The sequence below is a fragment of the Loxodonta africana genome, chromosome 15, assembly GCF_030014295.1.
Source record: "Loxodonta africana isolate mLoxAfr1 chromosome 15, mLoxAfr1.hap2, whole genome shotgun sequence".
Lineage (NCBI taxonomy): Eukaryota > Metazoa > Chordata > Mammalia > Proboscidea > Elephantidae > Loxodonta > Loxodonta africana.
This window is the reverse complement of record NC_087356.1, coordinates 78,139,068-78,267,755: the sequence shown is the minus strand read 5'-3', so window position 1 is coordinate 78,267,755 and position 128,688 is coordinate 78,139,068. Positions and strand designations below refer to the sequence as shown.

The following is a 128,688-nucleotide window of genomic DNA, read 5'->3' as shown; positions in this document are numbered from 1 at the left end:
AGAGGTGAGCATGCCCCCAGAACCAGTGTGGGCCTTACAGGCACTCCTAAGAATCCCAAGATGGGAAACCCCCTTCCAGACTGGGAGAAGTTGGTAGATCCCCGCATATGGGCCAACCAGTTAAAATCTTGCTCAAAGAAGGAGCCCCCACCCCCTGTCTACACTAGTGTCCTATCAGACAAGAAGCTAAAGATGAGCTCCAAGGAGCGGTACATAAGTTTCTACAGCATGGATTGATCCAACCTTACCAGTCTCCTTACAACACTCCCATCCTTCCGGTGAAGAAATCAACTGGAGAATACTGGTTTGTATAGGATCTGAGAGCCATCAACCAAATCATGACATCTACCCAGTGGTCCCCAACCCATACACCCTGCGGTCTGTCCTCCCTGGGAACAGCAAATGGTTAGCTGTTTTGGACTTAAAGCATGTCTTTTACTGCATTCCCCTAAAAAAAGACTCAGAAGAGATACTTGCATTCAAGTGGGAAGATAGAACTGGACGAAAATCCCAATATTGCTGGACTGTGCTTCCCAAGCGTTCAAGAATAGCCCCACCATTTGGGGGGAAATCCTGGGGAAAGATCTCCAATGGTTACAGCTAGAGGTGGGGGTCCTGCTCTAATATGTTGATGACCTGTTGATTGCCAGCACCAGTAAAGAGGCCTCAGAAAAAAATACAGTTGAGGACTTGAATCACCTGGCTGCCTCAGGGTATAAGGTCTTAAGGGAAAAGGCCCAAATCTCACGCCAAGAGGTCCAGTACCTAGGCTTCTCTCTCACAGAGGGAGAGAGATCTCTACTCCTGACCCATAAAGAGGCCATTTACCAAACCCAGGTCCCCTCAACAAAGTGGCAGCTCCATGGATTTGGGGGGATGGCAGGTTTCTGCCAGATTTGGATCCCTAACTTTGGGCTCAATGCGAAGCCTCTGTGTGAGACCACAAAGGGAAGAGACAGTGACCCCTCGTATGGTTGCCCCAGTACCAACAGGCTTTCTGAGAACTGAAAGCCCACCTTATGAGGGCCCCCACACTGGGACCCCCAGACTTAACTAAACGTTTTGAGCTTTATGTACATGGAAAGCAAGGAGTTGCTCATGGGGTCCTCACCCAAATGTTGGGACCTCTAAAGAGACCTGTAGGGTGTTTTTCAAAACGATTAAACCCTGTAGCCCAAGGCTAGTCTGCCTGTATTAGGGCAGTTGTAGCCACTTGTGATCTAATCTTAGAAGCAGAAAAACCGACCATGCAGCAGCTGATGGTGGTATACACGCCTCATGCAGTGCTGGCGTTGCTGGAGCAAAAGGGAGGACTCTGAATGACGGCCAGCCAGATGGGCAAATACCAGGCCATCTTATTAGACAACACTTTGATCACATTGAAGGTATGTACCACCTTAAATCCAGGCACACTGCTCCCCACGCCATCACCAGACGGGGACATACAACATGGATGATGAATGAATGCATTGAGGCAGTCGAAGTTTTCTCAAGTTGTCCAAGACCTACAGGACCAGCCCTTAGAGGTTCCATACCTAGAATTGTTCACTGACAGCAGCAGCTTCATAGAAGAGGGTGTGTGGTGTGCATTATAAGCAGTTGTCACCACCAAACCTACACTGAGAGTAATCAAGGCCGAGCCCCTACCCATCGGGGTGTCAGCTCAAAAGGCAGAAATAATAGCGCTAACCAAAGCCTTCCAAATTGCCACAGGTAAGAGGGTCATGATTTGGTCTGACTCGAGTTATGCCTTTTCTATAGTGCATCCACTCTGTGCCATTTGGCGAGAAAGAGGACTGTTAACAGCCAACAACAAAGAGATCAAGTTCGGGGAACAAATAAAGGAACTTTTAGAGGCAGTATTCCTGCCTGCTGAGGTAGCAGTCATGCATTGTTCTGGACATCAGAAGGACCTCTCCAGAGGCCCAGGGTAACAGCCTTGCTGACCAGGCCGCCAAACAGGCAGCACCACAGGTGGGCCCGCCTTCAAACAGACCGACGCAGATGTACCCCCTTATTCCCATGGGCTCCCTAAAAGACCTCCAGCCCATTTACACTCTTGACGATGAGAACAGGAGAAAAGATGAGGGTTCACTTGGGAAGAAGGATACTTGTATAAAAACCCTGAGGGCAAGGTTTATGTACCTGAGGGTCAACTATGGGTAATCTTTAAAACCTTCCATGAGGGCACCCACTGGGGAGTGGAAGCCACTCAGGACTGGGCGGTCCATCATGGCCGGACCTCGAATGACCCCGGTCATCCAAGAAATAGCCTACCGGTGTGAGATTTTTGCGCGGAACAATCCACAATACGCACAGCTGCCCCCGCATACAGGGAACACAACATAGAGGGCAATATCCAGGAGAGTATTGGCAAGCAGAGTTAACAGTCATGTGCCCCGCCCCCAGGGGTTTAAGATATTTACTGGTCTTAGTAGACACCTTCACCAGTTGGACTGAAGGATTCCCCTGCAAGACAGAGAAGGCTGGCGAGGTGGCAAAAGCCTTGCTGGAGCAAATCATCCCAAGGTTCAGACTTCCCACCTCCATCCAATCAGGTCATGGGCTGGCTTTAATGGCCAAAATAACTCAATCCATCTCCTCGTCATTGAAAATCAAGTGGAAGTTACATGCAGCTTGGAGACCTCAATCTTCAGGAAAGGTAGAAAAGATGAACTATAAGCTTAAAGAAGGCCATCACTAAACTTTGCCAAGAAACCCACCTACCCTGGTTAAAAGCTCTGCCGCTAACTCTCTCGAGGATAAGGATTGCCCCAGAAGCAGACTTAAACTGAGCCCTTTTGAAATATTATATGGGAGACGCTTCCTTAGGCGTGCAGGTTGGGACCCTCATTTAGAACAGTCTTGATTCATGTCTACCTACAGGCCTTGAGGGCAGTCCGGTCGTCGATAACTCAATATGCTGAGGAAGCCCTGTTCTTCCCTTCTGACGCTTCACTCCATTCTTTCCAGCCAGGTGATCGAGTCCTCCTAAAACACTGGGAGGGTAACTGCAGCCTGCAAGAGACCTGCGTTGGCCCTTATGAAATTCTTTTAACTACTCACTCTCCTGTTGAACTAGCAGGATTAAAGCAGCCCCACCTCCAGAATCTGAAGAAAAAGAACGTCACGTGCGAGAGACTGACCAGTGGGAATGCTCTCCAACGGATGACTTGCGGTACCTGTTTAAGAAAACATTGCCACGCAGTCATCAAGGCCTCACCAAAAGCTGAATAAAAAAAAATAATAATAACACTGGTTTCCCACCTTTCTGTGACCTCTGCCCCTCTTTCCAAATCCCATTGTGTCATTGGCTGTAGAGAAACACAATGAGGCGGGGAAGCTCTTCTTCCTGTTCCTGCACATTCTTTGGGAGGGGAGCAAGGGATGGAGCAGGGCAAGCGTCAAAAACAACCGTTCCTAGGTTAATAACCTAGCCTCTTAGTTGTGGTTTTCTTCTGCTCCTGCGTGGGCCTTCTTTCTTTAGCCTTTTAACAAAGTTTGTGTCTTCCAGGCTTCAAAAGTTCCACCAGCAGATGATGCTGCAACTGGGGATGTCACCCCAGTCTCACCGCAGGAAATTCTACCTAGAGCCCAGTTCTACGCCAGCGTCCCTAGCCAGCATGAAGAAGCTACAGAAGATGAGACCTTCTGCCCCAAACCCCTTTTAATTCTTTTTTTTTTTTTAAGTTTTTTATGCTTTAAGTGAAAGTTTACAACTCAAGTCAGCCTCTCACACAAAAACTTATATACACCTTGCTACATACTCCTAATTGCTCTCGCCCTAATGAGACAGCCCGCTCTCTCCCTCCACTCTCTCTTTTTCTGTACGTTTCTCCAGCTTCTAACCCCCTCTACCCTCTCATCTCCTCCACACAGGAGATGCCAACATAGTCTCAAGTGTCCACCTGATCCAAGAAGCTCACTCCTCACCAGCATCTCTCTCCAACCCGTTGTCCAGTCCAATCCCTGTCTGAAGAGTTGGCTTCGGGGATGGTTCCTGTCCTGGGCCAACAGAAGGTCTGGGGGCCATGACCACTGGGGTCCTTCTAGTCTCAATCAGACCATTAAGTCTGGTCTTTTTTATGAGAATTTGGGATCTGCATCCCGCTGCTCTCCTGCTCCCTCAGGGGTTCTGTGTTGTGTTCCCTGTCAGGGCAGTCATTGGTTGTAGCTGGCACCATCTAGTTCTTCTGGTCTCAGGTTGATGAAGTCTCTGGTTTATGTGGCTCTTTCTGTCTTTTGGGCTTATAATTACCTTGTGTCTTGGTGTTCTTCATTCTCCTTTGATCCAGGTGGGTTGAGACCAATTGATTCATCTTAGGTGGACGCTTGCTAGTGTTTAAGACCCCAGGCGCCACTCTCCAAAGTGGGAAGCAGAATGTTTTCTTAATAGATTTTATTGTGCCAATTGACTTAGATGTCCCCTGAAACCATGGTCCCCAAACCCCCGTCCCTGCTACGCTGGCCTTCGAAGCATTCAGTTTATTCGGGAAACTTCTTTACTTTTGGTTTAGTCCAGTTGTGCTGACCTCCCCTGTATTGTGTGTTGTCTTTCCTGTCACCTAAAGTAGTTCTTATCTACTATCTAATTAGAGAATACCCCTCTCCCACCCTCCCTCCCTCCCTCCCCTGTCTCGTAACCATCAAAGAATATTTTCTTCTCTGTTTAAACTGTTTCTCAAGTGAGTTCTTATAATATTGGTCTTATACAATATTTGTCCTTTTGCAACTGACTAATTTCACTCCGCATAATGCCTTCCAGGTTCCTCCATGTTATGAAATGTTTCACAGATTCATCACTGTTCATTATCGATACGTAGTATTCCATTGTGTGAATATACCATAATTTATCCATTCATCCGTTGATGGGCACCTTGGTTGCTTCCATCTTTTTGCTATTGTAAACAGCGCTGCAATAAACATGGGTGTGCATATACCTGTTCATGTAAAGGCTCTTATTTCTCTAGGATGTATCCCAAGGAGTGGGATTGCTGGCTCTTATGGTAGTTCTATTTCTAGCTTTTTAAAGAAGCACCAAATCGATTTCCAAAGTGGTTGTGCCATTTTACATTCCCACCAGCAGTGTGTAAGTGTTCCAGTCTCTCCACAGCCTCTCCAACATTTATTGTTTTGTGTTTTTTGGATTAATGCCAGCCTTGTTGGGGTGAGATGAAACCTCACTGTAGTTTTGATTTGCATTTTTCTAATGGCTAATGATCGTGAGCATTTCCTCATGTATCTGTTAGCTACCTGAATGTCTTCTTTAGTGAAGTGTCTGTTCCTATCTTTTGCCCATTTTTTACTTGGGTTATTTGTCTTTTTGTAGTTGAGTTTGTGCAGTATCATGTAGATTTTAGAGATCAGGTGCTGATCGGAAATGTCATAGCTAAAAACTTTTTCCCAGTCTGTAGGTAATCTTTTTTACTCTTTCTGTGAAGTCTTTGGATGAGCATAGGTGTTTAATTTTTAGGAGCTCTCAGTTATCTAGTTTATCTTCTGCATTTTTAGTAATGTTTTGTATACTGTTTATGCCACGTATTAGGGCTCCTAACGTTGTCCCTATTTTTTCTTCCATGACCTGTATCGTTTTAGATTTTATATTTAGGTTTTTGATCCATTTTGAGCTCGTTTTTGTGCATGGAGTGAGGTATGGGTCTTGTTTCATTTTTTTGCAGGTGGATATCCAGTTATGCCAGCACCATTTGTTAAAAAGACTTTCTTTGGGGCCTTTGTCAAATATCAACTACTCATATGTGGATGGATTTATGTCTGGATTCTCAGTTCTGTTCCATTAGTCTGTGTATCTGTCGTACGAGTACCAGGCTGTTTTGACTACTGTGGCGGTATAATAAGTTCTAAAATCAGGTAGGGTAAGGCCTCCCACTTTGTTCTTCTTTTTCAGTAATACTTTACTTATCTGGGGCCTCTTTCCCTTCCATATGAAGTTGGTGATTTGTTTCTCCATATCATTAAAGAATGTTGTTGGAATTTGGATCGGAATTGCATTAAATCTATAGATCGCTTTTGGTAGAATAGACATTTTTATAATGTTAAGTCTCCATATCCACGAGCAAGGTATGTTTTTCCACGTATGTAGGTCTCTTTTGGTTTCTTGCAGAAGTGTTTTGTAGTTTTCTTTGTATAAGTCTTTTACATCTCTGGTAAGATTTATTCATAAGTATTTTATCTTCTTGGGGGCTACTGTAAATGGTACTGATTTGGTGATTTCCGCTTCGATGTTCTTTTTTGTTGGTGCAGAGGAATCCAACAGATTTTTGTATGTTTGTCTTGTATCCTGATATTCTGCTGAACTCTTCTATTAGTCTCAATAGTTTTCTTGAGGATTCTTTAGGGTTTTCTGCGTATGAGATCATGTCATCTCAAATAGAGATAATTTTACTTCTTTCTTGCCAATCTGGATGCCCTTTATTTCTTTATCTAGCCTGATTGTTCTGGCTAGGACCTCCAGCACAATGCCTAAAACCCTTTTAAAAGGAAGATTAAAAGCAACCTGTTAGAGGAAGGATTGAACTGCTCTGCTGCAGTCCCCCCACCCACTTCCGCTTGCAGCCAGTTAAGCCGTGGTCTCCAACCGAGATTTGGCCCGACCGCACCAAGGTTTGAATTTGGTGCCAGAATCCTGTACCTGTGCAAACCAGCATCTTGGTGCATGCGCGGGACCTAAAGAACTGTGTCCTCAACCTGACCCTGGACCTGAGTATCACTGGAGGAGAAGATATTCTCTGGCACACTGTGGCATCTAAGCCCCTTTGCAAAGTGAAAAGTCCCACAATGCAGACTTCCACTACAACATGACTCAGCGCCTGGATCTCCAAATTTGGGTGTGGGAGGGCTCAGCGTTTTGGATTTCGAGTGGAGTGCCAATCCCTGTCCCCTGGGGACTTGAGGATGTAAAAACTCCTCACTCCCCTTGGGTGGGGAGCATGTGTTCTTTTGGTGCTAGGCCCCAAGTTGCTCCTTGTTTGCATAAAGAATAAATTTCCACTTTCTGTTTCCCTTGTAATTGGTGGTGTATGCCTGTCTTATTTTGATTGGCTGACAGGACAAGAACCCACATTCGGTTATAGGCTTAGCATCAATTGAGAATCTTATCTAAATCAACTCTCTAATATGGGGGTTGCAAAATGGGGATTTTCTAATCCTATCATTCTTTTTGGAGCCCTGGTGTCACAGTGGTTAAGATCTTGGCTGCTAACCAAAAGGCTGCAAGTTGGAATCCACCAGCCTTTCCTTGGAAACCCTGTGAGGCAGTTTATTCTGTCCTGTCATTTCTTCTATATTTATTAGTTGGCATTCTTCTGTAAGGAGCTTACCCATCTCTTCATGCCCTTTAAAAAAATTAGTATCAGTGTGGATTCATGAATTTTTGTGTTCAATGTATTATATAATCCATGCCCATATATTATCTATTTTAATGCTAAATTGTCCTTAACTTGGACAGTGGGAATCCCGTTTATGTTTAACTTTTAAATTTTTCTTCTTGTTAAACTTATATTTTGTCATTAGAGTGAATTTGGAAAAGAACAAAAGGAAATTTTAAATATCAACTGAAGATGTGTACTTAAAATGGAATGTTTCTGGTTTTACACTTCCTGAATACATTTGTATATGTGTGTGTGTGTGTGTGTAAATCCAAGAATTTTTTTCCCATCAAGTTGAAATTGTCATTTACTTGCCAGCCTCTCCCACTACATGAATTCCCTGAAAAAAGACTTACCAATATGTTCCCTTCACCACTGTATTCCAGCTAGTGTTTGCTACAGAGCAGATGCTCTGTAAGTTACTAGATGAGCAACCATTCACACTATGTAAACACTGTTATATCTTGATTTTTTTTTTTTGTCCTATTATAGCATAAACATTTTTTACAAAGTTGAGGATTTTGGGCTCAGGGGAGTGAAACACTCTTAAGTGCTGTTTGCTAAGCGTTAGTCCACAACTGAGGAGCAACAGATGGAAGGAGCAGGAGCGGGACAGAGCTGTAGTTCCACTGTGCAACGCTAAGTGCTCCGACCAGAGAGAGAACAGTGGTGATCCCTTGGCAGGTGTAGGTCACAGACATCCTGCCTTGGCCACTGCTGATGTAGCCAGCTGGCTAGGAGGGAGTGGGAGTGGTTTTGGGTCATCCAGAGCTACAAAGTCTGGGGAAGATTTACTCAGCCACATATGTGAGGACAGAGACCCCACACAGGGGCCCTGAAAACAACCCAGAAATGTATCTAACAGGATTTCAACACTTGCAGCACCAACTTGGGGACAGTTCTCAGCTTCCTTTCAGGCACAGATCATGCAAAGTTATTTCCTTGTCTTCTCCCATTTCGGCTCCTTCAAATAAAATATGACCTACGTAACCTACCTCAGCATAGCTGTGAGAATTAAATGAGAAAATACTGTAAGGCACATTATGGGCAGGACATAGTAGGAACTCAAACACTAGTTCTCTCACTATTTCCCAAGAAAATTAAGGAAAGGAAATGAGCAGAAGACATCCCCCAAAAATCATGGCCCCACACACGCTTCTAACTCGGAACTTAAGCCTCTCCCGAAGTCCACCTTTTGGTCAAAGATTAGACAGGCCCATAAAACAATAACACGCATGAGGGAAGTTCTTCTTAGATTAATCAAGTATACAAGACCAAATGGGCAACATCAGCCCAAAAGTAACGATGTACAGGTAGGAAGGGACAGGAAAGCTGGATGAATGGAAAAGGGGAATTCGGGGTGGAAAGTGGGAGAGTGCTGACACATTGCAGAATTGCAGCTAATGTCACAAAACAATTTGTGTATACAATTTTTTGAATGAGAAACTAATTTGCTCTGTAAACTTTCACCCAAAGAACAATTTTAAAAAAGAAAAAAAAAAAGAAGTGGAGTATATTGTTCCATTCCTTGAATCTTGTTTGGTCTTGTAGCTTGCTTTGGCGACCGAAGACAGTAGAAGCAATGTTGTGTCATTTCCAGAGCTAGGCCTCAGGAGGCTTGTGTGCTTCAGTTCTTTCTTAGAACCTTGCTGTGAGAATTGCCATGAGAACAAACCCAGACTACTCTGCTGGAGTATGTGAGACCACACGGAGCAGAGAGGGGTCATCTCACCTGGGCCCATCTTAGGTAACTAGCTGCCAGCCAACCACCAGCTGGCTGCAGACACGTTAGCTGAGCCCGGCATGGATCACCAGCACTGCCCAGTTGACCCACAGACTTGAGTGCCACAGTAAAATGCTTGTTGTTTTAAACCACTAAGTTTTGGGGTGATTTGTTACGTAGCAATAACTAACTGATATCTTGCTGCTTTGGTAACACTCGGATATCGTCAAACACTTGTTTGCCATTTTGACCAGCTTTTCTATTTGTTCTTGGCAGGAGGGTTGGTCTGAATCAAGCCAGTCTGACATTATGAGAGAAGCAAGTCAGCCTTGATGACTTCTTGTTTCTTCCTCATATTTTGTTGAAACCTCCTTTATCTCTTTGAGGATATTTAATACGTGTGTTTTAACATTGTCAAAAATAACTCAGAACACCATTAACAGATTGCTATGCAAGTTTAATAGCCAATTTGCAAATTGGGCAGTACATCTGTGATTGTTAAGGTTTTGTGTCAACTTGGCTGGGCCATGATTCTCAGTGGTTTGCTGGTTATGATATAGTTCAGCAGTTGTGTGATATGATCACTTCCATGATGAGATTTGATATAATGTGATCACCTCCATGGTGGGATCTGCTGTGAGTAGCCAATCAGTTAAAAGGGAGTGTGGGAGTGTGGCCTGCATTGAATGTAAGTGGACTGTCTGCCAAGGCTCTTGGGAAGCCCGCTTTGAATCCTGCAGCTAGCTCCTGTTCATCTGACCTCTGGTTCTTAGGACTTGAGCTAGAGCTTACCTGCCATCTTGCCTGCTGCTCTTGGGATTCGTTGATTTTCCCAGCCTGTGAGCAAGAGCCCTTCTCTGTGACCTGCCAATCTTGGATTTGCCGGCCTCTGCAGCTACATGAATCAGGAGAAGCTTCTATCCTGACCCACGGACATGGGATGTTCCAGCCTCTACAATTGCATGAGCCATTAATACAATATAATTAATATAAATTATATTAATATAATCATAATAATATATATCATTATAAATAATAATAATATAATGATATTAATATGAATTATATTAATATAAACTGGTTTTGCGTCTCTAGAGAACCCAGCCTAAGACAGCAGCATTACCGAGTTAATTAGTGCTCCAATTAATTAAGATTTTCACAGTGCCTTTATAGGCCTGTCTAATCTTCAGCTGAAAGGTAGACTTTGGGAGTGGCTTTAGTTCTGACTAAGCAGCGTGTCTGGGGGCCATAGTCTTGGGATTTCCTTCAGTCTCTGTCAGACCAGTGAGTCTGATCTTTTCTGTGAATTTGAATTTTGTTCTACATTTTTCCCGCACTCTGTCTGGGATTCTCTATTTTGATCCCTGTCAGAGGAGTCAGCGGTGGCAGTTGGGCGCCACCTGGTTCTTCTGGACTCAGGCTGGTGGAGGCTGTGGTTCATGTGGACCATTAGTCCTCTAGACTTATATTTTCCTTGTGTCTTTGGTTTTCTTCATTCTCCCTTGCTCCTAACGTGATGGGACCAATAAGTGTATTTTAGATGGCCACTTGCAAGCTTTTAAGACCCCAGATGCTACTCACCAAAGTAGGATGTAGAACATTTTCTTTATGAACTATATTATGGCAGTTGACCTAAATGTCCCCCAGTATCATGGTACTCAGTGCTCAGCCCCAGTCATTCAGCCCCTCAAGGTGTTTGGATGTGTCTAGGAAGCTTCTATGACTGTGCCATCTGCATGCTTTATTGTATGTATGAATATACATGCTGTACATACAACACATCCACAGCCTAACCTATATAACCTATGTAAGTATGAGGGTATACTCCTATATGCCCTCCTTCCCCTATTCAGCATGGGTATCTGCCTAAGTATCTGCTTGTAAGTTATTATTTGTTTTCACTGTTGTTGTAGGATTGTATATGCTACAGTATTTACTGTGGTCATCTTTTTTTTTTTCTCTTGTGTTCCTCTAAGTGTCTTCCTATACTCCACTTCTTGTTGAGAAAAAAAAAAAAAAATTTTTTTTTTTTGATGAGAGGAGCTGCAAAATCACATTGCAAAAATTGTAGATGAAGAATTGATACATTTTTGCAATCAATCAAGATCCCAGAGTGAAGGGAAGCCCAGAGAGGTAAGCCCAACGTTTGATGGTGTGTGGTGTCTCCAAGGCATTTTTCATTTCAAAAGCTGCTGAAGGCATCCTAAAAAATAGCCCAGACATTAAACTAGAACCCCTGAGGGAAGACATCCTAGGAATCAGGGTAAACATGAAATATACCAACCTTGGCAAAGACTGAAGCCCAATCAAATCGGCTCAAACCCTGGTTGAATTAAGGCAGTGGTTCTCAAAGTGTGATCTTTGGGGAGATTTTCTACCCCAGATATATTGAATCAGAGTCTGCATTTTAACAAATCTCCAGGTGATTCCTATGTATAATAAATTTGAGGAACACTGCACTACTAGTGGTTCTCAGAATTGGCCCATAACCAGCAGCATTATCATCACCTGGGAACTTGTTAGAAATGAAAATTTTCAGCAAGGGTTTGAACCAGAACAAACCAGTATGAAGCCCTAGATTTTTTGGCTCCTAGATCAGGGATATCAAAACTATCTTCACAATAATGCTAAGACATCATTCAATTTTGTTAACATATAACATCTTTCATAGCTTATAGCACGTAAAAACAATGTGGGGTTAAGCTGCTGGCCTTTTGGTATAAGTCAAGGCGGTAGCATCAAATTGTATTAGTCATCATTGTATTCTTCACCACCACACACTCAAAGTTAAAAAAAAAGAAGCCGGTTTCACTTAAGAATGTCCTGGATGAAGCAGGAAATATTAAAAGTACTCACATTTTGCATAATGCAATGTGAAGTATGCATGAAACACTTCTGCTGCATATGGAAGCATGACGGTGGTCCTGAGGAAAAGCACTTACGCAATTGTTTGAGTTGTGAGCTGAACTAGCCTCTTTTTTCAAGGAAAGCCACTTTGACTTGAAAGAACAGCTGAAAAACAAACTATGGTTATTCAGATGTAGGTATCTGGCAGACATTTTCCCCCAAATGAACAAAGTAATCCTGTCACATCAAAGAAAACAGTACTTGTTGCCAATAATAAAACTTGAGCTTGACAGCTTCCCATTACTTTAATGCTTTCTCAATGAAATCAGTGGTGATATCACCAAATACAATTTTTTGATAGTGTATGATAAAATGCATTACAATGGAGAGATCTGCATAACTCAGTGAACTAATATTTTCCAAATGACCAATGCATGATGACAGAAAATCTTACATGGGTAAAAGAGCCATTTAAAGTTCACAATAGACCAATAGATTTTAACTTGACAGAGTCTAAAAAGCTCATTGACTTGGTTTCAGATTTCACATGGCAGCTAATCTTTCAGAAGTTACCATTTGCCTAGTTTAGTGCAATATCAAAGAACAATATTCACAAATATCTGAAAAGGCTATTAAACTACTCCTCCCCTTCCAATTAATCTGCATGAGGCCAGAAGTTCTTCATATACCAGTACATCAATCAAAACAATGAATGCAAGAGTTTGAATGCAGAAGCAAGTATGAGAATATAGCAATCTTTGTTTAAGGCAGTTATTAAAGAGATTTGTAAAAATGTAAAACACTGACACTATTCTCACTGTTTTTAAATACAGTTGTTTTTCATAAAAGTATGTTATTTACATTAACATGGATAGGTTTATTCATTTTACTTTAAAATATGTTAATAAATAAATATTTGTAAAATTTATCAGTTTTAATTTTCTAACATGACAAATATCAATAGATATAACACACATAAACAATAGCTTCTTAGAGTTTTCAATAATTTTTAAGGAGGTGGGGCCAAGATGGCAGAGTAGTCAGATGATTCCTGCGGTCCCTCTTACAACAAAGACCTGAAAAAACAAGTGAATCAATTATTTATGACAATCTAGGAGCCCTGAACATCAAAGGCAAAATTGAGGAAACGGACTGAGTGGCATGGGGAGAGGGAGACAGTTCAGAAGCAGTAAGGAGTTGCCAGACCTGACCTGGTGGGAACCAGCACCCTGCAGGCTGGATCAGAGTCTGCTCAAGCCTCCGGAGCCAGTGAAGAGCGGTGCTTAATCAGCAAAAGATAAGTACACGTGTCTAACCTGCTGCGCGGATCAAAAAACAAGCCCTTTGAGAAGAACCTGTCTCCCATTTACCTGCCTCTTCCCCACTCTGCACCAGTCCCAGGCTGCTTCAGGACTTGCTACATTCTCTGGGCCAGCAGTAGGACCCGTCATGTGTGCCGAGCCACTCTCCTGGCTTTGGAGAGAAAACAAATTAAAAAACAAGAAAAGATAATCTGTCAGCTCCCCTAAGCCAGGAACTCATGGCAGGCACAGCCCTTTTGCCTAGTCACAGGCATAAGGGGTCCGTGGATTTTGAATGCCTTTAACCCTTGCATTGACCTGTGCAGGCCCACTTCAACAGTGTAGGACCTTATCAGCACAGTACAACAGGGTATATACCTGAGGCCTATTTTCAACTGTATCAGCTATAAGGTAGAGTGGCAGATTCGTGGCATCTGACACTGCTCTGCCCCTTAAGCAGAGTTCTCACCTACCCACATCAGGGGCCTGAGGACTAGTGGCTCCACCCATGCCAGCTAGCTACCATGAGAGGGGTCCAAGAAAAAGTGGTGCATCCCAGTCCTTGCAGCCAATAGCATTGGGTGCCCATAGTCCAGCTGCAAAACCCACCCACCTATGCAGTCTAGGGAACAAAGACACGCTTTCCTCCCAGACACTCTGGGGCAACAGTCAGTGCACTGCCTTGTTCCGTGCATGACCCCCTACTGCAGCCAGATATCTATGCCTACACCAATCACCCCTGCCCAACTAGGACTATGGGTGACAGCATGCACCACAAACTTGATGACTGACTATGTGGACACCTGAGCTGAATCTATAAAAGAAAAGTAAATGGACTCCTGGGCTCACTTACCTCGCAACAGCTCTAAACACCTGGAGACAGGACATTACAGCTTCAAAGGCACCAACAGTCAAACTAGTTCACACGACCAGCCTATTTGGGCATATTGAAACAAAAGAAGAAGCTAGGACACAGGAAGAAAACATAAAATAAATAAATACAATAACTTATTGATAGCTTGGAGACAACAGTCAATACAAAATCACATAAAGAGGCAGAACATCATGGCTTCAGCAAGTGCCCAAAGCAAAGCTTCAAGAAGCCTTCCAGAGGAAAGGAACTTCTTGGAACTATCGCAGGTAGAATTCAAAAAAATCAATATACAGAACTCTCCAAGAGATTAGGAAGAAGATCAGACAAAATGCAGAACAAGCCAAGGAACACAGAGATAAAGCAATAGAGGAACTTAAGAAGGTTATACAAGAGCATAATGATAAACTTAACAGGTTGCAAGAATCCATGGAGAGACAGCAAACTGAAATCCAAAAGATTAACAGTAAAATTTCAGAATTAGACAACTCAATAGAAAGTCATAGGAGCAGAATTGAGGCAATGGAAGTCAGAATTAGTGAGATGGAAGTAAAGCACTTGATGCCAACTTATTTGAGGAAAAATCAGATAAATTTTTTTTTTATTGAAGAAACCCTAAGAATGACATGGGACTCTATCAAGAGGAATAACCTACAAGTGATTGAAGTACCAGAATGGTGGGGGAGGGGGAGGCGGGGAGAGGTAACAGAAAATACAGAGAGAATTGTTGAAGATTTGTTGGCAGAAAACTTCTCTGATATTGTGAAAGATGAGAAGACATCTATCGAAGAAGGTCATCGAACCCCACACAAGGTAGCTACCAAAAGAAAGTCACCAAGATATAATCTAATCAACCTTGCCAAAACCAAAGATAAAGAGAGAATTTTAAGAGCAGCTAGGGATAAACGAGAAGTTGTCTACAAAGGAGCGTCAATAAGACTATGCTCAGACTACTCAGAAGAAACCATGCAGGCAAGAAGGCAATGGGATGACATATGTAAAGACTTGAAGTAAAAAAAAAATTGCCAGCAAATACATCCAGCAAAAATGTCTCTCAAATACGGTGGAGAAATTAGGGTATTTCTAGATAAAGAGAAACTTAAGGAATTTGTAAAAACAAAACCAAAATTACAGAATCTGATGAAGATGGCGGACTAGGCAGACGCTACCTCGGATCCCTCTTATGACAAAGACACGGAAAAACAAGTGAATCGATCACATACATAACAATCTACGAACTCTGAACAACAAACACACATTTAGAGACGGAGAACGAACTAATACGGGGAAGCAGCGATTGTTTTCAGAGCCTGGAGCCAGCGTACCAGTCAGGTACGGCACAAACACAGAGAGCTGCTCCACCCCCCTGAACTAACCCCGGGAGGGGGACCAGCCGGTTCCACGGGCGGCGTGGGACGCAGCGGGTAGAAGTCCCCGGGAGGCAGTGACTGGTCTTGGAACGGGGAGAGCAGCATCCCAGCCGGGGAACCGTCCCGCCGGGATTTGGACTGGACACAGGTACGGCACAAACACAGAGAGCTGCTCCACCCCCCTGAACTAACCCCGGGAGGGGGACCAGCTGGTTCGCGCGGGCGGCGTGGATCGCAGCCGGTAGGAGAAGTCCCCGGGAGACAGCGACTGGTATTGGAGCGGGGAGAACAGTGTCCCAGCCGGGACACTCGGTCACGGCACAAGCACGGGGAGCTACTCCACCCACGTGAACTAATCCCGGGAGGGGGCCCAACCGGTTCACAGAGGCGGCACGGCAACGTGGCTGGAGGGATGAGAAGTCCCCAGGAGGCAGCGACTGATTTTGGAGTCGAGAGTGCACCGTCCCAGCAGGGGAGCCTTGACACTGGGCGTGGGGCTGGAAGCGGAGGATCTGACCGTGACTCCAGCGGGCCAGACCCCCCGAGGGCAATCTCCACACAGCCAGCACACATAGGCGACGCGCCCAGCGGGAATCTCAGATATAAGAGTCATTCCAAGCAAGACAAGCAACTCTGGCTATATTCTGAGGTGCTACTCTCCTATCTCTCTGTTCCCTCCCCCACCCTCCCCAGGCGGCTTCATTAACATCCGAATAGCCTGAGCCAGAGGGAGAACTCTGATAGGGATCTGACTGCATTTTTTTTAGCGGATTTTCTGGAAAAACTAGTTTCCCAGTGATGGCTCGGAGACAACAGTCCATATCAAACCACTTAAAGAAGCAGACCATGACAGCTTCTCCAACCCCCCAAACAAAAGAATCAAAATCTTTCCCAAATGAAGATACAAGCCTGGAATTATCAGATACAGAATATAAAAAACTAATTTACAGAATGCTTCAAGACATCACAAATGAAATAAGGCAAACTGTAGAAAAAGCCAAGGAACACACTGATAAAACTGTTGAAGAACTCAAAAAGATTATTCAAGAACATAGTGGAAAAATTAATAAGTTGCAAGAATCCATAGAGAGACAGCACGTAGAAATCCAAAAGATTAACAATAAAATTACAGAATTAGACAACGCAATAGGAAGTCAGAGGACCAGACTCGAGCAATTAGAATGCAAACTGGGACATCTGGAGGACCAGGGAATCAACACCAACATAGCTGAAAAAAAATCAGATAAAAGAATTTAAAAAAATGAAGAAACCCTAAGAATCATGTGGGACTCTATCAAGAAGGATAACCTGCGGGTAATTGGAGTCCCAGAACAGGGAGGGGGGATAGAAAACACAGAGAAAATAGTTGAAGGACTCCTGACAGAAAACTTCCCTGACATCATGAAAGACGAAAGGATATCTATCCAAGATGCTCATCGAACCCCATTTAAGATTGATCCAAAAAGAAAAACACCAAGACATATTATCATCAAACTCACCAAAACCAAAGATAAACAGAAAATTTTAAAAGCAGCCAGGGAGAAAAGAAAGGTTTCCTTCAAGGGAGAATCAGTAAGAATAAGTTCAGACTACTCGGCAGAAACCATGCAGGCAAGAAGGGAATGGGACGACATATACAGAACACTGAAGGAGAAAAACAGCCAGCCAAGGATCATATATCCAGCAAAACTCTCTCTGAAATACGAAGGCGAAATTAAGATATTTACAGATAAACACAAGTTTAGAGAATTTGCAAAAACCAAACCAAAGCTACAAGAAATACTAAAGGATATTGTTTGGTCAGAGAACCAATAATATCAGATATCAGCACAACACAAGGTCACAAAACAGAACGTCCTGATATCAACTCAAATAGGGAAATCACAAAAACAAACAAATTAAGATTAATTAAAAAAAAATACACATAACAGGGAATCATGGAAGTCAATAGGTAAAAGATCTCAATAATCAAAAAGAGGGACTAAATACAGGAGGCATTGAACTGCCATATGGAGAGTGATACAAGGCGATATAGAACAATACAAGTTAGGTTTTTACTTAGAAAAATAGGGGTAAATAATAAGGTAACCACAAAAAGGTATAACAACTCTATAACTCAAGATAAAAGCCAAGAAAAACGTAACGACTCAACTAACATAAAGTCTAACACTATGAAAATGAGGATCTCGCAATTTACTAAGAAAAACACCTCAGCACAAAAAAGTATGTGGAAAAATGAAATGGTCAACAACACACATAAAAAGGCATCAAAATGACAGCACTAAAAACTTATTTATCTATAATTACGCTGAATGTAAATGGACTAAATGCACCAATAAAGAGACAGAGAGTCACAGACTGGATAAAGAAACACGATCCATCTATATGCTGCCTACAAGAGACACACCTTAGACTTAGAGACGCAAACAAACTAAAACTCAAAGGATGGAAAAATATATATCAAGCAAACAATAAGCAAAAAAGAAGAGGAGTAGCAATATTAATTTCTGACAAAATAGACTTTAGACTTAAATCCACCACAAAGGATAAAGAAGGACACTATATAATGATAAAAGGGACAATTGATCAGGAAGACATAACCATATTAAATATTTATGCACCCAATGACAGGGCTCAAGATACAAAAATCAAATTTTAACAGAATTTAAAAGTGAGATAGATACCTCCACAATTATAGTAGAAGACTTCAACACACCACTTTCGGAGAAGGACAGGACATCCAGTAAGAAGCTCAATAGAGACACGGAAGACCTAATTACAACTATCAACCAACTTGACCTCATTGACTTATACAGAACTCTCCACCCAACTGCTGCAAAATATACTTTTTTTTCTAGCGCACATGGAACATTCTCTAGAATAGACCACATATTAGGTCATAAAACAAACCTTTGCAGAGTCCAAAACATCGAAATATTACAAAGCATCTTCTCAGACCACAAGACAATAAAACTAGAGATCAATAACAGAAAAACTAGGGAAAAGAAATCAAATACTTGGAAAATGAACAATACCCTCCTGAAAAAAGACTGGGTTATAGAAGTCATCAAGGAGGGAATAAGGAAATTCTTAGAAAGCAACGAGAATGAAAATACTTCCTATCAAAACCTCTGGGACACAGCAAAAGCAGTGCTCAGAGGCCAATTTATATCGATAAACGCACACATACAAAAAGAAGAAAGAGCCAAAATCAGAGAACTGTCCCTACAACTTGAACAAATGGAAACTGAGCAACAAAAGAATCCATCAGGCACCAGAAGAAAACAAATAATAAAAATTAGAGCTGAACTAAATGAATTAGAGAACAGAAAAACAATTGAAAGAATTAACAAAGCCAAAAGCTGGTTCTTTGAAAAAATTAACAAAATTGATAAACCATTGTCTAGACTGACTAAAGAAATACAGGAAAAGAAACAAATAACCCGAATAAGAAACGAGAAGGACCACATCGCAACAGAACCAAATGAAATTAAAAGAATCATTTCAGATTATTATGAAAAATTGTACTCTAACAAATTTGAAAACCTAGAAGAAATGGATGAATTCCTGGAAAAACACTACCTACCTAAACTGACACATTCAGAAGTAGAACAACTAAATAGACCCATAACAAAAAAAGAGATTGAAACGGTAATCAAAAAACTCCCAACAAAAAAAAGCCCTGGCCCGGATGGCTTCACTGCAGAGTTCTACCAAACTTTCAGAGAAGAGTTAACACCACTACTTCTGAAGGTATTCCAAAGCATAGAAAATGACGGAATACTACCCAACTCATTCTATGAAGCCACCATCTCTCTGATACCAAAACCAGGTAAAGACATTACAAAAAAAGAAAATTATAGACCTATATCCCTCATGAACATTGATGCAAAAATCCTCAACAAAATTCTAGCCAATAGAATCCAACAACACATCAAAAAAATAATTCACCCTGATCAAGTGGGATTTATACCAGGTATGCAAGGCTGGTTTAATATCAGAAAAAACATTAATGTAATCCATCACATAAATAAAACAAAAGACAAAAACCACATGATCTTATCAATTGATGCAGAAAAGGCATTTGACAAAGTCCAACACCCATTTATGATAAAAACACTTACCAAAATAGGAATTGAAGGAAAATTCCTCAACATAATAAAGGGCATCTATGCAAAGCCAACAGCCAATATCACTCTAAATGGAGAGAACCTGAAACCATTTCCCTTAAGAACGGGAACCAGACAAGGATGCCCTTTATCACCGCTCTTATTCAACATCGTGCTGGAAGTCCTAGCCAGGGCAATTAGGCTAGACAAAGAAATAAAAGGTATCCGGATTGGCAAGGAGGAAGTAAAGTTATCACTATTTGCAGATGACATGATTATATACACAGAAAACCCTAAGGAATCCTCCAGAAAACTACTGAAACTAATAGAAGAATTTGGCGGAGTCTCAGGTTATAAAATAAACACACAAAAATCACTTGGATTCCTCTACATCAACAAAAAGAACACCGAAGAGGAAATAACCAAATCAATACCATTCACAGTAGCCCCCAAGAAGATAAGATACTTAGGAATAAATCTTACCAAGGATGTAAAAGACCTATACAGAGAAAACTACAAAGCTCTACTACAAGAAATTCAAAAGGACATACTTAAGTGGAAAAACATACCTTGCTCATGGGTAGGAAGACTTAACATAGTAAAAATGTCTGTTCTACGAAAAGCCATCTATACATAAAATGCACTTCCGATCCAAATTCCAATGTCATATTTTAAGCGGATAGAGAAACAAATCACCAATTTCATATGGAAGGGAAAGAAGCCCCGGATAAGCAAAGCACTACTGAAAAAGAAGAAGAAAGTGGGAGGCCTCACTCTACCTGATTTCAGAACCTATTATACCGCCACAGTAGTCAAAACAGCCTGGTACTGGTACAACAACAGGCACATAGACCAATGGAACAGAATTGAGAACCCAGACATAGATCCATCCACGTATGAGCAGCTGATATTTGACAAAGGACCAGTGTCAATTAATTGGGGAAAAGATAGCCTTTTTAACAAATGGTGCTGGCATAACTGGATATCCATTCGCAAAAAAAATGAAACAGGACCCATACCTTACACCATGCACAAAAACTAACTCCAAGTGGATCAAAGACTTAAACATAAAGACTAAAACGATAAAGATCATGGAAGAAAAAATTGGGACAACCCTAGGAGCCCTAATACAAGGCATAAACAGAATACAAAACATTACCAAAAATGATGAAGAGAAACCCGATAACTGGGAGCTCCTAAAAATCAAACACCTATGCTCATCTAAAGACTTCACCAAAAGAGTAAAAAGAACACCTACAGACTGGGAAAGAATTTTCAGCTATGACATCTCCGACCAGCGCCTGATCTCTAAAATCTACATGATTCTGCCAAAACTCAACCACAAAAAGACAAACAACCCAATCAAAAAGTGGGCAAAGGATATGAACACACATTTCACTAAAGAAGATATTCAGGCAGCCAACAGATACATGAGAAAATTCTCTCCATCATTAGCCATTAGAGAAATGCAAATTAAAACTACAATGAGATTCCATCTCACACCAGCAAGGCTGGCATTAATCCAAAAAAACACAAAATAATAAATGTTGGAGAGGCTGTGGAGAGATTGGAACTCTTATACACTGCTGGTGGGAATGTAAAATGGTACAACCACTTTGGAAATCTCTCTGGCGTTATCTTAAACAGTTAGAAATAGAACTACCATACAACCCAGAAATCCCACTCCTCGGAATATACCCTAGAGATACAAGAGCCTTCACAGAAACAGATATATGCACACCCATGTTTATTGCAGCTCTGTTTACAATAGCAAAAAGCTGGAAGCAACCAAGGTGTCCATTAACGGATGAATGGGTAAATAAATTGTGGTATATTCACACAATGGAATACTACGCATCGATAAAGAACAGTGACGAATCTGTGAAACATTTCATAACATGGAGGAACCTGGAAGGCATTATGCTGAGCGAAATTAGTCAGAGGCAAAAGGACAAATATTGTATAAGACCACTATTATAAGATCTTGAGAAACAGTAAACCTGAGAAGAACACATACTTTTGTGGTTACGAGGGAGGGAGGGTGGGAGAGGGTTTTTTATTGATTAATCAGTAGATAAGAACTGCTTTAGGTGAAGGGAAAGACAACACTCAATACATGGAAGGTCAGCTCAATTGGACTGGACCAAAAGCAAAGAAGTTTCCGGGATAAAATGAATGCTTCAAAGGTCAGCGGAGCAAGGGCGGGGGTCTGGGGAACATGGTTTGTGGGGACTTCTAAGTCAATTGGCAAAATAATTCTATTATGAAAACACTCTGCATCCCACTTTGAAATGTGGCGTCTGGGGTCTTAAATGCTAACAAGCGGCCATCTAAGATGCATCAATTGGTCTCAACCCACCTGGAGCAAAGGAAAATGAAGAACACCAAGGCCACACGACAACTAAGAGCCCAAGGGACAGAAAGGGCCACATGAACCAGAGACCTACATCATCCTGAGACCAGAAGAACTAGTTGGTGCCCGGCCACAATCGATGACTGCCCTGACAGGGAGCACAGCAGAGGACCCCTGAGGGAGCAGGAGATTAGTGGGATACAGACCCCAAATTCTCATAAAAAGACCAAACCTAATGGTCTGACTGAGACTAGAGGAATCCCGGCGGCCATGGTCCCCAGACCTTCTGTTGGCACAGGACAGGAACCATCCCCGAAGACAACTCATCAGACATGAAAGGGACTGGTCAGCGGGTGGGAGAGAGACACTGATGAAGAGTGAGCTAATTATATCAGGTGGACACTTGAGATTGTGTTGGCAACTCTTGTCTGGAGGGGGGATGGGAGGATAGAGAGAGAGCGAAGCCGGCAAAATTGTCACGAAAGGAGAGACTGAAAGGGCTGACTCAAGAGGGGGAGAGCAAGTGGGAGTAGGGAGTGAGATGTATGTAAACTTATATGTGACAGACTGATTGGATTTGTAAACGTTCACTTGAAGCTTAATAAAAGTTAATTAAAGAAAAAAAACCAAAATTACAAGAAATACTAAACGGAGTCCTCCAGTTAGAAAATCAATAACATCAGGTAACAACCCAAGACTAGAACACAGGACTAGATAGGGAAGTCACAAATAAATCAAAGCTAAAATGCTGAAAATAGGGAAACAGAGATGTCAATATGTAAAATATGACAATATTAAAACAAAAAAAGAGGGACTAAATAATGTAGTCACAAATCTTTCATAATGAGAGGAAATCAAGGTGATATAAAGAAATAAAAGATTGGTTTAAACTTAGAAAAACAGAGGTAAATATTAAGTTATCCACAAAGCAAACTAAGAATCCTACACATCAATATAAAAAACAAGAAAAATATAAAGACTCAGTAAATACGAAATCAACAACAATGAAATGGATGAAAACACATAAAGAAAAACGACTCAGCACAGAGAATTAAGTAGAACAAAGAAACTGTCAAACACACACAGATCAAAATGACAGCACTAAACTTATACCTGTCAATAATTATGCTGAATATAAATGGCCTATAAACACACAGAGTGAGGCAGAACAGATTTAAAAAAACCGCCATCTGTCTATATGCTGTCTACAAGAGACACGCCTTAGACTTAAACACACAAACAAAAACTCAAAGGATGGAAGAATATATAAGTAAACAACAATCAAAAAAGAGCAGGAGTGGCAATATTAATCTTTGACAAAATAGACTTTGAAGTAAAATCCACCACAAAGGATAAGAAAGGACACTATATAATGATTAAAGGGTCCATACACTAGGAGGACATAACCATAATAAATATTTGCACACTCCAAAATACATAAAACAACTCTAACAGCATTGAAAAGAGATAAACAGCTCCACAATAGTAGTAGGAGACTTCAACACACCAGTTTTGGTGAAGGACAGAACATCCAGAAGGAAGCTCAAAAAAGACATGGAAGATCTAAATGCCACAATCAGCCAACTTGATCTCATAGACATATACAGAACACTTCACCCAACAGCAGCAAAGTATACTTTCTTTTCTAACACACAGTGAACATTCTCCAGAATAGACCACATATTAGGCCACAAAGTAAGCCTTAACAAAATCCAAACATTAAAATATTACAAGGCATCTTTTCTGATCATAAAGCCGTGAAAGTAGAAAGCAATAACAGGAAAAAAAAAAAAAATCAAATACATGGAAACTGAACAACATCTTGCTCAAAAACTACTGGGTTATAGAAGATATCAAAGATGGAATAAAAAAACTCACAGAATCAAATGAGAATGAAAATTCTTCCTACCAGAACATTTGGGACACAGCAAAAGCAGTGCTCAGAGGTCAGTTTAGAGTAATAAATGCACACATCCAAAAAGAAGAAAGGGCCCAAATGAAAGGATTATCCCTAAAACTAGAACAAACAGAGGCAGCAGCAAAAGAAGCCCTCGGACACCAGAAGAAAGCAAGTAATAAAAATTAGAGCAGAGTTAAATGAAATAGAAAAAGAATTGAGTTAACAAGACCAAAAGCTGGTTCTTCGAAAAAATCAACAAAATTGATAAACCCCTGGCCAAACTGATGACAGAAAAACTGGAGAGGAAGTAAATAACCCCAATAAGAAATGATATGGGTGATATCACAACAGACCAACTGAAATTAAAAGAATCATAACAGAATACTATGAAAAATTGTACTCCAACAAATTTGAAAACTTAGAGGATGAGGTGGGGCCAACATGGAGGAGTAGTCAGACACTTCTGGTGATCCCTCTTACAACAAAGACCCAAAAAAAACAAGTGAAACAACTATATTTATGACAAGCTAGAAGCGCTGAACATCAAAGGCAAAGTTAGCGAATGGACTGAGTGGCGGGGGAGGGAGAGACGACTCAGAAGCAGAGAGGAGTTCCCAGACCTGAATCACCAGAAACCCTCAGTCACCATTCCTGGGGGCGTCTGCGGCAGGCTGGTGGTAGCGTTTGGCTGCAGTTTCCTCTGGGAGAAACAGCCAGCTGCACAGCCTACTCAGACCTCCAGAACCAGAGAAGAACCGTGCTCTCGGCAAAAGCTAAGTACTTGAGTATATTTTACCAGACCACCCCGCCCCCAAGCCGGTTTCACTGGCTGTTGATTTCCCTAGGCCTGAGCCAGGCTGTGCTGAGTGTCCTGAGCCATTCTCCTTGCCTCGGAGAAGGAATAAAACACTTGGCATCAATACATTTGAAGAAAAATCAGATTTAAAAAAAAAATCAGAAAACCTAGAGGAAATGGACAAATTTCTAGAAACATGGTACCTACCTAAACTAACACAGAGATAGAACAACTACATAAATCTATAATAAAGGAAGAGATTGAATCACCCCTGCCCCTCTAAGACTGTAGTACAGAGCCTGTACCACACACTTGATGACCAACTACCTGGACACCTGAGTTGAATCCATACAAGAAAAATGAATGGACGCCTAGGCTTGTATACTTGATAACAGCTCTAGCCATCTGGTGACAGGATGTTAGAGCTTCCAAGGTGAAAATAATCAAGCTAGCTCAATCAAGCAACCTATTTGGGCAGATCAAAACAAAACAAAGCAAGAAGCTAGGATACAGTAAGCAAACATAAAATAAATCAGTACAATAACTTATGGATGGCTCGGAGAAAACAGTCGATATAAAATCACATAAAGTAGCAGACCATGATCGCTTCAACAAGCACTCAAAATAAAGAATCAAGGGATCTTCTGGACGAAGGTGCCTTCCTGGAATTACCAGATACAGAATGTGAAAGATTAATATACAGAACTCTTCAAGACAACAGAAAGGAGATAAGGCAATACACAGGACAAGACAAGGAACACACAAATAAAGCAGGTGAAGAAATTAAAAAGGTTATTTAAGAACATTATGAAAAATTTAATAAGCTGCAAGAATCCATAGAGAGACGGCAATCAGAAATTCAGAAGATTAACAATAAAATTATAGAATTAGATAACTCAACAGAAAGTCAGAGGAGCAGAATTGTGGAAGTGGAAGCCAGAATTAGTGAGATTGAAGATAAAACACTTGGCATCAATACATTGAAGAAAAATCAGATTAAAAAGAAAATCAGAAAACCTAGAGGAAATGGACAAATGTCTAGAAACATGCTACCTACCTGAACTAACACAGAGGTAGAACAACTAAATAAATCTATAATAAAGGAAGAGATTGAAAAGGTAATTAGAAACGCCCCCTCCCCCCAAAAAAAAATTCTGGCCCTGACAGTTTCACTGGAGAATTCTACCAAACTTTCAGAGAAGAGTTAACACCACTACTACTAAAGGTATTTCAGAGCATAGAAAAAGATAGAATACTCCCAAACTCATTCTATGGAGCCATCGTAACCCTGATACCAAAACCAGGTAAAGATACCAAAAAAAAGAAAATTACAGATCAATATCCCTTGTGGATATTATGGATAACATTGTGAAGAATGGGAATTCCAGACACTTAATTGTGCTCATGAGGAACCTGTACATATATCAAGAGGGACTTGTTCAAACAGAGCAAGAGGATACTGGGTGGTATAAAGTTAGGAAAGCTGTGTCAGGGTTGTACCCTTTTGCCATACCTATTCAATCTGTATGCTGAGCAAATAATCTGAGAAGCTGGACCGTATGAAGAAGAATGGGGCATCAGGATTGGAGGAAAACTCATTAACAACCTGTATTATGCAGGTGATACAATCTTGCTCGGTAAAAGTAAAGAGGACTTGAAGCACTTACTGATGAAGATCAAAGACCACAGCCTTCAGTATGAATTACACCTCAACATAAAGGAAACAAAAATTCTCACGACTGGACCAATAAGCAACATGATTAAGGGAGAAAAGATTGAAGTTGTCAAGGATTTCATTTTACTTGGATCCACAATCAATACCTGTGGAAGCAGCAGTCAAAAAATCAAATGCACATTGTTGGGCAAATATGCTGTGAAAGACCTCTTTAAAGTGTTGAAAAGCAAAGATGTCACCTTGAAGACTATGATGCGTCTGATCCAAGCTGTGGTGTTTTCAGTCAAATCATATGAATGCAAAAGCTGGACAACGAATAAGGAAGACTGAGGAAAAATTGACACCTTTGAATTGTGGTATTGGCAAAGAATATTGAATATACTGTGGACTGCCAAAAGAATGAACAAGCCTGTCTTGGACGAAGTGCAACCAGAGTGCTCCTTAGAAGCAAGGATGGCAAGACTACAACTTACAAACTTTGGACATGTTATCAGGAGGAATCAGTCCCTGGTGACGGACATCATGCTTGGAAAAGTACAGGATCAGAGAAGAAGATGAAAACCCTCAATGAGACGGACTGACACAGTGGCTGCAACAATGGGCTCAAGCATAACAACGATTGTTAGCATGGCGCAGGACCAGGCAGTGTTTTCTTCTGTAGTACATTGGGCCGCTATGAGTCAGAACCGACTCGATGGCACCTAACAACATCCCTCATGAACATAGATGCAGAAATCCTCAACAAAATTCTAGCCAGAGTAGAATTCAACAACATATCAAAAAAATAATTCACTCTGACCAAGTAGGATTTGTACCAGGTATGCAGGGATGGCTCAATATTAGAAAAACAATCAGTGTAATCCATCACATAAATAAAACAAAAGACAAGAACCATATGATCTTATCAATTGATGCAGAAAAGGTATTTGACAAAGTTCAACACCCATTCATGATAAAAACTCTCAGCAAAATAGGAATAGAAGGGAAATTCCTCAATATAATAAAGGGCATTTAAATAAAACTAACAGCCAACATCATCCTAAATGGAGAGAGTCTGAAAGCATTCCCCTTGAGAACGGGAACCAGACAAGGATGCCCTTTATCACCACTCTTATTCAACATTGTACCGAAGGTCCTAGCCAGAGCAATTAGGCTGGAAAAAGAAATAAAGGGCATCCAAATTGGTAAGAAGAAGTAAAATGTCTTAGTCATCTAGTGCTGCTATAATAGAAATGCCACAGGTGGATGGCTTTAACAAAGAGAAGTTTATTCTCTCACAGTCCAGTAGGCTAGAGGTCAGAATTTAGGGCACTGGCTCCAGGGGTAGGCTTTCTCTCTGTCTGCTCTGGAGAAAAGTCCTTGTCATCAGTCTTCCCTTGGTCTGTGAGCATCTCAGCACGGAAACCTCAGGTCCAAAGGATGTGCTCTGATCCTGGCACTGCTTTCTTGGTGGTATGAGACTCCCAACTCTCTGCTCATTTCCGTTTCCTTTTATCTCTTGTAACATAAAAGGTGGTGCAGGCCACACTCCAGGGAAACGCCTTTTACATTGGATCAGGGATGTGACATTAAAAAGGGTGTTACAATCCCACCGCAATCCTCTTAACATAAAATTACAATCACAAAATAGAGGACAACCACACAATACTGGGAATCATGGCCTAGCCAAGCTGACAGATATTTTTCAGGGGGACACAATTTAATCCATGACATAAAAGTATCTCTATTTGCAGATGATATGATCTTATACACAGAAAACCCCAAAGAATCCACAAGAAAACTAGTGGAACTAATAGAAGATTTCAGCAAAGTATCAGAATACAAAATACAAAATAAACAAAATAAATATCCAAAAATCAGTTGGACTCCTCTACACCAACAAAGACAACTTTGAAGAGGAAATCACGAAATCAATACCATTTACAATAGCCCCCAAGAAGATAAAATACTTAGGAATAAATCTAACCAGAGATGTAAAAGACCTATACAAAGAAAACTACTGGACATTACTGCAAGAAACCAAAAGATACCTACATAAGTGGAAAAACATCCTTGCTCAGGGATAGGAAGACTCAACAGTATGAAAATGTCAATTCTACCCAAAGGGATCTACAGATACAATGCAATCCCAACACAAATTCCAATGATTTTTTTAAACAAGATGGAGAAATAAATCAACTTCATATGGAAACAGAAGAGGCCCTGGATAAGCAAAGCATTACTGAAGAAGAACAAAGTGATAGGCCTCACACTACCTGATCTCAGAACTTATTATACCACCAAGGTAGTCAAAACAGCCTGGTACTTGTACATGAACAGATTGAGAATCCAGACATAAATTCATCCACCTACGAACAGCTGATATTTGACAAAGGCCCAAAGTCAGTTAAATGGGGGAAAAGACAGCCTCTTTAACAAACAATGCTGGCATAACTGGATATCCATCTACAAAAAAACGAAACAAGACCCATACCTCACACCATGTACAAAAACTAACTCAAAATGGATCAAAGAACTAAATATAAAATTTAAAACGATAAAGATCATGGAAGAAAAAATTGGGACAAGGCTAGAAGCCCTAATACATGGCATAAGCAGTATACAAGACATTACTAAGAATGCACAAACACCAGAAGGGAAACTAGATAACTGTGAGCTCCTAAAAACCAAACGCCTATGCTCATCCAAAGACTTCACCAGAAGAGTAAAAAGATTACCTACAGACTGGGAGAAAGTTTTTAGCTATGACACTTCGGATCAGTGTCTGATCTCTAAAATCTACATGATACTGCAAAAACTCAACAGCAAAAAGGCAAATAACCAAATTAAAAAAAGGGCAAAGGATATGAACAGGGACTTCACCAAAGAAGACATTCAGGCGGCTACCAGATACATGAAGAAATGCTCATGATCGTTAGCCCATTAGAGAAATGCAAATCAAAACTACAATGAGATACCATATCACCACAACAAGGCTAGCATTAATCCAAAAAACACAAAATAATAAATGTTGAGGAGGTTGTGGAGAGACTTGAACACTTACACACTGCTGGTGGGAATGTAAAATGGTACAACCACTTTGGAAATCAATTTGGCACTTCCTCAAAAAGCTAGAAATATCACATGATCCAGCAATCCCACTCCTTGGAATATATCCTAAAGAAATAAGAGCCATCATATGAATAGATATATGCACACCCATGTTCATTGCAGCACTGTTCACAAGAGCAGAAAGATGGAAGCAACCTAGGTGCCCAACAACGGACTAATGGATAAACGAATTATGACATGTTCACACAATGAAATACTGTGCAACGATGAATCCAGGAAACATCTCATAATATGGATGAATCTGGAAGGCATTATGCTGAGTGAAACTAGATGCTTGTAAAAGGACAAATATCATATGAGACCACTATTACAAGAACTCAAGAAAAGGTTTAAATATAGAAGAAAACATTCTTTGATGGTTACAAGGGTGGGAAGGGAGGGAGAGGGGTATTCACTAACTAGATAGTAGACAAGAATTATCTTATGTGAAGGAAAGGACAACACACAATACAGGGGAAGGCAATACAAATGGACTAAACCAAAAGTTAAGAAGTCTCCTAAATACAACAAAACACTACGAGGGACAGAGTAGTAGAGGCAGGGGTCTGCGGTCCACGGTTTCAAGAACATCCAGGTCAGTTGACATGACAAAGTTTATTAAGAAAATGCTCTTCTCTGTATCTCACTTTGGTGAGTTGAGTCTGGTGTTCTAAAAGCTAGCAAGAGGCCATCTAAGAGACATCAATTGGTCCCAAAACACCTGGAGCAAAGGAGAATGAAGAATGCCAAAGACACAAGGAAAATATTAGGCCAAGAGACAGAAAGCTCCACATAAACCAGACTCCATCAGCCTGAGACCAGAAGAACTACATGATGCCCAGCTACCACCAATGACCACCCTGAGAGGGCCACAATAGAGACTCCCTATTGGAGTAGGAGAAAAGTGCGGTGCACAACTCAAATTCTAGTAAAAAGATCAGACTTAATGGTCCAGCTGAGACTGGAAGAACTCCAGAAGACATGGCCCCCAGACTCTCTGTTAATCCAGAACTAAAACCATCCCCAAAGCCAACTCTTCACACAAAGATTAGACTGGACTATAAGACGTAACTGTATGCTGAGCAAATAATACGAGAAGCTGGACTATATGAGGAAGAATGGGGCATCAAGATTGGAGGAAGACTCATTAACAACCTGCATTATGCAGATGACACAACCTTGCTTGCTGAAAGTGAAGAGGACTTGTAGCACTTACTAATGAAGATCAAAGACCACAGCCTTCAGTATGGATTGCACCTCAACATAAAGAGAACAAAAATCCTCATAACTGTACCAATGACCAACATCATGATAAACGGAGAAAAGACTGAAGTTGTCAAAAGATTTCATTTTACTTGGATCCACAATCAACAGCCATGGAAGCAGCAGTCAAGAAATCAAAGGACACATTGCATTGGGTAAATCTGCTGCAAAGGACCTCTTCAAAGTGTTGAAGAGCAAAGATGTCACCCTGAAGACTAAGGTGCGCCTGACCCAAGCCATGGTATTTTCAATCGCATCATATGCATGTGAAAGCTGGACAATGAATAAGGAAGACCGAAGAAGAGTTGACGCCTTTGAATTGTGGTGTTGGTGAAGAGTATTGAATATACCATAAACTGCCAAAAGAATGAACAAATCTTTCTTGGAAGAAGTGTAGCCAGAATGCTCCTTACGGGCAAGTATGGTGAGACTGCATCTTATATACTTTGGACGTGTTGTCAGGAGGGATCAGTCCCTGGAGAAGGACATTATGCTTGGCAGAGTACAGGGTCAGCGAAAAAGAGGAAGACCCTCAACGAGGTGGATTGACACAGTGGCTGCAACAATGAGCTCAAGCATAACAACGATTGTAAGGATGGCGCAGGACTGGGCAGTGTTTCGTTCTGTCGTGCATAGGATCTCTGTGAGTCAGAATCAACTCGATGGCACCTAACAACAACATAAGACATAAGACATAAAGTGATACTTGTGAGGAATATGCTTCTTAGTTCAAGTAGATACACGAGACTAAATGGGCAGCTCCTGACCAGAGGCGAGATGAGAAGGCAGAAAGGTACAGAAGATAGTTGAATGGATACAGGAAATCAGAGGGGAAGGAAGAGTGTGCCATCACATTACAGAGAGAGCAACTAGGGTCACATAACAATGTGTGTATAAATTTTTGTGTGAGAAACTAAGTTGAGCTGTAAACTTTCACTTAAAGCATGATAAAAAAATTAATTAAAAAAATTTTTTTTAAGACTGTAACATGGGCCTGAGACCACTGGATTAAGGTGATATTCTTCTACACTAACCATCTACCAGAATCAAAAGTGATTTCTTTTTTGCCCTGACAGGGAACACAACAGAGAACCCCTGAGGGAGCAGGAGAGCAGTGGGATGCAGACCCCAAATTCTCATCAAAAGACCAGACTTAGTGGTCTGACTGAGACTAGAAGGACCCCAGTGGTCATGGCCCCCAGACCTTCTGTTGGCCCAGGACAGAAACCATTCCCAAAGCCAACTCTTCAGACAGGGATTGGACTGGACAATGGGTTGGAGAGGGATGCTGGTGAGGAGTGAGCTTCTTGGATCAGGTGGACGCTTGAGATTACGTTGGCACCTCCTGCCTGGAGGGGAGATGAGAGGGTACAGGGGTTTAGACGATGGCGAAATGGACATGAAAAGAGAGGGTGGAGTGGGGGAGCGGGCTGTCTTATTAGGGGGAGAGCAATTGGGAGTATGTAGCAAGGTGTATATAAATTTTTGTGTGAGAGACCGACTTGATTTGTAAACTTTCACTTAAAGCACAATAAAAATCTTTTTTAAAAGAAGTGGTTTCTTTTTGAAGGAAGATATCCAAAGCCTCAAATTATCCCTACAATACTTTTTACACAGTATCTGGCACTCCAAAATAAATAGACATTGAAAAAGTCAAGAATTAAATGACCATCACAAAAATATATCAAATAGAAACAGATCTAAAGGAGGTCAAGATAATGGAGTTGTCAAACAGATTTTAAAATAACTGTGATTAATACATCCAAGAAATCAAATGACCAGTAGAAAACTGAAAGTTATAAAAGAGCCCACTTCAATATTCTAAAACTGAAAAAATGCAGTAGATGAAAATAGAAACTTTATAGACTAAATATAGATGAGAAGAGAATTGGAAGATAATTAAGTTCACTTTTGTCAAGAAAAAAGCAAGAGCCAAAACAAAAAAAAAAACTATATAATAAATCAGAAAGAAAATTATACATAATAGCAAAAGGGTTACTAGAAGAATTAAGACTAAGGAATTTGTCTTGTTGAGGGGCTGATATCAATTGTGAAAAGTTTAAGGAATTGACAGAGAAAGAAATAAACATAAATATGGGTCTTAACAATTAAGAAGCAACCACCAGAATAATCGAAAGTGTATGTATCTTTTTAATAAGCAGTAAAATTTAAAAAATCAACCTATCTAATGGAAATTTCTTCTTGATGTGTGCTGTCAAGTCTTTTCTGACTCATAGTGACCCTATATGACAGAGTAGAATCGCCCCCATAGGCTTCCCTAGGCTGAAATCGTTACTGGAGCAGATCGCCAGGTCTTTTCTCCTGTGGAGCTGCTGGAAGATTCGAACCACCACTCTTGGTTAGCTAATGAGGCACTATGCCGCTTAACCAGAATGGTTAACAAAAATAAAACACAATCTCCTGACACTCAAGCAAGAAACTTGTAACATGTTACTCTAGAAAAGGGACCTGGATAGGTGGGAGATGGGGGAGCAAGTGTAGGAGAGGGGTTTTTCTCTGTACATTCTCAAGTACCTTCTGAATTTTGAATGTATTACCTGTTCAAAAATAAATTAATTAAACCATGCTCTGAAATGATGTGTGGATCAAAAGAAATCATAATGTATATTAGATAACATTTAGAATGAAAAATATTAAAAATACTACATATGAAAATTTGTGGGCCGCAGCTAACAGGATTTTTGGAGAAAAAAGTATAGATTTACATGCTTAAATTCGAAAAGTGGCTGAAAACTAATGAACAAAATGTCCAACTTAAGAATTTTTTTGAAAGAGAGTAAACCCAAAGAAAGTAGAAGGAATCAGAGATAAGAGAAGTTAGTGATGTAGAAAACAAATAATAATACCGTATATCAAAGCCAGGCTCTAAAAATGTTGATCAATAAAAAATGAAAAACAAAATCACTACCTCCCTGAAAATTAGGAAACCCTGGCAGTTCGAATCCACCAGCCACTCCTTGGAAAGTCTATGGGGCAGTTGGAATCGACTCCACGGCAACAGGTTTGCTTTTGGTTTTTGGTGGCGTGGTGGTTGAGTTCAGCTGCTAACTAAAAGGTCAGCTGTTCAAATCCACCAGGCACTCCTTGGAAACCCTATGGGGCAATTCTATGCTGTCCTATAGGGTAGCTATGAGTTGGAATCAACTCAATGGCAATGGATTTGTTTTTTTTTTTTTTCCTGCAAAATTATATACATTAGTGTCCCTAATTATAATACAATCATAGCCAAAGACAGAGCACGTTTTAAGAATAAGAATACTATGTACCTATTTTTGTTAGATATAATTCACATACCATAATTTTCACCATTTTGAAGCGTACAATTCAGTGATTTTTAGTATACTCACAAGGTGTACAACCCTCACCACTCTCTAATTCCAGAACATTTTCATTACCCCAAAAAGATACTCTGTCCCCATTAGAGTCACTTTCTGTCTTCCCCTCCTCCCAGCACTTGGCAATCACTAATCTATTTTCTGTCCCTCCCCTATGGATTTGCCTAGTTTGAACATTTCTTGTAAATGGAAGCATATACCTAGTATGTAGCCTTTTGTGCTTGATTTATTTCATTTAGCATAAATTTTATGTACCTTGCTGTAGTACAAATTAGTACTTTATTCCTTTTCGTGGCTAAATAATTTCCATCATATAGATATGCCCCATTTTGTTTATCCATTAGTTACTTGGTAGATATTTGCATTATTTCCACTTTTTGGCTATTGTGAATAATGCTGCTATGAATGTTTTTTTTAATTTTTTATTGTACTTTAAGTGAAAGTTTACAAATCAAGTCAGTCTCTCACACAAAAACTTACATACACCTTGCTACATACTCCCAATTGCTCTCCCCCTAGTGAGACAGCCTGCTCCCTCCCTCTACTCTCTCTTTTCCTGTCCATTTTGCCAGCTTCTAACCCCCTCCACCCTCTCATCTCCCCTCCAGACAGGAGATGCCAGCATAGTCTCAAGTGTTCACCTGATCCAAGAAGCTCACTCCTCACCAGCAACCCTCTCCAACCCATTGTCCAGTCCAATCCCTGTCTGAAGAGTTGGCTTCGGGGATGGTTCCTGTCCTGGGCCGACAGAAGGTCTGGGGGCCATGACCACTGGGGTCCTTCTAGTCTCAGTCAGACCACTAAGTCTGGTCTTTCGATGAGAATTTGGGGTCTGCATCCCACTGCTCTCCTGCTCCCTCAGGGGTTCTCTGTTGTGTTCCCTCTCAGGGCAGTCGTCAGTTGTAGCGGGGCACCATCTAGCTCTTCTGGTCTCAGGCTGATGTAGTCTCTGGTTTTGTGTCCTTGGTGTTCTTCATTCTCCTTTGATCCAGGTGGGTTGAGACTAATTGATGCATCTTAGATGGCTGCTTGCTAGTGTTTAATGTCCCAGATGCCTCTCTCCAAAGTGGGATGCAGAAAGTTTTCTTAACAGATTTTATTATGCCAATTGACTTAGATGTCCCCTGAAACCATGGTCCCCAAACCCCTGTCCCTGCTACGCTGGCTTTCGAAGCATTCAGTTTATTCAGGAAACTTCTTTGCTTTTGGTTTAGTCCGGTTGTGCTGACCTCCCCTGTATTGTGTGTTGTCTTTCCTGTCAACTAAAATAGTTCTTATCTACTATCTAATTAGGGAATACCCCTCTCCCACCCTCCCTCCCTCCCCCCATGATAACCATCAAAGAATATTCTACTCTGTTTAAACTATTTCTCAAGAGAGTTCTTATAATACTGGTCTTACACATATTTGTCCTTTTGCAACTGACTAATTTCAGTTACCATAATGCCTTCCAGCTTCCTCCACGTTATGAAATGTTTCACAGATTCATCACTGTTCTTTATCGATGTGTACTATTCCATCGTGTGACTATACCACAATTTATTTATCCATTCATCCGTTAATGGGCACCTTGGTTGCTTCCATCTTTTTGCTATTGTAAACAGTGCTGCAATAAACATGGGTGTACATATATCTGCTTGTGTAAAGGGTCTTATTTCTCTAGGATATATTTCAAGGAGTGGGATTGCTCGATGTATGGTAGTTCTATTTCTAGCTTTTTAAGGAAGTGCCAAATCGATTTCCAAAGTGGTTGTACCATTTTACATTCCTACCAGCAGTGTATAAGAGTTCCAATCTCTCCACAGCCTCTCCAACATTTATTATTTTGTGTTTTTTGGATTAATGCCAGCTTTGCTGGAGTGAGATGAAATCTCACTGTAGTTTTGATTTGCATTTCTCTAAGGGCTAATGATCGTGAGCATTTCCTCATGTATCTGTTAGCTACCTGAATGTCTTCTTTAGTGGAGTGTCTGTTCATATCTTTTGCCCATTTTTTACTTGGGTTATTTGTCTTTTTGTAGTTGAGTTTTTGCAGTATCATGTAGATTTTAGAGATCAGGTGCTGATCGGAAATGTCATACCTAAAAACTTTTTCCCACTCTGTAGGTAATCTTTTTACTCTTCTGGTGAAGTCTTTGGATGAGCATAGGTGTTTGATTTTTAGGAGCTCCCAGGTATCTAGTTTTTCTTCTGCATTGTTAATAATGTTTTTGTACTGTTTATGGCATGTATTAGGGCTCCTAATGTTGTCCCTATTTTTTCTTCCATGATCTTTATCGTTTTAGATTTCATATTTAGGTCTTTGATCCATTTTGAGCTCGTTTTTGTCCATGGAGTGAGGTACGGGTCCTGTTTCATTTTTTTGCAGGTGGATATCCAGTTATGCCAGCACCATTTGTTAAAAAGACCATCTTTTCCCCATTTAACTGTTTTGGGGCCTTTGTCAAATATCAACTACTCATATGTGGATGGATTTATGTCTGGATTCTCAATTCTGTTCCGTTGGTCTATGCATCTGTTGTTTTACCAGTACCAGGCTGTTTTGACTACTGTGGTGGTATAATAAGTTCTAAAATCAGGTAGAGTAAGGCCTCCCACTTTGTTCTTCTTTTTCAGCAATGCTTTACTTATCTGGGGCCTCTTTCCCTTCCATATGAAGCTGGTGATTTGTTTCTCCACCTCATTAAAGAATGTCATTGGAATTTGGTTCAGAATTGCATTAAATCTATAGATCGCTTTTGGTAGAATAGACATTTTTATAATGTTAAGTCTTCCCACCCATGAGCAAGGTATGTTTTTCTACATAGGTATTTCTTTTTTTATTGTGCTCTAAGTGAAAGTTTACAGATCGTCAGTCTCTCATACAAAAACTTATACATACCTTGCTATGTACTCCTAGTTACTCTCCCCTAATGAGACAGCACACTCCTTTTCTCCACCCTGTATTCCCCATGTCCATTCAGCCAGCTTCTATCCCCCTCTGCCTTCTCATATCCCTGCTAGACAGGAGCTGCCCACATAGTCTCATGTGTCTACCTGAGCCTAGAGGCTCACTCCTCACCAGTATCATTTTCTATCTTATAGTCTAGTCCAATCCCTGTCTGAAGATTTGGCTTTGGGAGTGATCCCAGTCTTGGGCTAACAGAAGGTCTGGGGACCATGCCCTCTGGGGTCTTTCTAGTCTCAGACCATTAAGTCAGGTCTTTTTACAAGAATTTGAGATCTGCATCCCACTGCTCTCCTGCTCCTTCAGGGAGTCTCCATTGTGTTCCCTGTCAGGGCAGTCATCAGTTGTAGCCAGGCACCATCTAGTTCTCCTGGTCTCAGGCTGATGTAGTCTCTGATTTGTATGGCCGTTTCTGTCTCTTGGGCTCATATTTTCCTCGTGTCTTTTGTGTTCTTCATTCTCCTTTGCTCCAGGTGAGTTGAGGCAAATTGACGCATCTTAGATGGCTGCTTGCTAGTGTTTAAGACCCCAGAGGCCACTCACCAATGTGGGATGCAGAATGTTTTCTTAATAGATTTTATTATGCCAATTGACCTAGGTGCCCCCTGAAACCATGGTCCACAGATTCCTGCCCCTGCTACTCTGGGCTTCACAGAGTTGCTATGAACATTCTTGTACAAGTTTTTATATGAACATATATTCGAAATTCTCTTCAGTATATACTTAGAAGTATAATTGCTGGGTCATATTGTAACTCTGTGTGTCTTAGTTATCTAGTGCTGATATGACAGAAATACCACAAGTGGCTGGCTTTAACAAACAAATTTATTTTTTCACAGTTTAGGAGGCTAAAAGCCAAAATTCAGGACCCCGGCTCTCAGGAAAGGCTTTCTCTATATTGGCTCTGGGGGAAGGTCCTTGTCTTTTCAGCTTGTTTCCTGGTTCCTTGGAGATCTCCATGTGGCTTGACATCTATCTTCTCCCATCTCTTCTTACTTAAACTGCTCCTTTTATATTTTGTAAGAGATTGACTCAAGACATACCCTGGATAATCCTGCCTCATTAACATAACAAATACAACCCATTCCCAAACGGGATTATAACCACAGTCATAGAGGGTAGAATTTACAGCACATATTTTTGGAGAACATAATTCAATCCATAACACTGTTTAACTTTTTGAGGAAGAACAAACTTTTCTAAAACGGCTGTAGTATTTTACATTCTCACTAATACTACCACAAATTTTATTCTAATGAAAATTTTTTTTTTACTGTGCTTTAGATGAAAGTTCGCAGAACAAGCTAGCATCTCATTAAACAGTTAGTACAGATATTGTTTTATGACATTGGTTGACAACCCCACGACCCCTTCTCAACCTTGGTTTTCCTAATTATCGGCTTTCCTATCCCCTCCTGCTTTGTAGTCCTTGCCCCTGGGCTGGTGTGCCGATTTAGTCTCTCTTTTTTTTAATGGGCATGTCTAATTTTTGGCTGAAGGATGAACCTCAGGAGTGACTTCAGTACTGAGTTAAAAGGGTGTCCAGGGGCCATACTCTTGGGGTTTCTCCAGTCTCTGTAAGACCAGTAAGTCTGGTCTTTTTTTGTGGCTTAGAATTTTGTTCTACATTTTTCTCCAGCTCTGTCTGGGAGCCTCTATTGTGATCCCTGTCAGAGCAGTTGGTGTATTCTAATAAATTTTTAAACAGGAAATGAATAATTATAAAAAATTATGTCTTCCAAAAGCTGATTTCTTAAGAAATAGAAGAGCTGAACAAATTTGGAAGACAGTTTAAAATCAACGTACTAAAGATATATATATGCCTATTGTATGACCCAGCAATTCCCCACAAAAACACATGCGCCACAAATGTGAAAGGCAGCTTTATGCATAATAGTCCCAACTGGAAACAATCCAAACATCCATCAACAGAAGAATTGATACCTTGTGGTATGTCTATACAATGGAATATTACAATGAAGAATATAGCATCTACTACTATAGAGAGTAGCCCTGGTGGTGCAGAGGTTAAGTGCTCTCCTGATAGCCAAAAGTTGGTGGTTCAAATCCACCGAGCAACTCTGCAGGAGAAAGACCTGATGATCAGCTTCTGTAAAGACTGCAACCAAGAAAATCCTATGGGGTAGTTCTACTCTGTCATACAGTTTTACTATGAGTCGGAATCCACCCGCTAGCACCTAACAACAGCTACTACTATAGGTAATCAAATGGATGAATTTCATCAACATGATGCTAAGCAAAAGACGTCAGACACAAAAGAGTACATACGGTATGTTTTCACTGAAATTAAAACACAGGCCAAGCTATGGAGAAAGCAGTCAGAATAGCAGTTATCTGTGGGGTGCGTATCAACTGGGAGGCTGAAAGTGGGTCCCTCCTGGGATGTGAGAATGTTCCATGTATTGATCTGCTGATGATTACATGAGCCATAGACTTAAGATTTGTGCAAACTTTACTGTCCATAACTATACCTTGATTAAAACAAAAAACAAAAAACACTCCCTCCAGGCCCAGATGACATTACAGTTAAATTCTTCCAAACATTTTAGGAACCAGAAAATTCCAATCTTATATGAACTTTTTTGGAGAATAGAGAAAGAGACTATTCTCCTACTAACTTCATGAGGCTTATGTAACTTTGATATCAAACCAAACAATAATATTATGAGAAAGGAAAATTCCAGGCCCATCTTCATTGTGACCATATATACAAAAACTAATTAGCCAACTGCATCTAATAATGAATAAATGAATTTAACAACACTGGGTTTATTCCAAGAAGGCAAGATGGGTTTACAATTTTAAAATTACTTTAATTCAGCACATTGACAGATTAAAGGAGAAAAAAAATCATATGATCTTCACAGCAGATGCAGAAAAAGTATTTGCTAGAAATCAGTATCCAATGGTGTGTAAAACTCTTACACCCCCAGTTGCTACCGAGTCAGCTCCGACTCAGGGTGACCCCCTGTGTCAGAGTAGAATTGTGCTCCACAGGGTTTTCAGGGGCTAATTTTTCAGAAGTAGATTGCAGAACTTTCTTCCAAGGCAACTCTGGGTGGACTCTTATCTCCAACCTTTTGGTTAGCAGCCAAGTGTGTTAACCATTTGCACCCCCCAGGGACTCCTTTAAAACTCTTAGCAACTAAGAAATGGGAACTTCCTAGCCTGTAAGGAGTATCTTCCCAAAACCTACGGCAAACATCATACTTAGTGGTGAAACTTTAGAAACATTCCCTTTAAATCAGGAATAGGTCAAGAATATATGTTGTCCCTGCTTCTATTTAACACTGTAGTTAGGCCCCTGACAGTGGTGTGGGAGAAGAAAAACAAGAGTTAGGATTGGAAAGAAAGAAATAAAATATATTTGCAGGCAAAATATCCTACTTTCCATTGGCTAGCCTGATTTTTTTTTTAGTTTTGCTGCTTATTTGAAAGGTAAACATTCTATTTTGATTATTCTGACGGTTGCTCCTTAATTATTAAGAACCATACTTACGTTTTTCTTTACCAATTCCTTGTTTTTCAGAATTGGTATCATCCCCTTAGCAAGGTAAACTCTTAGTCTTAATTCCTCCAGTTACCACCCCCATGTCGCTTTCATCTACAATGTCGTTTCAGGACTTTTAAACTGGTTAATAATCACAATGAGCCTTTAGACAGTGCTTATTATATGTGCAGCAGTGTCCTAGAAGCTTTTCTAGATTATCTCAATTAGGCTTCACAACAACCCTATGAGGCAGGTACCACAGTTAGGAGAAAACTGGGGCACAGAGGTTAAGAACCTTGCCTAAGTCTCAGGGCTAATAAGCAGCTGTCAGGATTCAAGTCTCACTGCCTCCTCAGATAAGTTGACTCTCAAGTTCTCAGGAAAAATAAGCAAAAACAGGCAAGAATTTTTTTAAAGGGCAGTGAAGTTATTAAAAACTGTAAAACTACAATAATTAAACCACTGTGTTATTGGCATATGAATAAACAACTTATCGTTGGAACAGAATAAAAAATCCAGAAAAAAAGCCCAAATAAATGTGAGACCCCGTTATATGGTAAGTGTGGCTTTCCTTATTAGCTGAGAAAAAGATGAATTTCAATAAATGGTATTGAGACACCTGGCTAATTGGGTCACTAGTTCATAACTTGTACTGAAATAAATTCTAAGTGGATCAAAACACCGAAACACGTAAAATTTAGGTACTAGAAGAAAACATGGGAGAATTCTTATAATCTCAGAGTGGAAAAGGCCTAAGTACAACATAAACCTAAAAGCCATACAAAATACTGATAAATTCTACCTAAAATAAATTTCTGTATGATAAAAATCATATGCACAATGGATAAGGGTGACGGTTGAACAACACGATGACCGAAGTTAATGCCACTGAACTGTACAGGTGAAGGATGCTGAAATGCAAATGTTTTCTTACATATATTATTTACCACAATTAAAAAAATAAAAATCACCTGCAAAGTCAAAATACTAACTGTGAAGAGTATATTTAGAACTCATGGACAAAGGACTGATTTCTTTAATTAAACATATAGCAAACTCTTAAAAAAATCATTAAGACCAACAACCTAATGATAAGAAAAATGGCCAAGGACAGGAACCAAGAGCTGACAGAAAAGGGAAATGCAAATGGCCCTTAAATGAGATGTCAACCTCCATCACAGTAAATCGCGATGCCGATTTTCACCTAGCAGACTGGCAAAATCGGAAGTGTTAATACTGTGTTGGCTTTAGAAACTCCGCAAGGTTGGGTCTCATCTTTCTTTAAAAAGAAAAATCAAAGCCAAGTGATTTGTCTCAGGAGCACAGCCAGGGGTGGGTCAGTGTCTAGTTCCTAATTTTTTGGACTCTAAAACCTATGCTCTTCATCAGTGAATGCTGCTTCCCACACACACTTGCAAGGAAAGATAATACTTGAGACCTTAAATCAAGGTTCCTCAAGATCAGCAATACTGACGTTTTGAGCTGCTAATTCTTCATGGTGAAGGCTGTCCTGTGCATTGCAGGATGGTTAGCAGCATCTTTGGCACCAACCCATTAACGGCAGCGACACTTCCCCAGTGTGACAACCAAAAATGCCTCCACTGGAGAACCGCTGTCTTAGATGCTCGTACTTTCTGTGTCCCTGGGTGGCACAAATGGTGAAGCGCTCGACTACTAGCTGAAAGGTGGTTCAAACCCACTGAGAGGTGCCTCAGAAGGCACACCTGGCTATCAGCCTTGAAAGCGCTACAGAGCAGCTCCACTCTGCATACACAGGGTCTGAGTTAGAACTAACTCCTCACCAACTATCAACCTTTTAGTGTACTCCAAGAGATCACGACAACAGCCTTATGTGCAAAGGTAGTCACTGTTTATAATAGTGAGAAGCAGGAACACCCTCGATGTGCCACAACAGAGGAAAGATTAAGTAAACTAGGGTGTTCAGTGAATCGCAAAGCCATTAACAATGCCCACCTGGTGATGAGACTTGAAATACTGATGAAGATGAAGGACCACAGCCTTCAGTATGGATTACACCTCAACTTGAAGAAAACAAAAATCCTCACAACTGAACCAATAAGCCACATCATGATAAATAGAGAAAAAATTGAAGTTGTCAAGGGTTTCATTTTACTTGGATCCACAATCAACGCCCATGGAAGCAGCCGCCAAGAAATCAAAACACATTGCATTGGGTAAATCTGCTGCAAAGGACCTCTTTAAAGCGTTGAAAAGCAAAGATGTCTCCTTGAAGACTAAGGTCCACCTGACCCAAGCCATGGTATTTTCAATCGCATCATATGCATGTGAAAGCTGGACAGCGAATAAGGATGACTGAAGAATTGACACCTCTGAATTGTGGTGTTGGCGAAGAATATTGAATATACCACGGACTACCAAAAGAATGAACAAATCTGTCTTGGAAGAAGTACAACCAGAATGCTCCTTAGAAGCAAGGATGGCGAGACTGCATTTTACATACTTTGGACATGTTGTCAGGAGCAATCAGTTCCCTGGAGAAGGACATCATGCTTGGTAAAGTATAGGGTTGGCAGAAAAGAGGAAGACCCTCAACAAGATGGATTGACACAGTGACTTCAACAATGGGCTCCAATATAACAATTGTAAGGATGGCACAGGACTGGGCAGTGTTTCTTTCTGTGGTACATAGGGTCGCTGTAAGTCAGAACCAACTTGACATCACCTAACAACAACCTGGTGACGGAAAATAGAGAATCAAAATTGACCCTATCGCCTTTTTCAAACATGGTTCAAAACCCACTGCTTTAATAAAATATGTAACTACATACACAGGACAAAGTCTACAGTACATTAAAAAAACCCGTTGCTGTTCAGTCAATTCTGACTCATAGGAACCCCACAGGACAGTTGTAGAACTCCCCTATAGGGTTTCCAAGGAGCAGCTGGTGGATTCGAACAGCTGGCCTCTTGCTCAGCAGCTGAATTCTTAACCACTGTGCCACCAGGGCTCCATATTATACAAAGCCAAGCCCAAAATGCTAATAATTATCTTTTGGTGGTAGCATTAGAGGAAACTTATTCAAACTTCTAGCTTACAAATCTTCTATAATATACACACATTATTTATATTCAGGAAATAAGCACCATGAAAAAAATCACAGCACACTGTAGAAAAGAATATTTTATTGAAACAGTTTCTCAATTAACAATGGAGCAAAGTACAATTTGACTCAAACCTGTCCAACCAGCCTCAACTGCTAGTGAAAGAACTCAAACACACAGAAGAAGGGGTGGGGGTAGGACCCTTAGGTCCCATTTCGCCAATGTGGCAAAAAAAAAAGGGGGGGGCAGAATAAGACAGACACTACCAGGACCCCCTTGCCCTGGTAACTGGGGTGGCAGCCCTGGCTCCTGGCAGACGGAATACTGGAGGACAGGCTCCTTGGGCGTAAGTCCTGGTGGGTACGGGGCCCACCCTTCTAGCAGAGCAACGCACGCCACAAGGCCTGCCCTCACCCTCTTACTTCACCGCAAGGTCTGCCTCAGAGAGAGACCCAGGTGGCATTTCTACATTCACACCGAGGTCTCTCCTTTCCCCAGGGTCTTGGGATAGGGGCTCACAGTAGAAAGCACATTTTGGTCAGCCCAGGGTGGTGAGGGAAAGGCTCTGTCTGGGAGGAACAGAATAGCAAGAGAGCAAAGGCGACAGTTGGTTCATAGAGACCCAGGATACCAGGCTACTGGGAAGATGCCAGTTTTGAGGGTGCCTGCAGGATGCTGGTGCCCCATGCCAGTCATCCACACCGCTGTCCTGGGCCCCACAGTCCACAGGTGGCAGCTACAGGGCTTTCCTACCTCTCACTTCCTGGCTAGGTGGCTGGATTCTCTTCTTCACTTTGTCCCTGCCTACTCTGGCCACTAGGGGGTCTAGCGTGTGGGCTGGAATGGATCTAGATTTACTCCAGCCAGTCGGATGATATCTGGCAAGGGGCAAACAGCTGCCCAACTTGCACAAAAGCCAAGGAAACTCATGAGGAGAGGAGCCAGATGGGGGGCAGGGGCTTTTCCAAGGAAGGAGAAGACCTTGGAGGGAGAAGAGGGCAGAGATACGTACTCAGAAACCAAACCTGGTAACCAGAATTCTGTAGACACTGGCTCCTCACAGGCCCCTTGCCAAGCAGGTATGGGACACTGATTTAGCAGTGGAAGAGGAGGAGGGAGGGAAGAATGGCCAGAGAAGACGGGAGACTCTCCACCATCCCACGACATCCCTCCCACTCTGAGGTCTCAATCAAACACTGCCTGCCATTCTCTCACCTACCCACTAGCAGAGAATAAAGACATAATAGTGATTTTCCCCAAAGTTAGGGCCTGGATGGGAGGGAGCCGGGGGTGGGAGCAGGGATGAGAGAGTTGCAGTTTCAACCACAGAAGTACTCCAGAAAGAACGGTGGGCTGCCCTTTCCTTTCCCTTCTCCAGCCTGCAGCTGTAGGTGCCAGGGAAGGAACTGAGCCCCTGGGGGCAAGACCAACCCCTCCCCCACCCTCGGCATGTAATAAATAGAGGCGGTGGGAGAAGGGGGTGGGGAAGACGGGGGAGCGGGAGAGGTGGGGTTATAGTTCATCGTTCTTCGAGTTCTTCGAAGGCCGCTTCTGTTCTGCAGGCTGCTCTTTCTGCTCAGATTCTGTGAGTCGAGGGAACGACACCAGGTGAAACAGGTTAATTAACCACTCCCCCCAGGCTTCCCAGCATACCCTAGCTCTCCCCTCACCTGATCCAGGACCACCTAACTCCAGGGGCTCAGCATCTGTCGGTTCAGATCCTGCTTTTTGGAAGGAATAGGTTAGTCTCTTAGGAAGAGAGGGAGGGGCCTGCTGGAGGGGTCAGCGAACTTTTTCTGTAAAGACCCAGATAATAAATATCTTAGGATTTGTGGGCTTTGTTTGGTCTCTTTGCATATTTTTATCATTATTTAAATGACTTTTAAAAAATATAAACACCATTCCTAGCTCATGGGCTGTACAGAAAGTTGTGCCTGCCAAAGTTGGCCGACCCCTGGGCTAATGAAATTTCCACATTCCCAACCAGCTTCTCCAACTCACCAGTCTGTACTGCCTCAGGTTCTGAAATGGGCTTTGCATCCTCAGGCTCACCTGGAGGGAAACAGGAGTAACATGTAGCCCCAGGAGGGGAAGGAGGCCCTCTTCCCAGCCCAAGAGAACCTGGAGCCAGGCACCCTACCCTCACCTGGCGGAGGGATGGCCTTGTCCCCCTGATCACCGGCACTGGCATTGAGGGGGGGCTCTGCCCGGGTCCCATTCTTGTCCTTGGGCCGGGGCCGGGGCTTGGCAAACTTGGCCTTATTGAGCAGATACTGCACCTCCCGGTCCAGGGCCATCATCTTGGCCTCAATGTCTTTTGAGAGCAACACAGGCTTCTCTGTGGCGAGGAGCTTGGCTTGCTCGGCCATGGTTGTGTTCTTCCAGGCCTGTGGGTGAGGCCAGAACAGGCTCAGAGCTGGCCATGGAAGGAGGCAACATCTCCATCCCAGATGAACTTGTACCCCCAGCCAGCCTCAAGATCCCTCTGTCTTCAGTCACTCTGCCACCTGGGCCATCTGCCCCATGGGAGTAAGCAGACTTCTGAGGCTGGCATTCAAGGTTCTCCACACAGGACCCCCAAACACACCTGTCCAGTTCATGTCCTCTTACTCAGGAAGAACTACAACTGAGCTTCCCTCAATTATTCCCTTTTTCCTCTCCACTTCTGAGCTCTGACTGATGTTGTGCCTCCAGACCTGACGACTCATGTGGCTATGACCCTTGTTTGAGGCTAATCAGATATGGCCTCAAATGCAAACATCTACATCCTCCCAATTTAGAGGCTAAGCCAGTAGGCAGCGGCTGCTGTGCCTCCATTTCTCCACACCTCCCATGCCATCTAGATGACACATGATGCCAGGAAGTATTTACACAGAGATTACCCAGGTCTCATTGATGACTTTCTCTAACGTTGCCATCTCCACCTCAGTGAAGATCTGGTCCATCTCTGGGATGAGCCGGGCCCCCCTGGAAGCCAGAGAGGAGACAATCAGCCCAGGAGGGAGAAAGCTGGGGAAGGGGCCTGGGGTGTGGGCGTGTGGCCACGAGTGCCGGGAATGGGAAAAGACATGATGAAGCTAATGGGATGATAAAGTCAGCATCCAGGCAGGACTGGATATAAAAGGAAGGGCAAAAGGGTCACTCACTTGAGGAACATGCTGGAATGGTTCAGGAGGTTATCGAGGGCAGAGAGCCGTTCAGGCCACTTCTTGCGCTCTTCCACCCGGAAAAACAGCCCGTGGCACAGCTTCCTCAGCTCAGCCAGCTTCTCCTTCAACATCTGATGAGTTTGGGGAGTGGGAGTGGGAGCAGGGTTAGACCTAGAGTCAGACCCTTGTTCTTCTTTATTGCCTCACACCCCAGATTTTCTCACACTGTCAGGCCCTCAGAGAAGGAGAACACTCCCAACCCACCCTCTGTGTCCTGGGAAGGCCCCTCACCGCTGTGGTGGCCCCAAAGCCCTCATCCTCCAGCCAGGTGGAAGCGGCGCTGAGTTTCCCAGAGATCTCCTCACGCTGCTCCTCAGTGGACACCTCCTGGTACTCGGGCTGGTAGAGCTTGTCCTAGGGAGGCATACACATCACCCGTGCATGCACCGAGCCTCTGAGGGAAGGCCCACAGAGCTGGCCCTGCCCAAGCACAAGGCCCAGGGAGGGACTCTCGGCCTACCAACCTGGGTCTCAAAGATGAAAGCTTCCAAGCTGTTGGCAGCTTTCTCCCGTTCCTGCTTCTCTAGGTCTCGGACTGTCAAGTCCTGGAGTCTGTGAGACAATGGAGAGGTAGGGATGAGAAGAGAGATGTGTTAGAACTCGGATCCTGGGTCAGGGAGCTCCCTCCTCAGGAGCGTCATCCCGCACCCTTGCATTTGCACACACATTCACTTGAAACCCTTACTTCTGCATCGAACGAGCCAGCTCCTCCTCTGGCAAGTCGGGTAGATCCAGAACAGACAGCTCCACCCCAATCTCCTCCACAGTTCTCTGCTTCCGGGCAGGTTTCTGCTTCTTTTCTTCCTCAGCGGCTGGAGGGGCACCTTCAGGTCCTGCCTCCCCCTTCTCGCTTGGCTTCTAGGAGGGAAAAGACATAGATGTCAGGAAAAGCCTAGGCCCTTCTACTTTCTCCACAGGGCAGGGCTCCAGGGGATCAGAGACAAAGCAGGCAGCTGCTCCCTCAGCCTCTGGGTCCCACACCGGCCTCCATATGCCCACAGTTCACCTGGGCCTCAGACTTCTCCCCATTTTCTTTTCCTGCAGCCTTTTCTCCATCAGGAGCTGCGTCCTCCTTAGGCTCAGGGGGTGGGGGCTGAGAGGTATCCTGCGATGGGGTCTCAGCTTCTTCCTTGAGCTCTGCCTGCTCCCCAGGCTCATCCTTGCTCCCCTCAGCAGGGCCTTCCTCTTCCTCCTGAAAAACAATCACAGACAAACACACACAGGCAACAGTCACAAGCAGAGTCTATGTATGGACCAGGACTGGCTTCAGCAATGCCACGTCTCCTAGGCTGCTTAGGAGTTCACCGCTCAGGACACAGGTGGAAGTAGACAGAGGACAACTATACGAAGAGTGTCAGTGGGCTGTCTGGACTGTAGCAGTCTAGTTGGACAAAGAGAGATAAGTCTGGAGATGAGAAAATGGGCCTTGGTACCTCTAGTAGAGGGAACAGCTCAGAGTCCAGAGGAACATGAGGGAAGTATGGTTAACTCACCATGAGTGCAAAAGGGAGGGGAGGGCTATTAAGTTCTAGGCAGCTGGGATGTTCACCCCAACTCCTTGCCTCTGTTGCTACTACCTGCTCCCTAGAAGCCACCCTTCACGCTCCTCTGGCTCCATCCTGGGCTCACCTGAACGGTATCTGTACCATTTTCTTTGGCATCTGATGTGGTTCCCCCTCCAAACAGGCTGGATATGGTATTGCCGAGCTCTAGGAGGAAGAAAGCACAAAGATGCAAAAGGGGGCTGTAGCGGTGACTCCACCTCCTAGTGCAAGGGCAATGCCCTGCCCACCTCCCCAAAAGCACACGTGTGTACTCTCTCTCATACATGCACACACATATGTACATGCTCATCTTACTGGTAAGAGTGGATTCCTCCTCTGGGCTGTCCTCCACCAGAGTCTCAAATACAGACTCCACCTGAAAGCAGGGATTCAAAATGGAGACATTACAGCACCCTCGCAGGCTAACCCGCCTTTTCTCACAAACACCCTGCCCAGTGGAGGCTGGCATGTGTGCATCTGCACAACTTCCAGCCCTGCTGTTTGTCTCTCACCTGCTTCCTTGTAAAGGCACCTATATCAAGTTGCCCAACCCCTGTGGTTATCAGCTCTAAGGACAGCATCATGGTGCCTCTTTTCTCTCCCAGAGCCCCACTTCTCTATTTAATAGCAGTATAAGCCATTGCCTCACACAGTATGTTCCAAAGGATATTAACCCCCACGACTGTTCTTTAAAAACGGGTTCCACGACCATTCCGTATTTCCCCTGGAGAAATTTACATTACCCGTAAGCACCAGATCCCTGGTTAGCTTTGTTTAGAGCCAAGATTTACCTGACTCCAAAACCCTTTTATCACATTCTAATACCACATGGAAGTGGAACTGGGAGAGGCTGGCAGGCCTGGCCCTCGCCTTGTACCCGGGCGTCCTCCTCTCACCCTGTCTAGGCTCAGCACACCACTCTCGTCCAGGTTGAAGTGGGCCTTGATGCCCTTGGACTCGTAATCGGGATACTTCTTGAAGCTCTCACCCACACCTTTTAGCTTCACTGTGGTCAGATTCTGAGAGCCAAATACCCTGGTTGGAGAGAAAAGGTGAATTAGATAGAACCTACCCAGCCTACCTCCTCCACCTCTAGACTGCAAAAGCTCCTGGCATGAGATGTCAGGGGACGTCCCCAAGGACATACTCAGGAGGGCAGAAGCATGCTGCAGGGAAGCAGCTCACAACCCAACCCTAACCCACAGCCTGCTTCCTGTTTCAGCCCTGCAGGTCTCAAAGCCTCCCTCATCCTCAGTCCTCAGGTAATGTGGCAGCCATGCCCCATCCCCATCCCTAGGACTTCCACCTGCCCCCCTTACCGAAGATCCTCAGGCCCCAGGAAGCCCAGGTCCCCGTAGTTGATGTGGAAGTTGAAATCATGACTGTAGCGGTTAAAGGTGATGACTTTGCGTTGAGGGTAGGGCCCCATTCGAGAGAAGAGCACGCGCTTGTTGTGCTTCAGGCTGCGAACCCCAGGCTCCTCCTCCATCTCTCTTGTGAACTCCACCTACATGGCAGGTGGGCAGAGAGAAGAGGCACTGGAGAACCAGAGCAGGTTCTGGGGTAAGAATGAGTGGGGAATATCTCTTGGCACAAAGGAAGGGACAGGCTAGGGCAGACAAAAGGGGAAACGACAGTTGAAAGGTCAAGGGTGTATCACCTGACAGGCAGACTGACTCACCAGGATGGGGTAGACCACTGCATCCCGGACTACGAACGGCTTCACCTTGAAGGCTTTGCTGAGTGCAGCTGCCTGGTACACAGCTCCCATTGCGGCTGCTTCATCTGCGTTGATATTCTTCCCTAGCTCCTCCCTATGAAAGTACCAGGTTTCAGCACCTGTTCACCCCGGAGCACTTGGCCTGGACTCCCTCCCCTCAGTCCTCCAGTTGCCCAGCCCTGGAGCCCTGGCCCCCAGGCAGAACCAGCCCAGATGGCCCAGCCCCCACACTCACTTGCCCACAGCTTTTAGCAGCACCTCCTGCACTTTGGGTACCCGAGTGGCCCCACCCACCAGGATCACCTGCTCAATCTCATCCTGCAGAGGGGGAAAGAACGCAGGGTGAGACAGCACGCAGTGAACCCTCTTTCTCAGCACTGACTTCCCTTGGTATCCCCATTCCCTCCTCCACACCATCCAACCTCTTTCTCTCTCACTTGTCTCCCACCCCCACACCACACACCTCTCCAACTACCCCCTCACCAAACTCATCTCGGCACTCTGGAGTGCCTGCAGCACTGGCCTAGGCACCCGCTCAAACAAGTCCGCACACAACTCCTCAAATTCCACTCGAGTCACTTTTGCTTTGAAGTCCACATCGTCCAACAAGCCCTCAATCTGGAAAAGGATGAGAGGTGTCAGGAGTTCCCAGCCAGGTCCTGCTCTCTGGGTGCAGGACAGAAACTAAGGGACAGATGTTTGGGAGAATGGTAGGAGGAACGGCAAGAGGGGCATGGATCACACCAGGCACAATTAGCCAAGCTCTGGACAGTGGGGGCCTCCATCCTCTAGGTGGGGAACATTCGCCCACAACCGCATCCGTGGGCACCTGAGCCATGTGGTCAACATTGGCGCTCAGGATGGTTTTGAGCCGATTGGCCTCACGCAGCAGTTTGGCCATGGCACGGGGGTTCTCCCGCACGTCCTTCGAGCTCCGGCCCTTTCGCTGCTCATTGAAAAGCCCAGCCAGATGCTCACGCAGCCTGAGCTCCATCTCCAGGCCTCCCAGGGTGCGGTCAAATCTGTTCGGGAAAAGGAGCAGGGAAAGTGTGAGGAACACACAGGATCCCTTTGTCTACAACGGGGCCTGATGTTCATCCCCACACGGCACCTTTCCTCTGTTTCAGGGGCCCTGTTTACCTCCAGCACACCAAGTGTGGGCACCTTTCCTCTGTTTCGGGGGCCCTGTTTACCTGCAGCACACCAAGTGTGGGCACCTTTCCTCCGTTTCGGGGGCCCTGTTTACCTGCAGCACACCAAGTGTGGGCACCTTTCCTCCGTTTCGGGGGCCCTGTTTACCTGCAGCACACCAAGTGTGGGCACCTTTCCTCTGTTTCGGGGGCCCTGTTTACCTCCAGCACACCAAGTGTGGGCACCTTTCCTCTGTTTCAGGGGCCCTGTTTACCTGCAGCACACCAAGTGTGGGCACCTTTCCTCTGTTTCAGGGGCCCTGTTTACCTCCAGCACACCAAGTGTGGGACACACTCTACCCTCGACTCCCCCAATACAGCTGACACCTCACGGCAACAGTTCGTCCACCCAATCGTTCAACAGTATTTACTGAGCACTTTTCCTGTGTAGTCATCTCTGGGCGTACAACTGTGAGCAAAAAAAAAGTAGACTCCCTATTTTCAAGGAGTTTACAATCTAGTCTTCGAAAGACCATTTAATGTGAAATGACAACCACCCCATATGTTATAAAAGAGAGATAAATAATATTGAGAGCAGACCCATGGGAAATTTGGGCTATTCACAGACATCAAGGAACTCTTCCCTGAAAAAGTGATACTTGAACTGAAACCTGAGGGATCAGTCAGAGTTAACTAGGTGAAGAGGACAGGAGAGAACATTCTAGGCTGCAAAACAGTTTGCGTAAAGACTCTGAGGTGATAGAGAGGGTAGTAAGTTGGAAAGAACAGGAGGGCTCAGGATTAGGGACAAGCTGTAGAAGGGGTCAGGGCTAGACAGGTCCAGCTCCACGGGCCAAGGTAAAGATCTGGGGCCACTGAAGGATTTTTAAAGATACGGGTGACAACTCAACTGGCATTCTGAAAAGAACTCTCTGCAGCGTGGAGAAAGAACTGGAGGGAGGCCACACTGGAAGAAGGATGATCTTCTGTAATTCTGCAGGTAAGAAGTGATGGTAACAGGGACTAGATAGTAGTGGTGAAGACGGAGAGAAAAGGATGCGGTCAAGAAATAAGACAAGAGGGGACATCTAGGTCAACTTGCATAATAAAAACCATTAAGAATACATTCTGCATCCCACATTGGTGAGTGGCATCTGGGGGTCTTAAATGCTAGCAAGCAGCCATCTAAGATCCATCAATTGCTCTCAACTCACCTGGAGCAAAGGAGAATGAAGAAAACCAAAGACACAAGGTAATTATGAGCCCAAGAGACAGAAAGGGCCACATAAATCAGAGACTACATCAGCCTGAGACCAGAACTAGATGGTGCCTGGCTATAACCGATGACTGCCCCGACAGAAAACACAACAGAGAACCCCTGAAGGAGTAGGACAGCAGTGGGATGCAGATCTCAAGTTCTTGTAAAAAGACCAGACTTAATGGTCTGACTAAGACTAGAAGGACTACTAGAAGGACCCTGGAGGTCACAGTCTCCAGACCTTCTGCTAGCCCAAGACAGGACCCATTCCCACAGCCAACTCTTCAGACAGAGATTATACTGGACTATAAGACATAAAATGATCCTGGTGAGGAGTGAGCTTCTTGGCTTAAGTAGACACATGAGACTATGTGGGCAGCTCCTGTCTAGCGGGGAGATGAGAAGGCAGAGCGGGACAGAAGCTGGCTGAATGGACACGGGGAATACACGGTGGAGAGAAGGAGTGTGCTGTGTCATTAGGGGGAGAGCAGGTAGGAGTACATAGAAGGTGTATGCAAATTTTTGTATGAGACTGACTTGATTTATCAACTTTCACATAAAGCACAATTAAAAAAAAAAGTTACAACAGTTATAAAAAAAAAACTGAGTCTGATACACTACATGGCTTACAGCCTCATGGAATTCCTCAGAAGGGGTATTCAGGGAGTCCTCTGATTTTCAATGTCCCCCAACGTCCTCCCCCCAACTGCATCTTCCCCGTGCTCTTTGGGAGAGGTACTCCACAGTGATTGATGCTTTAGCCAGGAGAACATTCCTGCAGGAAGCAGGAAAGTCAGGTACTTTTGCCCTTCCCGAGAAGAAACCTCCGACCCAAAAGTGTCTGAGCAAGACCCCCCCACAGCACCTACTTACCCCACTCCCCGGATCTGCAGCTGTGGCTGCATCCCCGCCTCCTTAGTTTTCACTGTCTGGTAGGCCACGATGGTGCACACGGTGCTGCCTGAGCCCATGTCGTAGAACATGATATTCTGTAGACACCAAGGCAACGGTCACGCCAGGGTGCACGCTTGCCCACCTGCCTGCCTCCGAGGGGTTGCCCAAATCTCAACTTAAAGCAGAACAGCTCCTCAGGGGCTGGGAGGAGGTAGCTGTTGCATTTTGCCAGAGGCCAGCATGTACAGACAAGAGGCAAAATGAGTCAAGTGGCCTATGTTCTCCTCAGAATCAGCTGCCCAGTGTGTCTGTTCAGGGCTTCCTGGCTCACCTGGGCAGTGGTGTTGATATCTTTCCGGCGGAAGACACCGTAGCTGAGGGCGGTGGCAGTGTTGTCGTTGATGAGCTGCAGCACTTTGAGGCCAGCCATGCGAGCGGCCTGCAGCACGGCTCGGCGCTCGGCCTGGTTGAAGAAGGCTGGCACAGTGATCACTGCATCCTTGATGGGCTGCTCTACAGAGGACAACAGAACAGGGCTCCTACCAGCTCCATATCTTAGATGAGGGTTTCCCAATCTCAGTACCATCAGCATTTTTTTTTCTCTATCAACATTTTCAGCCGGACAATTATTTTTATGGAGAGCTATCCTGTGCATTGTAGAATGTTTGGCAGCATCCCTGGCCTCTACCCAATAGATACCAGTAACACCTCCCCAGCTGCGACAACCAAAAATGTTTCCAGACATTGCCAAATATCCCTGGAAGGCAAAGTTGCTCCAGTTTGAGAACCATTGCCTTAGACCCCGGGAAACCTGCCTCCACTGGCCCCACCTTGGCCACTCACCTGCAAAATCTTCAGCCAGGGACCGGGAGTAATTGAGAACCATGCCCAGCACCTCCTCAGGTGAGAACTGCAGCTGCCTGCGGGGGTGGGAATGAGGCAGTGAGAGGCAAGAACAGCCAGACACTAAGGCAGGACAATTATGAGCAAATGCCCATGAGGGGCCCATTAGGGCTGCTGAGCCCCCCTTCCCTGGAAGAGCACTCACGGGCTGATCTGAAAGTGCACAGTCTGCCTCTGTGGGTCGACGCCCAGCTCGTGCTCTGGGAAACGGGTCCGGTAAAGGGCCACATGGGGGTTATCTGCCTGCTTCCCCAGGAGCTGCTGGAAGTAACGCAGTGTAGCCTTTGGGTTTTTAATGGCCTGAGAGGAGGTGAAGAAGGAGCAGAGTGTTAGGTTGCCAAGCCACCTTAGCCTGTTTCTAACATCATAGAGATTGATAAGGAAAAAGACTCTAAAGTCTACATCATATCATCTTCTCTGCCCAGCACTCACCATGCTTGCTGCGCTGTCGCCAAAGAATCTTTCATTTTCTTTCAGGGTTACAGTTACTGGGGTTTTTCTCCGAGATTCCCTGAGGAAAAGATATTAGGCCCAAGTGACTAAAAAAAGAAGGTTAACGCACTTGCAGTAGGATGAGGACTCAGGAGCCTCGACAACCCCACATACAATCAATTACTCAGATACCCACATCTGCTGTGGGCACTAAGATCACAAACACAATTGGAGTCTAGAGTCTCTTTTTCCCCATCCCCACACTGGGGCGAGTCTCACTTGTTCAAGACAATTTCCATGGGCACTCCAGGTTTGACAATGGCCACCTTCATGGACTCACTGCCCAGGTCCACAGACATTACTGCCAGCGTATCTGAAGAGAAAATAGGTTTGTCAGTTAACACCTCCTCTTCCCTCAACTTCCTGAGGCCCCTCTAATCAAAGCATTATCACTTTCTGTGGAAAAGTAAGATAGCAAAAGACACAGAAGAAAACCCTGGGTGCAGTAACTCAAGCGTCCGGAGTTTTCCAACTCAGGGGCCTCATTTTCCCTTTCAACCACTTATCCCCATTGTTCATTCTTCTTTTGATCCCTCTGGTAGGGTACATACCACTCAGTGCCAACAGGTCTGCCAAGAGCACAGTCATCAAGACCCAACAAGCTGTCCTCCTTGGCCTCTGCCTTCTGATTGTGGCTGCCATTGTGGCCCTGAAAAAGAAGAAGAAGAAGAAAAAAAAACACACCTGTAACTGATGCACTGAGTGAGACAGAAGCATGTCCCAGAAGAGAGAAGCTTAACATTCAAACCTACTCCATTCTCACCCAGGGCAGAGCAGCCTACACCCTATTCCTCCTTCCTTATGAGTACCGACCACTCTCTAATCCCCAGAAGTACCCACACAAAGGTCTAAGCCAAAGAGCATGGGGCCCTTGCCTCCACCACATCCCTAGAGAAGAAACTAGGACAGAAGGAAGGAGACAGGAGCCCTTCGTCCACCACAGGCAATAACTGGAGCACCCTGGCACTGCCTCTGCTGTCAGACACTTGGGGTGCGGCCAGGGATCCCCGCCCAGAGCTCAACTACCTCTCCGCACCTGGAGCTCCCAGGGAAAGCCAGGCTGGGCCTGGACGGAACAGAGATGGTGACGTTGCGGGAGGTTTGGATGGAAGAAGGGCCTGCCTCCTCCTCGGCATCCCTCCTGTTGGTCTCATCCCGCCCCGCTCCCGGCCCCGACAGCCACACAGTCGTGGTGCCTGTAGCGCCAAGGTTCGTCACTCGGCAGGTACCGACCACCCTTGTTCATCTCAGCCTCACCTGAAGAAGGCGGCGGTTTCCACTCCCGGAAACCAGCCTCAACCCACCCTACCGTGTGGGGGCGCCCCGAGGGCCGAGGCGCGGGGCCCGAAGTACTGGGCCCAAACGGGCAGGCGTCCATGGGGCCCTCACTCCCGCTACCGACCCGCCCCCGGAGCCAGCCCACTGTCTCCGCATGGAGGGGCGGCTGGAGCCCCTCTCCATCCCCACTCCCGCTACCTCTTGCCTCCGTTCCTCTGGTCCTAGCTTTAGAACAAACGCGACAGCTGACGTACCCACGAGGCCGGCAGCGCGCCCCCCAGCCCGCGCCCTTCACAACTCCCCTCGGTTTGCAAACTGTTACATTAGCCACCAACCTCTCGGCAGCGTCTCGCGCACCAGCCGGCCCCGGACGCGGCGCGCGCTCATTGGAGCCTGCGCTGCACGGACCTGCGCCGCGCGCCCGGCCCCGCCCCCGCCGCCCCGGCGCGCGCTCCCATTGGGCCACGTCCCAGGCCCGCCCCTTCCCCTTCTCGGCCCCCGGGAGGAGGCAGTGGGGCCTGCACGCCGGTCTGGGTGAAACCGTCCACGTTTGCTGCGATTGGACCACGTCGGGAGCCGGAGCGTCACGCTGTCTCCTCGCCAGCGCCCGTCCCGGTTACTCGGGAAGCTGGATGCATCGCTGGGGCTCGGGGTGACCGGTGTCTCGAGCTCAGTCTCGGGCTGGGACCTCTTCGCGACACCTGGGCCGCTCCGGCCTAGAAAGGAAAACGATGGGCACCCCCCACCCCCCCGCCGCCTCCCGCAGCCACGCGGAAGGGGCGCTTGCTTGCTGGTTGGTATCAACTGCCTTAGGCTTTGGCTGGAAATCAGAATGTCGGCGCTTCGGGCTCCGTTCACCCCAACTCCTCTTTGTTTCATTGAGGAAACTTAGGCCACAAAAAAAAGATGTTCGTTGATGGATCGGTGTTTACACAATGGATTAGCGGCGGAATTTGGCCTTGACTCCTTAAGGCCCATTGGTATGAGAGAGGAGTGCGAATTGTAAAGCTCTACAACAACAACAAAACGAACATCCAAACCCGTTTTGCCATCGAGTCAATTCCGACTCATAGAGACCTTATAGGACAGAGTACACCTGCCCCATAGGGTTTCCAAGGTGCGGCTGGTGAATTCCAACTGCGGACCTTTTGGTTAACAGTCGAGCTCTTAACCACTGCTCCATCAGGGCTCCCTACAACAACAAAAGACACTTTTATTTGTGAGGCTATAATTGGTTGAGCATATGTTTCACGCACTGCCTTATTTTTCTGTTCCATTAAATCTTGTAAATCTTCCCTTTTTCTGTTTCTGTCATTGAATTAAAGCACCTCGGGCAGGTGCTTGGCGCTCCTGTTACTTTACAGTCCAGAGCGCACTTTTCTTAAATGCGGACATCAGTTGCCTGTTTCCCCTCCCTAAATCAACGCCTGCCTTCCCTTCACAGAAAACTCTCTTGAAGGCCCTTGCCGAGCTTGTTTTTGGAATCTGTTCCTTTCTATACATTTCTCATGCTCAGGGGGAGAAAGTAGTCAGGAGTCTATGCTTAGAAAAGAAACCTACGGCCGGTTACTAGGGAGAAGCCTATTCTTTTAAGAGTAGTTCCGCCTATATGTAGTAGAGAAATTGGTAGAAATAAAGCCAAGATTACACGATAATGCACTTCAGTTTTTATCACAATGAATGTAATCCTAGAAAAAATTGAAACACTCCAGGTAAAGCTGAGTTTCCTTCACGCCATTTCTAATCTCTCAGTCCCATCTGGAGGTAGCTTATCAGTTTGGTGTGTAAACTTCCAGGCCTTTTTTTCTGCATATACATACATATATGTCTCTCCAAAAACGTGGTTTTTGTCTTTTTTTTTAAACCATGTTCTCCATATAGTTTGCAACTTGCTTTATTCTGTTAAGCATATACACAGCAAAACATACACCAATTCAACCATTCCTACATGTACAATTAAGTGACATGGATTATATTCTTTGAGTTCTGCAACCACTCTCAGCTCTTTTTCTGAGTTGTTTAGAGTCGGAATCGACTTGACAACAGTGGGGTTTTGGGTTTTTTTCTCCCTCATTAACATAAGCTAACTGCCCCCTAAGGTTCCTATCTAATCTTTCAAGTTGCTGTTGTTGCTGTTGTCACTTAAATCCCATATACATAGTTCTTAAAAAAGCATAATGCTCAAGGCAGACATTTTTTACTAGTTAAGCTAAACTATTGTTTGGTTTTAAGAAGACTTCAGGGGATATTTTTGGTTTAAGTTTTAAAGATTATCGTAAGGTAATAGTTTCAGGATTCCTCCAGCCCCCTTGAGCAACTTCCATTTTAAAAAACAAATCATGAAGCATTTCCCACGTCAGTGCACGAAGATTTACTTCATTATTTACTACTGTAGAATGTTCCATAGGATGAGGTTTGTTTAGCCAGGGACATACCAACTGTCAAGTTCAGTACCACAGAGAAAGATTTTGTTCCTCAGTAATTGCCTACTTTTGGCCAACTATCCAGTAGATCTTTTCTATCCATTTCAAACAAAGTATAGATTTTAACACTTCCTGGGCCTCTGTGAGCTGCAAGCACCCTGCTAGGTGGAGGGCTTTGAACCAGCTCTTTCCAGTTTGAACTCCTGCCAAGAATTTGTATTTCCATCCCAGATATACTGAATCAGAATCTACATTTTAACAAGATCCCCAGATGATTCTTACGTATAATACATTTTAAGAACTACTGCTCTACTAATGGTTCTCAGAATTGGTCCTTAACCAGCAGCATTAGCATCACCTGGGAACTTGTTAGAAATGCAAAATCTCAGCAGCTGTTGGAACCAGGTTCAAACCAGAACAAATCGGTTGGAAGCCCTGTCTAGGTGCAGGGAATCCAGGGGTGGGGATCACCTTGTCCCTGTCCTCAAAAATCAGTCTGATGGAAATTAAACATGTTCATGGCATCACGCACTTATTAAAAACCTATTGAATGACTGCAGATTGGAAGACTAGGAAAGTCAGAGTCCCCTGCTTCTTGGCGAGCTCCCACTCCCAGCATACACTTGGTAGGAGCGCAGTTTTGCCACAGCCATGGTGAAGCAGCTCCATGCCCTAAACCTGGTATCTGTCTCCCTGGGAGGTGCAGCAGGTGCGAGTGCTCTGGGGAGTCACTTGTTTTGTTCTCTGACCAGAGAGGAGTCAAGGGAACACAGTGTAGCACAGTGGGAAATGTTTAATATAAAACACCCAACTTATATTGACCCAGGCAGCTGAATCCATTATTGTTGAGAATAACTTGTTAACAACATTGACGACTGCATGTGGAAACCCAAGAAAAGAAAGTTGCTGTCTTGCAGAACACATGCCAAACTGACAGAAGATTAAAATGAACACAACAAGGGCATATGCATACTTTACAAACCAGGCAGATTATGTGATGGGCTGGGGGCAGTGTTGATCAGGGAGAAGAATATGATAAATGAAAAGTTAATTCGTCACTCAGCAATCCCATTCTCAGGTGTATACCTAAGAAATGCATACACATACGTTTACCGAGAGATTATAACAGCTTTATTCATAATGGCTCCAAATTAAAAACTACTGAAATGCCCATTAACAGTTTGATAGATAAATGGTGATAGACTGACACACTGGAATGCTGTATAGCAATGAGAATGATTTAAATGCAACGACCTAAAGGAATTCCACAATCATATTGTTGAGTGAAAGAAGCCAAAGAATATATACTGTATGATTTCACTTATGTTGTGTTTAAAAACAGGTAAAACTAAGCTGTAGTGATCGAAATTGGGATGGTACTTCCCCTTTGGGGGAAGGTAGGGTGTAGAACAGAGCATAAAGCTGGCTTCTGGGGTTCTGGAAACCCTGGTGGCATAGTGGCTAGGTGCTATGGCTGCTAACCAAAGGGTCAGCAGTTTGAGTCTGCCAGGCGCTCCTTGGAAACTCTATGGGACAGTTCTACTTTGTCCTATAGGGTCACTATGGGTCAGAATTGACTCGATGGCAATGGGTTTTTGGTTTTTCTGGGGTTCTGGTAATATTCTGTTTGCAATGCTGGTTGCAATAGCTTTATCCAGTTTGTAAAAATTAAGTGAGCTGTAGTTTATGCACTGTTTTGCATGTATATTTCCATAAAAATATAAAAGTGATTTTGTCTTTTATTTTTATTGCTTATTATTATGTATCTCATACAAAAGACTTGAGGGTTTGATTTTGTTGTAATCCTAGGCAGGGGGAAAGCCTACTTTCAGCAGGAGAAGCTGCACCAGGATGAGTTTTTTCTATAACAGTGTTTTTAAAATTACAAAAGAAATAGAGTTAATGAAGAAAACTGGAAAAAAAAAGAAAAACCACCCACAATTCTATTTTCCAGATTAAATCACTTTTAGCATTATGAATATCAATCCACACACATGCTTTAAACTTTAATGGAGATAATAGTTTGTATCATGGATTGAATTATGTCCCCTAAAAATGTGTATAGCAATTTGGTTGGGCCATGATTTCCAGCATTGTGTGGTTGTCCTCCATTTTGTGATTGTAATTTTATGTTTAAAAGGATTAGGGTGGAATTGTAACATCACCCTTTCCCAGGTCACATCCTTGATCCAATGTAAAGGGAGTTTCCCTGGAGTGTGGCCTGCACCACGATAAAAAGGAAAGGGAAGCAAGCAGGGAGCAGGGGACTTCATACCACCAAGAAAGTAGCACCGGGAGCAGAGTGGTCCTTTGGACCGGAGTTCCTGCGCTGAGATGCTCCCAGACCAAGGGAAGACTGATGACAAGGACCTTCTTCCAGAGCCGACAAAGACAGAAAGCCTTCCCCCTGGAGCCAGCACCCTAAATTTGGACTTCTGGCCTACTGGATTGTGAGAGAATAGCCTTCTCTTTGTTAAAGCCATCCACTTGTGGTCTTTCTGTTACAGCAGCACTAGATGACTATGACAGTTTGTAACCATTTTTCATTTAATTTATTGAGAACGTTTTCTCATGTCATTTTTTTCCTCTTCAGGATTTTCAGTGGCTATACAATTATTTATTTATTATACAATTATAGCTTAGAAAAACCAAAAAACCCATTGCTGTTGTGTCATTTTCAACCCTATAGGACAGATTAGAACTGTCCCACAGTTTCCAAGGAACAGCTGGTGGATTCGAACTGCTGACCTTTTGCTTAGAAGCCAAGCTCTTAACCACTGCGCCACGAGGGCTCCTATAGCATAGAGAATTTTTTTTTTTTTTTTTACCAAAACTAGTATTGTTTGATAATTAGGTTTTTCTGTTTCTTTTGCTATTATAAAAGGTGCAATACTTTCATGGATAAATCTTACGCAAATCTATTCCTTATAATCCACTGGTGATAAATTCCTAAAAGTCAAAATGCTGCCTTAATGTGTGTCAGTTGCTGTGGAGTGGATGCCAGCTCATGGTAACCTGTGTGTACCTTCCTGTTCTTAGGATTTTGATACATATTGTCAAATGTCCTTCCTTACCACTACATGCTCTCCAAAAACAGTGAATGACAGCCCCGGAATCCTTAATAACACTAGAATATTAATGCATTTTTAAAGTCTTGGTACGTATGACAAGCTCCAGCAAAAAGGACTGGGAGCATTTCCCAGTTTGCATTGAAGGTCGGGATTATTATGTGTCAGGAAGAGATGGAAGACGTTTAAGGCTCTTGAATTCTGTAACTTCTAGATCACTCAGATAGACTTATGGACAAGTTTATGCACTTAAGTGTTCCAAAAATATATAAAACATCCACAATACAGGGCTCTGGAGTTGGCCTAACCTAGGTTTACCTGTGAACTTCCTACCTGTGTGACTCCAGGCAAACTGTTTAGCTTTTCTGAGCCTCAGTTTCCGTATGAAAAGAGGCTTGCTAATAGTGGCTCACAGGGTTGGTGTAGAAGTTAAAGGAGGTAAAGTGCTCAGCACAATGCCTGGGGCATACTATGTGCCAGAAACGTATTAGTTAACTTATTGTTTTTGTTATTAGCCTAGAGAAACCACTAAAATACGGGGGCTACTGCTGCATTAAAAGCGTGGTTAAGTGCTTTGGCACATTTGTGAGGAATTTATTTTCCCTTTTGTAGGCCAGATTTTCACAGTGACTAGTGAGGAATTTATTTTCCCTTTTGTAGGCCAGATTTTCACAGTGACTAATCAGCTAATTGCTTCGGTTTCACTTAGCTGTGGAGTCCTGGGTTCTCTGCATTGTAAGACATTGGAGTTTAGACTGCCCTTTTTGCGCCTAAGGTAAAAACTGCTGCTAGCCCTTTTGGAGGGCTAAGAGGTAAAAAACCAGACTTTTCAGTATTCTGGAAAATGGTTTCTACCCAGAGGGCCAGGTAAGAAAAGAAAAAATTGATAGAAAATGAAAGTTTGTATCTGGAGCAAGAAGTGTTCCTGTTTAGCTCCTAAAGATATGACTGTTTTACATCACGGGTAGCAGTTTGCCAAAGGGGAAAAGACAGAGCATGGCAAGACCACTCTGGCTTCTGAGCTGTGACCTCTTCAATTTCAAACTAAAGACTTGAATTGCTTCTTTATCTTTAGTACGATCTTGACTTAAGTTCTCAGTATGCAAAACTATACCAAAATTCATATGTAGTTTGCCTGCCTATCTTCCTCACTATACTGAAGTTCAGGATTCAGACAAGTCTAACTAAAAGACAAATCTGCTGTGTTCTGACAAGTGTAGCTTAGCTTCATACCCCAGAAAACCACCTAATTAGAGGTTAGGGGACTCTTGTTTTATTTCCAAAGATTGTTTGATGTTTTTGCCCAGAGAGTCACTTGAACCTCTATGAGACTTCATTTTCTCATTAGAGGTAATGATACCTCTTCTGCAGATGGTTGCTAGAAGATTCCATGAAAACTGAAGGCACTTTGTTAGGTATAATTTGCTACATGAAATTAAGGGCTTGTTACTATCCTTTGTATGTCTGTCCCTTATAGTAGTGGTTGAGTCCCCTAAATGGCAAGGGCCATACCTTGTTCATGTTATTATTCTGGACATCTAGTACAATTCCAGGCATAGCGAGAGCTCAATACATGCCTGTTATAATGAGGAACAGAATGAAAGTAGTAAGTCAGTAGAGGCGCTGTGGGAGTAGGTTCGCTCGGATGGCCCAATCGTCAATGAGAAGACCCAGCCCGTACAGGCTGAGCCAGATTCAGACAGCAGAGGAAGAATCCAGGCCTCCACCGTTGGACAGTAGGGGGAGCACTCACATCAACAACAAAGATACCACTCTATTTGCTGGTACATCTCTTTTTGCTTTTACACGGCTTTTTTTTTTTTAACATATATTGGGTCTTAGTCTAAACATCTGACATGTTAGCATATTATCTAAAAATTCTAATGAATAAATGCAGAATATGATCAACAGCTGAAAGTGATTTCAGTCTACTTCCCATTCACGCTTCTGCCCATGAGCGGGATCCTGAAACAGTTCCAATACTTGTGTGACCAAGAGGAAAGAAGGGTGAGTTGCAAGTCAGGAAATCTGTGTGTCTGGTGGTGGTGGCTAGGTGGTTTCTCCTCCTCATTTGCCTCATCAGACAAATGGACTCTACCATCCTGTCAACCTGACTGAGGAGCGGGAAGGATGAGAGGAGAGTCATTCCAGCAGTTATTCCTTCAACCAAACATGGTGCCTCTACCAGGCTCTGTTAGGCCTAGTTCCTGGGAAACAGGACACAGTCCCTGCTCTCCAGAAACTTAGGAGGCTGGTGGGAATAAAGAATACAACATTCTGAATATAACCAGTTTTGGGGTGCTGGCAAATGTTCTAGTGTATATATTTTCATCACACGCACACAAAAAAGTTGTGGGGGAGTGAATGCAAAAATAAACTTCAGAAATACTAACCACATGACCACGTTTTAATATGTCCATGCTAACTCAAAATGACTCTATGTCACTCCCACACACAGTTCCTTATGGCATGCAAACAGCGAACCTACAGTTGTCCTTGAGGACAGCTCCGGTCTGTACACAAAGCTGGTTTAGCCAGATTTGGGAATGGAGGGTGGTCATGCAATATCTTCTGCACTTGTCACTCGTTAAATAATTCAGTTCTCAAAGCTGCCCCATCCTGGCTTTTTACTCTGTTCTGCTAATGTCCCAATACCTCCATTATGGAAAAGGGGCGGGGAGAGGGAAGCCCAGGGTCTTGGGAGTCCGTGTCCCATCAATATTTCTTAGCTTCTTTAAGAAACATGTTTTGAGTGTCTATTACATGCAACACGCTCTGACAAGGGGACACAATAAAAATAATTAAGACATTGACCATAGTTCACAATCTGTGGCAGACATACACTTCTTAATTTTATTTTTTCTGTCCTACAGCTGAAAAAACGGTTCTATATACTTTAGTTTATGCCTCAAAACAGCCCCATGACATCAGAACATACTTACTTAGGTCCAGCGGGTTCCAGTTCACAAAGCCCATGACATTCTTTATCTTGATCCCTCACATCCAGCGCCTTTTATAAAGGAGGAAACCGACGTTCAAAGAGGTGAAGGACCAAGCTCTTACGCACTTTAGCCAGCGCAATTACAGTAAACCAAAACTAAACCTGTTACTACCGAGTCGATTTCGACTCATAGCTACCCAGATACAGTAAAAGATCCGGCAAATTGGCGAACTGCGAAGCGAGTGGCAGGCCGGGACACAGCCTGAACGCGTCCCCGTCCACTCCCCCAGCACGGGGACCGTCAGCCTCTCCAGCGCCTCGGCCAAACTCGGGAGCGCCTGCGCGCCCAGGCTTCACAACGCTGCCGGGGCAGCCGACGTCCGCCAGCTCACGTGACCCGCCGTCTCCTCTCACGTGACATCTCTCCCGGAGGAGGGGGCCCTCAGCCAAGATGGCGGCCTACCTGCAGTGGCGGCGTTTCGTATTCTTCGACAAGGAGCTGGTGAAAGAGCCGCTGGGGAATGATGGAGCCGCCCCTGGGGCCGCGCCTGCCTCGGGACCCGCTGCTTCCAAGTTGCTTTGCCTCCCTCCTGGCATCACTGTCTGCGATTCAGGCCGAGGGAGCCTGGTCTTTGGAGATATCCTTCTTCTGGAGCTGTCTCTTCCCTCTCCAGATCCTTGAAGGGATCCGACTGGGATGGAGTCTGTCGGTCAGAGGGTTCCTATTACATGCCACTTTCCTTTAGCTAGGCGCCCAGTGCTCCTTCTGTAATTTCAGGGGAGAAGGAAGGAAGTCCATCCTCTAACTTGCTGCCAACTAAGCAATCCTGGGCAAGTCATTTGCCCTCTGCTTCAGTTTCCTTGGAGCCCTGGTGGCGCAGTGATTAAGAGCTCGGCTGCTAACCAAAAGGTCGGCAGTTCGAATCCAGCAGCCTCTTCTTGGAAGTCCTGTGGGGCGGTTGTACTCCGTCCTAATAGATCGCTACGAGTCGGAATCGACTCTATGGCAAAGCGTTTTGGTCAGTTTCCATATCTGTAAAACGGCTGTAAAATGCCGTTTTGATAAGATTATTTTAAAGATAAGCCAAAAAAATGGATGCAAGTTGGTTTTGAAAGATGTAACGTGTCACTATTTCCCCTCCCAATATTGTGGGCAAGAAAGTGAGAGGAATTTACTGCTTTGTTCTTCAAATTGCTGCGTCTTAACTCAGGCCTTCTTTCTCATTTTTTTTTGAGATGGGGAGGCCCACGTTATGATATGTGGAAAAATTCCTGAAAAATTCGAAGAGCTTTGTAAATGTTAGCTGTTATCTGGGTTCTAATCTAAATATCTCTCCTTGGGAAGGAGATTCCTTGACTACCCTGCACATATGGAAGGCCAGATCTGGTTCCTGCCCCGCTCGCTACAGCTTACAGGCTTCCAGGCCTATAAGCTACGGGTGACACATCTGTACCAGCTGAAGCAGCACAATATTCTAGCATCTGTTGGTGAGGATGAAGAGGGCATCAACCCCCTGGTGAGTCTAAGAAAGAAAATGGGAAAGACCTGGCAGCCTGGGCATGGTTGGTTGTCGGAGAATGACTAGCATTTACACTCCTGAGCTGGGTCCACAGGTAAAAATCTGGAACCTGGAGAAGAGGGATGGTGGCAATCCTCTCTGCACTCGAATCTTCCCTGCCATCCCAGGAACAGAGCCAACTGTCGTGTCTTGTTTGACTGTTCATGAAAATCTCAACTTTATGGCCATCGGTAAGCAGAAAGAAGGCAAAATAACACTCCTAAATTCTTTATAGATTTTCTTCAGGGTAGCTTCTGTGCCACCTCTTTATTGTTTGTATGAAACCATTAGTACTGATCTAAGGCCTTGAGGTTTTAAAGTTTGGAATGAGAAGGCACTTAATTTTGTTCTTTGAAAATGGGTGAAAAATGAGGAACAGTCTTCATGTACCTCAGTTGTATCTTCATCGGAGAAGTTTGGTATGAGGAGAAAGCTTGTCACTTCTAATGGGTGCCTCACTTGGTCTTTTTTGTGCTTCCTGGTCTTTTTGGCCTTGCTGAAGTGCTTTTTCCTGCTCTCATACAGGTTTCACAGATGGCAGTGTTACGTTGAACAAGGGAGACATCACCCGGGACCGGCATAGCAAGAGCCAGATTTTGCACAAGGGCAACTATCCTGTCACTGGACTGGCCTTCCGCCAAGCGGGAAAGACCACTCACTTGTTTGTTGTGACAACAGAGAACGTTCAGGTATGACCAGGGCCTCCCCTGTTAGGAGCAGGCCAGAAAGGCTTCTCCCATTGCTCAGGGGCCTCATGTAAGGAACTGACAGGAGAGGTAGGATTCTTAAGTTTTCGTCAGCTAGCCTTGAGCCATTTTCCCTGCTCAGTATCTTTATTTCTTCATTTTGGAGACTGGGAAGAGTTAGAGCTGGGAGAGGAACTCTATGGCTATGAAAGAAAGACCTGAATTTTTTTTTAACCTAACTTGTTAAGCAATGTTGAAGAAGTTGATTTACATCTCCAGTTCTTGGTGTTCCTAATTTATAACAGAGCCCTAATGGTGCAGTGGTAAAGAGTTCGGCTATTAGCCAAAAGGTTGGCAGTTCAAATCCACCAGCCACTCCTTGGAAACTCTATGGGGCAGTCCTACTCTGTCCTATAGGGTCACTGTGCTAACAGCTTATAACATATTGCATTGGGCACATCTGCTGCAAAAGACCTCTTTAAACTGTTAAAAAGCAAAGATGTCATTTTGAGGACCAAGGTGTGCCTGACCTAAGCCATGGTATTTTCAGTCAACTTATATGTAAGCGAAAGATGGACGGTGAATAAGGAACACCGAAGAAGAATTGATGCATTTGAATTATGGTGTTGGAAAAGAATGTTAATATACCATAGACTGCCTGAAGGATGAACAAATCCATCTTGGAGGAAGTGCAGCAGCAATGCTCCTTAGAAGGGAGGATGGTGAGATTTCATCTTATATACTTTGGACATGTTACCAAGAGGGACCAGTCCCTGGAGAAGGACATCGTGCTTGGTAAAGCAGAGGGTCAGTGCAAAAGAGGAAGACCCTCAACAAGATGGATTGACACAGTGGCTGCCACAATGGGCTCAAGCATAGCAACGATTGTAAAGATGGCACAGGACCGGGCAGCGTTTTTTTCTGTTGTACATAAGGTCGTCATGAGTCCCCACCGACTTCATAGCACGGAACACAGGCACACACAGCACTTTCTCAGGGATAGTCTTTGGAGAAAGCAGTAAAAGATTAGTGCATTCTCTTACGTGCAGGATTCCTGTACTAGGTAGTGATAGTATATACAGAGGATGAGAATGTGGTCCCTGCTTATATTTAATCCCAAACCCGTTGGTGTCGAGTTGATTCTGACGCATGGGGACCCCATCTGTGTCAGAGTAAAAACGTGCTCCATAGGATTTTTCGAAATTAGATCACCAGGCCTTTCTTCTGAGGCACCTCTGGGTGGACTCGAACCTCCAACCTTTTGGTTAGCAGCTAAGCAGATTAATTATTTGCACCACCCAGGGACTCCTGTATATAATGGGTAGGAATGGGTAATGGAGAAGGCAAGCGGCCAGGGAAGTCTTAGAGTGCTAAGAGGAAAGGAGAGGGAGCCAGTATGGATGTGAGATTCCCTTTGTGTTAAGATGCTTCCTCCTGAAAAGAAGCCTATTAAGCCGTTTCTCATTTTTTCCAGTCTTACACAGTTTCTGGAAAGGATTACCCTCGCATGGAGTTGGACATCCATGGCTGTGGCCTGCGCTGCTCGGCCCTAAGTGACCCTTCTCAGGACCTGCAGTTCATTGTGGCCGGGGATGAGTGTGTCTACTTGTACCAGCCTGATGAACGTGGGCCCTGCTTCGCCTTTGAGGGCCATAAGCTTATTGCTCACTGGTTTAGAGGCTACCTTGTCATTGTCTCCCGTGACCGGAAGGTTTCTCCCAAGTAAGGACACCAGAGTGAAGGAAAAGGGAGGGGGCTGGATTTGTTCCCCAGAATTCACTGGATTTTAAAACCCTAATGCCTGGATCCTGCCAACTTTCTACTTTGATTTTATGTGGATTTCCCTACAATTGGACTGAGTTTTTACTGAAAAATGTGTGTTTTTGCAGCAGATATTTGCTGAGCAGCCCTGGTGCACTGGGAGACTTCAGGGAATTTTATTTATTTATTTATTTTTAACTTTTTAGTCAAAATTGGGCAGAGGAACAAGGTGTTGAGTAGTAGAGAAATTGAGAAGTGCTGGAAAGTGTGGGAGAGAGTACTTTTTTCCAGAGCAACCTGAAAGGGGAATGGGGTGTACGTGCTCCTTGATGGACACCCTCCCTGTCAGATGTTGACTTGTTTTCATTCAGTAGCAGGCACAGTGTCTCACGCGTACCAGGCGCTGGATGATGACTTGTTAAGTGAGTGGTTATCTGAATGTACTTAATGTTTTAATTTACTGTCTGCGTTAGTAATAGAATGCTAACGGGTAAGGTCAGGTCTGTGTGTTCTCGTCTTACAACTTCCAGCACAGTGCTTCATATTATGGATGAACCGCTGGAGGGACCAATGAGGTGATTTGTTCTGGATAGGATGGGCAGCACCAGAGTTAGCACGGGGAAGGCAGTAAAGGGAGCTGAGACATAGATGGTACAGATGTCTGGTGCTTTTTCTTTCCCTCACAGGTCAGAGTTTACCAGCAGGGACTCCCAGAGCTCCGACAAGCAGCTTCTCAACATCTATGACCTGTGTAACAAGTTCATAGCCTATAGCACCGTCTTTGAGGACGTAGTGGATGTGCTTGCTGAGTGGGGCTCCCTGTACGTGCTGACGCGGGATGGGCGGCTTCACGCACTGCAGGAGAAGGACACACAGACCAAACTGGAGGCAAGGCCACCAGGTTCCCAGAGCTGACCACAGACACCCGGAAGAAGCTGCAGGAACGGGCTCCCCAAGTCACCTTGGCTGGGGTGTTTCCTCTCCTTTGGGTCACAGCGTTACTCAGCCTCTTAGGGTAGGATGACAAGGTAAAAGGCCTGGGATGAGGCCTAGAAGGAAGTAATGACTGGCAACCAGAGCACACTATTGGGGTCCTCTTTGTGTGCAGAGAACCTTGTAAGGTGAGGTGATACGTCTGAGGGGAACCTAGGAGCTTTTGATCTGTTGGAGGATCTAGCTAGATTGGAACTCAAGGGCTGTCTGGCTTGCGTGTTGTGGGCACATTCTGGGAAGTGTCTTCTCAGGACCGCATCTACCAATTTTCTAATCTCTCTCCCCTTCCAGATGCTGTTTAAGAAGAACCTATTTGAGATGGCAATTAACCTGGCCAAGAGCCAGCACCTGGACAGTGACGGGCTGGCCCAGATCTTCATGCAGTATGGGGACCATCTCTACAGCAAGGGCAACCACGATGGGGCTGTCCAGCAGTATATCCGGTCAGTCTGGAGGTGCTTTGGGATAGTGCTCTGAATGCAGGGAAAGGTAGACAGGCTAAAGCCTGTGCTTGGCGCAGGGGGGCTGTTTTTTTCCTGCAGAAACTTTGATTCTTCAGAATGAGAGGATAAACATACCTTATTGGGAAAAGAATGTTTACATAACCAGAATGCAAATGAGCTGATGAGTACCTCTTATTTTAAACTTTAGCTTGGCCTTTGTTGATATTCATTATGACTTAGATGTTTAAAGAGAAAAGGATATTCACATTTTGGAATTTTCTGCTGTGGTAAGGGTTTTTGGAACTCTAACCTCTTTCCCAGGCTATGTAGAGTTCCACTTTTCAGCCAAGCTTAAGAACCAGTGCTCTGGAGCCTCCTCGCTCAGTGTGGTCCACAGTCTCGTAGCATCGCCATCACCTGGGAGTTTGTTAGAAATGCATTACCTAACAGAAACAGAATTTGTATTTTAACAAGACAGGCAGGTGATTCCTGCGCCCATTAAAGTTGGAGCAGTACACTGATCCCGATGACATTTGACGCACATGTCTCCCTAGAACCATTGGGAAGTTGGAGCCGTCCTACGTGATCCGCAAGTTTCTGGATGCGCAGCGCATCCACAACCTGACCGCCTACCTGCAGACCCTGCACCGGCAATCCCTGGCCAATGCCGACCACACCACCCTGCTGCTCAACTGCTATACCAAGCTCAAGGACAGCTCAAAGCTGGAGGAGTTCATCAAGGTGCGGGGTGGGCTGGGCTGAGAGGGGATTCCTGGAGCGCCCACTGAGCAGGAGATGGCTCCACCAGGGCCTGCCCATCTTCAGCAGGATGCGGGGAGAAGAAAGAGCTGACCTTATTCAGGGACCAGGACCCACTACTCTATAAATTGGGGAGCAGAATAGCTGTCACTGTTAGTTGTCCTCCAACTCCCCTCTTGTTTTATGGTACCAGCCTTCCCATGATAGCCAGTCCCAGGGAGGTGGCATTGGGAAAGCTCTGTGTTTCCACAGGAATCCCTGTAAAGGGAGAGGCAGAAGACTATTTCTGGCCTTTAGTCAGAAACGTTCAGCGAGGCAGGATAACGATGTTTTAAAAGCAGGTACTCTGGAGCCAGACTCCTTGGGTTTGAATCTGGGCTCAGCCATTTACTGTCTTATGATCTTGGTCAGGTCACTTTGTGTTTTTCAGCCTCGGTTTCTTCATCTGTAAAATGAGCAAAATAATAGCCCCTACTTGTAATAGTTGTTTTGAAATTTAAGTAAGTATATGAAACACCAGGTCCACAGGAAGTGCTACATAAGTGTTTGATGTTGTTATTCTTACTAATACAATCTTTAAGGATCTAGTATTTTAGGCTCAGACGCACATTTCTTCTCCCTTCCCCAGCCACAACCTCTGTGCAAATGACGTTGTCTTATGTGTCTCTGGCAGACGAAGAGTGAGAGTGAAGTGCACTTTGATGTGGAGACAGCCATCAAGGTCCTCCGGCAGGCCGGCTACTACTCCCATGCCCTCTATTTGGCTGAGAACCACGCGCATCACGAGTGGTACCTGAAGATCCAGCTGGAAGACATTAAGGTAGGTGGGAGTCTTGATGTGGGCAGAGCCCAGTTCTTTTTCTAGGCTCTCTCTGAGATGAGGAAAGTGCTGCCTGGTGGGCGAACTAGGAGTGTGAGCTTACTGCACTCTTTACCTCTCCACAGAATTACCAGGAAGCCCTTCGGTACATCGGCAAGCTGCCTTTTGAGCAGGCAGAGAGCAACATGAAGCGCTATGGCAAGACCCTCATGCACCACATACCAGAGCAGACCACCCAGTTGCTGAAGGGGCTCTGTACTGATTATTGCCCCAGCGTTGAAGGCCGAGGCGAGAGGGAGGCTCTGGGCTGCAGGGTGAGGCCTGTGGGAGAACATCTCTTGGACAGCAAGGATCACTGTAGGGGCCCCGTGGGTTCAGAGCTCACACGCTCGGTCTCCTTTCTCCTCCCTTGCCATCCTAGGCCAACTCAGAGGAGTTCATCCCCATCTTTGCCAACAACCCGCGAGAGCTGAAAGCCTTCCTGGAGCACATGAGTGAAGTGCAGCCTGACTCGCCCCAGGGCATCTATGACACACTCCTTGAGCTAAGGCTACAAAACTGGGCCCATGAGGAGGATCCACAGGTGAGGCCTGGCAAAAGCCCACAGGAAGCACTGGAGGAAAGACAGCTCTTACTTATGGCTGCCTTCTGGTGCATTCCTTAGGAAAGACCAGTAACACCTCACCCTTGGGGGCTAAATGATCCTCAGTGAAGAAGAAATTGGACTGAGGGGAAGAGATAGCTGACTCGTGGTTTCTCCCTATGCCCAGCAGCTCTTCCCTCCTCCTTCCCTAGGTCAAAGAGAAGCTTCACGCGGAGGCCATCTCCCTGCTGCGGAGTGGGCGCTTCTCCAATGTCTTCGACAAGGCCCTAGTCCTCTGCCAGATGCATGACTTCCAGGATGGGGTCCTTTACCTCTATGAGCAGGGGAAACTGTAAGGGTTTGGGGACTTTCCGGGGAAGGGGAACAGATCCAAGTAACTTCACAGGGACAGCCACCGAGGTGTGTCCTTGTTCCGGCCCCAGGTTTCAGCAGATTATGCACTACCACATGCAGCACGAGCAGTACCGGCAGGTGATCGCCGTGTGCGAGCGTCACGGGGAGCAGGAGCCCTCCCTGTGGGAACAGGCGCTCAGCTACTTTGCCCGCAAAGAGGAGGACTGCAAGGAGTATGTGGCAGCTGTGCTAAAGCATATCGAGAACAAGAACCTCATGCCACCCCTTCTAGGTACTTGGGAGGACAAGATGGGTGGGTGGCAGGTGGCTAGCCTTCAGGGGCTCTGGGGGCAGGGGCCCTTAGCTCTGTCCAGAGGGTGATGTTGACTCATCGTGCCATTTCCTCCTGGACCCTAATTTCAGTGGTGCAGACCCTGGCCCACAACTCCACAGCCACCCTGTCCGTCATCAGGGACTATCTGGTCCAGAAACTGCAGAAACAGAGCCAGCAGATTGCACAGGACGAGCTGCGCGTGCGGCGGTACCGAGAGGAGACCACCCGCATCCGTCAGGAGATCCAGGAGCTCAAGGCCAGGTAGTTGGTGTCTGGATCTGTGGAGGGGCCCCTCAGATAACGTCATTCTTCACAAGGTGTTATTACATCCCTTCCACAGACGGTATTATTGAGGCGTGTTTGAGCATTTCCATTCTTGAAGATCTCTTCTAATGGAGGAATTCCAAGTAGTTGTTTATTATGTAGATTGTTATTTATTGGGCTTTGGGGGGTGGCATGTTGCAGGTGCTTTTCTTTATTTATATGCCTTTCTCTTAATCTTTTTTAAGCAAACACCTAAGTTGTGGTTGGAAACCATTCTGAAGTAGAAACTTGGCTTTAGAAAATGCAGAAGATGGATAATTTAGACGTATTTATAGTAGATATTGGGAATCTCAGTAGTGTAAATGGTTCAGCGCTTGACTGCTAGCTGAAAGGTTGGCGGTCTGAACCCACCTGGAGGCACCTTGGAAGACTGGCCTGGCGATCTGCCTCCAAAAGGTCACAGCCTCAAAAACCCTGTGGAGCTGTCCTACTCAGCACACATGGGGTCGCCAGGAGTTGGAATCGACTTGATGGCAACTAACAACAATAGATTGTTAATCCCTGCTCTTAAGTCTTATGTGCCCTTAATATTGTACAATGTTTATTAGAGAGGAACAATTTCTTCATTCTACAAATATTTATTGAGTCTTTCTTGGGCCCCGCACACTATTCTGAATGTACAGACAAAAAGCCCTGCTTTCGTGGAGCTTACATTGATTACAGGGGGGGAAGACAGACAGTAAACACATCAAATAAATAAAATACATAGTATGTTTGGTGGTGATCAGTTTTAAGGAGAGAATTAACTGGGGAAGGGGAATGGGATGAGAAGTGTATGTATGTATTAAAAAAAAATTTTACCAAAAAAGCCCAGGAAAGGCCTCATTGAAAGGATCAAATCTGAGTAAAGACCTGAAAGACAAATTAATGGCAATTGAGAGAATTGAAAGAGAAACAGAAATATCCCCCTGGGCTACTTGGGCTTGCTGTGAGCAGACTGAGACTCACTGTAGGTCCAGGGCTGACCCCATTTGGGTGGTAGTAAGATGGACAGAGCCTATGGTTCCTTAACAGGGACCTCTTCTTGGCAACTTCAGCTGCCCTCTCTCCACTTGGCTCTTAGCCCTGCCCTCACTGTTGGCCACGCATTGCCTGTCTCCCCTGCCTGTAGTCCGAAGATTTTCCAGAAGACCAAGTGCAGCATCTGTAACAGTGCTTTGGAGTTGCCCTCAGTCCACTTCCTGTGTGGCCACTCCTTCCACCAGCACTGCTTCGAGAGTTACTCGGAAAGTGATGCCGACTGCCCTACCTGCCTCCCTGAAAACCGGAAGGTCATGGACATGATCCGGGCCCAGGAACAGAAACGTGATCTCCATGACCAGTTCCAGCACCAGGTGGGGATGAGTGGGGCAGAGGACTCCCACCAGGGTCCCAGAAATCCTGGTGGGAGCACCTGAGGGCGTGGCCCCTTTTCTCCTCTCAGGTTTGCGGGCTGGGCGGTTTAGGAAATGAACACTTCAGTTCTTCTTGATTTTTTCTTCTTCCTGCCTCTTCCCCTACAGCTCAAGTGCTCCAATGACAGCTTCTCTGTGATTGCTGACTACTTTGGCCGAGGCGTTTTCAATAAATTGACTCTGCTGACAGACCCTCCTACAGCCAGACTGCCCCCAAGCCTGGAGGCCGGGCTGCAGCGGGACCTGCTCATGCACTCCAGGAGGGGCACTTAAGCAGCTCATGGGCAGGGATACGATAGTGGAGGTACAGCAGTGTGGACACAGGGACGGAGGCTCAGCTGTTGCCCAGGAGGCAGATGTGCCAGGACATCACTCTGATCTGATGCCGTAGCCTCAGGACTAACGGGGACTTCCTTTTCCCGACTCCATCCTGTGGCAGCCCACTGTTGCTCCTCTTGACTGTTCTCGGCTGTGTAGGTCATTCCAGACCAGCGGGGGAGGGCATCTCAGCACCCTCTGAATATGGACAGTAGCACCTTTATTCTCCGTCCTAGAGTATCCGCTGTGCTTGGGTCCTTGCTCCCACAGTATATAAATAAAAGAATATAATGATTTGGGGGTTAAAGGATTTATTCTGTGGACTTCATGGTGATTCTTAACCGTACATGATGTGCTTCCTTACCCCTGTCCTCCTGGAGTTCCACTTCCCTTCCCACAGAGGTGGGAGTAAGTCCCACTTCCCTTCTTTGAAGATCATGTGGACGCAGCCTCTTTCCTATAAATGGGTATCGGCTGCGGCATCCAAGAACAGCTCAATTTACCAAAGAACCTTCGCGAAAGATTTGATGATTGAGCTCCAGAAGTAGCCTGAAAGAAGGCATCCCAAATAGCTCTTCCTCTTTAGGTTTGCTGTCTCCATGGCTCTTGCTTGGGCAAAGTATCCAAGCTGCAGGCAGATTCTGGTAGGGAGCCTTGGGCTTAAGCCTGCTTTCTTATTGGGTAAGTTGGTGTCTTAGCAGGATAAAATGTCCTTTTTTGAAACACGTTTCCCTCTTTGAAGTTGTCAGCTGAAGTTTGTGTTGCTGTGCTTCTGTGTGTGATTTGGGCTAGACTGCCTGTCAGAAAATTTCTCCTATGGGCTTGATTTAATTGAAGGAAGTAACTTGGACATTGTGGTTTTAGTCATATTTAGAAGAGGCAGTTTATAGTGTCTAAGAGTACATATGGAATCAGCTAACTCATTTGAATCCTGGTGCTGCTGTTTGACTTAACGTAAAACTCTTACCTGCTCTGAACCTCAGTTTCTTCATCTATACATTAGGGGTTATAACACCTACCTTGGAAGGCTGTTGTGAAGGCCTGAGATGCTAATGGGTGTCTAGTTCTTTGTATAGTGATTAGCACATTGAGGGGTGGGGTGGTCAATATGTGGCTATTATTGACGTTAATGGAAAAAACACATCTAGGAGAGCCATGGGATGCAGACCCCAAATTCTCATAAAAAGACCAGACATAATGGTCTGACTGAGACTAGAAGGACCCTGGTGGTCATGGCCCCCAGACCTTCTGTTGGCCCAGGACAGGAACCATTCCCGAAGCCAACTCTTCAGACAGGGATTGGACTGGACAATGGGTTGGAGAGGGATGCTGGTGAGGAGTGAGCTTCTTGGGTCAGTCAGGTGGACACTTGAGACTATGTTGGCATCTCCTGCCTGGAGGGGAGATGAGAGGGTAGAGGGGGTTAGAAGCTGGTGAACTGGACAGGAAAAGAGAGAGTAGAGGGAGAGAGCGGGCTGTCTCATTAGGGGGAGAGTGTAGCAAGGTGTATATAAGTTTTTGTGTGAGAGACTGACTTGATTTGTAAACTTTCACTTAAAACACAATAAAAATTATTAAAAAAAAAAAAAAAGCACTTCTAACAAGTACGTTTCCTGTAGCAATATTATGGTTTTGGCACTGCCACTTCATAGTTGTCATTTGGCAGGACATTTAATCTCTGAACCAGTTTCCTCATTTTTAAAATAGAAATGTTGCCTACTTCAGGCCTGTAGCAAAGCTAAGGTTGAACAAAGCAAGAGAAGTGTCACAAAAGCAGCCCTTAACTGTTTGTGCCATAGCTAGGGAGAGAAAGCTGAACTCTGGACAACAGCAAGCTCTCTGGAGGAATCCCTGAGTAGTACAGATGGTTGATGTGCTTGCTGGCTAACTGAAATGTCGGAGGCTTGAGCCTACCCTGAGGTGCCTCAGAAGAAAGGCCGGGTGATCTACTTCTGAAAAAAAAACAGCCATTGAAAACCCTATGGGGCATAGTTGTACTTTGTCACACATAGGAGCACCATGAGTAGGAATCTACTCGACAGCAACTCGTAAGCTTTCTGCAGCAGCCCTTTATTTGTAAATGATGAGTCCAGCGTAAGGGGCACGGTGACTGTTCAAGGGTTTTCCTCACTTGTTAAAACTGCATTATGGTGAAAATATACATAACAAAACGTACACCATCTCAACATGTACAATTTTGTGACATTAATTACATTCTTCAAGTTGTGCAACCATTCTCACTGTCCTTTTCCAACTTTTCCAAGTCATTTCACCACTATTAACATACTCAATGTCCCCTGAACAAAAACTTCCCCTCCCCCATCCCTGATTACTACTACTAATCTTTGGTTTCTGTTTATTTGCTTGTTTTACATAAGTAAGGTCAGACTGTTTTTCATTCACTTCTAGAATTTTTGAAGTCCTGGTGGTGTAGTGGTTAAGAGCTCGGCTGCTAACGAAAAGGTCGGCATTTCTTATCTACCAGCCGCTCCTTGGAAACCCTGTGGGGCAGTTCTACTCTGCCATATAGAGTCGCTATCAACTCGGCGGCAACGGGTTTGTTTTTCTTGTAATGGGTTAACCTAGAATTTCAGGGTTAATGCATCCTCTTGGGCATGGCTAATTTTGACTTAACTATCTCCTTGGATGGTGGTTGGAACTGCAGACAGTTTACTTCGTGCATAAATCTGTGGGAAACAAGTCTTAGCCACTAACCATCAGTATTCCTGGCTCAGAAATGAGTGGTAGGTTTAGATCTCAAAGAATGACTGGGGAGGCGAACGGGAACCAACACCTCCTGCCTGCCCGGAGGCGCAGGGACGTAGCAGGTAGGTAAAGTAAGGGTCAATCGCAACCTTTCTAATTCCCGCCCAGAAGAAAGTACCTCCCCTAAGGGAGGGCGCCGGAAGTGACACAGACCCTGTGCAGATGCCGGAGGCTGGGGCTGTGGGAAGAGCTCGAGCTCACGTGCCTCCAGTACCTGCCGGCGGGAGCCTCTGGCTTCCGTAGACCCCGAAGGGACCTTAATGACACCCCCCCGGACTACTTCCCAAGCAGAGCCATGTCGGGTAACGGTGACGCGGATGCAACAACGGTAAGGCCTGAACGGGTGACACTTGCAACTTCGGGCTTTCGTAAGGACCAGCTGTGCAACGATTGGCCCCAGATTGCCATTCTCCGTCGTCTATTGGTTGGAGCGGCTATCCGTCACTTTTTTTTTTTTTTTAATCCCAATTGTTTTTAAAGAGCCAGTAGCTGAGTTTTCCTTAGGAGGGAGAAGGAATCCGAGAGCGCTGGGGGTGGGATTAAGAGCTGAAGGGGTCGTCTCGGAGCGAGCCCGGATTCCTGTGGGGATGGGGGGCTCCCCAGGGGGGGCTTCTGGGATCCAGGGCTCTAAGTTTAATCATCCAGCCTGGGAAAGTTCTTCTGTATAGAACGGGGCGCTATTCCCCGTGATCCTTCCACAGTAAACAGGGCCGAGGCAGTATGCAGTACTCCTAGGAAGATGTTCCACTCCGGATTCGGAAAGGAGAGCATACCCCCCAGTCTCTTTACTGCACACAAGCATCTTAGAAGTGCGCCCTACCATACTCTCAGTTTTCCGTTTTACCGGTCACCTAGTAAGCCCTAGGCTGCTGAGGTTGGCAGTTCAAGTTCACCTAGAGGCGCCTTAGAAGAAAGGTCTGGCGGCGATATACGTCGGACATGTCACAACCATTGAACCCTATGTAACACAATTCAACCGTGACACACATGGGGTCGCCTTGACCCCAAATCGACTCTGTGACAGCTGGTTTTATTTTTAGCCCAAGCCGATTCTCAGAGCCAGTGAGTTACTACTGTGTGTGTGTGGTGGTGGTGGTCGTGGGGCACCCTTGGGGCCCCCCAGCCGGCCTTTCAGCTCTGGCCTTGTGCAGATCTAAGCTACAGAGCTGGTGGAGGCCACTGCCAGCCAGCGATAAGAAAGAGGTGGGGCAGCTGCTTATCTCTCCTTCCAGCCTGCTGGTGCCCAGCGGGATTGTTGCCCTTACGGACATGTCAGAGCATGGGACTAGGAGTAGGAAGACCTGGATTCTAGCTTCAGCTCTCTGCCAATGTTAGCTTTGTGACCCTGGGCAAGTCACTGCACCCCTCAGAGCCAGCCTTTGCTTATGTAAAATGAATGGCCTCAGAGATGCCTACCCTGAGGTTTGAGATTCCTTTGAGGATTAATTAAAAACCATAAACACTTAATAAATACTTCATAATGGAACAGTTTGACTCGAGTATGAGGTACAGATTCAGTGAGCATAAGCGACTGTTTGAACCTAACAATTCTGGGACCTTAGATTCCTTTGTGTGGGCTCCCAGTAGCCCAAAATTTTAGTGGCAATGTTTGACATTTCAAACCTAGCCTCATTTGCTCAGGGTCTCCCAGCTCTGATTTATTGGAAGAGTGTCTGTAATGGAATGCACTAGAGCCTGAAAGCAGCAAGCTGTTACCTCCTCCAGCAACAGAGGCCCCAGATGCCTGGCTGCAAAAGAACTCCATAGGGTGAAGACCCCAGAACAGGGAAAGCTGATAGTATCTAAAGCTACTGTCTGACCTAGAAAGAAAGGGGACCTCTGGCTTGGACTGTAGAGCCAGTTCTACCTGCTTGGCACTGGTCACCTTTGCCCAAGGTGCTCTGGCAGGAGGAAGAGGTGTGTTCCTTTGAGTTCTTGGCTAGGGCTCCGTATTTGTTTGTTGGTGAAACGCGATGTTTAATATTAACTTATTGGTGAAATCAGAGGCAGCACCCCAGAGGAATGGACTTTAGGTAGCTCAGCCTCTCATTCTTAGAGAACATCAGAGGCATTAATTTGAGTGCAACCAAACCTCTTCGTTTTACAGAACACACAGATCTAGATGGGATGATGTCCCCAAGGTCACCCAGTCAAGAGGCGGAATAGTAATGTACATCAGATCTCTTCCAAAAAAAAAAAAAAAAACCAGTTACCGTTGAGTCACTTCAAACTCATAGCAACCCCGTGTGCATTTTCAGTGGCTAATTTTTCGGAAGTAGATCTCAAGGCCCTTCTTCTGAGGTTCTTCTGGGTAGACTCGAACCACCAGCTTTTTGGTCAGTAGGCTAACACATTTCCTGTTTGTGTGACCAGTCCTTTCTGTGTGCCTTCCAGCCAGACTGAGGGACCCTCAGTGTAGGAGCTGTGGTGGCCCATGGCATCTGGGTGCTTGCTCTGCTGGGAATGCTTATCCTGTCCTCCATTGACTCAGCGCAAGCTCTCCTGTGTAGCCCCAGCTGCCTTGCCCCTGCCTACTGCAGGCCCCACCCTCCCTGTGGCCGGGCTGATGGCCTTATCTGCGTACCCACCTGGCTCTGTGCAGCACTCCTACTGAGAACTGCCTTGGCCAGCGTGGGCTTCAGGGCTCAGTGTCCTGGTTACTGCAGTAGCAGCAGGCCCTACTGTCTCTTCCCTCTAGTCCCTGCATCCCTGGCTTCCTGAGGAGGGCAGAAGGTCTGGAGGAGGGGAAAGGGACCAGTCTTAGAATATTTCTCCACCTGGAGGCTTAGCTGGCCATAGGCCAGTGGCTAAGGTTCCTTTCTTCCAAGCCAGTGATTCTGGTTCTTGGACAAGGTATTGAAAGAACAAAAGAAACTGTGACCTGGGAACTTTTTTGCAGGAAGAAAACGGCCCCAAGATGAGAGTGATTCGTGTGGGTACCCGTAAAAGCCAGGTGAGTACAGGTACAGGGATGAGGAGGTTTGTCACAAGAATTCTGGTGCCCATGGTGTCACAAGTTGGGGGCCCAGAGTTAGTTCCCGGCAGCTCTGGGATGAAGGAAATGGGGTGGCTGGAGAAGATAAACTGCATCAGATCCAACATGGAATGGCAGGTGCATTCTGTGGAGGGGGTCCCTGGGCTGGGGAAGTTGTCGAGCTGCAGAGGACTCCCAGATCAGACCTCTTCCCCCTCCCAGGTGGGCACTCAGCCCCTGTCCGAAGTCTGATCCCTTCAGAATCTCCCTGACCCTCGTAGGGTCTGAGCTAGGGGAAGGGGCCAGGGGAGGGCAAGACTAATCAGAATCTCTGCCCCCAGCTGGCTCGTATACAGACAGACAGTGTGGTGACAACGCTGAAAACCTTATATCCTGGCCTGCAGTTTGAAATCAGTGAGTTCTGTGAAAACCTGGCCCCGTTGCCTCTGGGAATCCTTTTTGGCTGTCCCCAGTTGCAAGGGCTCTTCCTCCTCTAAACACCTCCAGCTCTAACTACCTGGGCCAGCCTGGCAGTTGTTTTCTGCTTTGGGTCTTTTTATAAATGTGTGTTCTTCCCTGCTAGATCACAGTTCCCGAGGGCAAGGTTTGGGGCTTCTGTACCCACCATGAATCTTAGCACTGGTACTGGGCCCAGAGGGGGCTCCCTAGATGCTGATTAATGAGTGACTGATTGATTGACTCTCTACTCAGTTGCCATGTCCACTACTGGGGACAAGATTCTTGATACTGCGCTCTCAAAGGTAACAACATCTTCCCCCAGTTCTTGTCTTCCCCCTCATGTCTTTCTCTAAGACATTCACTGTGAGGCTCATTCTTGCCCGGCAGATTGGGGAGAAGAGCTTGTTTACCAAGGAGCTGGAACACGCACTGGAGAAGAACGAGTAAGTGAGAGACAGAGAGCCTGGCACCCTCCCAGAGTCTTGCTGGAAACCCAGTGCTCTACAGACCTGGATATCACCTAGGCTGCTGGGCTTAAGCCCTTGGATGGGCTGAAGGGGGCTCATAGGTGGGGTTTTTCAGGCTTCAGAAGAGGAGCCATCTGGCTGCCTGAACTGCAGGGCTGGTGAGGGGCTGGGCGGGGGTGAGAGGGAACGTCTCAGGCCTGAGGTCTTAGGGCCTGCTTCCTGAACTGTCCTGAGCTCCACCAATGAAGTAGAGGCCAGGGTAAGTAAAGAAGGGGTAGGGGACTGCTGCTCAGACCCCTTCTCCTTGCTTCCCTCTTCCATCTCTCTCTAGAGTGGACCTGGTTGTTCACTCCCTGAAGGACTTGCCCACGGTGCTTCCTCCTGGCTTCACCATTGGAGCCATTTGCAAGTAAGAGTCCTGCAAGTGAGGGGGCCTGGCCATTGGGTGGGTGTCATGTTAACCTTTCATTTTCTCTTTGGGGCTTGGCCTTCTGCCACTAGGGCTGTTCTTCCCTGCCTTGAGGGGTGTTGAGCATGGCAGAAGACTCAGAAAATGCTAGTTAGTTGACTGTTGTTAGTTGTTGTCAAGTGGATTCGAACTCACGGTGACCCCATGTATGTCAGAATAGAACTGTGCTCCATTGCGTTTTCAAACTGTGACCTTGCCGAAGCAGATTGCCAGGCCTATTTTCTGAGGTGCCCCTGTGTGGGTTCAAACCACCAACTTTTCGACTAGTAGTTGAGTGCTTAACTATTTACTCCACTGAGGGATTCCAGTTAGTTGGCTGTTGAGAGAGAATTGAGGTTATTCTTGAACTGAAATCTCTCTCATTCTATGACCTTTCTTCCACCCCCAGGCGGGAGAGCCCCTATGATGCTGTTGTCTTTCATCCAAAATTTGTTGGGAAGACCCTAGAAACCTTGCCAGAGAGGAGGTGAGTGGGGCCTGGAGAGGCTCCTTAGTGGGATACGCACAGAAGATGGAGGGATGGGAGGAAGAAGAAAGGAAGAGTGCCTCCCTGGTGTTGACTCTCATTTTATACTCTCTCTGAGTAGTGTGGTAGGAACCAGCTCCCTTCGGAGAGCGGCCCAGCTGCAGCGAAAGTTCCCACATCTGGAGTTCAGGAGTATTGTATCCTTTTAGAGGAGGGAGGGGCAGGAGCCAAGGAGGAAGATAAGGTCCAGAGGGCCCTGGGGATCCTGAGAGTTGAAGGAGCTCCAGAGCAAGTGAACCCTGGAGAAGCGGGCTGTCTGTCTTTCCATCCACCAATCCAAACATTCACAATCCTTTAATGTTTTCTTAGCCCCAGGCAAGTGCCTGGCACTGAGGATAATGGTGAGCAAGATAACATTGTCCCTGCTTACATAGAGTTACATTAGTTAGGGAGACAGACAAACAGGCATTGATAATACAGAGTCATACTGAACAGTGATTACTTCAGGGGGTGGAGGGATAGAGGGTGCTTCCATTTTCATTTTATATGCCTCTATTTTGTTTTTATTTTTATAGCGAATATGCAGTGTGTTTTGTAAAACCTAATTTTATTAATACTGTGCAGTAAATGCTCCAATGGGAGAAGTTGGGAATGTTCTGGAAGCCTCTAGCAGGAACATTTAAACACAGGCTTGGGGGTCAGGAAAGGCTTCTCAGAGGTCTTGTAAGCTTGGGCAAGTTATTTAACCTGTCTGTATCTCATTGTCATTGTCTGTAAAATGGGGATAATAATAATCCCTACCTTATTAAAAAAAAAATTTTTTTTTTTAGGTTGTGAAAATTAAATGAGTTGATATATATAAAGCACTTGGAACAAGGTCTGACATGTAGTAGGTGTGATGTGTTAGACTGCCTAATACTTGTGGTCCTTATCACCTCCTTCACAGCGGGGAAATCTCAACACCCGGCTTCGGAAGCTGGATGAGCAGCAGGTGTTCAGTGCCATCATCCTGGCCGAAGCTGGCCTGCACCGCATGGGTTGGCAGAACCGGGTGGGGCAGGTAGGGGCTGCAGCCTCCCCTCCGCAGTTGGTCTTCATCTTTTTCCTACCCTATTCGCCTCTTGGGAGCCCTGGTGGCACAGTGGTTAAGCCTTTGACTGATAACCAAAAGGTTGGCAGTTTGAATCCACCAGCTGTTCCCTTGGAAACCATATGGAGCAGTTCTCTGTCCTATAGGGCCACTGTAAGTCAGAATCGACTCGAAGGCAATGAGTTTGGTTTTGGTTTGGTATTCTCCTCTTGAATACCCTACCTCTAACACTAGTTGGAAAACAAGTCCCAAGTGGGGAAAGTTGGGCAACAGAGGCCAGACTCCCACTTTTGCCTACCAAGGTTTCCTGTATGATAGGGAAGCCCCATCTCACTGCCTCTTTCCCCCTCCTGCCTTTTCTGCCTCCACAGATCCTGCACCCTGAAGAATGCATGTATGCTGTGGGTCAGGTATGCCTGACTAGGGAAGCCAGCATGTTGATGTACCCTTCCCTTTGTTCTCAGCCAAGAAGCTGGTCTCACAACATTCCCAGGGAGGGGTAGGCCTGGGAAGGCCACTGGCCCAAAAGTCCCTGGGGAGCAGGGGGAAATGGGTCACTTCCATCCTTAGCTCCACTGATTGGTGAAAAATAGGACCTGATGTCCTAGGCTGTTTTTTCACCAGGGGGCCCTGGGCATCGAAATCCGAGCCAAGGACCAGCACATCCTGGACCTGGTGAGTGTGTTGCATGATCCCGAGACTCTGCTCCGCTGCATCGCTGAACGGGCCTTCCTGAGGCACCTGGTAGGACCTGTGTTCTGTCTGTGGAGCGCTGGGCACTGAGGAAGCTGGGAAGGTGGTGGGCAGGTTTCTCAAATTAACGCTGTGTACGTGGTGGTAGGAGCCCTGGTGGCGCGGTGGTTAAGAGCTACGGCAACTAACCAAAAGGTTGGCAGTTTGAATCCACCAGCTGCTCCTTGGAAACCCTATGTGACAGTTCTACTCTGTCTTGTAGAGTTGCCATGAGTCGGAATCAACTCAACGGCAGTGGGTTTGGTTTTGGTTTTTGGAATGTAGTGGTAACTCATTCTTGTTGGAGGTTGTGTATGGAGAGGACTCAGGTCTGGGTCCCCTCAGAGGTGTGTCTGTCTCTGAGGGCTGTGGTCACAGGGTGGTAAGGGCCCTTGGAGCTCACAGGGAGAACATCTCCTTGCAGGAAGGAGGCTGCAGTGTGCCAGTAGCAGTACATACAGCTGTGAAGGATGGACAAGTAAGCAGGGAGAGCTGGGAAGGATTGTGGCATTGAGCTGTTGTTAGCCAAAAGAGCCCAGGTTTCTAAGCAGTTCCCTCTCAGGATATGCTGAGGTAGTCGTTTTGTTTCCCAGCTGTACCTGACTGGAGGAGTATGGAGTCTAGATGGTTCAGATAGCATGCAAGAGACCATGCAGGCCACTGTCCATATTCCTGCCCAGGTACCAGGGCTGGAGGGTGGGGGAAGGGACTCTGCATATGATCTCTTTTCATTCTCACTGAATCCCACTCTTTCCCTCATGCAGCATGAGGATGGCCCAGAGGATGACCCACAGCTGGTAGGCATCACTGCCCAGAACGTTCCACGAGGACCCCAGCTGGCTGCTGAGAACCTGGGCATTAGCCTGGCCAGCTTGTTGCTGAACAAAGGAGCCAAGAACATCCTGGACGTTGCACGGCAGCTTAATGATGCCCACTAACTGGTCTGTTGGCCACTGGTGCCCGTGTTCCAGCCCAGTGCCCCATTCTCACTGCTAAATGGGGAGTGATTGCCCAGGAGATGAAACTTGCTGAGACTAGGGGGTCTGCCTTGCCTTGGGGCCTTGGTGACAGCTTGGCCTCCTCAGTAGGTGGGGGTTTCATCTCTTGTAGAGAAGTCTAAGCCACAGCCTTTGAATGTAACCAGTTCTACTAATAAACCAGCTCTGAAGGTTTTGTTTGTTTTTGGTGGGGTTGGGGGAGACATAAGGGCCATTAAGTAGGTAAGTGAACAAACAAAAACCCTTTACTCCTTACTTCAGAGGCGAGGACCTCTATCCAGTTTTCCTGGAACATCTTTTCTGTCTCTGCCTCAGCACTCATTTCAAACCCAATGACTTGCCCATTCTTCCGTTAACAGTAGAGCCTCATGCTAGATAGTCCCCCACAGTACCTCAGGAGATTGTTACAAACTCGTCAATCCTACAACTCTTTGACAAAATGAAAACAGACATTTCATTTTTTTAAAAAAACCAACCATTTAATAAACAAAATTAGTCCACCTGAAACACCCCAATACCTAAGGTATTAGTCATAGATGGGTTATCTGCAAAATTCCAGTTCAGAAGCCAACAGAGGCTCAGTTCAGACAGGGCTTAACTGACTTTTGCTGGTATCTAGTAAGTAGGTGCGTGGGTTGCTGAGTTGAGTTGCCGGGAGGGACATCAGGGTGGAGTGGGCAGGCCTGGCTGCCGGTCTTGCAGGCACATCCACGACTCGTGCTGGCCACGCCGCTAACCGTGAACCCCAACAGCAGTCACCTCTGGAGAAAAGATGGTCACCTTAGGACGAGTTTGACCCTGGCCCGCCGGACAGGCCTGCGAGTTAAGACGGAGAGGATCTGATGTGAAAGCCCCATGATTTGGCAGCGAGGGGGGCACCAGAGCAAATTAGGGACCGACTTCTCTCCCGTCGAAGCCTGGAAATCAGAGGTCCCGGGCTGAGCACCAAGCTGGAGGAGTACCGGGGACAAGGCTGCAGCCGCTGGGGGCCGGGCTGGCTGCTCGAACCGACTCACCTTCAGGCCGCGGCGCCGCCGGCCACGCACCTCGCTCCGGCGCGTCCGGGGCCTGGCGGCGGCGAGCCGCGAGCACGGACAGCAGGTGCTGGCCCCGCTCGTCCCCGGCACCACGCGCCGAAGGGCCGCCCCAGAGCGCCGCCGAAGCAGGCCGCGCAGGCGCGAGAGCCGAGTCCCAACAGCCGCGGGCTCCTGCAAGCGCGGCCTGGCTGTCCCTTTCCCCGCGGCCGAGGGCGAGGGCCTGCACCCCGGCTCCGGGGCGGGCAGCGGGCGCGGGCAGGGGACGGGAGGGGAGCGAGGCCGGCGGGGCGCGGGGCCTGGGCGGCGGGAGACGAGGGCGCGGGGGAAAGCGGAGGGCCGGGGCCGCCCGTCTCGGGGCCAGCCGTGGCTCAGCTCTTTCCGTGAGGGCGGTGGTGGCCCTTAAAAGGGCCGTTGTGGTGGCACGGGGAGGGCCGGGACGCCCCGCTACGGGCGGGCGCCCTCAGTACTCCTGAGAGGCCTGCGTGGTCTTCTTGCCGCCCGCAGGCGCCTTAGGCCCCACGGTGGCGCTGGTCTTCTTGGGCAGCAGCACGGCCTGGATGTTGGGCAGGACGCCTCCCTGGGCGATCGTCACGCCGCCCAGCAGCTTGTTGAGCTCTTCGTCGTTGCGGATGGCGAGCTGCAGGTGGCGCGGGATGATCCGCGTCTTCTTGTTGTCGCGGGCCGCGTTGCCCGCCAGCTCCAGGATCTCGGCAGTCAGGTACTCGAGCACCGCCGCCAGGTACACGGGCGCGCCGGCGCCGACCCGCTCGGCGTAATGGCCCTTCCGCAGCAGCCGGTGCACCCGGCCCACTGGAAACTGGAGGCCCGCACGCGACGAGCGCGACTTGGCCTTGGCGCGGGCCTTGCCGCCGGTCTTGCCGCGCCCGGACATGCTGCGCGAGGTAGTAGATCGTTGGAGAACGCCTCAACAGGCCTCCGGCCAGCTCCCCGCCGCAGTCAACTGCTGCCCCTCTGGCCGAGGGGCCGCCTTTATAACCCCAGGGCGCACCGCCCCCACGCCCTCCTGATTGGGCCTTTTCTCTAATACCCGCCTCTGATTGGTTGCTGTTAACCCTTTGGCGACGCGCCTAGGCGGAGGAACGACGCCAGCTGATTGGCCGAATTTGAAAACCTTTTGCCCGGGTAAAAAAGCGAGGAGAAGTGGTGGCTCGCAGACGTCCAACCACGGTGTGATATAGCCAATGCATGTGAAGCGCGCGAGATTTAAACGCTAAGGCAGGGGAATAGAACCGGAAGACAAAAGGGGTGGAGTTTGAGGCTTCCTAAAGCGTCTCTGGGAAATCTGGGCTGGCCTAGGATTTTTAAAGGAAAAGGGTCAACACTGAAACTACTTCTGTCTCCTCTCCCCCGTCTGGCCACTCCCCACTCCCTCCTCCTATCTGGCAAAGAGAGATTGAAAAAGGGAAGAAATGAGACCCTGAAAGTTCGACTCCATGTTAGGAAACAGATAAATCCAATCTTATGGCCCTCAAGTATTAGCGCTTAAAGTATTACGATCTCAATATTTATTCAACATGTTCTGTGTGGTCTCAGTTCTTCCTGTTCACTTCTTGCTAGAAGGGGCCTGGTGTACTGAAAGAAAAAAGGATGGAGCAAAAAGACGGGCGTCCTATTAGGGAAATGCCCCCACCAAAACTCTCATCCTACTCTAAAATGCCCATATAAGAAATACACGCATAGGAACAACAAGGAAAACACATCACTTTATTGTCACCATTGGGAGCACCTAGCCGCACCCAGTCTGCTCTTACTAATCAGAACGCTTAATTTATAATTAAATGTCAAGTCACCTTCGGGGATGTGTCCCTATCCCCTGCGCAGGTTCTATCTCAAGGCCCAGCATATTCCTTGGAAGTCAGGACTCTGAAAGCTGAGTTGTGGATAATTGCATAAAAGCTGCCATGTCCCACCTCAAGAGGCTGCAAAGACAGGATGGAGAGGGAGAGTGGCAAGCTGAAGAAAGCCACAGGCAAACCTCAACAGTCATTAGAGGGCAATAATGGCCCAGCATGTCAATGGTCACAAGGGAAAGGAAATGCTGAGAACAAACATGGAGGACAACAAAGGGTGGGAGAGGCCTGGGTTCGGAGGCAGCCTTGGTCCAGAAAGAGCTCCTCTTGAGTCAGGAACCCTGGAGACTGCAGATAGAGGTGAATAATCAGGGGAGTCAGACATCATAGAAGAGTCGGACGAGCTGGTACCGAATGGAGAAGGCGACAGCACTGCCCAGGATCTGCCAGGAGAAATGGACTGGAGTAAGAACCATGGAGAAAGTGAGATAAGGTGTAGACCCCATCCCCAACCTCACCTGCAGTAGCAGCAGAAGCAATGTGAGATTTCTCTCATGTATGGGCCCACAGACTTTGAGCAGCAAGTTGATGAGGGTCATGTTGTTACACTCGGTGACGGTACCATCCTCACTCTCACCCTGGTGCACTGTCACTAACCGAAGGCTCTCTGCTACCTGGAAAGACCAGAGGTGGAGAGAAGCTCAGCTAATACCTATGCTCTAGGAATGAGGACTTGCCTAATGCTTCCAAATTCCCCCTGCATATGATGCATGCCTAGGGTCCCCACGCCCCAGTTTCAGGATGGCTGCCTAGGGCCTTACATCCTTGTTACCCTGTTACCTTAAGAATAAAGGTGCCCAAGAAAGAGAGGCTCTTGGTCTTGAACTTGGAATAGCTCATCTCCAGTTTGCCTGTCTTGGTATTAAGTCTGTGGGGGGAAGAGAGCTTTATGTGACTGGCCCACTACTCAAAGACCTCTCCTCCCAAAGTGGTTAATTAATAGGCACAGCCCTGAATCTGGAGTCCACCTGAGATCTGTGTCTGGCTCTGCTGCTTACTACTGTGTGATCAGAGCTGCTGTGAGCATTAAAGGAGATCACCTAAGTAAATGTGCTTTGTAAATTATAAAGGGCTACCCGCATGGCAAGTCTGTCCTTCTTTGGGCCCACTCCCTTTGCACAGCGTGTGTGTAAGGCTCGTTTTGGATATCCCAAGTGAAAAGGCTATGATGTCTCTTCCAAGCTTCAATGCCTATCCTTTCCTACCCTGGTACCCAAAGTGGCTACCTGGGCATACGGTGGCGAGGGCAGGGGATGAAATGCAGGAGCTGAGGCAGTGAGTAGAGGAAGTTGAACACCTGGGGCATGAAGAAGAGTAGCATGGTCTTGCTGAAGTGTCCCAAGATGCCCACCACGGCAAAGGTCATACCGGCAAAGTAACAGAAGGTATCACCCACAAACACCCGTGATGGGTACCTGTGTGGGGGAAAGACTCTAAGCCAGTGGCAAGAGGCACTACTAATGCCTCTAACATTAGGCATCATTAATGCTAGCCCAGTGCCCAGGGCGTGATGTGTGAGAAAAAGGGTTGATAACACCCAGGGGCGGATTAACCGGTAAGCAAGGTACACATGGGCTTACTTATGCTTACTAATTGGTAGTGCACAATTTCACATCAAGATGTGGTGAAACTCATGTGAAATTGTGTGCTACAGATTAGTAAGTAAGCACAAGTACGCTCGTGCATACCTTGCTTACCGGTTAATCCACCCCTGGGCGTTATCAACCCTTCTTCTCACACCTCACACCCTGGGCACTGGACTAGTTCAGTTCGGACTTGGAGAAGACTCCAGAGGAGATTCCCGTTCTCCCAGCAACTCTGCAGGACCCAAGGCCCTGAATTTATCTATTCCTGGGGCCGCACAGCACTACTGCTGGATAGAGAGCAATTTCACAATACTACCAGTCGAGGCCTCAGAAAACACTCAACGTAAGTATGCACAAGCAGCCACTCCATCAGGAGGTGGGTCATGAATAGGTCCATCCTTGTCACAAGTTCAGATACTTGTTCCCCTATCCTCAGGCCTACTACTTACCAGTTATGGTAGAGCAGTCCCAGGGTGGTGAAAAAAAAGGGTATCATGAAGTAGAGGGAAAAGACATGATCATCCCGATATTCACCTTTGGGAGCAGGGGCAAAAGAAAGGGAAAGTTAAGTAGCCACTTCTCCTCAATACTTTGGTCCTATTTTTGTCTGCCTCTAAATTCCATCCCAAGCTTTATCGTCCATCTCTCCCAAATCACTTTCAAGAACTCACTCACTACCCCTCTACGTCACCCAGGCAATTCTTGATACCCCACCTCTTTCAAGAAACCTTCCTAGTCACTGTCTTAGATCTGGTTTAGGCCATTCAAACCTAGGTCTGAATACGAACTTTTACTTCCTAGCTATCTGACCTTTGATCATGACACATTTAACTTCCCTAAGCCTCAGTTTTCTCACATAAAATAGGGCTGAGGAGAACACCTGCCACATGGAGCTATTATGAGGTTTAAATGAGATCATGTTGAAAAAGTGCTTAGCCCTAATAAGCACTTGCTGATGTCCATCAACTATAGACCAACAGAAACAACTGAAATCAATGTTGGGTTCATCAACTTGTTGCAATAAAGGTGACTGAGGAAGCCACACACCATGGGGAACCATGGGACACCTCACTAAGAGGGTGTTAGGAGGGGCTTGTTATAGGATTTAATAATATCTTACTGTGTTTTTGTCGAAAGCTTACACACACAAATTAGGTTCCCATTTAACAATTACTACACAAACTGTTCAATAACATTGGTTACATTTTTCACAATGTGTCACATTCTCGTTAATTCCATTCTGGATGGTTTGTTTCTAGTAATCTGGTTTCCTCGTCCCCTTATCCCTTCATGTTTGCTTTAGAGTAATTGTTGACCATTTGGTCTTGTATACATGATTTTTTAAAGGTGCACAGTCTCACTGGTAATATTCTTTATTTTATGGGCCCATCTGTTATTTAGCTAAAAGGTGACCTTGTGGGGGAGTTTTAGTTCAAGGTTTATGGAGTATCTCAGGGCGCTAGTCTCAGGGAGTCCTCTAGTCTCCATCAATCCAGCAAGTCTGGAGTTCTTAAGAATTTGAGTTCAATTCCACATTTTTCTCCCCTTCTATCAGGATCCATCTACTGTGGCCCTGATCAGATCGGCTGTTAGCGGTAGCCACACACCATCTAGTTCTGGTCTCGGGGTAGATGAGGGCACAGTTCACGTAGACTGTTGGTCCTGTAGACTAGTTTCTTCTCTGAGTATAGGATTTGTTTTGAGTCACTTTGAAGAGGATGCAATGAAGCAGTTTTGCTCTGGACAGGGTGCTGTCAGAAAGCGAGTAATTCTATGATTGAACACCTTAATAGTTTTTATCTAAAAGGTAGGAGGAACTGAATTGTTCCTGGAAAGAAGCAACAGTCACTTTTGTTAGCCAGGATGTTTGGTCATTTTTGTGGTTTGCACAGTGTTCTTATGGTTTTCTTGGTGCTGAAACACGATTATGGAGGGGTCTGGTTTTTGTCTTGCTCCATCATGGTCACAGAGTGACCTTGTCTGATGCTGCGGTTCTGTGACATTATTTATGTTCAATAGGAGAACATCGTGGCCTAGCTATTAGTGCCAGCTTAGCTATAGATGACAGAGCTGCTGTTTTTCTTTCTCATGTTTAATACCAGTTATTCTTTTCAAAGTAAATAGCTTCTCTTATCTTCTGTAATGACTCACATATTGCTTCTTTCTGAATCCCCCAAAGCCATGTAACACTCAGACTTCTTTCTCTCCCTACCCCCAATCCTACCTACCATTCAGCTCCACCAGGTTGAAGACAATGATAGAAGCAGAAATGACTAGCGACTGGCCAGCCTCTAGCCCGTTAATTCCTGCTAGGATATTGATGGCGTTGGTACAGAACACTGCCAGCAGCCCCATGTAGACATAGTACAGGATCCCTTGGGGAGAAAAGATAGTATGGAAAGAGGACTTATGGATATTCTTCCGGGAGAAATGGTGAGGACAGAGGACAGAATGAAAGGTCACCAGAAAGGGAAAGAACAGGGACACTGGAGGAGAACAAAGTAGGGGTCACGGATCGACTTGATGGCAAAGGGTTTTGGTTTACAGGGACAGTGGTGGTAGGGCTACTCACCCAAGTCCAAGTGCAGGCCAAGAATTGGGCGGAAGGGCTTGGGTACCACAATGGTCGTGTTGCCAAAGTTGGTGAAATAGACCATGAGGAGTGGTAATGAGGCGGCTGTGGGCAGCAGCAGCTTATGGCGCCAGCGCAGATTCAGTACATCATCCGCAAAGCCCAGGAAGATCATGCAGCAGATGGCAAGGAGGGCACCTATCAGGGCCACAAACTGGGGGAGGCTCGGGGCAGGTCCAGATTCCAGCCTACTCCCACTCCACCTCTCCTTTCAAGGATTCCTCTTTTGTAGTTCCTCAGCCCCTCCCTGAAAGCCCAAGTAATTAAGCTCTCTCAGGTACCTCCCAGCTCCCAACCATAGGCAGCCGCCCCTACTAAACCCACTTACTTCATGGTGGGGGAAGGTCTTACACTGCTCCTCCTCCACAAAGCAGTTCAGGAAAGGGAAAGGGATGAAGCAGAAGAGGATGATAAGGAAAACAGCACCGCTGATCACTCCCTGAGATTCTGGGCTGTGGCCCAGCAGCAAGGGCGGGGGCACGGGGGGAGCGGGGAGGAAAGGGGGCGGGGTCACTCACTAGCGCAGGTGTTAAAACCCAAATCGTCTTTCCCTTCCCACATTTCCTTTGGGGTGGGGAACACCACTGGCGGAGTCCCTGACACATCCGAGGGTCCCCCACCCGCTTCTTCCCCAGTGCTAATCACTTCTGTCCTTCACCTTCCAGAGTCCCGGGTTGTCTGGGTCAACGCTCGGTCACCGCCCGTGCCCTGTCCACCCCTTCCCCAGCCCTTGTCCCCTGCCCAGGACCCGTGTGCCGCCCCTCACATCTGCTGCCGGCTGGATTTGTTGAGGTCCAGGCCACAAAGACGGGCGGCGATGAAGTGGCCACGGAAGGCCGGAATAAGGGTGAGCGTGGCCACTAATCCCAGCAACGAGCCGATTAAGTTCACCAGTAGCGGCAGCGGCAACTCCGGAAAGGCCCACATGGTGACCCGCCAGGGAACCCCTCTACCGCCTCAGCTAATAGTTAACAGCTAATAGCTGGACAGAAGCCCTGAGGCCTCAGCAGTAAGGAGTGCCGGCTTCCCACACCCCAGGGCTTTCCACAGCAGCCTGAGCAAAACCCTACAACTCTGTCCCGAATCGCCCGCGGGATTCCCGCGAGCCTGTATAAAGTAACCTTGGCTCTTCCTCGCTGCACTTGGTCACACTGTTTCCGCCCGGATCTTTTCCAGAGAGCAACTATCGCTTGGGAAGGCGGTGGTAGCCATTTTTAATATGGGCATAAGAGCGGGGACAGCGGTTATTTTAAACTACATCTTTCGTTTGAGAGTCGAGTCGGCACGAAAGTATTGGAAAGCAATTTTAAAAAGGGAAATACAAGCGGATACTCTCCTAACTTCATATTAAAAGCGTGCAGCCTGGAGCGGAGAAACTTCTTGCCCAGTTCCAAGATGAATTCCTCCTAGTACCACGTGTCTGACACCCAGTTCTAGCAGGGTCCACGTCAGTTCAGCTCCGTCGGCCTCTGCAGGTCACGTTTAAAGAGCCAGTACCCCTCGCTTAATTTGGGTTTTTTTTTTTTTTTTTTTCTGGAGCCGGGAAGATGGCTACTGGAAGCAAGGGGGTGGGCAGGAAGGATGAGGAAGTGGAGCAACGCCTGGTCCTTGTAGAAAACCTGTTTCCAGCGTAGTCAGAAGCCGAGGTAAACGCAACCCAGTTCCTGGAAACGTAGCTACAATTTGGAAAAAGGATTATGTAAATTCTAAAGGGTAGACGCCCGAAAAGTCCCTCCCATCCCATGTTGTTCTTGCCCTCAATCCAAGTAGTTTTTCCTCACCATCCCACCCACCTTCTGTCCCTGCAGTAGCAGTTAGTTCCCGGGCAACCCAGTGGGTCACTTCATCACCACAGAGCCTGGGAGTGCCCTCAGGTGTTGGTTTTAACCCAGTTCTTCATGTTCGTTAGTCCTGGATTACTGCATCCGTCGTGCCAAGCTCCCACACGGAGTAGGTGTAGGGTGAGGCGATCTGAAGAGCTAAGGACTCAGGAGAACCAGACTTACACGTGGCTTCTCGTGAGTTGGAGGAACTCCCAGTCAGGTTTCTTTCTTCTGCTTACTGTGCCATTTGCTTGGCCTGTTTGCCTACAAGTAACAGTTCACCAGCATCTTCATTCCCTTTCATTCTGCCCCAAGCTCTTAGGTGGCGAATGATTTCTGTTCCTCAGAAAGGCAGTCATCAACAGAGATTTAAAGTGAGGACACAAATATTCTGTCCATTCTTCCCAATATGGCGTACTCCAGGAGTCAGGGCTGGTTGACTTTCTTCAGGCCAAAGATAGTTTCTCCATCTCCCTCAAAGCCGGTGTGAAATGTCCCTTCTACTTCACGGCTGCTGTAATTTAAAAAACATATAAAATACAATAATCAAAAAGACCCCAGCGATAATAGATAATAGTAGTGAACAATAAATGACTTTATTATATATAAATATATAATACATAAACATGTATATCATACATTTATTCATTTTATAAGTAAATAAAAATAATAATATATATATTATAAAGGAGAGCCCTGGTGGCACAGTGGTTAAGAGCTCACTTGCTGACCAAAAGGTTGGCCGTTTGAACCCACCCAGCAGCTCCACAGGAGAAAGATCTGGTGCTCTGCTGCGGTAAAGATTACAGCCAAGAAAACCTTATGGGGCAGTTCTGCTTTGTCACATGGGGTCACTATGAGTCTGAACTGGATGGCACCCAACAACAACGATCTTGTATATACATGGAAACCCTGGGTGATGCAAACAATTGAAGTGCTTGGCTGCTAACCAAAAGGTTGGCAGTTTAAGTTCACCCAGAGATGCCTGAGAAGACAGGCCTGGCGATCTACTTCCGAAAAATCAGCTATTGAAAACCCTGTGGAGCACAGTTCTGCTCTGACACACATGGGATCCCCATGAGTCGGAATTGACTCAATGGCAATTGGGGATATACACAACTGCCAGCAATTTCCTTAATAATATTTCACCAGATTTTCAGTAATTATTATCCTGTAGATAATGTTTTTCTTTGTGTGTCTCTGCCCCTTAGACTGGAAATCTCTGGAGGCAAGTGTTTTCTATTCCACAGGGTGTCCCCACAGGGCTCAGGACAGGCAGATATCTGTATACAAGGCATCATCACTCATAATGAATTTTGGTCTCTGAAAGCGGTATCAAGGCCATTCAGTACACACGGAGGTAGTAGTGATTAGTTGTGATCAGAGGCAGTGAGAAGGTCTTGAGGAAGAGGAATATTTGAAAGGTTTCAGCAGGTGGTAAGAGTAGAAGAGCCTTCCAAACAGGAAGAAAGTGAGACACCGGGAGCAGATGGGAAGGAGGAGCTTGTGGGATCCCCAGAGGAGGCAACAGCTTTTGCCTCTCTTGAGATGACCTATACATTCAGTTATCTTGTTGATCAGGAGTAGGCTGAGACTCCCTGGAGGTCTGAGGGACAGTCTGTATCTATTTCCTTTTTTATTAGGGGGCCAATCCTAATAAATCTGTCTTCCCAGCCTAGCATTGGAAAGCTTTGTCTCTCTTCTCTGGAGACCATTAGCACCACCACCACTCCCCCCGCCACCTCCCAGGAACAGGGTGAGAGGATTTGTTCAAAAACAAGACACTAGGGATTCATCCACCTATACATGTTACCACCTGAACTTGGTTACTTGGGTATAATCTGAATATTTTTGTTCCCATGATGGCAAATCCCCAGATGATTATCAGACTAATCAGAGGGAGAAAACAAAACACCTGACTACTGATTTCATTTGAATTTTTGTGCTTTTCCTGGTAAAAGTTCAAAGCATTTGCCTGAATGCTGAAGTTGGCCCTAGGACTCACATCACACATCAGCTGACTTGTCAATGACCCTGGCTGGTCACAGGCTGAGAAGACAATGTCTTAGATGCACATCTCCTCCTAAGTAGCCCTGAGTGCCCCACAACAAGGAGGGCCAATCCACTATTAAATTGAATTGCCAGACAAAGTCTGTCCCAAAAATGTTTTTCACAGCCTAAAAAGACTGTGAGATGGCTCTAGGTGGTTTGGGGCTGTGACACTTGCAGGACCACATCTGTGGCCTGTCCATGCAGCTGAATAACTCCTTCTCCTTTCCTTCTGACCCCTCCACTATCAGTCTGTGAAAAGTTCTTAGCTGAAAGCAAGCCCAAAAGCACCTATTCCAGTGGGTGACATGAATGATTTTTCAAAAGATGGCTACAACACACATGTAAATTCTCAGTGTTTACATGTATATTGGAATATTTTGTTAGACTTCTTAAAATTACAAAGAATTTGCTAATCCCTACTATGTGCATCCAGAAAAACCAAACCAGTTGCCGTGGAGTCAATTCTGACTCTTGGTGACCCCATGTGTGCCATAGGGTTTTCGAGGCTGTGACCTTTTGGAATCAGATCTCCAGGCCTTTCTTCCAAGGCACTGCTGGGTGGGTTTGAACCACCAACCTTTCAGTTTGCAATACCCAGGGACTCCACTATGTGCATAGGAAACTCTTAAGGACAGTGGTGGACACAAAGTGATAGAGATGCCGTTGCTTCCCCCAAGAAATCTATTTCGGCGTATTTAAAGCACCTTGGTTGAATATGAGGGAGGGAGATGAGTCAAATAGGCACCACTCTTAAGCACTTTACTAATATGTGGAAAAATCAGACATACAAACAAGCAGCTAGACTATAAAGCAGAATGACATGGTGCTAGAGGTCCAAGTAACTTGTGGAAGGAAGATTGGGAGGACCGATGAGGGAGGCTCATGGAAGACTGAATTGTGCACCTGTATTTATCTGGCAGCATAAGACAGATATATAATAAATGCCCAGTGGAGGAGTTGAAGGAATAAATCCAAGAGCTCAGAGAACTGAGATCCCTGGGAGGTTATAAGAGTTGGAGAATGGTTCTTGGAGGAAGAAGGTCTTCATGGTAAAAACCGTGCACCTGAAAAACTTCCCGCAGAACCTGCTACCAGGCCTAATTGCTTTGCCCACTGACTGCTTCTCCCTGGTCCCTGGGTTCTTGCCCCTAGTTCTCTCTTCTCTTGATTTCCTGTCCCCTCTTCCCCCTGAGATTAGAAACCCAGACTCTAGGGATCTCTATTGTTTCTGGAGCCCAGGGATGATGCATGAGCATGCCTACAGCAAGGTTACCCCATCATCCCTTCATCTTTCCTTACAGTGAAACCCAGGGACATGAAGTTTACCTACACCACCCTCTTTGGCTCAGGCACCCTATTGCTGATCTGACAGGTTGTGGCTAGCCCTGCAACCCCACACTCTAGAGGGCTTTGTTAACTCCCATGTGGCCATTCCTCAGATTACTAACTGGATTTGGGGGAGAGGGATTTAACACCCTCCCTGCCCACCTCTCAAAGAAAAGGACTGTGTGCCCAAGACCTTCCCATGTGTATGTGGAAGAGGCTTTTGGGGAATGGGGATTCCTTTGAATTCTTTAGTAGTTTTTTCCTTCCCTTGCCCCCTAGAAAGCAATGACCAGCCCTGTCCTATAGGGATTAAATCCACTCCCTGAAATCTAGAAAAGGGGATGGATCCTGAGGCCAGAGGTTGGCAGGGTGGACCTGTACCATTCCTTGGGCGCTAGTTGAGATTTTTCTCAAGGTCTTGTGGCCGAATCTATTGATAGTCCTGTGCTCCATTGCCAGCTCCCCCATCATTACCACCCCCTCTACACGTGTTCCATAGGCAGGAGCTGTTACTATGGAAATACATTATTTTTAAAAACAGAAGCAGCCCTGGGCTTGGGAAATAGCTCCAGTACAAACCCACACTAGCACGGTGGTTCATAGGGGTGTTCCTGGGTCCTAGCTCCCAGAGGGGGTATTGTGGTGGAGGGAGTTCCATAGTCCATGTTCTAGACTCAACCGAGCTCTGGTGGCACAGTGGTTAAAGCACTCGGCCACTAACCGGAAGGTCGGCGATTCCAACCCACCGGAAGCTCCGCAGGCAGAAAGATTTGAAAGTCTGCTTCCATAAAGATTTACAGCCTTGGAAACCTTCTGGGGCAGTTGTACCCTGTCCGATACGGTCACTATGAGTCGGAGTCGACTCAACGGCAGTGAGTCTGGTTTTGGTTTTGCAGACTCAACCTCTACCATGTTGAGGTTCCGTCTCCTCTCTGATCGGTATCTGCTGGAACTCTGCCAGGCATTTCTATCTGGGAGGGATGCTCTGCATCTCCTTGTCCAGAGCCTAGCTTCAGTCCGGAAATGGGCACCAAGAGGCTGCTGAAAGAGGGGGTGTTGGGAGAAGGGGGTGGTGCCTTCCACAGGAGTCACCTCCTTCTTAACCCCACAGACGTCCAACCTATGGAAATCTAAGGAGCCTAGTGGAAAGCAGGGGCGGCAACTCAGGTACCTGAAGCTATGCTTGCCCACTCTTGCAGTGGGCTGGAGGAAGCCGGATACCCGGGTTCCAGGATGGGGAGGGGCGGCCAGAGACACCACCTATTTTCCACCCCGGAACCTCCTCCCCTCTCGCGTCGTCCCTCAGTCCTCTTCTGAGAGTTGAACGCCGACTCGCCAAGCCCCGCCCCGCGCGGGTGCGGTTCCTTTAAGGCCGGGTGGGGGCGGGGCGGCCGGCGGTGTTGTCAGTGTCAGCTCTGCGCACGCAGCCCTCCCTTGGCCGGTGTCGGCTCCCGAGCCCCCGCGTCTCTGCAGACGAGTCCCCGCCCGGGTTCGGGGGACCGTGCCGTGGGAGGAGTCGGGCGCTGGCCGGTGACTAACCCGGGCTGGACTACTGGACAGACGGAGGAGGGACTCCGGCTGCGGGGAAAGACAGACTTGGGCACTGCGACCCCCCAGCATCTCTTCCCTTCGGTCCGTGGCACCCAGTTGTCCCCGGCACTTAACCCCGGAGCGCCCCCGAGCCCGCGCGCCCGGCCCGGGGGAGGCCGCCCCCGCCCCGCGGCCCGCCCGGGCCATGCTCCCCCGGGACAGCGGCTGAGCCCGAGCCGGAGCCGGTACCGGAGCCCGCGCGGAGCATGGATCCGGGCTGGGGGCAGCGGGACGTGGGCTGGGCGGCCCTGCTGATGCTCTTCGCCGCCTCGCTGCTCACGGTGGCGGGCTGGCTGCTGCAGTACGCCCGGGGCTTGTGGCCGGCGCGGGCTGGCGGGGGCCAGGGCCTGGGGCCCGCCTTAGCCGCCGAACCCGTGGGCTCCCCGCGGGAGCTCAGCGTGTGGCGCTCGCTGCTGAGGTTGCGGGCAACTCGAGCTGGCGCCCCTGAGGAACCAGGCGTCCGGGGCCTTCTGGCGTCGCTCTTCGCCTTCAAGTCTTTCCGGGAGAACTGGCAGCGGGCTTGGGTGCGAGCGCTGAACGAGCAAGCCTGCAGGGACGGGGTGAGTTGCAGAGGAGCACAGAGGTGGTCCCTTTAGCCTTTCCTTCCAGGCGAGGGACTGCTGGTGCTAAGAGGGTCGGATGGGAGCGGGGATCAATTGGGGAATCCCGTGACTCCTTTCCCCTCCGGGATCAGAGAAAAGGGTGCGGATGCGTCTGGGGGTTGTACAAATCCCGCTATGTTCCAGATCTTCTATTCCTGTGGGCAAGGTACTCTCTGGGCTCCAAACCTGTTCACAAGTTGTCGTTCTCATAGCAACCCTAATCCCTTTGCCTGCTGGCGCTTCCACCTAGACTAGGTGCTGCTGGTTGGGTTGGGGGTAGGGGCAGGTGCATAAGGAATTTGCCTGGTCCTCATGCCACCACTCCCAGTTAACAGTTCATGCCCCAAATCCTTGCAGTGGCCAGGCAGATCCCCAAGGAGCCTGAATTGCCTCCCTACCCCTTACTAATTTCACTGCTACTGTCAAACACTTCCCCCTCCCTGGCTGGCCTGCAGTGTATTTGGTGGGGCGGGTAGGGGGAGGTGTTCAGGTGGAAACCAAATTGACAATCCATGTGTCTCCCGGTAGATGAGCCTGGAGCTGCCCCTTGAGGGTCAGTCACAAACCAGCCCAGCCTACTTCCTCCCATTGCACCATGGGCATCTGGCCTCCCAGGAAGTGGGGCAGGAAGCATGGTCGTGGTCATGAGACTGACTGAGGTGGGGTGGGAGGTAGAGGCCTCCCTTTTCTGGGGCTCCCCTCCCATCCTGGCCCAGCAGCCTCTCATTGCCATCACAGTCCATCAGCCCCTTGCTCAGAGGGTTCTCCTTTTCCAGCCCCCGCTAGTCTCGGAGCTTCATATCCTACTAGCTCTTTAGATTCCTGGAAGCAGAAATGACCACATAAAATTGCTTTCTCTCCTCTGGCCAGCTGGCCAGCCAAAGGTCAAATGGCAGCTGTCAGCCTACACCTTGAATTCACCCCTCCACCCAGCTCTGCCTGCACCTTGTCCCCGGGTCAGGAGCAACTCCCCTGGACAGCTGACTCAGCTGGACATTGGCCTGTTCTGTAGGAAGTGGGGAAATTGAGGTTCCAAGCATCCATCTCCCCATCTCCCTGGGCCTGGCTATTGAACAACACAGCTGCAGGAGCAGAGATGTTGGCTGCTGCTGGTTTGCCAGGGAAATGAGCCTGTTTCCTCCCCTCCCAAGATCTGACAGTTCAGTTCAGTTTGGGCCCCCTCCTCAATTCTTCCCATTCTCCTGTCTAGACAGGGCTGCAGTAAGTTGTCCCACCTCTGCTCTGGAAGAATTAGGAAGCAGCTCTTTTAAGGCCTGAGCTAAGCGGCTTTCTGCTCCCTAATACTACCGTGCTGTCTGCCTGGAGGAATTAACCAGGCCTCTAGGCCCTTGAGCCCTCTGAGCTCGCTTTTCTTCCCAGCCCCTCTAGTCAAGTTCCCCAAAGATGTGCTGAGCTAGTCTTGAAGATCCAAAAATATGGATAGAGTCACACTCTTGAGCCTCCAGATACTCAGTGTCCCGCATCCCATTTATCTGGAAGAAGGCTTAGCCTCGTTTCTTCAGCTCTTATACTAACTGCCATCATCCTTAACTCTGTCCCACCTCTCCCCAGCTATTATATATAGGAAGCAACTTTTATATATATATATATATATATATACATATACACACACACGGATTTTTTTTTTTTTCTTCTATAGACAACTTCTTTTGGTGGTGAGGGTGGGGGAAATAAAGAGGGAAGAGGAGGGATGCTTCTGGAGGAATCCAGGGTCTTTTGCTTAAGGTGACCTCGTCTCTGAGGTGGTCTAGCTCCCAAGTCCTCAGTAGTCCTAGCAGCTGTGGGTCCCTGGGGAGGCAGAGTTTGAGGGAGCACCTCCTCTCCTGAAGGCCTGAGCCAAGGAGGGGCCAGAAGCCAGCCTGCAGCTGAGGCCTCCGCAGTGCCAGGGCCCAGCCAGCAACTGAGCAGGCCAGCCCTGTGGGGGGCAGTTCCAGAGACCTGATCCTGTGCCTGCATTACTCCCTCAGAGCTCCATCCAAATCGCCTTTGAGGAAGTGCCCCAACTCCCACCCAGAGCCAGCATTAGTCATGTGACCTGCATAGACCAATCAGAGCGCACCATGGTAAGGGTCTAATGGGCATTGCCCTCTTTGGGGCCTGAGAGGGGCTGACTCCAAGGGTTTCCTTAAGTCTGGGTGTTCTCAACCTGGAGTTTATGAATGCCTTGGTGACCCAAGGATTGGCTTCAGGAGGTCTGGGAATGCCCCTGAAGTTATGTGCAAAATGTACGTGTGTGCATATCTACAGTTTTCTGGGATGAAGAGTCTTTGGCTTTTACCTGGTTCTTTTAGGGGTGTGTGACCTCAAAAAGGTGAAGTTCCAAGGAAAACTGTAGCGGGGAAAGGTCTGCTGAACCATTACAGGGCAGGGCAGAGCAGGCTTGAGGACCCTTCCACCATGCCTGACCCTGTCTTGCCTGTCTCAGGTGCTGCATTGCCAGCTCTCTGTTGAGGAGGTGCGGTTCCCAGTCTCTGTGACCCAGCAGTCCCCCGCTGCTGTCTCCATGGAGACCTACCACGTCACTCTGACACTGCCACCAACACAGGTGGAGGGGGACGTGGGAACAGAGTTGGGTGGGGCTGTTATTGCAATGTGGTTCCTCTCAGGGATGGAATGTGGGAAGGGAGGGTCCTGGGGAATTGGGGGTAGTTGGAGGAGGAGAATAAGAAAACCAGTCCCTTTGTCCCTTGTCTGCAGTTGGAAGTCAACCTGGAGGAAATCCCTGATGAGGGGCTGCTAGTATCCTGGGCCTTCACTGATTCCCCAGATCTCAGCCTGACGGTGCTTCCCAAGCTACAGGCCAGGGAGGTAAGGGGTCAGGGTTGGGGGAGAAAAGGCTGAGCAGGAGGGTGAGGCCGAGCTGTGGGCACCACCTCTTGTTCTCCTCTTCCCTGCAGAGAGGTGAGGAGCAAGTAGAGCTCTCCACTATCCAGGAACTGATCGAGGATGCCATAGTCAGCACCCAGCCGGCCATGATGGTCAACCTCAGGGCCTGCTCTGCCCCTGGAGGCCTGGTGAGCAGGCACCCAAAGCAAATGGTTTTCATCCTGTCCCCAGCTACTATGTCAGGATTCTTACTCTTTTTACCTCCTTCTGCTCTTAGACACCCAGTGAGAAGCCACCCATAGTGGCCCAGACCCAGCCAGCCAACCCCAGACTCACTCGGTTATTCCTCCGGCAGCTTCGAGCATCTAACTTGGGAAGTGAGCTGGGAGGTGAGAGCTAGAAGGGGCTGGGGAACTGCCAGGGCAGCGGTAGCAGGTGCTCCCTGCCCCTCTGCCAAGGGTCCATCCTCTCTCTATTCCTCAGTGACTTTCTACCTTTGATCTAACATCTTCTAATTTCTGGCTCCTTACAGGTACTGGGGAACTGTGCTGTGTAGCTGAGCTTGACAACCCCATGCAACAGAAGTGGACTAAGCCTGCGAAGGCTGGCCCTGAGGTGGAGTGGACAGAGGACCTGACACTGTAAGAAATGACCTCCACCCGCAGCCCATCAAACCCTGGGCTGGGTCCTAGGGACATAGACATGACCAAGACACAACCCCCACCCTTGGGCTGAACAGATGCACATAAATAAGACGGTACGAGTGCTCCAGTCAAGGTTGACACAAAGTGCTGTGGACCATTTAGGTGGGGAAGAGTCGTTGCCATAGGGTGAATAAAGATCAGAGTGGGCTTCGTGGAGGTGGTGGCATTTAAACTGCATCTTAAAGCAAGAGTAGGATTTCAACAGAGTGGAGAGAAAAGTATTTTTGGCAGAGGGAACAGCTTGAGCAAAGGGAAGAGGGTGGTTTGAGATGAGGAGAGAGACTGGAAAGGCAGGGAGGATTTGAATGAGGAGTGGGGTCCCATTCTCTTGGAAAATGGGAGTATCAGGAAGGCAGGAATTAATCTGATGGAGCACTTGTACCATCTTATTTATGTACATCTGTCTCTGCCTCTGGCCTGGGATCAGCTCAAGGGTGGGTTCACTTTGCTAATATTTCTCCTGGTCCCCCAATCTCCTCTTGGTCCACAGGGATCTGGGCCCCCAGAGCCGGGAGCTGACCCTCAAAGTGCTGAAATGCAGCAGCTGTGGAGACAGTGAGTATGGGGCAGGAGAGAGTACCTCTGGGTGGGTGCTGCTGGGGACCAGTCATGGGCCCAGCTCACAGTACCACCCCTGTCCTTAGGCGAACTCCTGGGCCGGGCCACACTGCCTGTGGGCTCCCCTTCCAGACCACTGGCCCGAAGACAGGTGTGCCCACTCACCCCAGGGCCAGGGAAAGTCCTGGGACCAACAGCCACCATGGTAGCAGAGGTGAGAAACTGACCATAGGGGATGGTGGATACCAGAGAAGGGTCGTCCCTGAGGCCCTGACTCTTTGCTTTTCTACCCTTGGCAGCTTCAGTATGAGGAGGGCTCCCCCCGGAACCTGGGCACTCCCACTGCTTCTACTCCACGCCCTAGCATCACACCTACAAAGAAGATTGAGCTGGACCGGACCATCATGCCTGATGGCACCATTGTTACCACGGTCACCACTGTCCAGTCCCGGCCCCGTGTAGATGGCAAATTAGGTAAAGAGGAAGCTCCTGGGAGCCCAGCTCTAGCCAGGGGCCCTGGACTGCAGAACCATGGCAGGACAGGGAAAGGGAAAGAGAACCTTAATTCTAGCCCACCCTGTTTTCTGACATTCCAATCAGATTTTACCACATCTGCCTCATAATCTGTGTCTCAGACTTTCCCTTACATCCTTCATTTCCTCAACCATTCCTCTCACCCATCAATCCTTCTGGCTCTGCTAAGCCCTCACAGAGGCCCCTTGCATTTCCATATCCCCAAGTTCTTGTCTATCTTTTCACATATATTTTCCCTTTCCCCAGTCCAGCTGGCTGATTGTCCCTCCCTCTACCCTCAACCCTCTAGCATGCTGTGGAATCCTCCAACAAACCCAGTGGCCTCCATGGCATTTCTCCCACCCTGGGGACCCTCCATGACGTCTTGCCTATCTCTAGGGGTTCCAAGGAATTTCCTCTACATCCAGTGGACCCCTGTACCATCCTTGCACACTGAATATTTTCATGGCACTTCTTACACCCTCAGTGGGCTCCATGGCACTTTCCCATACTCCCAGTGGCTCCTGTGGCATCTTTTTGTCCCCAGTGTCTCCTGTGACCTCATACTCTTAGTCGCTCCCATGGCATTGTCTTAGTCACTCGTCTCCTGCCCTGTGAGTCAGCCAAATTCTGCGTCTCAACAAAGACAGTATTGGGTGGGGGCCACTCTAAAGTCCCTCCCAGCTCACTGACCCTCCCCCACCCACCAGACTCCCCCTCCCGCTCCCCGTCCAAGGTGGAGGTGACCGAGAAGACGACAACTGTGCTGAGTGAGAGCAGTGGCCCCAGCAGTACCTCCCACAGCAGCAGCCGTGAGTGGGGGTTGGGATGTGTGAGGGTTGGTTCGTACCGGGACCCCGGAGTCAAAAACAACTGTAGGGCAGGAGGAATTCAAGGCCAAGAAGGCACTGGGGACTAAAAGTCACGTTATCCATCCTCTGTACCCCAGCAGGGGAGAGCCACCTTTCCAACGGTTTGGACCCTGTAGCAGAGACTGCAATTCGCCAGCTGACTGAGCCCAGTGGGCGGGCAGCTAAAAAGACACCCACCAAACGTAGCACTCTGATCATCTCTGGTGTTTCCAAGGTAACGGGGCTCTGGGGAGAGGAGATGGGGTAGGGAGAAAGCCCTAATGGGCCACTCACTTAGAAGTTGTCCCTCCTGCCAGGTGCCCATTGCGCAGGACGAGTTGGCACTATCTCTGGGCTATGCGGCATCCTTGGAAGCCTCAATGCAGGATGACACAGGGAGCAGCGGAGGTCCCTCTTCACCTCCCTCAGACCCACCAGCCATGTCCCCAGGACCCCTAGATGCCCTCTCCAGCCCCACAAGTGTCCAAGAAGCAGATGAGACAACACGTTCAGACATTTCTGAGAGGCCATCTGTGGATGATGTTGAGTCAGAAACGGGGTCTACTGGTGCCCTTGAGACTCGCAGCCTCAAGGACCACAAAGGTGGGGAGATATTGGCATGACCCCCCTGCCCCCGCCTCTTTTTTAGGTCCAGTATCATGACCTGGGAGTCCCTGGGTGGTGCAAACAGTTAAGTACTCAACTACTAACCAAAAAGTTGGCAGTTCAAACCCACCCAGAGGCACCTCGGAAGCAAGGACTGGTAATCTACTTTAGAGAGGTCACAGCCTTGAAAACCCCATGGAGCACAGTTCTACTCTAACACACATGGGGTCACCAAAGGTTGGAATTGACTCAGTGGTAACTGGTTTGGTTTTCTGGTTATCATGGCCTAGGTCCCACTGGACACTTAGGGATATGGGAGCCACAAGCCAACTTGCCTTCTTGTTCCTCCCCTAAGGGATTGTCAGACTTCCCAGTCTGGTTCAGCCACACTAGAGTAGGATGGGCCTGGGTCTGACAGATTTAGGTGACAGGAGGGGATGCCAAATGATTCTCCTTTGCCTGAGTTTTTCCTTTTTTCTGGGTCTAAGCACCTGTCTTCCTTTTCCTTCCTTTTTTTTTCCCCCCCTTTTCACTCTGCACCCTCTCCCGAGTGTAAAAAATCCTACCCCAAGTGAACTCTAAGACTGCCCCTCCAGCAGTGACACAGTCTGTGGACAGCTGTGGTATTTCTTCTAACTTGCTTGCCCAAGACATCTTCATTCCTCTGCCATTGAGTGTTTCAGCCACACATTTATCTATTTATGATATAAGCCTGCATCACTTCTTGGGATAATGAGATTCCTAAGTCCAAAGCCTGCTGTGCAAGCACCTTCCTCATTATGTTGGTCCTGAATTTCCCTCTTTGAAGCTTCCAGAGCATTGTCTCCTGCTTACATCCTAGAATTTGGTAAACAAGTCAGTGTTGACCCGCCTGTTCCTTCATGATTTTATAGGCTTTAGGAACACCCTCGGTTCAGCCTTTGTCTTTCCATACTACAGAGGCCCAGTCCTCTCAGTCTGTTCTCATGGAGCAGCCAACCCCATAACATTCCGCCTCAGGGGCAGAACTCAGAGGTGCACACAGATTCCCATGAGCACCATTTTTTTCCCTCAGGAAAGATAAAGAGCATGTTTTGCTTCATTCTTTCCTACAGAAGCCTGGCTTCTAGGCCAAGGCACTGGTTTTGTTCCACATCTTCTAGCCCTTCATCCCCCGTCCTTTCTCGGCTCCCCACCTCACCCCACCCCGAGCATTCCCTTCCGGCGGCCTCAGCCTCCCTTCTTCCCCACAGTGAGTTTCCTGCGCAGTGGCACTAAGCTCATCTTCCGCCGGAAGCCCCGACAGAAGGAAGCTGGTCTGAGCCAATCACACGATGACCTCTCCAACACGGCGGCCACACCCAGTGTCCGAAAGAAGGCCGGCAGCTTTTCTCGCCGCCTTATCAAGCGCTTTTCCTTCAAATCCAAACCCAAGGCTAATGGCAACCCCAGCCCCCAGCTCTGATGGTCCTCCTCACCTCCTGAGCTAGGAGAGCGCAGGAGTTTTCTGAGCCCATTCCCCACATCCCCTTCCACATTTCTCCCTGGACTTCCAGGCCAGGAAAGCCCTCTGGGTTTCAGGAAGCCCTGTCTACCCTGGGCCGTGGGGCCAGTTGGAAGGGTACTTGCAATGGGAAGTGGTGAGAGGTGGGCACCCGTTGCTGAGGACAGAGGAGAGGGAGTTGGTGGCTGGGAGTAAGGAGGGCTGTGTTCTGGCACATGTGGGCCTTCCTCAGAGCCGTTTGTCTCCTGTCGACACTCACTGGCCGGTCAGAGGAGTCCCGGGGTGCGCAGCTCCTCAGATGGTCCTCCCTCCCTTATTTATTGTCTTTTCTATTTATATGTGGTCCAGGACCCTCAGCAAATAGGCGATAGAGGGCATCTCTCCCAGGTGACCCTTCTTTTCTATCCCCGAAGGGCAGGCAACTCCCTTTGGAATGGAGCTCCCACACCTCCCTCAGGTCCCCACTCAGACCAGCACCGCCGTCTGCCTCTGAGGACACGGGCAGCTCCTAGAAAGCTGAGCCAGCGCCCGGGATGGGGGGCAGGTACTCCCCGCGTCCCTGCCTCCCCTTCTGCTCCTCATTCCTCCCTCCCCCTTTATTACTGTTTTTGTACTTGATGCCTTCTCTGTGAGCAGTGGCTCTGATGGAAGGAGGGAGCCAGGAGCCTGGTGGGAAGGCTTCCTCAGAGAGATGACTTCAGGGGTCTTTATTTAAAGACTATGATGATGGAGCAAGAGCAAGGCTGCACCTCTGTATGTGGGAGATGATGACTTCCATTGCTGCGTGATGGCTTGGAATTTAATTTATTAAAGTCAAATTGGAGTTTATTTGCTGGATAACTGGTTATTTTTTGAAAGGGGAACAGGTAATGAGGCCGTGGTGGTGATGGAGGGGGATGATCAGAGACAGGGACCCAGATATAGAGGTGGGGTAGATGACATACATAATGCGCCGGTTAAGAAGTTCCTACAGGGAAGACAGGACATGTAGAGAGAGGATGGGAGAGAGAGAAAAGTCTCTGAAGGATGAACTTGTAGTCAAAACGTCAACCAGAGAAAAAAGTCAGTCGGCTAGTACAGTATCTTCACTCCTCTTTCTTGAACGGGTTCCTCCTTCCAGAATGTAATAGTGTAATCCAGAGCATGGACGATGGGACTAGACTGCCTGGCTTTGAGTCCCAGCACCACTAATTATCTGTGTGATCTTAGGCAGGTGATGTAACATCTGAGTGCCTTAGTTTTTTCATCTGTAAAATGGGAACTATGATAATAGTTTTCTCATTTGGTTATGGGAGAGAAGTAAACATAAAGTGCTTAGAACTCTGCGGGCATATAGTCAGCGCTGAGTAAGTGTTGGAGTCTTGGTGGCGCAGTGGTTAAGAACTTGGCTGCTAACCAAAAGGTCGTCAGTTCAAATCCACTAGCTGCTCCTTGGAAACGCTACGGGCAGTTCTGCTCTGTCCTATACGGTGACTGTGAGTTGGAATCAACTCAATGACAATGGATTTTTGGTTTTTTTGAATGTTAGCTAGTGCCCCAGAAAAGACAGATAGGAGGGGGAAGTCTTTCATCATCATAAAAAGTCTTTCACTTGTAAACAGGGACAAGTGGCAAAGAGTTATAGATACTAGCAAACTGTATGTCCCCAGTTCTTGTTTTCTGGGACCTTACAAAGCACACAGACCAGATAAGCTGCTGCAGGATATCAGGGGCAGAGCACAGGACCAGGAGACAGGAACCCTGGGTCTGCCACAAGCACACTGAGTGACCTTGAGTAGACCACTTCTCTTTTCTGGGCCTTAGCTTCCTACTCTCTAAAATGAAGAGTGGCCTAGGTGATCATTCAGGTCACAGCCAGCCCTAACATTCTATGACTCATCTACATCATAGGGGGCACAGGGCACATGCCTTTGGGTAGACAGGATGGAACTGTTAATATTCCCATGCTTATGTCCACACCAGCCAACAGGATATGGGATTTTTGGAAGGAGCAGTAGAGTATGGCCATTTAATTTTTGTATAGTGAAACGCCTGACTCTAGGTCATGAAAACTCAATGAGATTTCACAAGCTGTTTTCCCCTAGGAAATGGCAACTTTTAGTGGTTCACAAAGGACCAGTTTGTTTGTTTACCAATATGACAACAAAACACAATGGACTTGAAATTGCACAAGAAGCTTTTGTTAAAGGGAGGGCAGATTCCCACAGGACCTGTGGATTGAGTGGAACTGGAAATTGTACTCAGCTTCCAGGGCCGAGCTGCCCAGAGCTCGATGGAATCACATATTTTGCAGTGAAGAAGAGTCTGATCAGTTTTCAAAAATAGGCATTTAAAAATTGAATCCAAAAGAAACACAAAACACAGTTTCATCAACTTTATCCATTTTACCTTTTTAGAAGAGATCCATGCTTTTGATGAATATGAATTATGCTTTAAGTTTCTGTGGTAACTTTTGAAGAAAAATGGATTATCAAGCCAAAATTGTGGCTTGTTTTCAAGAGAAGTAGATTGAGATGAAAATAAACTATGCTAGACAGCTGCACTTATAACTGAAGCTGGTGGTGCAGTGGTTAAGAGCTCAGCTGCTAACCAAAAGATCAGCACTCTGAATCCACCAGCTGCTCCTTGGAAACCCTGTGGGGGAGTTCTGCTCTGTCCTATAGGGTCGCTATGAGTTGGAATTGACTTGGCGGCTTTTTTTTTTTTTTTTTTTTTTGTGGTTAGACAGCAGTAAGGCATTGCCTCAAATTTTGGAAACATATAAATCCCAGAGCTATCCTGAAATTTTTTTTTTTTCTACTTTAGATAAAGATTTACAAACTAGTTTCTCATAAAACAATTAATACACATATTGTTTTGGGACACTGGTTGCCAGGCCCACGACATGCCCCTTCTCAACTTTGGGTTCCCCATTACCAGCTTTTTTTCTCCCCTCCTGCTATAAAGTTTTGCTCTGTAAGATGTCTTTGAGTCTACACAGCTCTGTGAATGAACTTTTTTTCATGAAACTGCTAAATTAACACTGAGAGTCATCATCAGTGGTATAAATCTGAATTAAGATAAGCTTGGCATTTGTGAAGCGTACTATAACTATGCACTTCGAATGCATAAAGTTGATAAAATTTATTTTATGTTACTTTTGAATTATATTTTAAAATCCCTATTTTTAATAAGGGCCAAGCTATAATTCACAGTAATTGATAGCAAAATTCATGCACAAATTTCCGATTGCATGATCTTACTATTTTCAATGGCATCTTTAAATACATTTATATTGACTAGTTAATGTGTGTTCTGATTACGAAATTTATATAGCTAAGTTAGAAAATAAAGAAACATGTAAAGGAGTAAAATAAATATCAAACCTAATGAACTTGACTAGGGTACATAATTCATTTAACAAATATGTCTTTAACCCTGAGTTTCAGCCCCTAGGCTGAGAGGCTGTGAAGATGAAGAATATAGATATGACCTCTGCCCTCCCTCACTGAACATAGTCTAGTGAAGAATGCAGACAAGAAAACAAATACTATGTGATAGAGCTATAATGGGAGAAAAGCAGGAAAAGGATGTTAAAAAAGACTGGGGGGCGGGGGAGACATCTAAATTCAGTTCAGAATGAGTAGGAATCAGCCAGGCAAATAAATGTGGGAGGAGAAGGGGAATGTTAATCCAGGCAGAGGAAACAGTAAGTACGCGGAACGAGAGGTAAGAGAGGGCTTGGTGTGATGGATAAACTGAAAGAAATACGGGGATGGAGCACAGGAAGTGAGGGGAAGAAGGACTCTAGGTAAACTGGAGAAGTAGGCAGGGCCCGAGTGCTAAACGACCTTGAAAGCCTTTGCAAGGTTTTGAGGCTTTAACTAGAGGGCAACAGAATGCCTTTGAGTTAAGGCAGAGTGGTGACTTGATCTGATCTGCATCTTGTAAAGATCAGAGTGTTCAGTGGAGAACGGTTTGGACGGAGGCAGAGTGCACCCAGTGGGACAGGCGTAGAAATCCGGATGGCCTTGCGTGGGCGGGTGAAGATAAGGAAAAATGCATGGACTTGAGAAATTCTGTGTTTAAGGAGGAAGAACCCACAGAACTTGGCAATAGATTCATGTGACAGGTGAGGGAGGAATCAGGTATGACTCTAGGTTTCTGACTTGAACGAGTGGGTAGATGCCGGATGCCAGGGTCGTTTACTGAGCCTGGGGAACATAAGAGCAGAGGTTTGGGGGTTAAAGAAGACTGCATAGGAAAATCGATATTTAAGAGACAAGGAGAACGACTGGGTGAATAATAGAGGTAAGACCCCCAGTTAGGGCGGAGCGGGGCTGGCAACGTTGGGCGCCAAACGTCCCACGCCTTTCTCCTTGCAGACCACGCCGCCAGCTAACTAACGCAGGAAGCCACAGGAGGGAGACCCTGTTCGGCGCTCAGCCTGAGATCGGCGAATACCCACTGGACCCTGTGCACCGAGTCTGCGCAGTCGAGGGAATTGAGGCTCGTGGGATCCCTGCCTCCGCATCTTTTGGAGCACTGCCACGCCGGCAAACGCCACCTTTTCACGCATCCCGCGGCTACGTACTCCCGCCCCGGACGCCGTGGCCGCCCCTTCCGTGTTTTGGTAGCGCACGGGTTCCGTCAGGCGCAGCGGCGATTGGCTGCTAGTTGGCTCGGGGAGCGGCGATTGGCTGCCGCTGGCCGTCGCTCAAGCTCCCTCTCCGGAGATGGTACTAGGTGGAAAGAGAGCTGGAGCGACCTGCGAGGGGAGGGACGGTAAGCCGGGGCTCTCGGGTTGGCTGGGTCGCAGTCGGGGGCTCGCTCTGTGGCGGCTGCAGAAGGTCAGGCTCTTCGGGAGTCGCCTCGGCTAAGCTTCCTCTTGCAGCACGGCCACGCTTGTCTGTCCCGGCGCCCGTAGTGCCCCCGTGCCCCAACCGCGAATCGAACCTCTCTGGCTTCTCGTCTGGGCGCTTAGGTGTAGCCGAGACGCGGGCACCGCAACGCCTCAGAGGGAAGGGTTCCGGAAGCCCGCGGGGCTGGAAGTGAGAAGCTTCACCCGCCCGGACGGGCTCCTTCGAATTCCGATTGTGCCTCAAGGTTTGGCCCGAGCCCCACCGCGTAGGGGCAGCCTTCTGTGTTTCGTCTGCCCTCGGGGATTTCTCTTCCTGATCTCCCTCTTCGGGCGCTTTGTTTTGGTCATTGTCTTCACGCGTCGGAGTCTTACCTCTTGGGCCAAGTTGTGAGTGCTTAGGCGTTTCAGGACCCGGGTCCCCTCTTTTTCTCGAATACTGTTCAGGGTCCATTCGGTGTCTCCCGTTACAGTGTATGCTCCCTTTTAGGTATTTGCTGTTTCTTACTTTTGACTCTTGATGAAAATAAGTGTTGGAAATCCCTTAGGTTGCACTTTTGTTGACTTTTTTTGCAGAGTTGGTGCTTAGGTCATCTAATCCTTAGAAGCAAAGGTACACTTGTTGAGTTCTAGCAATGTATTATGCTAGGTATTTTAATATCGATTATCTATTTTAATCCTTAAATCAATTCATCGAGGTAGTTATAATTTTTCCTATGCCACGTTGGGGAAATTGAGGCTGAAGTGATTTGCTCAAAGTCAGGTAGCTAATAAATGTTGGAGCTGTCTGTCTAACTGTGCGGAATCCGGTCACTTGTGGCTGTGATGTTGGCATCCCAGTTTACATTTCTGAAACAGGTTCAGAGAAGCTAAGTGATTTGTCTGAAATAAAGTAGTAAGTTACAGATTTACTTAAACATTAAAGAGCTCACATTAGATGTGTGCTGGCGCCGTGGATAGACCTGAACAAGGGACAGGCCAGCCCACAGCTTAATTGGAGAAACTGACAAAATAATTAATTCATAAAACGTGTTCTGGTTATTGTGTATACAGATATGACAACTATGGGAAGGAGAAAGTCAGACAAGAACAGGTAAGACAGACAGTTATAGGAATTAAAAGGGAGCCAGACTGCCTGGGTTTGAATTCTGTCTCCATCACTTCCTAGCGTTGTAACCTTGGGTGAATCACTTAACACTCTGAGCCCATTTTCTCATTTGTAAAATGGAGATAATAAATGGTACTTACTCTGCAGCCGATCATGGGGATGGCACAGGACCGGGCAACGTTTTGTTCCATCGTGCGTGGGGTTGGCATGAGCTGAGGACTCACACCATGGCCGCTAACAACAACCTCAATAGGGTTGTTGCATTCGTGAGTTTTCATAAGTGTAAAACTCTTGGAGCAGTGCTTGGCATGTAGTAAACACTTAATAGATGTTAGATTATTTTAGGCAGAGCAGAATCATTGAGATAGGAGACTTGAACAGAGACAGCTGGCCCCGTGCCCTTACCAGTGCACAAATTGCCTCATTTGCTTTCTCTGCCTACAGAAAGTGGAACGATGGCCCTGTAGTCATTCTGCTCCAACAGCTCTGCAGGGTTGAAACAAGCAGGCACAAGGAGAGGAATTAAAGAAAGTTGGGAGACAGTGAAAGAAGGAGTCAGGGAGCTTTGCCTAAGTTTCAGGTCATTCTAGATGTCTAATTGGCCTGCCTCGTGAGTCTTACCCACAGTCTGACAACAGGGATGCATCTAGGATATTTGTACTCAGCGTTATGTTTGGCACAGTATAGGAATGCAGACAGGTGTGCTAGGGTGTCTACCCAGAAGCAGCTTATACTGCAGTTGGGTAGACGAGAATGGAACACATAAAATGACCATGAGTGACCCTGGGCAACATAAAATTAGAGGTGAGATTTTATGGTGTCAACTCTGCCAGCCAAAGGAGCAAGAGTAATCACCGAGGTGTAGGGTAGTTTAGCAAGTCTTCTGGAATGTGATCATATCCTGGTATTTATTGGACATCCAGGGTGTACAGAGCTCTGTGTTGACAGAGACTGAGAATTTCCTAGTCTAGGGGAAACAGACATTCCATTGGATTGTAACAATGCGGGTGTGTACAGAGTGCTGTGGAGGCAGGAGGTGGGATATTCCAGCTCTGCCTGGGTGAACTGGGAAAGAGGTGGCCAAGAAGGGGACATTTGGGCTTGAAGTGTGAGTTGCTTTGTCAGAGAATTTTAGAAGAATGTAGTGGAGCCCTGGTGACGCAGTGGTTAAGAGCTCAGCTGCTAACCAAAAGGTCAGCAGTTTGAATCCACCAGCTGCTCCTTGGAAACCCTATGGGACAGTTCTGCTCTGTCCTATAGGGTTGCTATGAGTCAGAATTGACTTGACAGCAATGGGTTTTGGGTTTAGTGTGTTTAGGGACAGGGATGATTGAATCAGAGAGGAAACCAGAGAAGCAGCATGGTGTGGGGCAAAGAGCGTGAGCTTTGTATTGGGATTGGAACACCTTTATACCAAATGAGATACAGTGTGCTGAGGACTCATCACAGGAGTGACACACAGTAGGCCCTCAGTACATGTTAACTTTTTTATCCAGACCCCGTGGAACGGAACCTCCTGCTGAGAATTTAAATTTCCAACAAGTTCCCAGGTGATGCTAATGCTGCTGGTTAGGGACCAAGTCTGAGAGCCACTAGTAGAGCAGTGGTTCTCAAAATTTATTATACGAAGGAATCACCTGGGGATTTGTTAAAATGTAGATTCAGATTCAGTATATCTGAGGCAGAAATGCAAATTCGCGCAGCATGGGTTTGAACTGGAATGAACCGGTTCAGAGCCCTGCAGTGAGGCCCCTTTGAGAAGGGCTTTGCATTGCCATACTAAGTGGACTTGATCGTGAAGGTAGTAGGAGTCAGAGGAGGTTTGGGATTTTATTTCTGGCTTGGGAAGGCTTTCCCTACTTTTCCTAGCCAAACATCATAAAAGTAGTCTACGTTGTCTCCTAATAGGACTTCTCTGTTGGTCTAAGGGGCACCTAGCGAACCAGTGTACACCCCAGAGTGTCAAGTGTGACTGGGACTCTAAGGAGGGGAAAGGCTAAGGATTGAAGAGGGGTTTTTGTGGTCAGTACTTAGGTATTACGCATTGCCGTCGAGTCCATTCCAACTCATAGCAACTGTCATGGATTGAATTGTGTCCCCCAAAAGTATGTATATCAATTTGGCTGGGCCATTATTCCCAGTATTGTGTGATTGTCTACCATTTTGTCATCTGATGTGATTTTCCTTTGTGTTGTAAATCCTGCCTCTCTGATGTTAATGAGGGGGGCTAGGCAGCAGTTGTATTAATGAGGCAGGACTCAATTTGCAAGATTGGATTGTGTCTTGAGCCAATTTCTTTTGGGATATAAAAGAGTGAAGTGGGCAGAAAGACAAGGGGACCTCATACCACCAAGAAAGCAGTGCCTGGAGCAGAGCACATCCTTTGGACTGGAGGTTCCTGCGCTGAGAAGCTTCCAGACCAAGGGAAGATTGATGACAAGGACCCTCCTCCAGAGCCAACAAAAAAAGCCTTCCCCTGGGGCTGATGCCCTAAATTTGAACTTGTAGCCTACTAGACTGTAAGAAAATAAATTTCTCTTTGTTAAAGCTATCCTCTTGTGGTATTTCTGTTATAGCAGCGCTAGATGACTAAGACAGTGATCCTTTAGGACAAAGTAGAACTGCCCCATAGGGTTTCCAAGGAGTGGTTGGTGGATTTGAACTCCTAGCCTTTTGGTTAGCAGTCGTAGCTCTTAACCACTGTGCCCCGCACTTAGGTATAGTAGGTTCAAAAGCCTGTACTCGTAGGCGCGGATATTACAGTTGTCGTATTTTCTGGATTTTTTTCCCTTTCAGTATTTAGTAGAGGCCTTTTTCAGAGTTCCTGTCTGTCTTAGAAAACCCTAGTGGTGCAGTGTTAAGAGCTACAACTGCTAACCAAAAGGTCAGCAGTTCGAATTCACCAGGTGCTCCTTGGAAACTCTCTGGGACGGTTTTCCTCTGTCTTATAGGGTCACTGTGAGTCAGAATTGACTAGATGGCAATGGGTTTGGTTTTGGTATGTCTGGGGTGGGCCGAAGGGAGCAGTGCTCCACCCTCTTCCAGGGATCACTATAGTAGGGATAGCAGGAGTCAGTGAGAATCCCCAGGAAGAAACTGACACTTAGGGGACAGAGTCAGGGCTTCTTAGTGTCCCCTCTCTCCCCGCAGAACTTTTGCTTGCAGTCATCCTCCGCTGCTCTGTGTTTTGTTTTAATGAGGGAAACTCTTCTTTTATTCCAGTGTTCCTCCAAGTATGCTCTTGGAACTGCCTGCATCAGAACTACATCGGTGCTGAGTTAAACAGGCAGATTTCTAGGCTTGACCCCAGCCTTCCTCAATCTGGCGGTCCAGGGGAGGGGCTGTGGGGATCTGCATTTGTATGCATGTTAAAAATTGAGACCTTTTAGTTTTTCATTCAGCTTTCTTCAGCAAGTTTTTTTTACGTGCCTAAGCACTGTATGGAGCCCTGGTGGCACAGTACTTAAAAGCTTGGCTACTAACCAAAAGGTCGGCAGTTCAAGTTCACCAGCTGCTCCTTGGAAACGCTATAGGGCAGTTCTACCCTGTCCTATAGGGTTACTATGAGTTGGAATCGACTGGATGGCAACAGGTCTGGTTTTTTGGAAGCGCTCTATAGGCACCAGAGATGCAGTATAAGGTAGACAGCTATGATCTCTGCATTCATGGAGCTTTTGTTCCAAGGTAATCTACCTTTTCGTCCAGAGTGTATTCGGGGAGTGGTGGAATAAACAACTGGCCAGGTAAGGCAAAGACTGATTGTGTGGCACTTTGACAGTTTGGCAGGGGAGTTATGACACGAAGCAGTAAGAAATAAGGGGCTTCTGGGCAAATACGTAGGCTGTGTAGAGTAGAAAGAATATAGACTTTGAGTTGTCCAGACCTGACCGTGCTACACCACTAGCGTGCGGCCCTAGGCAGGTTGGTTAACGTCTTTAACTGGGTTAAAAATAATGCGTGCCTGATAGGGTAGTGTTGGGGATTAAACAACATAATTAAGCAAGGCCCTTAGTATGGTGGTTGGCATATAGTAAGTGTGAAATTAAAAACATAAAGAGTTGTCATCCCCGTTTTTGCAGATGAGGAAGTTTAGGAGTAGAAGGGTTAAGGGACTTGGCCGAGTCACACAGTTAGTAGATGAGGGACAGTGGAGCAGGGATTTGAACTTGGGTTCCTCTCCAAAGCCATCTCTCTGAACCTCAGCACTGTACTGCCTGCCACAGAAATAATTCCTTCTGGGTGGCGTTGCTCTGAAGCTTAATGAGAAAATGTCTGGTAAAGTGCCTCGCTCAGTGCCTGGCACATGCTTAATAATGTTAGTTTTTGTTCTCTCTTCCCAAGAACACCAGACAACTTCCAGGAGTTTGAGGAACTGCTACTTCACTTTTACAAAAAAGTACTCGGTCCTTAGGGTTATTGGAAAAACGCCTGCCGATTCTAGGCAGGCTGCTGCCCTGGCTCTTGACTTGCAGCGGGACTCGGGTGGAATCCTTGCAGCTGTGGATTTCTTCTTCTTGCTCTAGGGCGAAGGCCATGCCGCCCCCTGGGAAAGTTCCCCGAAAGGAGAACCTGGGGCTGCAGTGTGAGTGGGGGTCCTGCTCCTTTGTGTGCTCGGCCATGGAGGAGTTCTGTGAGCACGTCACTCAGCACCTGCAGCAGCACCTGCACAGCTCCCAGGAGGAGGAAGAGGAGGAGGAGGAGGACCCCCTCGGTAAGGGTGCAGGATTGGGGAAGGGCAAATCTGACTTCCTCTCCTAGCGTGAAGGCAGCCTGTGATAATGGTAGTGGTTTATTTTCCTAATTGTGGTTTGTTGTTGTTGTTCGTAAAAACATTGTAGACTTGTAGAAAACTTAGCCAACAAGGATGTAAGGAATGAATCTGCCATCCTACCATTAAGAGGCAATTACGAGCAATACTTTAGTGAACGTCGTTTTTGACCTCTTTCTGCATGTGTATACATATCTAAGATAATAAATATTATTTTATTTTTGAAAACAGCAAAAAAGGATCATTCCGTACAAGCTTTTGGAAGCCTGCATTTTGCACTGTCTGGTAGTGTTTCCCCAACTTTTTTTTTGTTTTTTTTAACCGTTACCCTGGTTAGGAATACATTTTATATTGTGACCTGGTACACAAAAGTTACAGAAAAAAAAATACTTGAAGCAATACTTATTCCATGATCTTTGAAACTTCTGTTCTTTTTCATTAAAAAAAAAAGGGGGGGGGGTTGCAGTTCGCTAAATTAATTTCATCACCCACTAATGGGTCACAGTTTGAGAAACTCTGATCTATAAAAAGTGTGAAAGGAGCTCTCCGTCCCTTACCCTCAATTCTGTTTTAAGTCTAGTGAGTATGAATTATAAGTTTCGAAAGTCAAATAATATTTATACAAAAGTGAAATCAGGGAGTGATTATGTGTTTTTAAAGCACTTAATTTTTCAAAACAGGTAAATTCCTATAAAACATTGAAAATATGATGCTTGGAGAAGGATTCATGAGAGAAAGGAAGTGGATTAGATTGGTCAGTGGGACCTTCCTGGGGATGGAAGGAGAACTCTTGATCTCACAGGGAGGAGTGGAGAGTGTCCCAGGTTGGGAGGTAGTGCCTTTCTCGGGGAACAGTAGAAGCCCTGAGCCAGAGGTAGTACATGCCAGCCACACTTGCCACCTGAGTTCCTGCCACTGGGCCTTTGCATGCACTGTTATCTCGGCCCAGACGACACTCTTCTTCACCAAGTTTACAACTGCTTATCCTTCAGGTCTCAAGGACACAGGGACAGTTTCCAACTTTTGTGAACATTCTTTTTGATCTCTGTGTGTGTGTGATCAAATTACCTCTGTTTAATACTTTTGTAACATCATGTACTCCCCTCCTTCATAGCACTGGATACAGTTTTATATTTATGAATGTGATTATTTGGTTAATGTTCTTTTTCCCTGACTGACAGCTACATGAGGGCAAGAAATGGGACTCTGTGTTCATTGTCATATCCCCAGTGCCTGGCATTTCCTTGAATACCGGTATTTGCTGAATGAAGTCCTGGTAATTTGATCAGAGCCAGGCCTCCCTTACTCCCTGTTAAGTGTGCAGGTGGAAGGAACGCTGAGGCTTGGAAAGTACCAAGCTCTTCCTTCTCAACCTTCTTCTGCAGAGGAAGAATTCTCCTGCTTGTGGCAGGAATGTGGCTTTTGTTCTCTGGACAGTTCTGCTGACCTCATCCGCCATGTCTACTTCCACTGCTACCACACCAAGCTGAAACAGTGGGGGCTGCAGGCCTTGCAAAGCCAGGCTGACCTCAGCCCCTGCATCCTGGACTTCCAGAGCCGGAATGTCATCCCTGACGTCCCTGACCACTTTCTGTGTCTGTGGGAGCATTGTGAGGTCAGTAGGCAAGCAGTGCCAGTAGTAGGGGTAGAAGTTGGGGGTCTTAACTCAGGATGCCTGGACCCTTTCAGGGATGCCTTATATCCCCAAGAGTCCTGCTAGTACTTCTCCTCTATTTCTATGCAGCCCCCTCCCTCAGACAATTCCATCCCCACCCAGTTAATTTGGGAGAGAGCCAAGAAGCCCCTTTGGACACATAGGGATAAGAGTCCCTCCAGCTACCCTCGGTCCTTAACCAAGTTGCCCTGGCACAGAGCTCCTTCGACAATCCCGAGTGGTTCTATCGGCACGTGGAAGCGCACAGTCTGTGCTGTGAATACCAAGCTGTTGGCAAGGACAACCATGTGGTGCTGTGTGGCTGGAAAGGTAGGGCCACTCCTTAACTTCTGGCCTCTGGAGGAAACCCTAGGGGTGCTAAGGTACTAGGGCAGCCAGGGATGGGACCAGTTCTGAAGGTCAAAGTTGGCTTCTGGCTGGGGAGGCTTGGGGGTACTAGAGCCTATTCTGGGGGTTTATAGCTGAATCCTGACTGGGTCTTCCTTCCCAGGGTGTACCTGTACCTTCAAGGACCGCTGTAAGCTTCGAGAGCACCTCCGCAGCCACACCCAGGAGAAGGTGGTGGCCTGCCCCACATGTGGAGGCATGTTTGCCAACAACACAAAGTTCTTAGATCACATCCGTCGTCAGACCTCATTGGATCGTAAGTAATCAGAGAAGGAGGGGCGTGGGTGCAGACTGTCCTGCTTGCGGTGGGGGTCGGGAACATGTTTCCAGGGGAGGTGGCTACTCAGGGTATCTGCCACTTGGCTGCATCTACCTTTAGGGGTCGGCCACCTCCCACAGTCCTTCTGCTGATTCAGGTTCATTGGATGTTTTTATTCAGAATCCGCTCTGTGCCATATTATCTCAGTTAATCCTTATAGCAGTCATATGAGGTAGGTTTCTTATCCCCATTTTTGCAGATGATAAAACTGAGGCTCAGAGAGGTTAAGTCACTTATTTGTGATCACACAGCTACTAAGTGCTGAAGTGGGGGTTCTGAGGTTCTTGACTCTTAGCCCCATGCCCTTTCCATAATTCTATGGCCACCCATAGCTCTCTGACCTCCCTTTTTCTTCTGGGCGGTTCACTTCTGCCTGGGAAGGTTGTCCTCTCCCTGGCTGTCTTTTCTCCTTGTGCTTCCCCTCATCCCCCACAGCCATCTCTTTCTTCTACCTGCCTCAGAGCAACGCTTCCAGTGCTCTCACTGTTCCAAGAGATTCGCCACGGAGCGGCTGTTGCGAGACCACATGCGTAATCACGGTGAGTATCCTGCCACCCCAGCCTCCTTGCACACCCTCCATGGTTCCATGAGCCCTCCAAGCACAGCCTTCTCTCTTCTCCTCAGTGAATCACTATAAGTGCCCTCTGTGTGACATGACTTGCCCGCTGCCTTCCTCCCTTCGCAACCACATGCGCTTTCGCCACAGTGAGGACCGGCCCTTTAAATGTGACTATTGTGACTACAGGTAAGGGGAACCAGAGGCCAGGAGACAGCCTGTGTTCCAAGGTCCCCCATGCCTTCCAACCCCACCTGTCCTCTCCTGGCAGCTGCAAGAACCTGATTGACCTTCGGAAGCACCTAGATACCCATAGCAAGGAGCCAGCCTATAGGTGTGATTTTGAGAGCTGTAACTTCAGTGCCCGATCCCTGTGCTCCATCAAATCCCATTTCCGCAAAGTACATGAAGTGAGTGGGGCTGGGTGACGAGGAATGGTTCGCAGAAGTGTGGGGGAGCCCAGGGTGAAGAGCCAGCCTCACCTGTCCCTCCTCTTCCCATCAGGGAGACTCAGAGCCAAGGTACAAATGTCATGTGTGTGACAAATGCTTCACCCGGGGCAACAACCTCACTGTGCACCTTCGCAAGAAGCACCAGTTCAAATGGCCCTCAGGGCACCCCCGTTTTCGGTATGTGTCTCAACCCTCTCCCCTCCCCTCAAGTTCACACACGTTTTCTCCTGTACCTTTTCAGCAAGTCAGAAACTTTAAACTGGATGGTGCTTTGATGTCTACCATCTCCATCTAGACTCAACCCTGAGAATAGTGGTGGGGCAAGGATTATTTTTCTGATTTTTGAACCCGAGGCACTGTCAGTAAATGGGGCTAAAAGTCCTGTAGCCAGAACTAGAACCTGATGCTTAGCTTCATGGCCTTTTCATAAATCCTTCCTTGACACCCCCACCGTCATAACTCTCTCTCTCTCTCTCTATTTGGGTTGCGTTTCTACATAGAATCTTCTATTTTGATTAATGATCTTTCTATCCTGCCTTTTCTTCTGCATATTCAATAAAAACCTTTTTGGTCTTCAACTCCCATCACTTAGAATCCTAGGACTTCTACCACTCCTCACCTTTGTCCCTTACCTTGCCATCTTCAGGCCATTTTAGCCTCCCTCTGCCTGTGTTTACTAGCCATTATGCTCCTGCTTCACCAGGTACAAGGAGCATGAAGATGGCTACATGCGGCTGCAGCTGGTTCGCTATGAGAGTGTAGAGCTGACACAGCAACTGCTACGGCAGCCGCAAGAGGAATCGGGCCTGGGAGCTTCGGTGAATGAGAGCAGCCTGCAGGGCATCCTTCTAGAAACAGTGCCAGGGGAGCCAGGACCTGAGGAAGAGGCTGAAGAGGGTGGGGGTGGTGAGATGACAGCCCTCTCAGCCCCTCAGGACACTCCTAGCCCTGTCATCCATGTGGTGAATCAGACCAATGCCGAAGGTCAGCGAGAGATTGTCTACTATGTGCTGTCTGAAGCCCCAGGAGAGCCTCCCCCTCCCACTGAGCTACCCTCGGTGGGCATCATGGAAAAACTTCAGGGAACAGCTGAGGAGCCCAAGGTCCAGATGGTGTGAAGGCTACAGAGCCTGACCATTCCTACCTCAGGCCTCGAGGTTTGGGCCAGGTGGTGGCAGCATACCTAATGGGCAGCTCTCGTCAATGGATGCCTCTCGGAGTGGTGCTGGGAGCAGCATCCTTCCAGTCTGGACTGGGCTTGAATTATTCTGCTGACTAGGGACTTATTTTGCTGCCAGACCACATCTTGTGGGGATCCTGAGGAGTTTAGATTCTATAAGGGAGACATCATGGCTGTGTGTATTCTTGGTTAGAGGAGATATTATCAGGCTTAACCATAAACCCCCTACACATGCTGGACAGTAATTAAAATCCTTAGTGAACCCACCCTCACTGCCATCTTTAGGGGTACATAGGCCCAGGGATGACCTGTAACTGCCCTACAAGGGCCCTTTCCTTGCAACCAGCCAAGGCATTGAGAACCAGACAGCCGTTTCCTTCTTAAGCGTTCTTCCAGCAACCCCAAGGAGTTTCACGGTTATCCTCAGGGAGGGGATTGGAGGCACTGAGTATGTGTGTAGCAATTGTTTTTTGGTAATAAAAGAAACACTTGAGCTGTTACTCATTTCTTCTTCCTTACGTTCGGTGGCATTTAACTAGGTAGTGAGGAGATACAGCCACCCAGGAGTAGAGTTGAATGATTAGGCTTCTTCGCTTTTCAGTGACTAGGCTTTTTTGGTTTTGTTTTCAACTGTCTTCTTGATCCCTGCCCCTCTTTTGCTGTGACTTCATGTCTTCTCGGAGCATCTGCCATCTCCAGGGAGGTCCCAGGCATTTGGCCACATGTGGGCAGTAACAGCAGTGTAGAATGGACAAGAGTGGGCTCACCCAAGAAGACAGAGCAGCTGACCATGGCCACACCCTCTGAGTATCAAAGAAGGGGATAGGATCTTGATTAGAACTCTGCCTTTAGGGTCAGCGTTCCTTACCTGTGGTGCTGTGGGCTGAGAAGGAAGCAGGGGTGGAGGGTGGGTTGGAGGACATTCCATGACAAGAGAAGCCTCTGTCCTCATCTATTTGGTGGCCTGTTTAGGGGAAGAAGGGCTGGCTATACTTGTTCAGTAGAGGGACAGGGCATGGATGGTGAAATTAGTGCAAGATCCCAGGGAAGTGAGCCTGGAAATGAGTGGCTTGACTTGTAGAACAATTTTAATTCATGTTTCCAGGCTCCTCCATATCACCATCTCTCTCTCTCTCTTTTTAAAGTTTTATTTATTTTGTTGTTGAGAACATACCGCTATCTCTTGAAGGGGCTTTTGTGGCGGCAAACTAAGACATCCACATTGACATAACCTGAAAGCCCTTGTGATTTCTTGCCTGAATTCCTGTAGCAGCCTCCTAACGTGTTTCTGCTTGCAATCTATCACTCTTCCAATTTATATTCCCTATCATTAGCAGAATTCGAAAACACAAGTCAGAACCTTAAATGGTCCTCATGTGTGGCCCTTCTTTCTTTCCAGCCTGGTCTCCATGGTCTACTACCCTCTGCTGCAGACCAAAAAGTACCATATCTCTTTGTGTTTGCTTAGAGACCTAGTTTCCTCTGCCTGGAATGACATGCCTGTTTGTAGACATGGTAAACACATCCTTGTTTAAAATACCAGCTCTAGTCACTTCCTTGATGAACCCTTTCCTGGGTAATACTGTCTATGCTTAACTTTGAGCAGCCTCACTACCCTGATGGGCTTCTGTCACTACACTCAATTAGGTCTTTCCTTGTTGTGTACTTCAGGTCCCTTAAAGGCAGGTCATGGGTTTTATTCATCTGTATTCTTAGCACCTGCCACAATGACTGGATTATAGTGGCAACTCAGTAAATGACTGATAGAATTAATGAAGAGATTTTTTTCTTTCCTGACTGTTTCTGCAATAAGCACATAGGGTTTTTATAATAAGACTTAAATCAGGGCCTTTTAAAAAGGCCCCAAAATCCTTTTATGGCAGCTTCCTGTCCAACAATGACCCCTGAGAGGATTTCCTTTACCCTTCCAGAGTGGCAAAAGACCCTAAGAATGGACACAGGGAACTGAGAAGTGTCTGGCAGACATAAAGTGGTTCTTATGTTTCGGGGCTTTGAACCTCTTTGAGATCTAATTAAAAAATAGACACTTTCTTGGGGAAAATTCACATTGAGACATGGTTTTCTAACTTGGTTCCTGGACCTGCCATTCTCTACGAGGCCTCACAACCCACTCTTAACCCCAGCCCATAGATTTGATAATTTAGCTGAAATGGACCAATTCCTTGAAAGACAAACTATCAAAACTCACACAGGGAGAAAGCTGAATAAGCATATATCTATTAAATTGAATCAGTAATAACATTCCAAAAAAGAAAGCACCAGTCCTACACTGTTTCACTGGTGAATTCTACCAAACACTTAAGGAAGAAATGATGTCAATTTTCTGTAATCTCTTCCAGGAAATACAAACTGAGGGAATACTTCTTATTCTGTGAGGGCAGTGCTACCCTAATTCCAAAACCAGATGAAGGAAAACTGCAGACCAATGTCTCTGATGAACATAGATGCAAAAAACTTCAAAAAAAGCAAATCAAATCCAACAACGTGTAAAAACAATCACCGCGACCAAGTGCAATTTACTCCAGATAGACAAAGCTGGTTCAACATTAAAAAACTAATGTAATCTGTCACATCAACAGCTAAAGAAAAATATGATATCAATAAATGCAGAAAGAGCATTGACAAAATCTAACACCTATTTGTGATACAGAGTCATCAGACTAGGAAGATGGGAACTTCCTCAGCTTAATAAAGAACATCTACAAAAAACATACAACTAAAATCATACTTAGTGGTGAGAAACTGGATGTCTTCTCCCTAAGATTGGGAACAAGGCAAGGTTGTCCTTTTTTACCACTCCTATTCAACGTTGTACTGGAAGTCCTAGCTAGTGCAACAAGACAAGGTATTACAGATTGGGAAGGAAGAAATAAAGCTGTCTTTGTCTGCAGATGACATGATTATGTAGGAAATTCCAAAGAATAGACAAAAAATCTAGAACTAATAAGTGCTGTAATCATAGCAAGGTCACAGAATAAGGTTAACATACAAAAGTCAAATTGCTTTCCTATATAACAGCGATAGACAATTGGGATCTGAAATTAAAACCATTACTATTTACATTAGCACCAGAAAGTAAAATATTTAGGCATAAATCTAACAAAATGTACAGGATTTATATGAGGAAAACTACTAAACTTTAATGAAAGAAATCAATATTAAAATGTGAGTTCTTCCCAATTTAACATATACAGTCAATGCAGTCCCAGTCTAAATCCCAGCAAACTATCTTGTGGATATCAACAGAGTCCAAAGTTTATACAGAAAGGCAAAAGACCCAGAATAAACCAGCACAATACTGAAGAAGGACAAAGTTGGAGGACTGACATTACCTGAATTTGAGACTATAAAGCTACAGTAATCAAGACAGGGAGGTACTGGGAAAAGAACAGACAAATTGATCAATGGAACAAAAATAACCCATAAGTAGATCCACACAAATATAGTCAACTCAGCTTTGACAAAGGAGCAATTCAAATTCAAAGGAGGAAGGACAGTATTTTCAAGAAATGATGCTGAAACTATTGGACATCCATATGCAAAAAATGAATCTATATACAGTCCTGGAGCCCTAGTGGCGCAGTGATTAAGAGCTACAGCTGCTAACCAAAAAGATTGGCAGCTCAAATTTACCATCTGCTCCTTGGAGACCCCTTGGGGCAGCTGTATTCTATTGTATAGGGTTGCTATGAGTTGTAGTCAACTCAACAGCAATGGGTATGGCATATAGAGTCCTTACACCTTTCACAAAACTCAACTCAAGATGGATCTTAGACCTAAATGTAAACACAAAACTATAAAATTTATAGAAGATAACATAGGAGAAAATCAAGGTGACCTTGGGTTTGGCAATGAGTTTTTAGATACAACATCAAAAACAATCATGAAAGAAAAAATTAGTAAGTTGGACTTTGTTAAAATTAAAAATGTCTGCTCTGTGAAAGACACTATTAAGAGGATGAAGAGACAAGCCATGGACTAGGAGAAAATATTTGCAAAAACACGTAAAAGACTTGTGTCTAAAATATACAAAGAACTCTTAAAATTCAACAATAAGAGAGCAACCTAATTTTAAAATGCTTAAAAGGCTTGGACACCTCACCGAAGAAGATACGTAGATAGCAAATGAACGTATGAAAAGATGCTTGACATTATATGTCATTCCAAACCAAACCAAACCCGTTGCCCTTGAGTGGATTCCGAATCATAGCAACCCTGTAGGGCAGAATAGAGCTGTCCCATAGGGTTTCCAAGGCTGTGATCTTTACTGAAGCAGACTGCCACATTTTTCTCCCATGGAGTGGCTGGTGGACTTGAACCGTCAACCTTTCAGTTAGCAGCCAAGTCCTTAACCGTTGTGCCACCAGTGCTCCTTAGATGTCCTTAGGGAATTGCAAATTAAAACAGTAATGAGATGCCACTATATGCCTATTAAATAACCCTAACCTAGTGCCGTCGAGTCGATTAGAATGGCTTTAAAAAAACAAAACCTGACAATACCAAATGCTAGTGAGAACACAGAGCAACAGGAGAGCTCATTCATTGACTTGGGGTGGCGGGATGCAAAAGGGTACCATCACTTTAGAAGACAGTTTGTCAATTTCTTAGAAAGCTGAACACAGTCATACTTTATGATCCAGAAATCATGCTCCTAGGTTACCTGTTATGGATTGAATTTTGTTCCCAAAAATGTGTTGTAAACCCTAACCACTATACCTATGGTTGGAAACTCTGGTGATGTAGTGGTTAAGAGCTATAGCTGCTAACCAAAAGGTCAGCAGTTCGAATCCACCAGGCGCTCCTTGGAAACTGTGGGGCAGTTCTACTCTGTCTTATAGGGTCACTATGAGTTGGAATCAACTCGACCACAATGGTTTTTTTTTTTTTTTGGTTTATGCCTGTGGTTATAATCCCATTTGGGAATGGGTTGTCTTTGTTATGCTAATGAGGCAGGATTAGTGTAGAGTGTATCTTGAGTCAATCTCTTTTGAGATATAAAAGAGATTAAACAAAGGAGCAGAAGAGAGATGGGGAAGAGGAATGCCAAGCCACATGAAGATTGCCCAGGAGCAGAAGCTCAGAGACAAGGATCTTCCTCTAGAGTTGACGGAGACAGAAAGCTTCCCCCTAGAGCTGGCACCCTGAATTGGGTCTTCCAGCCTCCTAAACTGTGAGACATTTCTGTTTGTTAAAACCATCCACTTGTGGTGTTTCTGTTACAGCAGCATTAGATAACTAAGACCCAAACGAGCTGAAAACCTGCACACAAGTGTTTATAGTGGATGTATTAATAATCACCAAGAGCTGAATGCAACCAGGATGTCCTTCAATAGGCGAATGGATAAAAATAAATGAATTATTTAACCCACAAAAAGACATGGAGGAATTTTAAATGCATATTGCTAAATGAAAGAAGCCAGTCATGTGGCATATGAAGAAGCTATATGAAAGAAGCTACATGTATGATTCCAGCTATATGACATTTTGGAAAAGGCAAAAATCATAGAGACAAAAAGATCAGTGGTTGTTGGAGCGAGTCTGCCTGAGGTCTCTGGCAGATCAGCGAAGGTAATCAGTGTATGTCCCCCTCCACATGCCAACTTGGGTGCCCAGGCCCATCTTCACTGCCTACTTCAGGGAAGTCAGTTGAGGTGGTGGGCTCTGCTGGGCAGAGGGAGGGATAAGGGCTTGGTCAATCTCGCTCTTTATCCACTCCTTTCTGGGCCTGGGCTGCATCTCTCCAAGTGGCCAGCAGAGGGTCCTTACGCTGACAACCCTTAACCCTTTGATGTATAAATTATTATTATTAATTTTTTTGGTGATGCCATGTTTTTCCACTAGTGGAATGGATGTTGAATCATTGTTGGTAGTTTTTATTATGTGAAAAAATGGGGTGCTAGTTGGAAGAGGACACAGACCCATGTTCCATGAAACACATCATGCACAAGGGACATATGGGTCCCATGGTGCATCACACTTCCTGGTTACACTTGGGCCACAAATATCTTACTCAACTTTCCAAAATATACACAAAATCCTATATAAACTTTGCACTTGCTGCACACGATTGTTAGCAGTGTGATTTAGAGTGGGCCATATCGGTACCATGTTTCA

The 128,688-nt window shown here is 46.4% G+C and overlaps 7 protein-coding genes across 20 annotated transcripts; 4 read left to right on the top strand and 3 right to left on the bottom strand.

Annotated features, from left to right (window-relative positions):
• Nucleotides 1-43,645: 43,645 nt before the first annotated feature.
• Nucleotides 43,646-64,752, bottom strand: HYOU1 (hypoxia up-regulated 1). Of its 5 annotated transcripts, none has more exons than XM_064268961.1 (26): nt 64,443-64,752; nt 55,283-55,380; nt 54,951-55,044; nt 54,672-54,750; nt 54,385-54,539; nt 54,180-54,256; nt 53,668-53,849; nt 53,316-53,431; nt 50,884-51,076; nt 50,538-50,672; nt 50,290-50,372; nt 50,016-50,148; nt 49,654-49,841; nt 49,231-49,369; nt 48,650-48,710; nt 48,420-48,499; nt 47,797-47,982; nt 47,476-47,648; nt 47,255-47,342; nt 47,022-47,144; nt 46,728-46,861; nt 46,464-46,548; nt 45,728-45,968; nt 45,583-45,633; nt 45,252-45,305; nt 43,646-45,164 (listed from the first exon to the last, which is right to left on the bottom strand). In XM_064268961.1, exons 2-26 carry the CDS (start codon nt 55,371-55,373, stop codon nt 45,094-45,096), a joined length of 3,012 nt encoding a protein of 1,003 aa, XP_064125031.1. In that variant the 5' UTR covers nt 55,374-55,380; nt 64,443-64,752; the 3' UTR covers nt 43,646-45,093. The 5 variants fall into 5 exon arrangements, with proteins under 5 accessions (XP_064125031.1, XP_064125029.1, XP_064125032.1 ...); XM_064268959.1 differs by lacking the exon at nt 64,443-64,752 and adding an exon at nt 56,345-56,428; XM_064268962.1 differs by lacking the exon at nt 64,443-64,752 and adding an exon at nt 56,345-56,428 and having other exon boundaries at nt 45,252-45,302.
• Nucleotides 64,753-64,849: 97 nt separating this feature from the next.
• On the top strand, nt 64,850-74,847 carry VPS11 (VPS11 core subunit of CORVET and HOPS complexes). Of its 2 annotated transcripts, none has more exons than XM_064268964.1 (16): nt 64,850-65,083; nt 65,814-65,958; nt 66,056-66,191; nt 66,526-66,689; nt 68,161-68,408; nt 69,134-69,335; nt 69,732-69,883; nt 70,438-70,624; nt 71,316-71,462; nt 71,588-71,776; nt 71,884-72,045; nt 72,258-72,397; nt 72,489-72,691; nt 72,823-72,994; nt 74,121-74,391; nt 74,560-74,847. In XM_064268964.1, exons 1-16 carry the CDS (start codon nt 64,893-64,895, stop codon nt 74,722-74,724), a joined length of 2,874 nt encoding a protein of 957 aa, XP_064125034.1. In that variant the 5' UTR covers nt 64,850-64,892; the 3' UTR covers nt 74,725-74,847. The 2 variants fall into 2 exon arrangements, with proteins under 2 accessions (XP_064125034.1, XP_064125035.1); XM_064268965.1 differs by having other exon boundaries at nt 64,851-65,083; nt 74,169-74,391.
• Nucleotides 74,848-76,352: 1,505 nt separating this feature from the next.
• HMBS (hydroxymethylbilane synthase) lies at nt 76,353-85,363 on the top strand. 3 transcript variants are annotated; one of them, XM_003418182.4, is made up of 14 exons: nt 76,382-77,863; nt 80,435-80,488; nt 80,851-80,923; nt 81,221-81,270; nt 81,356-81,411; nt 81,767-81,844; nt 82,293-82,370; nt 82,492-82,567; nt 83,317-83,430; nt 83,832-83,870; nt 84,085-84,204; nt 84,617-84,670; nt 84,786-84,872; nt 84,957-85,363. In XM_003418182.4, exons 1-14 carry the CDS (start codon nt 77,831-77,833, stop codon nt 85,128-85,130), a joined length of 1,086 nt encoding a protein of 361 aa, XP_003418230.1. In that variant the 5' UTR covers nt 76,382-77,830; the 3' UTR covers nt 85,131-85,363. The 3 variants fall into 3 exon arrangements, with proteins under 3 accessions (XP_064125038.1, XP_003418230.1, XP_064125039.1); XM_064268968.1 differs by having other exon boundaries at nt 76,353-77,863; nt 84,786-85,363; XM_064268969.1 differs by lacking the exon at nt 76,382-77,863 and adding an exon at nt 78,078-80,268 and having other exon boundaries at nt 84,786-85,363.
• Nucleotides 85,364-85,566: 203 nt separating this feature from the next.
• LOC135227832 (histone H2AX) lies at nt 85,567-87,195 on the bottom strand. The gene has a single exon (XM_064268970.1). The coding sequence runs from the start codon at nt 87,117-87,119 to the stop codon at nt 86,688-86,690; it is 432 nt and encodes a 143-aa protein (XP_064125040.1). The 5' UTR covers nt 87,120-87,195; the 3' UTR covers nt 85,567-86,687.
• A 738-nt stretch (nt 87,196-87,933) lies between these two features.
• On the bottom strand, nt 87,934-94,611 carry DPAGT1 (dolichyl-phosphate N-acetylglucosaminephosphotransferase 1). 3 transcript variants are annotated; one of them, XM_064268966.1, is made up of 10 exons: nt 94,110-94,595; nt 93,083-93,992; nt 92,645-92,768; nt 92,257-92,470; nt 91,913-92,059; nt 90,134-90,218; nt 89,325-89,513; nt 88,879-88,966; nt 88,557-88,712; nt 87,934-88,481 (listed from the first exon to the last, which is right to left on the bottom strand). In XM_064268966.1, the coding sequence occupies exons 2-10, from the start codon at nt 93,241-93,243 to the stop codon at nt 88,416-88,418; spliced, it is 1,230 nt and encodes a 409-aa protein (XP_064125036.1). In that variant the 5' UTR covers nt 93,244-93,992; nt 94,110-94,595; the 3' UTR covers nt 87,934-88,415. The 3 variants fall into 3 exon arrangements, with proteins under 3 accessions (XP_064125036.1, XP_023413978.1, XP_064125037.1); XM_023558210.2 differs by having other exon boundaries at nt 87,934-88,712; nt 94,110-94,611; XM_064268967.1 differs by lacking the exon at nt 91,913-92,059 and having other exon boundaries at nt 94,110-94,604.
• A 4,687-nt stretch (nt 94,612-99,298) lies between these two features.
• On the top strand, nt 99,299-108,622 carry C2CD2L (C2CD2 like). Of its 3 annotated transcripts, none has more exons than XM_064268957.1 (14): nt 99,299-99,667; nt 101,698-101,793; nt 102,156-102,275; nt 102,428-102,538; nt 102,628-102,744; nt 102,834-102,945; nt 103,089-103,197; nt 103,751-103,815; nt 103,905-104,032; nt 104,118-104,292; nt 105,042-105,143; nt 105,284-105,417; nt 105,500-105,785; nt 107,021-108,620. In XM_064268957.1, the coding sequence occupies exons 1-14, from the start codon at nt 99,314-99,316 to the stop codon at nt 107,230-107,232; spliced, it is 2,121 nt and encodes a 706-aa protein (XP_064125027.1). In that variant the 5' UTR covers nt 99,299-99,313; the 3' UTR covers nt 107,233-108,620. The 3 variants fall into 3 exon arrangements, with proteins under 3 accessions (XP_064125027.1, XP_064125026.1, XP_064125028.1); XM_064268956.1 differs by having other exon boundaries at nt 105,281-105,417; XM_064268958.1 differs by lacking the exon at nt 102,156-102,275 and having other exon boundaries at nt 105,281-105,417; nt 107,021-108,622.
• Nucleotides 108,623-111,943: 3,321 nt separating this feature from the next.
• Nucleotides 111,944-123,046, top strand: HINFP (histone H4 transcription factor). 3 transcript variants are annotated; one of them, XM_003418185.4, is made up of 10 exons: nt 111,944-112,035; nt 117,740-117,927; nt 119,370-119,599; nt 119,857-119,968; nt 120,150-120,302; nt 120,827-120,904; nt 120,990-121,110; nt 121,193-121,331; nt 121,426-121,550; nt 122,077-123,046. In XM_003418185.4, exons 2-10 carry the CDS (start codon nt 117,750-117,752, stop codon nt 122,489-122,491), a joined length of 1,551 nt encoding a protein of 516 aa, XP_003418233.1. In that variant the 5' UTR covers nt 111,944-112,035; nt 117,740-117,749; the 3' UTR covers nt 122,492-123,046. The 3 variants fall into 3 exon arrangements, with proteins under 3 accessions (XP_003418233.1, XP_064125025.1, XP_023413979.1); XM_023558211.2 differs by lacking the exon at nt 111,944-112,035 and adding an exon at nt 112,045-112,356; XM_064268955.1 differs by lacking the exon at nt 111,944-112,035 and having other exon boundaries at nt 112,044-117,927; nt 121,426-121,554; nt 122,019-122,248.
• Nucleotides 123,047-128,688: the final 5,642 nt, after the last annotated feature.

What these genes read in the sequence shown, in the direction of transcription:
- HYOU1 (XM_064268961.1), bottom strand. Translation starts at nt 55,373, where the DNA reads ATGGCAGCCACAATCAGAAGGCAGAGGCCAAGGAGGACAGCTTGTTGG. An exon ending in AGACCTGTTGGCACTGAGTG is followed by an intron (nt 55,045 to 55,282) that starts GTATGTACCCTA and finishes TTTTCTCTTCAG; the next exon opens with ATACGCTGGCAGTAATGTCT. An exon ending in ATGTTGACCACATGGCTCAG is followed by an intron (nt 50,673 to 50,883) that starts GTGCCCACGGAT and finishes ATCCTTTTCCAG; the next exon opens with ATTGAGGGCTTGTTGGACGA.
- VPS11 (XM_064268964.1), top strand. Translation starts at nt 64,893, where the DNA reads ATGGCGGCCTACCTGCAGTGGCGGCGTTTCGTATTCTTCGACAAGGAG. An exon ending in TCCAGCTGGAAGACATTAAG is followed by an intron (nt 71,463 to 71,587) that starts GTAGGTGGGAGT and finishes ACCTCTCCACAG; the next exon opens with AATTACCAGGAAGCCCTTCG. An exon ending in GGGAGGCTCTGGGCTGCAGG is followed by an intron (nt 71,777 to 71,883) that starts GTGAGGCCTGTG and finishes TTGCCATCCTAG; the next exon opens with GCCAACTCAGAGGAGTTCAT.
- HMBS (XM_064268968.1), top strand. Translation starts at nt 77,831, where the DNA reads ATGTCGGGTAACGGTGACGCGGATGCAACAACG. An exon ending in GCATGTATGCTGTGGGTCAG is followed by an intron (nt 83,871 to 84,084) that starts GTATGCCTGACT and finishes TTTTTTCACCAG; the next exon opens with GGGGCCCTGGGCATCGAAAT. An exon ending in CAGCTGTGAAGGATGGACAA is followed by an intron (nt 84,671 to 84,785) that starts GTAAGCAGGGAG and finishes TTTGTTTCCCAG; the next exon opens with CTGTACCTGACTGGAGGAGT.
- LOC135227832 (XM_064268970.1), bottom strand. Translation starts at nt 87,119, where the DNA reads ATGTCCGGGCGCGGCAAGACCGGCGGCAAGGCCCGCGCCAAGGCCAAG.
- DPAGT1 (XM_023558210.2), bottom strand. Translation starts at nt 93,243, where the DNA reads ATGTGGGCCTTTCCGGAGTTGCCGCTGCCGCTACTGGTGAACTTAATC. An exon ending in AAATCCAGCCGGCAGCAGAT is followed by an intron (nt 92,769 to 93,082) that starts GTGAGGGGCGGC and finishes GCTGGGCCACAG; the next exon opens with CCCAGAATCTCAGGGAGTGA. An exon ending in GGACTGCTCTACCATAACTG is followed by an intron (nt 89,514 to 90,133) that starts GTAAGTAGTAGG and finishes TCCCCCACACAG; the next exon opens with GTACCCATCACGGGTGTTTG.
- C2CD2L (XM_064268956.1), top strand. Translation starts at nt 99,314, where the DNA reads ATGGATCCGGGCTGGGGGCAGCGGGACGTGGGCTGGGCGGCCCTGCTG. An exon ending in AGCAAGCCTGCAGGGACGGG is followed by an intron (nt 99,668 to 101,697) that starts GTGAGTTGCAGA and finishes TTACTCCCTCAG; the next exon opens with AGCTCCATCCAAATCGCCTT. An exon ending in GCTCTGCCCCTGGAGGCCTG is followed by an intron (nt 102,745 to 102,833) that starts GTGAGCAGGCAC and finishes TTCTGCTCTTAG; the next exon opens with ACACCCAGTGAGAAGCCACC.
- HINFP (XM_003418185.4), top strand. Translation starts at nt 117,750, where the DNA reads ATGCCGCCCCCTGGGAAAGTTCCCCGAAAGGAGAACCTGGGGCTGCAG. An exon ending in GTCTGTGGGAGCATTGTGAG is followed by an intron (nt 119,600 to 119,856) that starts GTCAGTAGGCAA and finishes GCCCTGGCACAG; the next exon opens with AGCTCCTTCGACAATCCCGA. An exon ending in TCAGGGCACCCCCGTTTTCG is followed by an intron (nt 121,551 to 122,076) that starts GTATGTGTCTCA and finishes CTGCTTCACCAG; the next exon opens with GTACAAGGAGCATGAAGATG.